Below are 144,179 nucleotides of genomic sequence, written 5' to 3' on the forward strand. Positions count from 1 at the left end.
CTTTTTCAGGAGAATAAGGAACCTTGATCAAGCCAGGTGGGTCTTGACAAAAGAAATTGCTGCCTGTGCCAGGTATACTGACAAGCACCCAGCTGTGCCAGTCCAGCATGTATTCAGCACAGGAATCTGCATCCATTGAGCCAAGACAAAGGAAAGCTCAGGGAGGCAGCACCCGTGTAGAAAAGCATTTGTACTTCAAAGAGGAGGCCAATGAGGTGAAAGGAAATACCCATGGCAAATAGTTTTTATCAGTTGCAGAATTTCACAGAGCAATATTGCTGGGAGAGAAAAGGCACCACCTGAGGGAGGCACGCTCCACAAAACTACCTAGGGCAGGAGCCGGGTTGCCCCCAGGCACTAGGCGTGTCAGGCCTCAGCATTGTAAGGAGAGTTCACTGAAGTCCCTGAGTGAAGTTTTCTCCGCTGTCCTATGTCTACGTTCCTAAAATTTACTCTGTTGTTTCTGATGATCCTGGGTTATGAAAGGCCACTATTCATCGTTCTCCTTACACTCGTGCGCCTCCATCGACCTTAAAAGAAAGGGAGATTCATTCCCCTGCACCTCCACCAAAAAAAAAAAAAAAAAAAGAAAGGGAGGACACGCAACTGCTGGCAGGTAAATTCAGCAAACTTTGTCTCAACCCAAAAGAGACAGCTCTGTGGTGACCCGTCTTCCACGGTAAAACATTTCCTAGCCAATAAGGAATCTTCCCATCGCAATGACAATATGAGAGAATTGCCACCGATGGATTTGCCGCTGTGCCTACAAACATCATCTTGAGGCCATACAGTAGTGAAGCACGGGAACCCAGGCGCTTCACCCTTTACGCTAGACCAGTGAAACTCAGAGAAGCACTATTGACCTGTGAGACATGACGTTGCTGGAAGCATCAGTGTACAGAGGCATGGGAACCTCGAAGGAGCTTCTTCGTGTGAATAAAACGCAGGCTGAACTTCATGGCAGGTTCCAGATTCTCAGGAATTCCACGGGCTGTATTGCTCAGAGGCAGAACCCAATGCTTAGGGCACATTTGAACTGAAAAATCTTGCTGGACTCACGGCTTTCCCAAAGAACCAAGGTTCTCAAAGAGCGAGGGTAAGTTTGAAGGAAAAACAAACTGCCGGTGGCGCCTTTTTGCCTTGAAACCGGCAAGGAGCAAGATTTTCCTTAAACCATGAATCTCAGAAACATTGTGATCGTGAAGGAAAACCAGGGAGAGCAGATGTACTTCCAATAATCCTACACTTCAATGAAACCTCAAACCTAAATCCTATATTAAAACCAACCCTAATCCTAGCCCTAACCTAGGTCAAAACCTAGCCCTAGGTCTAAACCTAAAAAGAGGTGTAACCCTAAGCCTAGGTGTAATTCTGTAGACTCCTAACCTTAAACTGAACCCTAACCTAAGGCTCAGCCTAAACCAAGCCCTAACCCTAACCATATGTCTACCCTAAGGCTAAGCCTAATCCTAACCCCAAATCTGATGTGAACATGCAGCTCCCCCTACAACTAACCTTACTCCTAACCGTCACCCTTCGCCTGAACCTAACTTAACTCTATCCATCACCTTCAATCCAAGCCTCCATATCACCGTTATTGTAATCCAATCCCTTAAACTAGACAGAGAGCTAAACTTATCCACAACCAAAACGGATGTAACACACAAGCCGCAAGCCTGACCCCAACTCTTAACCTCACACACTTTCTAACCCTCACACAAATATTAACCCCAACCCATACCTAAAGAGTCAAGTTCACCATAAGCCTAAATGAGACAATAGGTTCATTCATCCTTAAGCACTAAACCCTACTCTTACCTTCAACCTCACACTCACCCTACATTTGATCCATAACCTTACCATAAACCGAATACTCACACAGCAGTAACTCTAAACTGAACTCTAACAATGTCTCTAAAAATGGCCACATGCTTGTACCTATGCCCATCTAAAGTTAAGGCTATACCGAAATCTTCTGTCCCACTATTTTGCAGCATTTAAAGAAGTACACTGGGAAAGATTTTTCTGCAAGGAAGAAACTGCAGGCGGCGTGGCTGAACTGAGAATACAATGCTGCACGAGCTCTTTGCCCTCAGATGTGGAAGTGTCAACAGTTGGCACTATAAAGAAACGGGAGTTTAATAAGTGATCATCAACCCCTGTGAATTCCCTTTGTTCTAGACGCCTGAAATAAAGAGTTGTCCTGAGTCACATAAACCTCCACCGGGTGGTCTTAACATGGCGCGGGAACATGCAGGTATAAGAGAATTCCGAAGAAAGCTGAACATCCACAATTGAATGGCCATTGCTAGAAATGAAGTTGCAGCCGGATCGGACTGGGAAACTTAAGCTTCCATTAGACAATGAAGATGTTAGAATCTGGTAGGTCCACAATTCACGGTTTCTTTAGATCCATGAAATTCCTTGTTGAATTTTAGTCAGAAAATGAAAACTCCGGAGCCTCTGTTCAGCAGGACCTGGTTTAGCTCCCATAGGCACACTGGTGCTCCTCTAGAATTTGGATAAAAATCTTTTTCAGGAGAATAAGGAACCTTGATCAAGCCAGGTGGGTCTTGACAAAAGAAATTGCTGCCTGTGCCAGGTATACTGACAAGCACCCAGCTGTGCCAGTCCAGCATGTATTCAGCACAGGAATCTGCATCCATTGAGCCAAGACAAAGGAAAGCTCAGGGAGGCAGCACCCGTGTAGAAAAGCATTTGTACTTCAAAGAGGAGGCCAATGAGGTGAAAGGAAATACCCATGGCAAATAGTTTTTATCAGTTGCAGAATTTCACAGAGCAATATTGCTGGGAGAGTAAACGCACCACCTGAGGGAGGCACGCTCCACAAAACTACCTAGGGCAGGAGCCGGGTTGCCCCCAGGCACTAGGCGTGTCAGGCCTCAGCATTGTAAGGAGAGTTCACTGAAGTCCCTGAGTGAAGTTTTCTCCGCTGTCCTATGTCTACGTTCCTAAAATTTACTCTGTTGTTTCTGATGATCCTGGGTTATGAAAGGCCACTATTCATCGTTCTCCTTACACTCGTGCGCCTCCATCGACCTTAAAAAAAAGGGAGATTCATTCCCCTGCACCTCCACCAAAAAAAAAAAAAAAAAAGAAAGGGAGGACACGCAACTGCTGGCAGGTAAATTCAGCAAACTTTGTCTCAACCCAAAAGAGACAGCTCTGTGGTGACCCGTCTTCCACGGTAAAACATTTCCTAGCCAATAAGGAATCTTCCCATCGCAATGACAATATGAGAGAATTGCCACCGATGGATTTGCCGCTGTGCCTACAAACATCATCTTGAGGCCATACAGTAGTGAAGCACGGGAACCCAGGCGCTTCACCCTTTACGCTAGACCAGTGAAACTCAGAGAACCACTATTGACCTGTGAGACATGACGTTGCTGGAAGCATCAGTGTACAGAGGCATGGGAACCTCGAAGGAGCTTCTTCATGTGAATAAAACTCAGGCTGAACTTCATGGCAGGTTCCAGATTCTCAGGAATTCCACGGGCTGTATTGCTCAGAGGTAGAACCCAATGCTTAGGGCACATTTGAACTGAAAAATCTTGCTGGACTCACGGCTTTCCCAAAGACCCAAGGTTCTCAAAGAGCGAGGGTAAGTTTGAAGGAAAAACAAACTGCCGGTGGCGCCTTTTTGCCTTGAAACCGGCAAGGAGCAAGATTTTCCTTAAACCATGACTCTCAGAAACATTGTGATCGTGAAGGAAAACCAGGGAGAGCAGATGTACTTCCAATAATCCTACACTTCAATGAAACCTCAAACCTAAATCCTATATTAAAACCAACCCTAATCCTAGCCCTAACCTAGGTCAAAACCTAGCCCTAGGTCTAAACCTAAAAAGAGGTGTAACCCTAAGCCTAGGTGTAATTCTGTAGACTCCTAACCTTAAACTGAACCCTAACCTAAGGCTCAGCCTAAACCAAGCCCTAACCCTAACCATATGTCTACCCTAAGGCTAAGCCTAATCCTAACCCCAAATCTGATGTGAACATGCAGCTCCCCCTACAACTAACCTTACTCCTAACCGTCACCCTTCGCCTGAACCTAACTTAACTCTATCCATCACCTTCAATCCAAGCCTCCATATCACCTTTATTGTAATCCAATCCCTTAAACTAGACAGAGAGCTAAACTTATCCACAACCAAAACGGATGTAACACACAAGCCGCAAGCCTGACCCCAACTCTTAACCTCACACACTTTCTAACCCTCACACAAATATTAACCCCAACCCATACCTAAAGAGTCAAGTTCACCATAAGCCTAAATGAGACAATAGGTTCATTCATCCTTAAGCACTAAACCCTACTCTTACCTTCAACCTCACACTCACCCTACATTTGATCCATAACCTTACCATAAACCGAATACTCACGCAGCAGTAACTCTAACCTGAACTCTAACAATGTCTCTAAAAATGGCCACATGCTTGTACCTATGCCCATCTAAAGTTAAGGCTATACCGAAATCTTCTGTCCCATTATTTTGCAGCATTTAAAGAAGTACACTGGGAAAGATTTTTCTGCAAGGAAGAAACTGCAGGAGGCGTGGCTGAACTGAGAATACAATGCTGCACGAGCTCTTTGCCCTCAGATGTGGAAGTGTCAACAGTTGGCACTATAAAGAAATGGGAGTTTAATAAGTGATCATCAACCCCTGTGAATTCCCTTTGTTCTAGACGCCTGAAATAAAGAGTTGTCCTGAGTCACATAAACCTCCACCGGGTGGTCTTAACTTGGCGCGGGAACATGCAGGTATAAGAGAATTCCGAAGAAAGCTGAACATCTACAATTGAATGGCCATTGCTAGAAATGAAGTTGCAGCCGGATCGGACTGGGAAACTTAAGCTTCCATTAGACAATGAAGATGTTAGAATCTGGTAGGTCCACAATTCACGGTTTCTTAAGATCTATGAAATTCCTTGTTGAATTTTAGTCAGAAAATGAAAACTCCGGAGCCTCTGTTCAGCAAGCCCGGGTGTAGCTCCCATAGGCACACTGGTGCTCCTCTAGAATTTGGATAAAAATCTTTTTCAGGAGAATAAGGAACCTTAATCAAGCCAGGTGGGTTTTGACAAAAGAATTGCTGCCTGTGCCAGGTACACTGACAAGCACCCAGCTGTGCCAGTCCAGCATGTATTCAGCACAGGAATCTGCATCCATTGAGCCAAGACAAAGGAAAGCTCAGGGAGGCAGCACCCGTGTAGAAAAGCATTTGTACTTCAAAGAGGAGGCCAATGAGGTGAAAGGAAATACCCATGGCAAATAGTTTTTATCAGTTGCAGAATTTCACAGAGCAATATTGCTGGGAGAGAAAAGGCACCACCTGAGGGAGGCTCCCTCCACAAAACTACCTAGGGCAGGAGCCGGGTTGCCCCCAGGCACTAGGCGTGTCAGGCCTCAGCATTGTAAGGAGAGTTCACTGAAGTCCCTGAGTGAAGTTTTCTCCGCTGTCCTATGTCTAAGTTCCTAAAATTTACTCGGTTGTTTCTGATGATCCTGGGTTATGAAAGGCCACTATTCATCGTTCTCCTTACACTCGTGCGCCTCCATCGACCTTAAAAGAAAGGGAGATTCATTCCCCTGCACCTCCACCAAAAAAAAAAAGAAAGGGAGGACACGCAACTGCTGGCAGGTAAATTCAGCAAACTTTGTCTCAACCCAAAAGAGACAGCTCTGTGGTGACCCGTCTTCCACGGTAAAACATTTCCTAGCCAATAAGGAATCTTCCCATCGCAATGACAATATGAGAGAATTGCCACCGATGGATTTGCCGCTGTGCCTACAAACATCATCTTGAGGCCATACAGTAGTGAAGCACGGGAACCCAGGCGCTTCACCCTTTACGCTAGACCAGTGAAACTCAGAGAACCACTATTGACCTGTGAGACATGACGTTGCTGGAAGCATCAGTGTACAGAGGCATGGGAACCTCGAAGGAGCTTCTTCATGTGAATAAAACTCAGGCTGAACTTCATGGCAGGTTCCAGATTCTCAGGAATTCCACGGGCTGTATTGCTCAGAGGTAGAACCCAATGCTTAGGGCACATTTGAACTGAAAAATCTTGCTGGACTCACGGCTTTCCAAAGACCCAAGGTTCTCAAAGAGCGAGGGTAAGTTTGAAGGAAAAACAAACTGCCGGTGGCGCCTTTTTGCCTTGAAACCGGCAAGGAGCAAGATTTTCCTTAAACCATGAATCTCAGAAACATTGTGATCGTGAAGGAAAACCAGGGAGAGCAGATGTACTTCCAATAATCCTACACTTCAATGAAACCTCAAACCTAAATCCTATATTAAAACCAACCCTAATCCTAGCCCTAACCTAGGTCAAAACCTAGCCCTAGGTCTAAACCTAAAAAGAGGTGTAACCCTAAGCCTAGGTGTAATTCTGTAGACTCCTAACCTTAAACTGAACCCTAACCTAAGGCTCAGCCTAAACCAAGCCCTAACCCTAACCATATGTCTACCCTAAGGCTAAGCCTAATCCTAACCCCAAATCTGATGTGAACATGCAGCTCCCCCTACAACTAACCTTACTCCTAACCGTCACCCTTCGCCTGAACCTAACTTAACTCTATCCATCACCTTCAATCCAAGCCTCCATATCACCTTTATTGTAATCCAATCCCTTAAACTAGACAGAGAGCTAAACTTATCCACAACCAAAACGGATGTAACACACAAGCCGCAAGCCTGACCCCAACTCTTAACCTCACACACTTTCTAACCCTCACACAAATATTAACCCCAACCCATACCTAAAGAGTCAAGTTCACCATAAGCCTAAATGAGACAATAGGTTCATTCATCCTTAAGCACTAAACCCTACTCTTACCTTCAACCTCACACTCACCCTACATTTGATCCATAACCTTACCATAAACCGAATACTCACACAGCAGTAACTCTAACCTGAACTCTAACAATGTCTCTAAAAATGGCAACATGCTTGTACCTATGCCCATCTAAAGTTAAGGCTATACCGAAATCTTCTGTCCCACTATTTTGCAGCATTTAAAGAAGTACACTGGGAAAGATTTTTCTGCAAGGAAGAAACTGCAGGCGGCGTGGCTGAACTGAGAATACAATGCTGCACGAGCTCTTTGCCCTCAGATGTGGAAGTGTCAACAGTTGGCACTATAAAGAAACGGGAGTTTAATAAGTGATCATCAACCCCTGTGAATTCCCTTTGTTCTAGACGCCTGAAATAAAGAGTTGTCCTGAGTCACATAAACCTCCACCGGGTGGTCTTAACGTGGCGCGGGAACATGCAGGTATAAGAGAATTCCGAAGAAAGCTGAACATCCACAATTGAATGGCCATTGCTAGAAATGAAGTTGCAGCCGGATCGGACTGGGAAACTTAAGCTTCCATTAGACAATGAAGATGTTAGAATCTGGTAGGTCCACAATTCACGGTTTCTTTAGATCCATGAAATTCCTTGTTGAATTTTAGTCAGAAAATGAAAACTCCGGAGCCTCTGTTCAGCAGGACGTGGTTTAGCTCCCATAGGCACACTGGTGCTCCTCTAGAATTTGGATAAAAATCTTTTTCAGGAGAATAAGGAACCTTGATCAAGCCAGGTGGGTCTTGACAAAAGAAATTGCTGCCTGTGCCAGGTATACTGACAAGCACCCAGCTGTGCCAGTCCAGCATGTATTCAGCACAGGAATCTGCATCCATTGAGCCAAGACAAAGGAAAGCTCAGGGAGGCAGCACCCATGTAGAAAAGCATTTGTACTTCAAAGAGGAAGCCAATGAGGTGAAAGGAAATACCCATGGCAAATAGTTTTTATCAGTTGCAGAATTTCACAGAGCAATATTGCTGGGAGAGTAAAGGCACCACCTGAGGGAGGCATGCTCCACAAAACTACCTAGGGCAGGAGCCGGGTTGCCCCCAGGCACTAGGCGTGTCAGGCCTCAGCATTGTAAGGAGAGTTCACTGAAATCCCTGAGTGAAGTTTTCTCCGCTGTCCTATGTCTACGTTCCTAAAATTTACTCTGTTGTTTCTGATGATCCTGGGTTATGAAAGGCCACTATTCATCGTTCTCCTTACACTCGTGCGCCTCCATCGACCTTAAAAGAAAGGGAGATTCATTCCCCTGCACCTCCACCAAAAAAAAAAAAAGAAAGTGAGGACACGCAACTGCTGGCAGGTAAATTCAGCAAACTTTGTCTCAACCCAAAAGAGACAGCTCTGTGGTGACCCGTCTTCCACGGTAAAACATTTCCTAGCCAATAAGGAATCTTCCCATCGCAATGACAATATGAGAGAATTGCCACCGATGGATTTGCCGCTGTGCCTACAAACATCATCTTGAGGCCATACAGTAGTGAAGCACGGGAACCCAGGCGCTTCACCCTTTACGCTAGACCAGTGAAACTCAGAGAAGCACTATTGTCCTGTGAGACATGACGTTGCTGGAAGCATCAGTGTACAGAGGCATGGGAACCTCGAAGGAGCTTCTTCATGTGAATAAAACTCAGGCTGAACTTCATGGCAGGTTCCAGATTCTCAGGAATTCCACGGGCTGTATTGCTCAGAGGTAGAACCCAATGCTTAGGGCACATTTGAACTGAAAAATCTTGCTGGACTCACGGCTTTCCCAAAGACCCAAGGTTCTCAAAGAGCGAGGGTAAGTTTGAAGGAAAAACAAACTGCCGGTGGCGCCTTTTTGCCTTGAAACCGGCAAGGAGCAAGATTTTCCTTAAACCATGAATCTCAGAAACATTGTGATCGTGAAGGAAAACCAGGGAGAGCAGATGTACTTCCAATAATCCTACACTTAAATGAAACCTCAAACCTAAATCCTATATTAAAACCAACCCTAATCCTAGCCCTAACCTAGGTCAAAACCTAGCCCTAGGTCTAAACCTAAAAAGAGGTGTAACCCTAAGCCTAGGTGTAATTCTGTAGACTCCTAACCTTAAACTGAACCCTAACCTAAGGCTCAGCCTAAACCAAGCCCTAACCCTAACCATATGTCTACCCTAAGGCTAAGCCTAATCCTAACCCCAAATCTGATGTGAACATGCAGCTCCCCCTACAACTAACCTTACTCCTAACCGTCACCCTTCGCCTGAACCTAACTTAACTCTATCCATCACCTTCAATCCAAGCCTCCATATCACCTTTATTGTAATCCAATCCCTTAAACTAGACAGAGAGCTAAACTTATCCACAACCAAAACGGATGTAACACACAAGCCGCAAGCCTGACCCCAACTCTTAACCTCACACACTTTCTAACCCTCACACAAATATTAACCCCAAACCATACCTAAAGAGTCAAGTTCACCATAAGCCTAAATGAGACAATAGGTTCATTCATCCTTAAGCACTAAACCCTACTCTTACCTTCAACCTCACACTCACCCTACATTTGATCCATAACCTTACCATAAACCGAATACTCACGCAGCAGTAACTCTAACCTGAACTCTAACAATGTCTCTAAAAATGGCCACATGCTTGTACCTATGCCCATCTAAAGTTAAGGCTATACCGAAATCTTCTGTCCCACTATTTTGCAGCATTTAAAGAAGTACACTGGGAAAGATTTTTCTGCAAGGAAGAAACTGCAGGCGGCGTGGCTGAACTGAGAATACAATGCTGCACGAGCTCTTTGCCCTCAGATGTGGAAGTGTCAACAGTTGGCACTATAAAGAAACGGGAGTTTAATAAGTGATCATCAACCCCTGTGAATTCCCTTTGTTCTAGACGCCTGAAATAAAGAGTTGTCCTGAGTCACATAAACCTCCACCGGGTGGTCTTAACGTGGCGCGGGAACATGCAGGTATAAGAGAATTCCGAAGAAAGCTGAACATCCACAATTGAATGGCCATTGCTAGAAATGAAGTTGCAGCCGGATCGGACTGGGAAACTTAAGCTTCCATTAGACAATGAAGATGTTAGAATCTGGTAGGTCCACAATTCACGGTTTCTTTAGATCCATGAAATTCCTTGTTGAATTTTAGTCAGAAAATGAAAACTCCGGAGCCTCTGTTCAGCAGGACCTGGTTTAGCTCCCATAGGCACACTGGTGCTCCTCTAGAATTTGGATAAAAATCTTTTTCAGGAGAATAAGGAACCTTGATCAAGCCAGGTGGGTCTTGACAAAAGAAATTGCTGCCTGTGCCAGGTATACTGACAAGCACCCAGCTGTGCCAGTCCAGCATGTATTCAGCACAGGAATCTGCATCCATTGAGCCAAGACAAAGGAAAGCTCAGGGAGGCAGCACCCATGTAGAAAAGCATTTGTACTTCAAAGAGGAGGCCAATGAGGTGAAAGGAAATACCCATGGCAAATAGTTTTTATCAGTTGCAGAATTTCACAGAGCAATATTGCTGGGAGAGTAAAGGCACCACCTGAGGGAGGCATGCTCCACAAAACTACCTAGGGCAGGAGCCGGGTTGCCCCCAGGCACTAGGCGTGTCAGGCCTCAGCATTGTAAGGAGAGTTCACTGAAATCCCTGAGTGAAGTTTTCTCCGCTGTCCTATGTCTACGTTCCTAAAATTTACTCTGTTGTTTCTGATGATCCTGGGTTATGAAAGGCCACTATTCATCGTTCTCCTTACACTCGTGCGCCTCCATCGACCTTAAAAGAAAGGGAGATTCATTCCCCTGCACCTCCACCAAAAAAAAAAAAAGAAAGTGAGGACACGCAACTGCTGGCAGGTAAATTCAGCAAACTTTGTCTCAACCCAAAAGAGACAGCTCTGTGGTGACCCGTCTTCCACGGTAAAACATTTCCTAGCCAATAAGGAATCTTCCCATCGCAATGACAATATGAGAGAATTGCCACCGATGGATTTGCCGCTGTGCCTACAAACATCATCTTGAGGCCATACAGTAGTGAAGCACGGGAACCCAGGCGCTTCACCCTTTACGCTAGACCAGTGAAACTCAGAGAACCACTATTGACCTGTGAGACATGACGTTGCTGGAAGCATCAGTGTACAGAGGCATGGGAACCTCGAAGGAGCTTCTTCATGTGAATAAAACTCAGGCTGAACTTCATGGCAGGTTCCAGATTCTCAGGAATTCCACGGGCTGTATTGCTCAGAGGTAGAACCCAATGCTTAGGGCACATTTGAACTGAAAAATCTTGCTGGACTCACGGCTTTCCCAAAGACCCAAGGTTCTCAAAGAGCGAGGGTAAGTTTGAAGGAAAAACAAACTGCCGGTGGCGCCTTTTTGCCTTGAAACCGGCAAGGAGCAAGATTTTCCTTAAACCATGAATCTCAGAAACATTGTGATCGTGAAGGAAAACCAGGGAGAGCAGATGTACTTCCAATAATCCTACACTTCAATGAAACCTCAAACCTAAATCCTATATTAAAACCAACCCTAATCCTAGCCCTAACCTAGGTCAAAACCTAGCCCTAGGTCTAAACCTAAAAAGAGGTGTAACCCTAAGCCTAGGTGTAATTCTGTAGACTCCTAACCTTAAACTGAACCCTAACCTAAGGCTCAGCCTAAACCAAGCCCTAACCCTAACCATATGTCTACCCTAAGGCTAAGCCTAATCCTAACCCCAAATCTGATGTGAACATGCAGCTCCCCCTACAACTAACCTTACTCCTAACTGTCACCCTTCGCCTGAACCTAACTTAACTCTATCCATCACCTTCAATCCAAGCCTCCATATCACCTTTATTGTAATCCAATCCCTTAAACTAGACAGAGAGCTAAACTTATCCACAACCAAAACGGATGTAACACACAAGCCGCAAGCCTGACCCCAACTCTTAACCTCACACACTTTCTAACCCTCACACAAATATTAACCCCAACCCATACCTAAAGAGTCAAGTTCACCATAAGCCTAAATGAGACAATAGGTTCATTCATCCTTAAGCACTAAACCCTACTCTTACCTTCAACCTCACACTCACCCTACATTTGATCCATAACCATACCATAAACCGAATACTCACGCAGCAGTAACTCTAACCTGAACTCTAACAATGTCTCTAAAAATGGCCACATGCTTGTACCTATGCCCATCTAAAGTTAAGGCTATACCGAAATCTTCTGTCCCACTATTTTGCAGCATTTAAAGAAGTACACTGGGAAAGATTTTTCTGCAAGGAAGAAACTGCAGGCGGCGTGGCTGAACTGAGAATACAATGCTGCACGAGCTCTTTGCCCTCAGATGTGGAAGTGTCAACAGTTGGCACTATAAAGAAACGGGAGTTTAATAAGTGATCATCAACCCCTGTGAATTCCCTTTGTTCTAGACGCCTGAAATAAAGAGTTGTCCTGAGTCACATAAACCTCCACCGGGTGGTCTTAACGTGGCGCGGGAACATGCATGTATAAGAGAATTCCGAAGAAAGCTGAACATCCACAATTGAATGGCCATTGCTAGAAATGAAGTTGCAGCCGGATCGGACTGGGAAACTTAAGCTTCCATTAGACAATGAAGATGTTAGAATCTGGTAGGTCCACAATTCACGGTTTCTTTAGATCTATGAAATTCCTTGTTGAATTTTAGTCAGAAAATGAAAACTCCGGAGCCTCTGTTCAGCAAGCCCGGGTGTAGCTCCCATAGGCACACTGGTGCTCCTCTAGAATTTGGATAAAAATCTTTTTCAGGAGAATAAGGAACCTTAATCAAGCCAGGTGGGTTTTGACAAAAGAATTGCTGCCTGTGCCAGGTATACTGACAAGCACCCAGCTGTGCCAGTCCAGCATGTATTCAGCACAGGAATCTGCATCCATTGAGCCAAGACAAAGGAAAGCTCAGGGAGGCAGCACCCGTGTAGAAAAGCATTTGTACTTCAAAGAGGAGGCCAATGAGGTGAAAGGAAATACCCATGGCAAATAGTTTTTATCAGTTGCAGAATTTCACAGAGCAATATTGCTGGGAGAGAAAAGGCACCACCTGAGGGAGGCTCCCTCCACAAAACTACCTAGGGCAGGAGCCGGGTTGCCCCCAGGCACTAGGCGTGTCAGGCCTCAGCATTGTAAGGAGAGTTCACTGAAGTCCCTGAGTGAAGTTTTCTCCGCTGTCCTATGTCTACGTTCCTAAAATTTACTCTGTTGTTTCTGATGATCCTGGGTTATGAAAGGCCACTATTCATCGTTCTCCTTACACTCGTGCGCCTCCATCGACCTTAAAAGAAAGGGAGATTCATTCCCCTGCACCTCCACCAAAAAAAAAAAGAAAGGGAGGACACGCAACTGCTGGCAGGTAAATTCAGCAAACTTTGTCTCAACCCAAAAGAGACAGCTCTGTGGTGACCCGTCTTCCACGGTAAAACATTTCCTAGCCAATAAGGAATCTTCCCATCGCAATGACAATATGAGAGAATTGCCACCGATGGATTTGCCGCTGTGCCTACAAACATCATCTTGAGGCCATACAGTAGTGAAGCACGGGAACCCAGGCGCTTCACCCTTTACGCTAGACCAGTGAAACTCAGAGAAGCACTATTGACCTGTGAGACATGACGTTGCTGGAAGCATCAGTGTACAGAGGCATGGGAACCTCGAAGGAGCTTCTTCGTGTGAATAAAACTCAGGCTGAACTTCATGGCAGGTTCCAGATTCTCAGGAATTCCACGGGCTGTATTGCTCAGAGGTAGAACCCAATGCTTAGGGCACATTTGAACTGAAAAATCTTGCTGGACTCACGGCTTTCCCAAAGACCCAAGGTTCTCAAAGAGCGAAGGTAAGTTTGAAGGAAAAACAAACTGCCGGTGGCGCCTTTTTGCCTTGAAACCGGCAAGGAGCAAGATTTTCCTTAAACCATGAATCTCAGAAACATTGTGATCGTGAAGGAAAACCAGGGAGAGCAGATGTACTTCCAATAATCCTACACTTCAATGAAACCTCAAACCTAAATCCTATATTAAAACCAACCCTAATCCTAGCCCTAACCTAGGTCAAAACCTAGCCCTAGGTCTAAACTTAAAAAGAGGTGTAACCCTAAGCCTAGGTGTAATTCTGTAGACTCCTAAACTTAAACTGAAGCCTAACCTAAGGCTCAGCCTAAACCAAGCCCTAACCCTAACCATATGTCTACCCTAAGTCTAAGCCTAATCCTAACCCCAAATCTGATGTGAACATGCAGCTCCCCCTACAACTAACCTTACTCCTAACCGTCACCCTTCGCCTGAACCTAACTTAACTCTATCCATCACCTTCAATCCAAGCCTCCATATCACCTTTATTGTAATCCAATCCCTTAAACTAGACAGAGAGCTAAACTTATCCACAGCCAAAACGGATGTAACACACAAGCCGCAAGCCTGACCCCAACTCTTAACCTCACACACTTTCTAACCCTCACACAAATATTAACCCCAACCCATACCTAAAGAGTCAAGTTCACCATAAGCCTAAATGAGACAATAGGTTCATTCATCCTTAAGCACTAAACCCTACTCTTACCTTCAACCTCACACTCACCCTACATTTGATCCATAACCTTACCATAAACCGAATACTCACGCAGCAGTAACTCTAACCTGAACTCTAACAATGTCTCTAAAAATGGCCACATGCTTGTACCTATGCCCATCTAAAGTTAAGGCTATACCGAAATCTTCTGTCCCACTATTTTGCAGCATTTAAAGAAGTACACTGGGAAAGATTTTTCTGCAAGGAAGAAACTGCAGGCGGCGTGGCTGAACTGAGAATACAATGCTGCACGAGCTCTTTGCCCTCAGATGTGGAAGTGTCAACAGTTGGCACTATAAAGAAACGGGAGTTTAATAAGTGATCATCAACCCCTGTGAATTCCCTTTGTTCTAGACGCCTGAAATAAAGAGTTGTCCTGAGTCACATAAACCTCCACCGGGTGGTCTTAACGTGGCGCGGGAACATGCAGGTATAAGAGAATTCCGAAGAAAGCTGAACATCCACAATTGAATGGCCATTGCTAGAAATGAAGTTGCAGCCGGATCGGACTGGGAAACTTAAGCTTCCATTAGACAATGAAGATGTTAGAATCTGGTAGGTCCACAATTCACGGTTTCTTTAGATCCATGAAATTCCTTGTTGAATTTTAGTCAGAAAATGAAAACTCCGGAGCCTCTGTTCAGCAAGCCCGGGTGTAGCTCCCATAGGCACACTGGTGCTCCTCTAGAATTTGGATAAAAATCTTTTTCAGGAGAATAAGGAACCTTGATCAAGCCAGGTGGGTTTTGACAAAAGAATTGCTGCCTGTGCCAGGTATACTGACAAGCACCCAGCTGTGCCAGTCCAGCATGTATTCAGCACAGGAATCTGCATCCATTGAGCCAAGACAAAGGAAAGCTCAGGGAGGCAGCACCCGTGTAGAAAAGCATTTGTACTTCAAAGAGGAGGCCAATGAGGTGAAAGGAAATACCCATGGCAAATAGTTTTTATCAGTTGCAGAATTTCACAGAGCAATATTGCTGGGAGAGAAAAGGCACCACCTGAGGGAGGCACTCTCCACAAAACTACCTAGGGCAGGAGCCGGGTTGCCCCCAGGCACTAGGCGTGTCAGGCCTCAGCATTGTAAGGAGAGTTCACTGAAGTCCCTGAGTGAAGTTTTCTCCGCTGTCCTATGTCTACGTTCCTAAAATTTACTCTGTGGTTTCTGATGATCCTGGGTTATGAAAGGCCACTATTCATCGTTCTCCTTATACTCGTGCGCCTCCATCGACCTTAAAAGAAAGGGAGATTCATTCCCCTGCACCTCCACCAAAAAAAAAAAAGAAAAGAAAGGGAGGACACGCAACTGCTGGCAGGTAAATTCAGCAAACTTTGTCTCAACCCAAAAGAGACAGCTCTGTGGTGACCCGTCTTCCACGGTAAAACATTTCCTAGCCAATAAGGAATCTTCCCATCGCAATGACAATATGAGAGAATTGCCACCGATGGATTTGCCGCTGTGCCTACAAACATCATCTTGAGGCCATACAGTAGTGAAGCACGGGAACCCAGGCGCTTCACCCTTTACGCTAGACCAGTGAAACTCAGAGAAGCACTATTGACTTTTGAGACATGACGTTGCTGGAAGCATCAGTGTACAGAGGCATGGGAACCTCGAAGGAGCTTCTTCGTGTGAATAAAACGCAGGCTGAACTTCATGGCAGGTTCCAGATTCTCAGGAATTCCACGGGCTGTATTGCTCAGAGGTAGAACCCAATGCTTAGGGCACATTTGAACTGAAAAATCTTGCTGGACTCACGGCTTTCCCAAAGACCCAAGGTTCTCAAAGAGCGAGGGTAAGTTTGACGGAAAAACAAACTGCCGGTGGCGCCTTTTTGCCTTGAAACCGGCAAGGAGCAAGATTTTCCTTAAACCATGAATCTCAGAAACATTGTGATCGTGAAGGAAAACCAGGGAGAGCAGATGTACTTCCAATAATCCTACACTTAAATGAAACCTCAAACCTAAATCCTATATTAAAACCAACCCTAATCCTAGCCCTAACCTAGGTCAAAACCTAGCCCTAGGTCTAAACCTAAAAAGAGGTGTAACCCTAAGCCTAGGTGTAATTCTGTAGACTCCTAACCTTAAACTGAACCCTAACCTAAGGCTCAGCCTAAACCAAGCCCTAACCCTAACCATATGTCTACCCTAAGGCTAAGCCTAATCCTAACCCCAAATCTGATGTGAACATGCAGCTCCCCCTACAACTAACCTTACTCCTAACCGTCACCCTTCGCCTGAACCTAACTTAACTCTATCCATCACCTTCAATCCAAGCCTCCATATCACCTTTATTGTAATCCAATCCCTTAAACTAGACAGAGAGCTAAACTTATCCACAACCAAAACGGATGTAACACACAAGCCGCAAGCCTGACCCCAACTCTTAACCTCACACACTTTCTAACCCTCACACAAATATTAACCCCAACCCATACCTAAAGAGTCAAGTTCACCATAAGCCTAAATGAGACAATAGGTTCATTCATCCTTAAGCACTAAACCCTACTCTTACCTTCAACCTCACACTCACCCTACATTTGATCCATAACCTTACCATAAACCGAATACTCACGCAGCAGTAACTCTAACCTGAACTCTAACAATGTCTCTAAAAATGGCCACATGCTTGTACCTATGCCCATCTAAAGTTAAGGCTATACCGAAATCTTCTGTCCCACTATTTTGCAGCATTTAAAGAAGTACACTGGGAAAGATTTTTCTGCAAGGAAGAAACTGCAGGCGGCGTGGCTGAACTGAGAATACAATGCTGCACGAGCTCTTTGCCCTCAGATGTGGAAGTGTCAACAGTTGGCACTATAAAGAAACGGGAGTTTAATAAGTGATCATCAACCCCTGTGAATTCCCTTTGTTCTAGACGCCTGAAATAAAGAGTTGTCCTGAGTCACATAAACCTCCACCGGGTGGTCTTAACGTGGCGCGGGAACATGCAGGTATAAGAGAATTCCGAAGAAAGCTGAACATCCACAATTGAATGGCCATTGCTAGAAATGAAGTTGCAGCCGGATCGGACTGGGAAACTTAAGCTTCCATTAGACAATGAAGATGTTAGAATCTGGTAGGTCCACAATTCACGGTTTCTTTAGATCCATGAAATTCCTTGTTGAATTTTAGTCAGAAAATGAAAACTCCGGAGCCTCTGTTCAGCAAGTCCGGGTGTAGCTCCCATAGGCACACTGGTGCTCCTCTAGAATTTGGATAAAAATCTTTTTCAAGAGAATAAGGAACCTTGATCAAGCCAGGTGGGTTTTGACAAAAGAATTGCTGCCTGTGCCAGGTATACTGACAAGCACCCAGTTGTGCCAGTCCAGCATGTATTCAGCACAGGAATCTGCATCCATTGAGCCAAGACAAAGGAAAGCTCAGGGAGGCAGCACCCATGTAGAAAAGCATTTGTACTTCAAAGAGGAGGCCAATGAGGTGAAAGGAAATACCCATGGCAAATAGTTTTTATCAGTTGCAGAATTTCACAGAGCAATATTGCTGGGAGAGAAAAGGCACCACCTGAGGGAGGCACTCTCCACAAAACTACCTAGGGCAGGAGCCTGGTTGCCCCCAGGCACTAGGCGTGTCAGGCCTCAGCATTGTAAGGAGAGTTCACTGAAGTCCCTGAGTGAAGTTTTCTCTGCTGTCCTATGTCTACGTTCCTAAAATTTACTCTGTGGTTTCTGATGATCCTGGGTTATGAAAGGCCACTATTCATCGTTCTCCTTACACTCGTGCGCCTCCATCGACCTTAAAAGAAAGGGAGATTCATTCCCCTGCACCTCCACAAAAAAAAAAAAAAGAAAGAAAGAAAGAAAGGGAGGACACGCAACTGCTGGCAGGTAAATTCAGCAAACTTTGTCTCAACCCAAAAGAGACAGCTCTGTGGTGACCCGTCTTCCATGGTAAAACATTTCCTAGCCAATAAGGAATCTTCCCATCGCAATGACAATATGAGAGAATTGCCACCGATGGATTTGCCGCTGTGCCTACAAACATCATCTTGAGGCCATACAGTAGTGAAGCACGGGAACCCAGGCACTTCACCCTTTACGCTAGACCAGTGAAACTCAGAGAAGCACTATTGACTTTTGAGACATGACGTTGCTGGAAGCATCAGTGTACAGAGGCATGGGAACCTCGAAGGAGCTTCTTCGTGTGAATAAAACGCAGGCTGAACTTCATGGCAGGTTCCAGATTCTCAGGAATTCCACGGGCTGTATTGCTCAGAGGTAGAACCCAATGCTTAGGGCACATTTGAACTGAAAAATCTTGCTGGACTCACGGCTTTCCCAAAGACCCAAGGTTCTCAAAGAGCGAGGGTAAGTTTGACGGAAAAACAAACTGCCGGTGGCGCCTTTTTGCCTTGAAACCGGCAAGGAGCAAGATTTTCCTTAAACCATGACTCTCAGAAACATTGTGATCGTGAAGGAAAACCAGGGAGAGCATATGTACTTCCAATAATCCTACACTTCAATGAAACCTCAAACCTAAATCCTATATTAAAACCAACCCTAATCCTAGCCCTAACCTAGGTCAAAACCTAGCCCTAGGTCTAAACCTAAAAAGAGGTGTAACCCTAAGCCTAGGTGTAATTCTGTAGACTCCTAACCTTAAACTGAACCCTAACCTAAGGCTCAGCCTAAACCAAGGCCTAACCCTAACCATATGTCTACCCTAAGGCTAAGCCTAATCCTAACCCCAAATCTGATGTGAACATGCAGCTCCCCCTACAACTAACCTTACTCCTAACCGTCACCCTTCGCCTGAACCTAACTTAACTCTATCCATCACCTTCAATCCAAGCCTCCATATCACCTTTATTGTAATCCAATCCCTTAAACTAGACAGAGAGCTAAACTTATCCTCAACCAAAACGGATGTAACACACAAGCCGCAAGCCTGACCCCAACTCTTAACCTCACACACTTTCTAACCCTCACACAAATATTAACCCCAACCCATACCTAAAGAGTCAAGTTCACCATAAGCCTAAATGAGACAATAGGTTCATTCATCCTTAAGCACTAAACCCTACTCTTACCTTCAACCTCACACTCACCCTACATTTGATCCATAACCTTACCATAAACCGAATACTCACGCAGCAGTAACTCTAACCTGAACTCTAACAATGTCTCTAAAAATGGCCACATGCTTGTACCTATGCCCATCTAAAGTTAAGGCTATACCGAAATCTTCTGTCCCACTATTTTGCAGCATTTAAAGAAGTACACTGGGAAAGATTTTTCTGCAAGGAAGAAACTGCAGGCGGCGTGGCTGAACTGAGAATACAATGCTGCACGAGCTCTTTGCCCTCAGATGTGGAAGTGTCAACAGTTGGCACTATAAAGAAACGGGAGTTTAATAAGTGATCATCAACCCCTGTGAATTCCCTTTGTTCTAGACGCCTGAAATAAAGAGTTGTCCGGAGTCACATAAACCTCCACCGGGTGGTCTTAACGTGGCGCGGGAACATGCAGGTATAAGAGAATTCCGAAGAAAACTGAACATCCACAATTGAATGGCCATTGCTAGAAATGAAGTTGCAGCCGGATCGGACTGGGAAACTTAAGCTTCCATTAGACAATGAAGATGTTAGAATCTGGTAGGTCCACAATTCACGGTTTCTTTAGATCCATGAAATTCCTTGTTGAATTTTAGTCAGAAAATGAAAACTCCGGAGCCTCTGTTCAGCAAGTCCGGGTGTAGCTCCCATAGGCACACTGGTGCTCCTCTAGAATTTGGATAAAAATCTTTTTCAGGAGAATAAGGAACCTTGATCAAGCCAGGTGGGTTTTGACAAAAGAATTGCTGCCTGTGCCAGGTATACTGACAAGCACCCAGTTGTGCCAGTCCAGCATGTATTCAGCACAGGAATCTGCATCCATTGAGCCAAGACAAAGGAAAGCTCAGGGAGGCAGCACCCATGTAGAAAAGCATTTGTACTTCAAAGAGGAGGCCAATGAGGTGAAAGGAAATACCCATGGCAAATAGTTTTTATCAGTTGCAGAATTTCACAGAGCAATATTGCTGGGAGAGAAAAGGCACCACCTGAGGGAGGCACTCTCCACAAAACTACCTAGGGCAGGAGCCGGGTTGCCCCCAGGCACTAGGCGTGTCAGGCCTCAGCATTGTAAGGAGAGTTCACTGAAGTCCCTGAGTGAAGTTTTCTCTGCTGTCCTATGTCTACGTTCCTAAAATTTACTCTGTGGTTTCTGATGATCCTGGGTTATGAAAGGCCACTATTCATCGTTCTCCTTACACTCGTGCGCCTCCATCGACCTTAAAAGAAAGGGAGATTCATTCCCCTGCACCTCCACAAAAAAAAAAAAAAAAAAAAGAAAGAAAGAAAGGGAGGACACGCAACTGCTGGCAGGTAAATTCAGCAAACTTTGTCTCAACCCAAAAGAGACAGCTCTGTGGTGACCCGTCTTCCATGGTAAAACATTTCCTAGCCAATAAGGAATCTTCCCATCGCAATGACAATATGAGAGAATTGCCACCGATGGATTTGCCGCTGTGCCTACAAACATCATCTTGAGGCCATACAGTAGTGAAGCACGGGAACCCAGGCGCTTCACCCTTTACGCTAGACCAGTGAAACTCATAGAAGCACTATTGACTTTTGAGACATGACGTTGCTGGAAGCATCAGTGTACAGAGGCATGGGAACCTCGAAGGAGCTTCTTCGTGTGAATAAAACGCAGGCTGAACTTCATGGCAGGTTCCAGATTCTCAGGAATTCCACGGGCTGTATTGCTCAGAGGTAGAACCCAATGCTTAGGGCACATTTGAACTGAAAAATCTTGCTGGACTCACGGCTTTCCCAAAGACCCAAGGTTCTCAAAGAGCGAGGGTAAGTTTGACGGAAAAACAAACTGCCGGTGGCGCCTTTTTGCCTTGAAACCGGCAAGGAGCAAGATTTTCCTTAAACCATGAATCTCAGAAACATTGTGATCGTGAAGGAAAACCAGGGAGAGCAGATGTACTTCCAATAATCCTACACTTAAATGAAACCTCAAACCTAAATCCTATATTAAAACCAACCCTAATCCTAGCCCTAACCTAGGTCAAAACCTAGCCCTAGGTCTAAACCTAAAAAGAGGTGTAACCCTAAGCCTAGGTGTAATTCTGTAGACTCCTAACCTTAAACTGAACCCTAACCTAAGGCTCAGCCTAAACCAAGCCCTAACCCTAACCATATGTCTACCCTAAGGCTAAGCCTAATCCTAACCCCAAATCTGATGTGAACATGCAGCTCCCCCTACAACTAACCTTACTCCTAACCGTCACCCTTCGCCTGACCCTAACTTAACTCTATCCATCACCTTCAATCCAAGCCTCCATATCACCTTTATTGTAATCCAATCCCTTAAACTAGACAGAGAGCTAAACTTATCCACAACCAAAACGGATGTAACACACAAGCCGCAAGCCTGACCCCAACTCTTAACCTCACACACTTTCTAACCCTCACACAAATATTAACCCCAACCCATACCTAAAGAGTCAAGTTCACCATAAGCCTAAATGAGACAATAGGTTCATTCATCCTTAAGCACTAAACCCTACTCTTACCTTCAACCTCACACTCACCCTACATTTGATCCATAACCTTACCATAAACCGAATACTCACGCAGCAGTAACTCTAACCTGAACTCTAACAATGTCTCTAAAAATGGCCACATGCTTGTACCTATGCCCATCTAAAGTTAAGGCTATACCGAAATCTTCTGTCCCACTATTTTGCAGCATTTAAAGAAGTACACTGGGAAAGATTTTTCTGCAAGGAAGAAACTGCAGGCGGCGTGGCTGAACTGAGAATACAATGCTGCACGAGCTCTTTGCCCTCAGATGTGGAAGTGTCAACAGTTGGCACTATAAAGAAACGGGAGTTTAATAAGTGATCATCAACCCCTGTGAATTCCCTTTGTTCTAGACGCCTGAAATAAAGAGTTGTCCTGAGTCACATAAACCTCCACCGGGTGGTCTTAACGTGGCGCGGGAACATGCAGGTATAAGAGAATTCCGAAGAAAGCTGAACATCCACAATTGAATGGCCATTGCTAGAAATGAAGTTGCAGCCGGATCGGACTGGGAAACTTAAGCTTCCATTAGACAATGAAGATGTTAGAATCTGGTAGGTCCACAATTCACGGTTTCTTTAGATCCATGAAATTCCTTGTTGAATTTTAGTCAGAAAATGAAAACTCCGGAGCCTCTGTTCAGCAAGTCCGGGTGTAGCTCCCATAGGCACACTGGTGCTCCTCTAGAATTTGGATAAAAATCTTTTTCAGGAGAATAAGGAACCTTGATCAAGCCAGATGGGTTTTGACAAAAGAATTGCTGCCTGTGCCAGGTATACTGACAAGCACCCAGCTGTGCCAGTCCAGCATGTATTCAGCACAGGAATCTGCATCCATTGAGCCAAGACAAAGGAAAGCTCAGGGAGGCAGCACCCATGTAGAAAAGCATTTGTACTTCAAAGAGGAGGCCAATGAGGTGAAAGGAAATACCCATGGCAAATAGTTTTTATCAGTTGCAGAATTTCACAGAGCAATATTGCTGGGAGAGAAAAGGCACCACCTGAGGGAGGCACTCTCCACAAAACTACCTAGGGCAGGAGCCAGGTTGCCCCCAGGCACTAGGCGTGTCAGGCCTCAGCATTGTAAGGAGAGTTCACTGAAGTCCCTGAGTGAAGTTTTCTCCGCTGTCCTATGTCTACGTTCCTAAAATTTACTCTGTGGTTTCTGATGATCCTGGGTTATGAATGGCCACTATTCATCGTTCTCCTTACACTCGTGCGCCTCCATCGACCTTAAAAGAAAGGGAGATTCATTCCCCTGCACCTCCACAAAAAAAAAAAAAAAAGAAAGAAAGAAAGGGAGGACACGCAACTGCTGGCAGGTAAATTCAGCAAACTTTGTCTCAACCCAAAAGAGACAGCTCTGTGGTGACCCGTCTTCCACGGTAAAACATTTCCTAGCCAATAAGGAATCTTCCCATCGCAATGACAATATGAGAGAATTGCCACCGATGGATTTGCCGCTGTGCCTACAAACATCATCTTGAGGCCATACAGTAGTGAAGCACGGGAACCCAGGCACTTCACCCTTTACGCTAGACCAGTGAAACTCAGAGAAGCACTATTGACTTTTGAGACATGACGTTGCTGGAAGCATCAGTGTACAGAGGCATGGGAACCTCGAAGGAGCTTCTTCGTGTGAATAAAACGCAGGCTGAACTTCATGGCAGGTTCCAGATTCTCAGGAATTCCACGGGCTGTATTGCTCAGAGGTAGAACCCAATGCTTAGGGCACATTTGAACTGAAAAATCTTGCTGGACTCACGGCTTTCCCAAAGACCCAAGGTTCTCAAAGAGCGAGGGTAAGTTTGACGGAAAAACAAACTGCCGGTGGCGCCTTTTTGCCTTGAAACCGGCAAGGAGCAAGATTTTCCTTAAACCATGAATCTCAGAAACATTGTGATCGTGAAGGAAAACCAGGGAGAGCAGATGTACTTCCAATAATCCTACACTTCAATGAAACCTCAAACCTAAATCCTATATTAAAACCAACCCTAATCCTAGCCCTAACCTAGGTCAAAACCTAGCCCTAGGTCTAAACCTAAAAAGAGGTGTAACCCTAAGCCTAGGTGTAATTCTGTAGACTCCTAACCTTAAACTGAACCCTAACCTAAGGCTCAGCCTAAACCAAGCCCTAACCCTAACCATATGTCTACCCTAAGGCTAAGCCTAATCCTAACCCCAAATCTGATGTGAACATGCAGCTCCCCCTACAACTAACCTTACTCCTAACCGTCACCCTTCGCCTGAACCTAACTTAACTCTATCCATCACCTTCAATCCAAGCCTCCATATCACCTTTATTGTAATCCAATCCCTTAAACTAGACAGAGAGCTAAACTTATCCACAACCAAAACGGATGTAACACACAAGCCGCAAGCCTGACCCCAACTCTTAACCTCACACACTTTCTAACCCTCACACAAATATTAACCCCAACCCAAACCTAAAGAGTCAAGTTCACCATAAGCCTAAATGAGACAATAGGTTCATTCATCCTTAAGCACTAAACCCTACTCTTACCTTCAACCTCACACTCACCCTACATTTGATCCATAACCTTACCATAAACCGAATACTCACGCAGCAGTAACTCTAACCTGAACTCTAACAATGTCTCTAAAAATGGCCACATGCTTGTACCTATGCCCATCTAAAGTTAAGGCTATACCGAAATCTTCTGTCCCACTATTTTGCAGCATTTAAAGAAGTACACTGGGAAAGATTTTTCTGCAAGGAAGAAACTGCAGGCGGCGTGGCTGAACTGAGAATACAATGCTGCACGAGCTCTTTGCCCTCAGATGTGGAAGTGTCAACAGTTGGCACTATAAAGAAACGGGAGTTTAATAAGTGATCATCAACCCCTGTGAATTCCCTTTGTTCTAGACGCCTGAAATAAAGAGTTGTCCGGAGTCACATAAACCTCCACCGGGTGGTCTTAACGTGGCGCGGGAACATGCAGGTATAAGAGAATTCCGAAGAAAGCTGAACATCCACAATTGAATGGCCATTGCTAGAAATGAAGTTGCAGCCGGATCGGACTGGGAAACTTAAGCTTCCATTAGACAATGAAGATGTTAGAATCTGGTAGGTTCACAATTCACGGTTTCTTTAGATCCATGAAATTCCTTGTTGAATTTTAGTCAGAAAATGAAAACTCCGGAGCCTCTGTTCAGCAAGCCCGGGTGTAGCTCCCATAGGCACACTGGTGCTCCTCTAGAATTTGGATAAAAATCTTTTTCAGGAGAATAAGGAACCTAGATCAAGCCAGGTGGGTTTTGACAAAAGAATTGCTGCCTGTGCCAGGTATACTGACAAGCACCCAGCTGTGCCAGTCCAGCATGTATTCAGCACAGGAATCTGCATCCATTGAGCCAAGACAAAGGAAAGCTCAGGGAGGCAGCACCCGTGTAGAAAAGCATTTGTACTTCAAAGAGGAGGCCAATGAGGTGAAAGGAAATACCCATGGCAAATAGTTTTTATCAGTTGCAGAATTTCACAGAGCAATATTGCTGGGAGAGAAAAGGCACCACCTGAGGGAGGCACTCTCCACAAAACTACCTAGGGCAGGAGCCAGGTTGCCCCCAGGCACTAGGCTTGTCAGGCCTCAGCATTGTAAGGAGAGTTCACTGAAGTCCCTGAGTGAAGTTTTCTCCGCTGTCCTATGTCTACGTTCCTAAAATTTACTCTGTGGTTTCTGATGATCCTGGGTTATGAAAGGCCACTATTCATCGTTCTCCTTACACTCGTGCGCCTCCATCGACCTTAAAAGAAAGGGAGATTCATTCCCCTGCACCTCCACCAAAAAAAAAAAAAAAAGAAAGGGAGGACACGCAACTGCTGGCAGGTAAATTCAGCAAACTTTGTCTCAACCCAAAAGAGACAGCTCTGTGGTGACCCGTCTTCCATGGTAAAACATTTCCTAGCCAATAAGGAATCTTCCCATCGCAATGACAATATGAGAGAATTGCCACCGATGGATTTGCCGCTGTGCCTACAAACATCATCTTGAGGCCATACAGTAGTGAAGCACGGGAACCCAGGCACTTCACCCTTTACGCTAGACCAGTGAAACTCAGAGAAGCACTATTGACTTTTGAGACATGACGTTGCTGGAAGCATCAGTGTACAGAGGCATGGGAACCTCGAAGGAGCTTCTTCGTGTGAATAAAACGCAGGCTGAACTTCATGGCAGGTTCCAGATTCTCAGGAATTCCACGGGCTGTATTGCTCAGAGGTAGAACCCAATGCTTAGGGCACATTTGAACTGAAAAATCTTGCTGGACTCACGGCTTTCCCAAAGACCCAAGGTTCTCAAAGAGCGAGGGTAAGTTTGACGGAAAAACAAACTGCCGGTGGCGCCTTTTTGCCTTGAAACCGGCAAGGAGCAAGATTTTCCTTAAACCATGACTCTCAGAAACATTGTGATCGTGAAGGAAAACCAGGGAGAGCAGATGTACTTCCAATAATCCTACACTTCAATGAAACCTCAAACCTAAATCCTATATTAAAACCAACCCTAATCCTAGCCCTAACCTAGGTCAAAACCTAGCCCTAGGTCTAAACCTAAAAAGAGGTGTAACCCTAAGCCTAGGTGTAATTCTGTAGACTCCTAACCTTAAACTGAACCCTAACCTAAGGCTCAGCCTAAACCAAGCCCTAACCCTAACCATATGTCTACCCTAAGGCTAAGCCTAATCCTAACCCCAAATCTGATGTGAACATGCAGCTCCCCCTACAACTAACCTTACTCCTAACCGTCACCCTTCGCCTGACCCTAACTTAACTCTATCCATCACCTTCAATCCAAGCCTCCATATCACCTTTATTGTAATCCAATCCCTTAAACTAGACAGAGAGCTAAACTTATCCACAACCAAAACGGATGTAACACACAAGCCGCAAGCCTGACCCCAACTCTTAACCTCACACACTTTCTAACCCTCACACAAATATTAACCCCAACCCATACCTAAAGAGTCAAGTTCACCATAAGCCTAAATGAGACAATAGGTTCATTCATCCTTAAGCACTAAACCCTACTCTTACCTTCAACCTCACACTCACCCTACATTTGATCCATAACCTTACCATAAACCGAATACTCACGCAGCAGTAACTCTAACCTGAACTCTAACAATGTCTCTAAAAATGGCCACATGCTTGTACCTATGCCCATCTAAAGTTAAGGCTATACCGAAATCTTCTGTCCCACTATTTTGCAGCATTTAAAGAAGTACACTGGGAAAGATTTTTCTGCAAGGAAGAAACTGCAGGCGGCGTGGCTGAACTGAGAATACAATGCTGCACGAGCTCTTTGCCCTCAGATGTGGAAGTGTCAACAGTTGGCACTATAAAGAAACGGGAGTTTAATAAGTGATCATCAACCCCTGTGAATTCCCTTTGTTCTAGACGCCTGAAATAAAGAGTTGTCCTGAGTCACATAAACCTCCACCGGGTGGTCTTAACTTGGCGCGGGAACATGCAGGTATAAGAGAATTCCGAAAAAGCTGAACATCCACAATTGAATGGCCATTGCTAGAAATGAAGTTGCAGCCGGATCGGACTGGGAAACTTAAGCTTCCATTAGACAATGAAGATGTTAGAATCTGGTAGGTCCACAATTCACGGTTTCTTTAGATCCATGAAATTCCTTGTTGAATTTTAGTCAGAAAATGAAAACTCCGGAGCCTCTGTTCAGCAAGCCCGGGTGTAGCTCCCATAGGCACACTGGTGCTCCTCTAGAATTTGGATAAAAATCTTTTTCAGGAGAATAAGGAACCTTGATCAAGCCAGGTGGGTTTTGACAAAAGAATTGCTGCCTGTGCCAGGTATACTGACAAGCACCCAGCTGTGCCAGTCCAGCATGTATTCAGCACAGGAATCTGCATCCATTGAGCCAAGACAAAGGAAAGCTCAGGGAGGCAGCACCCGTGTAGAAAAGCATTTGTACTTCAAAGAGGAGGCCAATGAGGTGAAAGGAAATACCCATGGCAAATAGTTTTTATCAGTTGCAGAATTTCACAGAGCAATATTGCTGGGAGAGAAAAGGCACCACCTGAGGGAGGCACTCTCCACAAAACTACCTAGGGCAGGAGCCGGGTTGCCCCCAGGCACTAGGCGTGTCAGGCCTCAGCATTGTAAGGAGAGTTCACTGAAGTCCCTGAGTGAAGTTTTCTCCGCTGTCCTATGTCTACGTTCCTAAAATTTACTCTGTGGTTTCTGATGATCCTGGGTTATGAAAGGCCACTATTCATCGTTCTCCTTATACTCGTGCGCCTCCATCGACCTTAAAAGAAAGGGAGATTCATTCCCCTGCACCTCCACCAAAAAAAAAAAAGAAAATAAAGGGAGGACACGCAACTGCTGGCAGGTAAATTCAGCAAACTTTGTCTCAACCCAAAAGAGACAGCTCTGTGGTGACCCGTCTTCCACGGTAAAACATTTCCTAGCCAATAAGGAATCTTCCCATCGCAATGACAATATGAGAGAATTGCCACCGATGGATTTGCCGCTGTGCCTACAAACATCATCTTGAGGCCATACAGTAGTGAAGCACGGGAACCCAGGCACTTCACCCTTTACGCTAGACCAGTGAAACTCAGAGAAGCACTATTGACTTTTGAGACATGACGTTGCTGGAAGCATCAGTGTACAGAGGCATGGGAACCTCGAAGGAGCTTCTTCGTGTGAATAAAACGCAGGCTGAACTTCATGGCAGGTTCCAGATTCTCAGGAATTCCACGGGCTGTATTGCTCAGAGGTAGAACCCAATGCTTAGGGCACATTTGAACTGAAAAATCTTGCTGGACTCACGGCTTTCCCAAAGACCCAAGGTTCTCAAAGAGCGAGGGTAAGTTTGACGGAAAAACAAACTGCCGGTGGCGCCTTTTTGCCTTGAAACCGGCAAGGAGCAAGATTTTCCTTAAACCATGAATCTCAGAAACATTGTGATCGTGAAGGAAAACCAGGGAGAGCAGATGTACTTCCAATAATCCTACACTTCAATGAAACCTCAAACCTAAATCCTATATTAAAACCAACCCTAATCCTAGCCCTAACCTAGGTCAAAACCTAGCCCTAGGTCTAAACCTAAAAAGAGGTGTAACCCTAAGCCTAGGTGTAATTCTGTAGACTCCTAACCTTAAACTGAACCCTAACCTAAGGCTCAGCCTAAACCAAGCCCTAACCCTAACCATATGTCTACCCTAAGGCTAAGCCTAATCCTAACCCCAAATCTGATGTGAACATGCAGCTCCCCCTACAACTAACCTTACTCCTAACCGTCACCCTTCGCCTGACCCTAACTTAACTCTATCCATCACCTTCAATCCAAGCCTCCATATCACCTTTATTGTAATCCAATCCCTTAAACTAGACAGAGAGCTAAACTTATCCACAACCAAAACGGATGTAACACACAAGCCGCAAGCCTGACCCCAACTCTTAACCTCACACACTTTCTAACCCTCACACAAATATTAACCCCAACCCATACCTAAAGAGTCAAGTTCACCATAAGCCTAAATGAGACAATAGGTTCATTCATCCTTAAGCACTAAACCCTACTCTTACCTTCAACCTCACACTCACCCTACATTTGATCCATAACCTTACCATAAACCGAATACTCACGCAGCAGTAACTCTAACCTGAACTCTAACAATGTCTCTAAAAATGGCCACATGCTTGTACCTATGCCCATCTAAAGTTAAGGCTATACCGAAATCTTCTGTCCCACTATTTTGCAGCATTTAAAGAAGTACACTGGGAAAGATTTTTCTGCAAGGAAGAAACTGCAGGCGGCGTGGCTGAACTGAGAATACAATGCTGCACGAGCTCTTTGCCCTCAGATGTGGAAGTGTCAACAGTTGGCACTATAAAGAAACGGGAGTTTAATAAGTGATCATCAACCCCTGTGAATTCCCTTTGTTCTAGACGCCTGAAATAAAGAGTTGTCCTGAGTCACATAAACCTCCACCGGGTGGTCTTAACTTGGCGCGGGAACATGCAGGTATAAGAGAATTCCGAAAAAGCTGAACATCCACAATTGAATGGCCATTGCTAGAAATGAAGTTGCAGCCGGATCGGACTGGGAAACTTAAGCTTCCATTAGACAATGAAGATGTTAGAATCTGGTAGGTCCACAATTCACGGTTTCTTTAGATCCATGAAATTCCTTGTTGAATTTTAGTCAGAAAATGAAAACTCCGGAGCCTCTGTTCAGCAAGCCCGGGTGTAGCTCCCATAGGCACACTGGTGCTCCTCTAGAATTTGGATAAAAATCTTTTTCAGGAGAATAAGGAACCTTGATCAAGCCAGGTGGGTTTTGACAAAAGAATTGCTGCCTGTGCCAGGTATACTGACAAGCACCCAGCTGTGCCAGTCCAGCATGTATTCAGCACAGGAATCTGCATCCATTGAGCCAAGACAAAGGAAAGCTCAGGGAGGCAGCACCCGTGTAGAAAAGCATTTGTACTTCAAAGAGGAGGCCAATGAGGTGAAAGGAAATACCCATGGCAAATAGTTTTTATCAGTTGCAGAATTTCACAGAGCAATATTGCTGGGAGAGAAAAGGCACCACCTGAGGGAGGCACTCTCCACAAAACTACCTAGGGCAGGAGCCGGGTTGCCCCCAGGCACTAGGCGTGTCAGGCCTCAGCATTGTAAGGAGAGTTCACTGAAGTCCCTGAGTGAAGTTTTCTCCGCTGTCCTATGTCTACGTTCCTAAAATTTACTCTGTGGTTTCTGATGATCCTGGGTTATGAAAGGCCACTATTCATCGTTCTCCTTATACTCGTGCGCCTCCATCGACCTTAAAAGAAAGGGAGATTCATTCCCCTGCACCTCCACCAAAAAAAAAAAAGAAAATAAAGGGAGGACACGCAACTGCTGGCAGGTAAATTCAGCAAACTTTGTCTCAACCCAAAAGAGACAGCTCTGTGGTGACCCGTCTTCCACGGTAAAACATTTCCTAGCCAATAAGGAATCTTCCCATCGCAATGACAATATGAGAGAATTGCCACCGATGGATTTGCCGCTGTGCCTACAAACATCATCTTGAGGCCATACAGTAGTGAAGCACGGGAACCCAGGCACTTCACCCTTTACGCTAGACCAGTGAAACTCAGAGAAGCACTATTGACTTTTGAGACATGACGTTGCTGGAAGCATCAGTGTACAGAGGCATGGGAACCTCGAAGGAGCTTCTTCGTGTGAATAAAACGCAGGCTGAACTTCATGGCAGGTTCCAGATTCTCAGGAATTCCACGGGCTGTATTGCTCAGAGGTAGAACCCAATGCTTAGGGCACATTTGAACTGAAAAATCTTGCTGGACTCACGGCTTTCCCAAAGACCCAAGGTTCTCAAAGAGCGAGGGTAAGTTTGACGGAAAAACAAACTGCCGGTGGCGCCTTTTTGCCTTGAAACCGGCAAGGAGCAAGATTTTCCTTAAACCATGAATCTCAGAAACATTGTGATCGTGAAGGAAAACCAGGGAGAGCAGATGTACTTCCAATAATCCTACACTTCAATGAAACCTCAAACCTAAATCCTATATTAAAACCAACCCTAATCCTAGCCCTAACCTAGGTCAAAACCTAGCCCTAGGTCTAAACCTAAAAAGAGGTGTAACCCTAAGCCTAGGTGTAATTCTGTAGACTCCTAACCTTAAACTGAACCCTAACCTAAGGCTCAGCCTAAACCAAGCCCTAACCCTAACCATATGTCTACCCTAAGGCTAAGCCTAATCCTAACCCCAAATCTGATGTGAACATGCAGCTCCCCCTACAACTAACCTTACTCCTAACCGTCACCCTTCGCCTGAACCTAACTTAACTCTATCCATCACCTTCAATCCAAGCCTCCATATCACCTTTATTGTAATCCAATCCCTTAAACTAGACAGAGAGCTAAACTTATCCACAACCAAAACGGATGTAACACACAAGCCGCAAGCCTGACCCCAACTCTTAACCTCACACACTTTCTAACCCTCACACAAATATTAACCCCAACCCAAACCTAAAGAGTCAAGTTCACCATAAGCCTAAATGAGACAATAGGTTCATTCATCCTTAAGCACTAAACCCTACTCTTACCTTCAACCTCACACTCACCCTACATTTGATCCATAACCTTACCATAAACCGAATACTCACGCAGCAGTAACTCTAACCTGAACTCTAACAATGTCTCTAAAAATGGCCACATGCTTGTACCTATGCCCATCTAAAGTTAAGGCTATACCGAAATCTTCTGTCCCACTATTTTGCAGCATTTAAAGAAGTACACTGGGAAAGATTTTTCTGCAAGGAAGAAACTGCAGGCGGCGTGGCTGAACTGAGAATACAATGCTGCACGAGCTCTTTGCCCTCAGATGTGGAAGTGTCAACAGTTGGCACTATAAAGAAACGGGAGTTTAATAAGTGATCATCAACCCCTGTGAATTCCCTTTGTTCTAGACGCCTGAAATAAAGAGTTGTCCGGAGTCACATAAACCTCCACCGGGTGGTCTTAACGTGGCGCGGGAACATGCAGGTATAAGAGAATTCCGAAGAAAGCTGAACATCCACAATTGAATGGCCATTGCTAGAAATGAAGTTGCAGCCGGATCGGACTGGGAAACTTAAGCTTCCATTAGACAATGAAGATGTTAGAATCTGGTAGGTTCACAATTCACGGTTTCTTTAGATCCATGAAATTCCTTGTTGAATTTTAGTCAGAAAATGAAAACTCCGGAGCCTCTGTTCAGCAAGCCCGGGTGTAGCTCCCATAGGCACACTGGTGCTCCTCTAGAATTTGGATAAAAATCTTTTTCAGGAGAATAAGGAACCTAGATCAAGCCAGGTGGGTTTTGACAAAAGAATTGCTGCCTGTGCCAGGTATACTGACAAGCACCCAGCTGTGCCAGTCCAGCATGTATTCAGCACAGGAATCTGCATCCATTGAGCCAAGACAAAGGAAAGCTCAGGGAGGCAGCACCCGTGTAGAAAAGCATTTGTACTTCAAAGAGGAGGCCAATGAGGTGAAAGGAAATACCCATGGCAAATAGTTTTTATCAGTTGCAGAATTTCACAGAGCAATATTGCTGGGAGAGAAAAGGCACCACCTGAGGGAGGCACTCTCCACAAAACTACCTAGGGCAGGAGCCAGGTTGCCCCCAGGCACTAGGCTTGTCAGGCCTCAGCATTGTAAGGAGAGTTCACTGAAGTCCCTGAGTGAAGTTTTCTCCGCTGTCCTATGTCTACGTTCCTAAAATTTACTCTGTGGTTTCTGATGATCCTGGGTTATGAAAGGCCACTATTCATCGTTCTCCTTACACTCGTGCGCCTCCATCGACCTTAAAAGAAAGGGAGATTCATTCCCCTGCACCTCCACCAAAAAAAAAAAAAAAAGAAAGGGAGGACACGCAACTGCTGGCAGGTAAATTCAGCAAACTTTGTCTCAACCCAAAAGAGACAGCTCTGTGGTGACCCGTCTTCCATGGTAAAACATTTCCTAGCCAATAAGGAATCTTCCCATCGCAATGACAATATGAGAGAATTGCCACCGATGGATTTGCCGCTGTGCCTACAAACATCATCTTGAGGCCATACAGTAGTGAAGCACGGGAACCCAGGCACTTCACCCTTTACGCTAGACCAGTGAAACTCAGAGAAGCACTATTGACTTTTGAGACATGACGTTGCTGGAAGCATCAGTGTACAGAGGCATGGGAACCTCGAAGGAGCTTCTTCGTGTGAATAAAACGCAGGCTGAACTTCATGGCAGGTTCCAGATTCTCAGGAATTCCACGGGCTGTATTGCTCAGAGGTAGAACCCAATGCTTAGGGCACATTTGAACTGAAAAATCTTGCTGGACTCACGGCTTTCCCAAAGACCCAAGGTTCTCAAAGAGCGAGGGTAAGTTTGACGGAAAAACAAACTGCCGGTGGCGCCTTTTTGCCTTGAAACCGGCAAGGAGCAAGATTTTCCTTAAACCATGACTCTCAGAAACATTGTGATCGTGAAGGAAAACCAGGGAGAGCAGATGTACTTCCAATAATCCTACACTTCAATGAAACCTCAAACCTAAATCCTATATTAAAACCAACCCTAATCCTAGCCCTAACCTAGGTCAAAACCTAGCCCTAGGTCTAAACCTAAAAAGAGGTGTAACCCTAAGCCTAGGTGTAATTCTGTAGACTCCTAACCTTAAACTGAACCCTAACCTAAGGCTCAGCCTAAACCAAGCCCTAACCCTAACCATATGTCTACCCTAAGGCTAAGCCTAATCCTAACCCCAAATCTGATGTGAACATGCAGCTCCCCCTACAACTAACCTTACTCCTAACCGTCACCCTTCGCCTGACCCTAACTTAACTCTATCCATCACCTTCAATCCAAGCCTCCATATCACCTTTATTGTAATCCAATCCCTTAAACTAGACAGAGAGCTAAACTTATCCACAACCAAAACGGATGTAACACACAAGCCGCAAGCCTGACCCCAACTCTTAACCTCACACACTTTCTAACCCTCACACAAATATTAACCCCAACCCATACCTAAAGAGTCAAGTTCACCATAAGCCTAAATGAGACAATAGGTTCATTCATCCTTAAGCACTAAACCCTACTCTTACCTTCAACCTCACACTCACCCTACATTTGATCCATAACCTTACCATAAACCGAATACTCACGCAGCAGTAACTCTAACCTGAACTCTAACAATGTCTCTAAAAATGGCCACATGCTTGTACCTATGCCCATCTAAAGTTAAGGCTATACCGAAATCTTCTGTCCCACTATTTTGCAGCATTTAAAGAAGTACACTGGGAAAGATTTTTCTGCAAGGAAGAAACTGCAGGCGGCGTGGCTGAACTGAGAATACAATGCTGCACGAGCTCTTTGCCCTCAGATGTGGAAGTGTCAACAGTTGGCACTATAAAGAAACGGGAGTTTAATAAGTGATCATCAACCCCTGTGAATTCCCTTTGTTCTAGACGCCTGAAATAAAGAGTTGTCCTGAGTCACATAAACCTCCACCGGGTGGTCTTAACTTGGCGCGGGAACATGCAGGTATAAGAGAATTCCGAAAAAGCTGAACATCCACAATTGAATGGCCATTGCTAGAAATGAAGTTGCAGCCGGATCGGACTGGGAAACTTAAGCTTCCATTAGACAATGAAGATGTTAGAATCTGGTAGGTCCACAATTCACGGTTTCTTTAGATCCATGAAATTCCTTGTTGAATTTTAGTCAGAAAATGAAAACTCCGGAGCCTCTGTTCAGCAAGCCCGGGTGTAGCTCCCATAGGCACACTGGTGCTCCTCTAGAATTTGGATAAAAATCTTTTTCAGGAGAATAAGGAACCTTGATCAAGCCAGGTGGGTTTTGACAAAAGAATTGCTGCCTGTGCCAGGTATACTGACAAGCACCCAGCTGTGCCAGTCCAGCATGTATTCAGCACAGGAATCTGCATCCATTGAGCCAAGACAAAGGAAAGCTCAGGGAGGCAGCACCCGTGTAGAAAAGCATTTGTACTTCAAAGAGGAGGCCAATGAGGTGAAAGGAAATACCCATGGCAAATAGTTTTTATCAGTTGCAGAATTTCACAGAGCAATATTGCTGGGAGAGAAAAGGCACCACCTGAGGGAGGCACTCTCCACAAAACTACCTAGGGCAGGAGCCAGGTTGCCCCCAGGCACTAGGCGTGTGAGGCCTCAGCATTGTAAGGAGAGTTCACTGAAGTCCCTGAGTGAAGTTTTCTCCGCTGTCCTATGTCTACGTTCCTAAAATTTACTCTGTGGTTTCTGATGATCCTGGGTTATGAAAGGCCACTATTCATCGTTCTCCTTATACTCGTGCGCCTCCATCGACCTTAAAAGAAAGGGAGATTCATTCCCCTGCACCTCCACCAAAAAAAAAAAAGAAAATAAAGGGAGGACACGCAACTGCTGGCAGGTAAATTCAGCAAACTTTGTCTCAACCCAAAAGAGACAGCTCTGTGGTGACCCGTCTTCCACGGTAAAACATTTCCTAGCCAATAAGGAATCTTCCCATCGCAATGACAATATGAGAGAATTGCCACCGATGGATTTGCCGCTGTGCCTACAAACATCATCTTGAGGCCATACAGTAGTGAAGCACGGGAACCCAGGCGCTTCACCCTTTACGCTAGACCAGTGAAACTCAGAGAAGCACTATTGACTTTTGAGACATGACGTTGCTGGAAGCATCAGTGTACAGAGGCATGGGAACCTCGAAGGAGCTTCTTCGTGTGAATAAAACGCAGGCTGAACTTCATGGCAGGTTCCAGATTCTCAGGAATTCCACGGGCTGTATTGCTCAGAGGTAGAACCCAATGCTTAGGGCACATTTGAACTGAAAAATCTTGCTGGACTCACGGCTTTCCCAAAGACCCAAGGTTCTCAAAGAGCGAGGGTAAGTTTGACGGAAAAACAAACTGCCGGTGGCGCCTTTTTGCCTTGAAACCGGCAAGGAGCAAGATTTTCCTTAAACCATGAATCTCAGAAACATTGTGATCGTGAAGGAAAACCAGGGAGAGCAGATGTACTTCCAATAATCCTACACTTCAATGAAACCTCAAACCTAAATCCTATATTAAAACCAACCCTAATCCTAGCCCTAACCTAGGTCAAAACCTAGCCCTAGGTCTAAACCTAAAAAGAGGTGTAACCCTAAGCCTAGGTGTAATTCTGTAGACTCCTAACCTTAAACTGAACCCTAACCTAAGGCTCAGCCTAAACCAAGCCCTAACCCTAACCATATGTCTACCCTAAGGCTAAGCCTAATCCTAACCCCAAATCTGATGTGAACATGCAGCTCCCCCTACAACTAACCTTACTCCTAACCGTCACCCTTCGCCTGAACCTAACTTAACTCTATCCATCACCTTCAATCCAAGCCTCCATATCACCTTTATTGTAATCCAATCCCTTAAACTAGACAGAGAGCTAAACTTATCCACAACCAAAACGGATGTAACACACAAGCCGCAAGCCTGACCCCAACTCTTAACCTCACACACTTTCTAACCCTCACACAAATATTAACCCCAACCCATACCTAAAGAGTCAAGTTCACCATAAGCCTAAATGAGACAATAGGTTCATTCATCCTTAAGCACTAAACCCTACTCTTACCTTCAACCTCACACTCACCCTACATTTGATCCATAACCTTACCATAAACCGAATACTCACGCAGCAGTAACTCTAACCTGAACTCTAACAATGTCTCTAAAAATGGCCACATGCTTGTACCTATGCCCATCTAAAGTTAAGGCTATACCGAAATCTTCTGTCCCACTATTTTGCAGCATTTAAAGAAGTACACTGGGAAAGATTTTTCTGCAAGGAAGAAACTGCAGGCGGCGTGGCTGAACTGAGAATACAATGCTGCACGAGCTCTTTGCCCTCAGATGTGGAAGTGTCAACAGTTGGCACTATAAAGAAACGGGAGTTTAATAAGTGATCATCAACCCCTGTGAATTCCCTTTGTTCTAGACGCCTGAAATAAAGAGTTGTCCTGAGTCACATAAACCTCCACCGGGTGGTCTTAACGTGGCGCGGGAACATGCAGGTATAAGAGAATTCCGAAGAAAGCTGAACATCCACAATTGAATGGCCATTGCTAGAAATGAAGTTGCAGCCGGATCGGACTGGGAAACTTAAGCTTCCATTAGACAATGAAGATGTTAGAATCTGGTAGGTCCACAATTCACGGTTTCTTTAGATCCATGAAATTCCTTGTTGAATTTTAGTCAGAAAATGAAAACTCCGGAGCCTCTGTTCAGCAAGTCCGGGTGTAGCTCCCATAGGCACACTGGTGCTCCTCTAGAATTTGGATAAAAATCTTTTTCAGGAGAATAAGGAACCTTGATCAAGCCAGGTGGGTTTTGACAAAAGAATTGCTGCCTGTGCCAGGTATACTGACAAGCACCCAGTTGTGCCAGTCCAGCATGTATTCAGCACAGGAATCTGCATCCATTGAGCCAAGACAAAGGAAAGCTCAGGGAGGCAGCACCCATGTAGAAAAGCATTTGTACTTCAAAGAGGAGGCCAATGAGGTGAAAGGAAATACCCATGGCAAATAGTTTTTATCAGTTGCAGAATTTCACAGAGCAATATTGCTGGGAGAGAAAAGGCACCACCTGAGGGAGGCACTCTCCACAAAACTACCTAGGGCAGGAGCCGGGTTGCCCCCAGGCACTAGGCGTGTCAGGCCTCAGCATTGTAAGGAGAGTTCACTGAAGTCCCTGAGTGAAGTTTTCTCTGCTGTCCTATGTCTACGTTCCTAAAATTTACTCTGTGGTTTCTGATGATCCTGGGTTATGAAAGGCCACTATTCATCGTTCTCCTTACACTCGTGCGCCTCCATCGACCTTAAAAGAAAGGGAGATTCATTCCCCTGCACCTCCACAAAAAAAAAAAAAAAAAGAAAGAAAGAAAGGGAGGACACGCAACTGCTGGCAGGTAAATTCAGCAAACTTTGTCTCAACCCAAAAGAGACAGCTCTGTGGTGACCCGTCTTCCATGGTAAAACATTTCCTAGCCAATAAGGAATCTTCCCATCGCAATGACAATATGAGAGAATTGCCACCGATGGATTTGCCGCTGTGCCTACAAACATCATCTTGAGGCCATACAGTAGTGAAGCACGGGAACCCAGGCACTTCACCCTTTACGCTAGACCAGTGAAACTCAGAGAAGCACTATTGACTTTTGAGACATGACGTTGCTGGAAGCATCAGTGTACAGAGGCATGGGAACCTCGAAGGAGCTTCTTCGTGTGAATAAAACGCAGGCTGAACTTCATGGCAGGTTCCAGATTCTCAGGAATTCCACGGGCTGTATTGCTCAGAGGTAGAACCCAATGCTTAGGGCACATTTGAACTGAAAAATCTTGCTGGACTCACGGCTTTCCCAAAGACCCAAGGTTCTCAAAGAGCGAGGGTAAGTTTGACGGAAAAACAAACTGCCGGTGGCGCCTTTTTGCCTTGATACCGGCAAGGAGCAAGATTTTCCTTAAACCATGAATCTCAGAAACATTGTGATCGTGAAGGAAAACCAGGGAGAGCAGATGTACTTCCAAGATTCCTACACTTAAATGAAACCTCAAACCTAAATCCTATATTAAAACCAACCCTAATCCTAGCCCTAACCTAGGTCAAAACCTAGCCCTAGGTCTAAACCTAAAAAGAGGTGTAACCCTAAGCCTAGGTGTAATTCTGTAGACTCCTAACCTTAAACTGAACCCTAACCTAAGGCTCAGCCTAAACCAAGCCCTAACCCTAACCATATGTCTACCCTAAGGCTAAGCCTAATCCTAACCCCAAATCTGATGTGAACATGCAGCTCCCCCTACAACTAACCTTACTCCTAACCGTCACCCTTCGCCTGAACCTAACTTAACTCTATCCATCACCTTCAATCCAAGCCTCCATATCACCTTTATTGTAATCCAATCCCTTAAACTAGACAGAGAGCTAAACTTATCCACAACCAAAACGGATGTAACACACAAGCCGCAAGCCTGACCCCAACTCTTAACCTCACACACTTTCTAACCCTCACACAAATATTAACCCCAACCCATACCTAAAGAGTCAAGTTCACCATAAGCCTAAATGAGACAATAGGTTCATTCATCCTTAAGCACTAAACCCTACTCTTACCTTCAACCTCACACTCACCCTACATTTGATCCATAACCTTACCATAAACCGAATACTCACGCAGCAGTAACTCTAACCTGAACTCTAACAATGTCTCTAAAAATGGCCACATGCTTGTACCTATGCCCATCTAAAGTTAAGGCTATACCGAAATCTTCTGTCCCACTATTTTGCAGCATTTAAAGAAGTACACTGGGAAAGATTTTTCTGCAAGGAAGAAACTGCAGGCGGCGTGGCTGAACTGAGAATACAATGCTGCACGAGCTCTTTGCCCTCAGATGTGGAAGTGTCAACAGTTGGCACTATAAAGAAACGGGAGTTTAATAAGTGATCATCAACCCCTGTGAATTCCCTTTGTTCTAGACGCCTGAAATAAAGAGTTGTCCGGAGTCACATAAACCTCCACCGGGTGGTCTTAACGTGGCGCGGGAACATGCAGGTATAAGAGAATTCCGAAGAAAGCTGAACATCCACAATTGAATGGCCATTGCTAGAAATGAAGTTGCAGCCGGATCGGACTGGGAAACTTAAGCTTCCATTAGACAATGAAGATGTTAGAATCTGGTAGGTCCACAATTCACGGTTTCTTTAGATCCATGAAATTCCTTGTTGAATTTTAGTCAGAAAATGAAAACTCCGGAGCCTCTGTTCAGCAAGTCCGGGTGTAGCTCCCATAGGCACACTGGTGCTCCTCTAGAATTTGGATAAAAATCTTTTTCAGGAGAATAAGGAACCTTGATCAAGCCAGGTGGGTTTTGACAAAAGAATTGCTGCCTTTGCCAGGTATACTGACAAGCACCCAGCTGTGCCAGTCCAGCATGTATTCAGCACAGGAATCTGCATCCATTGAGCCAAGACAAAGGAAAGCTCAGGGAGGCAGCACCCATGTAGAAAAGCATTTGTACTTCAAAGAGGAGGCCAATGAGGTGAAAGGAAATACCCATGGCAAATAGTTTTTATCAGTTGCAGAATTTCACAGAGCAATATTGCTGGGAGAGAAAAGGCACCACCTGAGGGAGGCACTCTCCACAAAACTACCTAGGGCAGGAGCCGGGTTGCCCCCAGGCACTAGGCGTGTCAGGCCTCAGCATTGTAAGGAGAGTTCACTGAAGTCCCTGAGTGAAGTTTTCTCCGCTGTCCTATGTCTACGTTCCTAAAATTTACTCTGTGGTTTCTGATGATCCTGGGTTATGAAAGGCCACTATTCATCGTTCTCCTTACACTCGTGCGCCTCCATCGACCTTAAAAGAAAGGGAGATTCATTCCCCTGCACCTCCACAAAAAAAAAAAAAAAAAAAGAAAGAAAGAAAGGGAGGACACGCAACTGCTGGCAGGTAAATTCAGCAAACTTTGTCTCAACCCAAAAGAGACAGCTCTGTGGTGACCCGTCTTCCATGGTAAAACATTTCCTAGCCAATAAGGAATCTTCCCATCGCAATGACAATATGAGAGAATTGCCACCGATGGATTTGCCGCTGTGCCTACAAACATCATCTTGAGGCCATACAGTAGTGAAGCACGGGAACCCAGGCACTTCACCCTTTACGCTAGACCAGTGAAACTCAGAGAAGCACTATTGACTTTTGAGACATGACGTTGCTGGAAGCATCAGTGTACAGAGGCATGGGAACCTCGAAGGAGCTTCTTCGTGTGAATAAAACGCAGGCTGAACTTCATGGCAGGTTCCAGATTCTCAGGAATTCCACGGGCTGTATTGCTCAGAGGTAGAACCCAATGCTTAGGGCACATTTGAACTGAAAAATCTTGCTGGACTCACGGCTTTCCCAAAGACCCAAGGTTCTCAAAGAGCGAGGGTAAGTTTGACGGAAAAACAAACTGCCGGTGGCGCCTTTTTGCCTTGAAACCGGCAAGGAGCAAGATTTTCCTTAAACCATGAATCTCAGAAACATTGTGATCGTGAAGGAAAACCAGGGAGAGCAGATGTACTTCCAATAATCCTACACTTCAATGAAACCTCAAACCTAAATCCTATATTAAAACCAACCCTAATCCTAGCCCTAACCTAGGTCAAAACCTAGCCCTAGGTCTAAACCTAAAAAGAGGTGTAACCCTAAGCCTAGGTGTAATTCTGTAGACTCCTAACCTTAAACTGAACCCTAACCTAAGGCTCAGCCTAAACCAAGCCCTAACCCTAACCATATGTCTACCCTAAGGCTAAGCCTAATCCTAACCCCAAATCTGATGTGAACATGCAGCTCCCCCTACAACTAACCTTACTCCTAACCGTCACCCTTCGCCTGAACCTAACTTAACTCTATGCATCACCTTCAATCCAAGCCTCCATATCACCTTTATTGTAATCCAATCCCTTAAACTAGACAGAGAGCTAAACTTATCCACAACCAAAACGGATGTAACACACAAGCCGCAAGCCTGACCCCAACTCTTAACCTCACACACTTTCTAACCCTCACACAAATATTAACCCCAACCCATACCTAAAGAGTCAAGTTCACCATAAGCCTAAATGAGACAATAGGTTCATTCATCCTTAAGCACTAAACCCTACTCTTACCTTCAACCTCACACTCACCCTACATTTGATCCATAACCTTACCATAAACCGAATACTCACGCAGCAGTAACTCTAACCTGAACTCTAACAATGTCTCTAAAAATGGCCACATGCTTGTACCTATGCCCATCTAAAGTTAAGGCTATACCGAAATCTTCTGTCCCACTATTTTGCAGCATTTAAAGAAGTACACTGGGAAAGATTTTTCTGCAAGGAAGAAACTGCAGGCGGCGTGGCTGAACTGAGAATACAATGCTGCACGAGCTCTTTGCCCTCAGATGTGGAAGTGTCAACAGTTGGCACTATAAAGAAACGGGAGTTTAATAAGTGATCATCAACCCCTGTGAATTCCCTTTGTTCTAGACGCCTGAAATAAAGAGTTGTCCTGAGTCACATAAACCTCCACCGGGTGGTCTTAACGTGGCGCGGGAACATGCAGGTATAAGAGAATTCCGAAGAAAGCTGAACATCCACAATTGAATGGCCATTGCTAGAAATGAAGTTGCAGCCGGATCGGACTGGGAAACTTAAGCTTCCATTAGACAATGAAGATGTTAGAATCTGGTAGGTCCACAATTCACGGTTTCTTTAGATCCATGAAATTCCTTGTTGAATTTTAGTCAGAAAATGAAAACTCCGGAGCCTCTGTTCAGCAAGCCCGGGTGTAGCTCCCATAGGCACACTGGTGCTCCTCTAGAATTTGGATAAAAATCTTTTTCAGGAGAATAAGGAACCTTGATCAAGCCAGGTGGGTTTTGACAAAAGAATTGCTGCCTGTGCCAGGTATACTGACAAGCACCCAGCTGTGCCAGTCCAGCATGTATTCAGCACAGGAATCTGCATCCATTGAGCCAAGACAAAGGAAAGCTCAGGGAGGCAGCACCCGTGTAGAAAAGCATTTGTACTTCAAAGAGGAGGCCAATGAGGTGAAAGGAAATACCCATGGCAAATAGTTTTTATCAGTTGCAGAATTTCACAGAGCAATATTGCTGGGAGAGAAAAGGCACCACCTGAGGGAGGCACTCTCCACAAAACTACCTAGGGCAGGAGCCGGGTTGCCCCCAGGCACTAGGCGTGTCAGGCCTCAGCATTGTAAGGAGAGTTCACTGAAGTCCCTGAGTGAAGTTTTCTCCGCTGTCCTATGTCTACGTTCCTAAAATTTACTCTGTGGTTTCTGATGATCCTGGGTTATGAAAGGCCACTATTCATCGTTCTCCTTATACTCGTGCGCCTCCATCGACCTTAAAAGAAAGGGAGATTCATTCCCCTGCACCTCCACCAAAAAAAAAAAAGAAAAGAAAGGGAGGACACGCAACTGCTGGCAGGTAAATTCAGCAAACTTTGTCTCAACCCAAAAGAGACAGCTCTGTGGTGACCCGTCTTCCACGGTAAAACATTTCCTAGCCAATAAGGAATCTTCCCATCGCAATGACAATATGAGAGAATTGCCACCGATGGATTTGCCGCTGTGCCTACAAACATCATCTTGAGGCCATACAGTAGTGAAGCACGGGAACCCAGGCGCTTCACCCTTTACGCTAGACCAGTGAAACTCAGAGAAGCACTATTGACTTTTGAGACATGACGTTGCTGGAAGCATCAGTGTACAGAGGCATGGGAACCTCGAAGGAGCTTCTTCGTGTGAATAAAACGCAGGCTGAACTTCATGGCAGGTTCCAGATTCTCAGGAATTCCACGGGCTGTATTGCTCAGAGGTAGAACCCAATGCTTAGGGCACATTTGAACTGAAAAATCTTGCTGGACTCACGGCTTTCCCAAAGACCCAAGGTTCTCAAAGAGCGAGGGTAAGTTTGACGGAAAAACAAACTGCCGGTGGCGCCTTTTTGCCTTGAAACCGGCAAGGAGCAAGATTTTCCTTAAACCATGAATCTCAGAAACATTGTGATCGTGAAGGAAAACCAGGGAGAGCAGATGTACTTCCAATAATCCTACACTTCAATGAAACCTCAAACCTAAATCCTATATTAAAACCAACCCTAATCCTAGCCCTAACCTAGGTCAAAACCTAGCCCTAGGTCTAAACCTAAAAAGAGGTGTAACCCTAAGCCTAGGTGTAATTCTGTAGACTCCTAACCTTAAACTGAACCCTAACCTAAGGCTCAGCCTAAACCAAGCCCTAACCCTAACCATATGTCTACCCTAAGGCTAAGCCTAATCCTAACCCCAAATCTGATGTGAACATGCAGCTCCCCCTACAACTAACCTTACTCCTAACCGTCACCCTTCGCCTGAACCTAACTTAACTCTATCCATCACCTTCAATCCAAGCCTCCATATCACCTTTATTGTAATCCAATCCCTTAAACTAGACAGAGAGCTAAACTTATCCACAACCAAAACGGATGTAACACACAAGCCGCAAGCCTGACCCCAACTCTTAACCTCACACACTTTCTAACCCTCACACAAATATTAACCCCAACCCATACCTAAAGAGTCAAGTTCACCATAAGCCTAAATGAGACAATAGGTTCATTCATCCTTAAGCACTAAACCCTACTCTTACCTTCAACCTCACACTCACCCTACATTTGATCCATAACCTTACCATAAACCGAATACTCACGCAGCAGTAACTCTAACCTGAACTCTAACAATGTCTCTAAAAATGGCCACATGCTTGTACCTATGCCCATCTAAAGTTAAGGCTATACCGAAATCTTCTGTCCCACTATTTTGCAGCATTTAAAGAAGTACACTGGGAAAGATTTTTCTGCAAGGAAGAAACTGCAGGCGGCGTGGCTGAACTGAGAATACAATGCTGCACGAGCTCTTTGCCCTCAGATGTGGAAGTGTCAACAGTTGGCACTATAAAGAAACGGGAGTTTAATAAGTGATCATCAACCCCTGTGAATTCCCTTTGTTCTAGACGCCTGAAATAAAGAGTTGTCCTGAGTCACATAAACCTCCACCGGGTGGTCTTAACGTGGCGCGGGAACATGCAGGTTTAAGAGAATACCGAAGAAAGCTGAACATCCACAATTGAATGGCCATTGCTAGAAATGAAGTTGCAGCCGGATCGGATTGGGAAACTTAAGCTTCCATTAGACAATGAAGATGTTAGAATCTGGTAGGTCCACAATTCACGGTTTCTTTAGATCCATGAAATTCCTTGTTGAATTTTCGTCAGAAAATGAAAACTCCGGAGCCTCTGTTCAGCAAGCCCGGGTGTAGCTCCCATAGGCACACTGGTGCTCCTCTAGAATTTGGATAAAAATCTTTTTCAGGAGAATAAGGAACCTTGATCAAGCCAGGTGGGTTTTGACAAAAGAATTGCTGCCTGTGCCAGGTATACTGACAAGCACCCAGTTGTGCCAGTCCAGCATGTATTCAGCACAGGAATCTGCATCCATTGAGCCAAGACAAAGGAAAGCTCAGGGAGGCAGCACCCGTGTAGAAAAGCATTTGTACTTCAAAGAGGAGGCCAATGAGGTGAAAGGAAATACCCATGGCAAATAGTTTTTATCAGTTGCAGAATTTCACAGAGCAATATTGCTGGGAGAGAAAAGGCACCACCTGAGGGAGGCACTCTCCACAAAACTACCTAGGGCAGGAGCCGGGTTGCCCCCAGGCACTAGGCGTGTCAGGCCTCAGCATTGTAAGGAGAGTTCACTGAAGTCCCTGAGTGAAGTTTTCTCTGCTGTCCTATGTCTACGTTCCTAAAATTTACTCTGTGGTTTCTGATGATCCTGGGTTATGAAAGGCCACTATTCATCGTTCTCCTTACACTCGTGCGCCTCCATCGACCTTAAAAGAAAGGGAGATTCATTCCCCTGCACCTCCACAAAAAAAAAAAAAAAAAAAGAAAGAAAGAAAGGGAGGACACGCAACTGCTGGCAGGTAAATTCAGCAAACTTTGTCTCAACCCAAAAGAGACAGCTCTGTGGTGACCCGTCTTCCACGGTAAAACATTTCCTAGCCAATAAGGAATCTTCCCATCGCAATGACAATATGAGAGAATTGCCACCGATGGATTTGCCGCTGTGCCTACAAACATCATCTTGAGGCCATACAGTAGTGAAGCACGGGAACCCAGGCACTTCACCCTTTACGCTAGACCAGTGAAACTCAGAGAAGCACTATTGACTTTTGAGACATGACGTTGCTGGAAGCATCAGTGTACAGAGGCATGGGAACCTCGAAGGAGCTTCTTCGTGTGAATAAAACGCAGGCTGAACTTCATGGCAGGTTCCAGATTCTCAGGAATTCCACGGGCTGTATTGCTCAGAGGTAGAACCCAATGCTTAGGGCACATTTGAACTGAAAAATCTTGCTGGACTCACGGCTTTCCCAAAGACCCAAGGTTCGCAAAGAGCGAGGGTAAGTTTGACGGAAAAACAAACTGCCGGTGGCACCTTTTTGCCTTGATACCGGCAAGGAGCAAGATTTTCCTTAAACCATGAATCTCAGAAACATTGTGATCGTGAAGGAAAACCAGGGAGAGCAGATGTACTTCCAAGAATCCTACACTTCAATGAAACCTCAAACCTAAATCCTATATTAAAACCAACCCTAATCCTAGCCCTAACCTAGGTCAAAACCTAGCCCTAGGTCTAAACCTAAAAAGAGGTGTAACCCTAAGCCTAGGTGTAATTCTGTAGACTCCTAACCTTAAACTGAACCCTAACCTAAGGCTCAGCCTAAACCAAGCCCTAACCCTAACCATATGTCTACCCTAAGGCTAAGCCTAATCCTAACCCCAAATCTGATGTGAACATGCAGCTCCCCCTACAACTAACCTTACTCCTAACCGTCACCCTTCGCCTGAACCTAACTTAACTCTATCCATCACCTTCAATCCAAGCCTCCATATCACCTTTATTGTAATCCAATCCCTTAAACTAGACAGAGAGCTAAACTTATCCACAACCAAAACGGATGTAACACACAAGCCGCAAGCCTGACCCCAACTCTTAACCTCACACACTTTCTAACCCTCACACAAATATTAACCCCAACCCATACCTAAAGAGTCAAGTTCACCATAAGCCTAAATGAGACAATAGGTTCATTCATCCTTAAGCACTAAACCCTACTCTTACCTTCAACCTCACACTCACCCTACATTTGATCCATAACCTTACCATAAACCGAATACTCACGCAGCAGTAACTCTAACCTGAACTCTAACAATGTCTCTAAAAATGGCCACATGCTTGTACCTATGCCCATCTAAAGTTAAGGCTATACCGAAATCTTCTGTCCCACTATTTTGCAGCATTTAAAGAAGTACACTGGGAAAGATTTTTCTGCAAGGAAGAAACTGCAGGCGGCGTGGCTGAACTGAGAATACAATGCTGCACGAGCTCTTTGCCCTCAGATGTGGAAGTGTCAACAGTTGGCACTATAAAGAAACGGGAGTTTAATAAGTGATCATCAACCCCTGTGAATTCCCTTTGTTCTAGACGCCTGAAATAAAGAGTTGTCCGGAGTCACATAAACCTCCACCGGGTGGTCTTAACGTGGCGCGGGAACATGCAGGTATAAGAGAATTCCGAAGAAAGCTGAACATCCACAATTGAATGGCCATTGCTAGAAATGAAGTTGCAGCCGGATCGGACTGGGAAACTTAAGCTTCCATTAGACAATGAAGATGTTAGAATCTGGTAGGTCCACAATTCACGGTTTCTTTAGATCCATGAAATTCCTTGTTGAATTTTAGTCAGAAAATGAAAACTCCGGAGCCTCTGTTCAGCAAGTCCGGGTGTAGCTCCCATAGGCACACTGGTGCTCCTCTAGAATTTGGATAAAAATCTTTTTCAGGAGAATAAGGAACCTTGATCAAGCCAGGTGGGTTTTGACAAAAGAATTGCTGCCTGTGCCAGGTATACTGACAAGCACCCAGCTGTGCCAGTCCAGCATGTATTCAGCACAGGAATCTGCATCCATTGAGCCAAGACAAAGGAAAGCTCAGGGAGGCAGCACCCATGTAGAAAAGCATTTGTACTTCAAAGAGGAGGCCAATGAGGTGAAAGGAAATACCCATGGCAAATAGTTTTTATCAGTTGCAGAATTTCACAGAGCAATATTGCTGGGAGAGAAAAGGCACCACCTGAGGGAGGCACTCTCCACAAAACTACCTAGGGCAGGAGCCAGGTTGCCCCCAGGCACTAGGCGTGTCAGGCCTCAGCATTGTAAGGAGAGTTCACTGAAGTCCCTGAGTGAAGTTTTCTCCGCTGTCCTATGTCTACGTTCCTAAAATTTACTCTGTGTTTTCTGATGATCCTGGGTTATGAAAGGCCACTATTCATCGTTCTCCTTACACTCGTGCGCCTCCATCGACCTTAAAAGAAAGGGAGATTCATTCCCCTGCACCTCCACAAAAAAAAAAAAAAAAAAAGAAAGAAAGAAAGGGAGGACACGCAACTGCTGGCAGGTAAATTCAGCAAACTTTGTCTCAACCCAAAAGAGACAGCTCTGTGGTGACCCGTCTTCCATGGTAAAACATTTCCTAGCCAATAAGGAATCTTCCCATCGCAATGACAATATGAGAGAATTGCCACCGATGGATTTGCCGCTGTGCCTACAAACATCATCTTGAGGCCATACAGTAGTGAAGCACGGGAACCCAGGCACTTCACCCTTTACGCTAGACCAGTGAAACTCAGAGAAGCACTATTGACTTTTGAGACATGACGTTGCTGGAAGCATCAGTGTACAGAGGCATGGGAACCTCGAAGGAGCTTCTTCGTGTGAATAAAACGCAGGCTGAACTTCATGGCAGGTTCCAGATTCTCAGGAATTCCACGGGCTGTATTGCTCAGAGGTAGAACCCAATGCTTAGGGCACATTTGAACTGAAAAATCTTGCTGGACTCACGGCTTTCCCAAAGACCCAAGGTTCTCAAAGAGCGAGGGTAAGTTTGACGGAAAAACAAACTGCCGGTGGCGCCTTTTTGCCTTGAAACCGGCAAGGAGCAAGATTTTCCTTAAACCATGAATCTCAGAAACATTGTGATCGTGAAGGAAAACCAGGGAGAGCAGATGTACTTCCAATAATCCTACACTTCAATGAAACCTCAAACCTAAATCCTATATTAAAACCAACCCTAATCCTAGCCCTAACCTAGGTCAAAACCTAGCCCTAGGTCTAAACCTAAAAAGAGGTGTAACCCTAAGCCTAGGTGTAATTCTGTAGACTCCTAACCTTAAACTGAACCCTAACCTAAGGCTCAGCCTAAACCAAGCCCTAACCCTAACCATATGTCTACCCTAAGGCTAAGCCTAATCCTAACCCCAAATCTGATGTGAACATGCAGCTCCCCCTACAACTAACCTTACTCCTAACCGTCACCCTTCGCCTGAACCTAACTTAACTCTATGCATCACCTTCAATCCAAGCCTCCATATCACCTTTATTGTAATCCAATCACTTAAACTAGACAGAGAGCTAAACTTATCCACAACCAAAACGGATGTAACACACAAGCCGCAAGCCTGACCCCAACTCTTAACCTCACACACTTTCTAACCCTCACACAAATATTAACCCCAACCCATACCTAAAGAGTCAAGTTCACCATAAGCCTAAATGAGACAATAGGTTCATTCATCCTTAAGCACTAAACCCTACTCTTACCTTCAACCTCACACTCACCCTACATTTGATCCATAACCTTACCATAAACCGAATACTCACGCAGCAGTAACTCTAACCTGAACTCTAACAATGTCTCTAAAAATGGCCACATGCTTGTACCTATGCCCATCTAAAGTTAAGGCTATACCGAAATCTTCTGTCCCACTATTTTGCAGCATTTAAAGAAGTACACTGGGAAAGATTTTTCTGCAAGGAAGAAACTGCAGGCGGCGTGGCTGAACTGAGAATACAATGCTGCACGAGCTCTTTGCCCTCAGATGTGGAAGTGTCAACAGTTGGCACTATAAAGAAACGGGAGTTTAATAAGTGATCATCAACCCCTGTGAATTCCCTTTGTTCTAGACGCCTGAAATAAAGAGTTGTCCTGAGTCACATAAACCTCCACCGGGTGGTCTTAACGTGGCGCGGGAACATGCAGGTATAAGAGAATTCCGAAGAAAGCTGAACATCCACAATTGAATGGCCATTGCTAGAAATGAAGTTGCAGCCGGATCGGACTGGGAAACTTAAGCTTCCATTAGACAATGAAGATGTTAGAATCTGGTAGGTCCACAATTCACGGTTTCTTTAGATCCATGAAATTCCTTGTTGAATTTTAGTCAGAAAATGAAAACTCCGGAGCCTCTGTTCAGCAAGCCCGGGTGTAGCTCCCATAGGCACACTGGTGCTCCTCTAGAATTTGGATAAAAATCTTTTTCAGGAGAATAAGGAACCTTGATCAAGCCAGGTGGGTTTTGACAAAAGAATTGCTGCCTGTGCCAGGTATACTGACAAGCACCCAGCTGTGCCAGTCCAGCATGTATTCAGCACAGGAATCTGCATCCATTGAGCCAAGACAAAGGAAAGCTCAGGGAGGCAGCACCCGTGTAGAAAAGCATTTGTACTTCAAAGAGGAGGCCAATGAGGTGAAAGGAAATACCCATGGCAAATAGTTTTTATCAGTTGCAGAATTTCACAGAGCAATATTGCTGGGAGAGAAAAGGCACCACCTGAGGGAGGCACTCTCCACAAAACTACCTAGGGCAGGAGCCGGGTTGCCCCCAGGCACTAGGCGTGTCAGGCCTCAGCATTGTAAGGAGAGTTCACTGAAGTCCCTGAGTGAAGTTTTCTCCGCTGTCCTATGTCTACGTTCCTAAAATTTACTCTGTGGTTTCTGATGATCCTGGGTTATGAAAGGCCACTATTCATCGTTCTCCTTATACTCGTGCGCCTCCATCGACCTTAAAAGAAAGGGAGATTCATTCCCCTGCACCTCCACCAAAAAAAAAAAAGAAAAGAAAGGGAGGACACGCAACTGCTGGCAGGTAAATTCAGCAAACTTTGTCTCAACCCAAAAGAGACAGCTCTGTGGTGACCCGTCTTCCACGGTAAAACATTTCCTAGCCAATAAGGAATCTTCCCATCGCAATGACAATATGAGAGAATTGCCACCGATGGATTTGCCGCTGTGCCTACAAACATCATCTTGAGGCCATACAGTAGTGAAGCACGGGAACCCAGGCGCTTCACCCTTTACGCTAGACCAGTGAAACTCAGAGAAGCACTATTGACTTTTGAGACATGACGTTGCTGGAAGCATCAGTGTACAGAGGCATGGGAACCTCGAAGGAGCTTCTTCGTGTGAATAAAACGCAGGCTGAACTTCATGGCAGGTTCCAGATTCTCAGGAATTCCACGGGCTGTATTGCTCAGAGGTAGAACCCAATGCTTAGGGCACATTTGAACTGAAAAATCTTGCTGGACTCACGGCTTTCCCAAAGACCCAAGGTTCTCAAAGAGCGAGGGTAAGTTTGACGGAAAAACAAACTGCCGGTGGCGCCTTTTTGCCTTGAAACCGGCAAGGAGCAAGATTTTCCTTAAACCATGAATCTCAGAAACATTGTGATCGTGAAGGAAAACCAGGGAGAGCAGATGTACTTCCAATAATCCTACACTTCAATGAAACCTCAAACCTAAATCCTATATTAAAACCAACCCTAATCCTAGCCCTAACCTAGGTCAAAACCTAGCCCTAGGTCTAAACCTAAAAAGAGGTGTAACCCTAAGCCTAGGTGTAATTCTGTAGACTCCTAACCTTAAACTGAACCCTAACCTAAGGCTCAGCCTAAACCAAGCCCTAACCCTAACCATATGTCTACCCTAAGGCTAAGCCTAATCCTAACCCCAAATCTGATGTGAACATGCAGCTCCCCCTACAACTAACCTTACTCCTAACCGTCACCCTTCGCCTGAACCTAACTTAACTCTATCCATCACCTTCAATCCAAGCCTCCATATCACCTTTATTGTAATCCAATCCCTTAAACTAGACAGAGAGCTAAACTTATCCACAACCAAAACGGATGTAACACACAAGCCGCAAGCCTGACCCCAACTCTTAACCTCACACACTTTCTAACCCTCACACAAATATTAACCCCAACCCATACCTAAAGAGTCAAGTTCACCATAAGCCTAAATGAGACAATAGGTTCATTCATCCTTAAGCACTAAACCCTACTCTTACCTTCAACCTCACACTCACCCTACATTTGATCCATAACCTTACCATAAACCGAATACTCACGCAGCAGTAACTCTAACCTGAACTCTAACAATGTCTCTAAAAATGGCCACATGCTTGTACCTATGCCCATCTAAAGTTAAGGCTATACCGAAATCTTCTGTCCCACTATTTTGCAGCATTTAAAGAAGTACACTGGGAAAGATTTTTCTGCAAGGAAGAAACTGCAGGCGGCGTGGCTGAACTGAGAATACAATGCTGCACGAGCTCTTTGCCCTCAGATGTGGAAGTGTCAACAGTTGGCACTATAAAGAAACGGGAGTTTAATAAGTGATCATCAACCCCTGTGAATTCCCTTTGTTCTAGACGCCTGAAATAAAGAGTTGTCCTGAGTCACATAAACCTCCACCGGGTGGTCTTAACGTGGCGCGGGAACATGCAGGTTTAAGAGAATACCGAAGAAAGCTGAACATCCACAATTGAATGGCCATTGCTAGAAATGAAGTTGCAGCCGGATCGGATTGGGAAACTTAAGCTTCCATTAGACAATGAAGATGTTAGAATCTGGTAGGTCCACAATTCACGGTTTCTTTAGATCCATGAAATTCCTTGTTGAATTTTCGTCAGAAAATGAAAACTCCGGAGCCTCTGTTCAGCAAGCCCGGGTGTAGCTCCCATAGGCACACTGGTGCTCCTCTAGAATTTGGATAAAAATCTTTTTCAGGAGAATAAGGAACCTTGATCAAGCCAGGTGGGTTTTGACAAAAGAATTGCTGCCTGTGCCAGGTATACTGACAAGCACCCAGTTGTGCCAGTCCAGCATGTATTCAGCACAGGAATCTGCATCCATTGAGCCAAGACAAAGGAAAGCTCAGGGAGGCAGCACCCGTGTAGAAAAGCATTTGTACTTCAAAGAGGAGGCCAATGAGGTGAAAGGAAATACCCATGGCAAATAGTTTTTATCAGTTGCAGAATTTCACAGAGCAATATTGCTGGGAGAGAAAAGGCACCACCTGAGGGAGGCACTCTCCACAAAACTACCTAGGGCAGGAGCCGGGTTGCCCCCAGGCACTAGGCGTGTCAGGCCTCAGCATTGTAAGGAGAGTTCACTGAAGTCCCTGAGTGAAGTTTTCTCTGCTGTCCTATGTCTACGTTCCTAAAATTTACTCTGTGGTTTCTGATGATCCTGGGTTATGAAAGGCCACTATTCATCGTTCTCCTTACACTCGTGCGCCTCCATCGACCTTAAAAGAAAGGGAGATTCATTCCCCTGCACCTCCACAAAAAAAAAAAAAAAAAAGAAAGAAAGAAAGGGAGGACACGCAACTGCTGGCAGGTAAATTCAGCAAACTTTGTCTCAACCCAAAAGAGACAGCTCTGTGGTGACCCGTCTTCCACGGTAAAACATTTCCTAGCCAATAAGGAATCTTCCCATCGCAATGACAATATGAGAGAATTGCCACCGATGGATTTGCCGCTGTGCCTACAAACATCATCTTGAGGCCATACAGTAGTGAAGCACGGGAACCCAGGCACTTCACCCTTTACGCTAGACCAGTGAAACTCAGAGAAGCACTATTGACTTTTGAGACATGACGTTGCTGGAAGCATCAGTGTACAGAGGCATGGGAACCTCGAAGGAGCTTCTTCGTGTGAATAAAACGCAGGCTGAACTTCATGGCAGGTTCCAGATTCTCAGGAATTCCACGGGCTGTATTGCTCAGAGGTAGAACCCAATGCTTAGGGCACATTTGAACTGAAAAATCTTGCTGGACTCACGGCTTTCCCAAAGACCCAAGGTTCGCAAAGAGCGAGGGTAAGTTTGACGGAAAAACAAACTGCCGGTGGCACCTTTTTGCCTTGATACCGGCAAGGAGCAAGATTTTCCTTAAACCATGAATCTCAGAAACATTGTGATCGTGAAGGAAAACCAGGGAGAGCAGATGTACTTCCAAGAATCCTACACTTCAATGAAACCTCAAACCTAAATCCTATATTAAAACCAACCCTAATCCTAGCCCTAACCTAGGTCAAAACCTAGCCCTAGGTCTAAACCTAAAAAGAGGTGTAACCCTAAGCCTAGGTGTAATTCTGTAGACTCCTAACCTTAAACTGAACCCTAACCTAAGGCTCAGCCTAAACCAAGCCCTAACCCTAACCATATGTCTACCCTAAGGCTAAGCCTAATCCTAACCCCAAATCTGATGTGAACATGCAGCTCCCCCTACAACTAACCTTACTCCTAACCGTCACCCTTCGCCTGAACCTAACTTAACTCTATCCATCACCTTCAATCCAAGCCTCCATATCACCTTTATTGTAATCCAATCCCTTAAACTAGACAGAGAGCTAAACTTATCCACAACCAAAACGGATGTAACACACAAGCCGCAAGCCTGACCCCAACTCTTAACCTCACACACTTTCTAACCCTCACACAAATATTAACCCCAACCCATACCTAAAGAGTCAAGTTCACCATAAGCCTAAATGAGACAATAGGTTCATTCATCCTTAAGCACTAAACCCTACTCTTACCTTCAACCTCACACTCACCCTACATTTGATCCATAACCTTACCATAAACCGAATACTCACGCAGCAGTAACTCTAACCTGAACTCTAACAATGTCTCTAAAAATGGCCACATGCTTGTACCTATGCCCATCTAAAGTTAAGGCTATACCGAAATCTTCTGTCCCACTATTTTGCAGCATTTAAAGAAGTACACTGGGAAAGATTTTTCTGCAAGGAAGAAACTGCAGGCGGCGTGGCTGAACTGAGAATACAATGCTGCACGAGCTCTTTGCCCTCAGATGTGGAAGTGTCAACAGTTGGCACTATAAAGAAACGGGAGTTTAATAAGTGATCATCAACCCCTGTGAATTCCCTTTGTTCTAGACGCCTGAAATAAAGAGTTGTCCGGAGTCACATAAACCTCCACCGGGTGGTCTTAACGTGGCGCGGGAACATGCAGGTATAAGAGAATTCCGAAGAAAGCTGAACATCCACAATTGAATGGCCATTGCTAGAAATGAAGTTGCAGCCGGATCGGACTGGGAAACTTAAGCTTCCATTAGACAATGAAGATGTTAGAATCTGGTAGGTCCACAATTCACGGTTTCTTTAGATCCATGAAATTCCTTGTTGAATTTTAGTCAGAAAATGAAAACTCCGGAGCCTCTGTTCAGCAAGTCCGGGTGTAGCTCCCATAGGCACACTGGTGCTCCTCTAGAATTTGGATAAAAATCTTTTTCAGGAGAATAAGGAACCTTGATCAAGCCAGGTGGGTTTTGACAAAAGAATTGCTGCCTGTGCCAGGTATACTGACAAGCACCCAGCTGTGCCAGTCCAGCATGTATTCAGCACAGGAATCTGCATCCATTGAGCCAAGACAAAGGAAAGCTCAGGGAGGCAGCACCCATGTAGAAAAGCATTTGTACTTCAAAGAGGAGGCCAATGAGGTGAAAGGAAATACCCATGGCAAATAGTTTTTATCAGTTGCAGAATTTCACAGAGCAATATTGCTGGGAGAGAAAAGGCACCACCTGAGGGAGGCACTCTCCACAAAACTACCTAGGGCAGGAGCCAGGTTGCCCCCAGGCACTAGGCGTGTCAGGCCTCAGCATTGTAAGGAGAGTTCACTGAAGTCCCTGAGTGAAGTTTTCTCCGCTGTCCTATGTCTACGTTCCTAAAATTTACTCTGTGTTTTCTGATGATCCTGGGTTATGAAAGGCCACTATTCATCGTTCTCCTTACACTCGTGCGCCTCCATCGACCTTAAAAGAAAGGGAGATTCATTCCCCTGCACCTCCACAAAAAAAAAAAAAAAAAAAAGAAAGAAAGAAAGGGAGGACACGCAACTGCTGGCAGGTAAATTCAGCAAACTTTGTCTCAACCCAAAAGAGACAGCTCTGTGGTGACCCGTCTTCCATGGTAAAACATTTCCTAGCCAATAAGGAATCTTCCCATCGCAATGACAATATGAGAGAATTGCCACCGATGGATTTGCCGCTGTGCCTACAAACATCATCTTGAGGCCATACAGTAGTGAAGCACGGGAACCCAGGCACTTCACCCTTTACGCTAGACCAGTGAAACTCAGAGAAGCACTATTGACTTTTGAGACATGACGTTGCTGGAAGCATCAGTGTACAGAGGCATGGGAACCTCGAAGGAGCTTCTTCGTGTGAATAAAACGCAGGCTGAACTTCATGGCAGGTTCCAGATTCTCAGGAATTCCACGGGCTGTATTGCTCAGAGGTAGAACCCAATGCTTAGGGCACATTTGAACTGAAAAATCTTGCTGGACTCACGGCTTTCCCAAAGACCCAAGGTTCTCAAAGAGCGAGGGTAAGTTTGACGGAAAAACAAACTGTCGGTGGCGCCTTTTTGCCTTGAAACCGGCAAGGAGCAAGATTTTCCTTAAACCATGAATCTCAGAAACATTGTGATCGTGAAGGAAAACCAGGGAGAGCAGATGTACTTCCAATAATCCTACACTTCAATGAAACCTCAAACCTAAATCCTATATTAAAACCAACCCTAATCCTAGCCCTAACCTAGGTCAAAACCTAGCCCTAGGTCTAAACCTAAAAAGAGGTGTAACCCTAAGCCTAGGTGTAATTCTGTAGACTCCTAACCTTAAACTGAACCCTAACCTAAGGCTCAGCCTAAACCAAGCCCTAACCCTAACCATATGTCTACCCTAAGGCTAAGCCTAATCCTAACCCCAAATCTGATGTGAACATGCAGCTCCCCCTACAACTAACCTTACTCCTAACCGTCACCCTTCGCCTGAACCTAACTTAACTCTATGCATCACCTTCAATCCAAGCCTCCATATCACCTTTATTGTAATCCAATCACTTAAACTAGACAGAGAGCTAAACTTATCCACAACCAAAACGGATGTAACACACAAGCCGCAAGCCTGACCCCAACTCTTAACCTCACACACTTTCTAACCCTCACACAAATATTAACCCCAACCCATACCTAAAGAGTCAAGTTCACCATAAGCCTAAATGAGACAATAGGTTCATTCATCCTTAAGCACTAAACCCTACTCTTACCTTCAACCTCACACTCACCCTACATTTGATCCATAACCTTACCATAAACCGAATACTCACGCAGCAGTAACTCTAACCTGAACTCTAACAATGTCTCTAAAAATGGCCACATGCTTGTACCTATGCCCATCTAAAGTTAAGGCTATACCGAAATCTTCTGTCCCACTATTTTGCAGCATTTAAAGAAGTACACTGGGAAAGATTTTTCTGCAAGGAAGAAACTGCAGGCGGCGTGGCTGAACTGAGAATACAATGCTGCACGAGCTCTTTGCCCTCAGATGTGGAAGTGTCAACAGTTGGCACTATAAAGAAACGGGAGTTTAATAAGTGATCATCAACCCCTGTGAATTCCCTTTGTTCTAGACGCCTGAAATAAAGAGTTGTCCTGAGTCACATAAACCTCCACCGGGTGGTCTTAACGTGGCGCGGGAACATGCAGGTATAAGAGAATTCCGAAGAAAGCTGAACATCCACAATTGAATGGCCATTGCTAGAAATGAAGTTGCAGCCGGATCGGACTGGGAAACTTAAGCTTCCATTAGACAATGAAGATGTTAGAATCTGGTAGGTCCACAATTCACGGTTTCTTTAGATCCATGAAATTCCTTGTTGAATTTTAGTCAGAAAATGAAAACTCCGGAGCCTCTGTTCAGCAAGCCCGGGTGTAGCTCCCATAGGCACACTGGTGCTCCTCTAGAATTTGGATAAAAATCTTTTTCAGGAGAATAAGGAACCTTGATCAAGCCAGGTGGGTTTTGACAAAAGAATTGCTGCCTGTGCCAGGTATATTGACAAGCACCCAGCTGTGCCAGTCCAGCATGTATTCAGCACAGGAATCTGCATCCATTGAGCCAAGACAAAGGAAAGCTCAGGGAGGCAGCACCCATGTAGAAAAGCATTTGTACTTCAAAGAGGAGGCCAATGAGGTGAAAGGAAATACCCATGGCAAATAGTTTTTATCAGTTGCAGAATTTCACAGAGCAATATTGCTGGGAGAGAAAAGGCACCACCTGAGGGAGGCACTCTCCACAAAACTACCTAGGGCAGGAGCCAGGTTGCCCCCAGGCACTAGGCGTGTCAGGCCTCAGCATTGTAAGGAGAGTTCACTGAAGTCCCTGAGTGAAGTTTTCTCCGCTGTCCTATGTCTACGTTCCTAAAATTTACTCTGTGGTTTCTGATGATCCTGGGTTATGAAAGGCCACTATTCATCGTTCTCCTTACACTCGTGCGCCTCCATCGACCTTAAAAGAAAGGGAGATTCATTCCCCTGCACCTCCACCAAAAAAAAAAAAAAAAAAGAAAGAAAGAAAGGGAGGACACGCAACTGCTGGCAGGTAAATTCAGCAAACTTTGTCTCAACCCAAAAGAGACAGCTCTGTGGTGACCCGTCTTCCACGGTAAAACATTTCCTAGCCAATAAGGAATCTTCCCATCGCAATGACAATATGAGAGAATTGCCACCGATGGATTTGCCGCTGTGCCTACAAACATCATCTTGAGGCCATACAGTAGTGAAGCACGGGAACCCAGGCACTTCACCCTTTACGCTAGACCAGTGAAACTCAGAGAAGCACTATTGACTTTTGAGACATGACGTTGCTGGAAGCATCAGTGTACAGAGGCATGGGAACCTCGAAGGAGCTTCTTCGTGTGAATAAAACGCAGGCTGAACTTCATGGCAGGTTCCAGATTCTCAGGAATTCCACGGGCTGTATTGCTCAGAGGTAGAACCCAATGCTTAGGGCACATTTGAACTGAAAAATCTTGCTGGACTCACGGCTTTCCCAAAGACCCAAGGTTCTCAAAGAGCGAGGGTAAGTTTGACGGAAAAACAAACTGCCGGTGGCGCCTTTTTGCCTTGAAACCGGCAAGGAGCAAGATTTTCCTTAAACCATGAATCTCAGAAACATTGTGATCGTGAAGGAAAACCAGGGAGAGCAGATGTACTTCCAATAATCCTACACTTCAATGAAACCTCAAACCTAAATCCTATATTAAAACCAACCCTAATCCTAGCCCTAACCTAGGTCAAAACCTAGCCCTAGGTCTAAACCTAAAAAGAGGTGTAACCCTAAGCCTAGGTGTAATTCTGTAGACTCCTAACCTTAAACTGAACCCTAACCTAAGGCTCAGCCTAAACCAAGCCCTAACCCTAACCATATGTCTACCCTAAGGCTAAGCCTAATCCTAACCCCAAATCTGATGTGAACATGCAGCTCCCCCTACAACTAACCTTACTCCTAACCGTCACCCTTCGCCTGAACCTAACTTAACTCTATCCATCACCTTCAATCCAAGCCTCCATATCACCTTTATTGTAATCCAATCCCTTAAACTAGACAGAGAGCTAAACTTATCCACAACCAAAACGGATGTAACACACAAGCCGCAAGCCTGACCCCAACTCTTAACCTCACACACTTTCTAACCCTCACACAAATATTAACCCCAACCCAAACCTAAAGAGTCAAGTTCACCATAAGCCTAAATGAGACAATAGGTTCATTCATCCTTAAGCACTAAACCCTACTCTTACCTTCAACCTCACACTCACCCTACATTTGATCCATAACCTTACCATAAACCGAATACTCACGCAGCAGTAACTCTAACCTGAACTCTAACAATGTCTCTAAAAATGGCCACATGCTTGTACCTATGCCCATCTAAAGTTAAGGCTATACCGAAATCTTCTGTCCCACTATTTTGCAGCATTGAAAGAAGTACACTGGGAAAGATTTTTCTGCAAGGAAGAAACTGCAGGCGGCGTGGCTGAACTGAGAATACAATGCTGCACGAGCTCTTTGCCCTCAGATGTGGAAGTGTCAACAGTTGGCACTATAAAGAAACGGGAGTTTAATAAGTGATCATCAACCCCTGTGAATTCCCTTTGTTCTAGACGCCTGAAATAAAGAGTTGTCCTGAGTCACATAAACCTCCACCGGGTGGTCTTAACGTGGCGCGGGAACATGCAGGTATAAGAGAATTCCGAAGAAAGCTGAACATCCACAATTGAATGGCCATTGCTAGAAATGAAGTTGCAGCCGGATCGGACTGGGAAACTTAAGCTTCCATTAGACAATGAAGATGTTAGAATCTGGTAGGTCCACAATTCACGGTTTCTTTAGATCCATGAAATTCCTTGTTGAATTTTAGTCAGAAAATGAAAACTCCGGAGCCTCTGTTCAGCAAGCCCGGGTGTAGCTCCCATAGGCACACTGGTGCTCCTCTAGAATTTGGATAAAAATCTTTTTCAGGAGAATAAGGAACCTTGATCAAGCCAGGTGGGTTTTGACAAAAGAATTGCTGCCTGTGCCAGGTATACTGACAAGCACCCAGCTGTGCCAGTCCAGCATGTATTCAGCACAGGAATCTGCATCCATTGAGCCAAGACAAAGGAAAGCTCAGGGAGGCAGCACCCGTGTAGAAAAGCATTTGTACTTCAAAGAGGAGGCCAATGAGGTGAAAGGAAATACCCATGGCAAATAGATTTATCAGTTGCAGAATTTCACAGAGCAATATTGCTGGGAGAGAAAAGGCACCACCTGAGGGAGGCACTCTCCACAAAACTACCTAGGGCAGGAGCCAGGTTGCCCCCAGGCACTAGGCGTGTCAGGCCTCAGCATTGTAAGGAGAGTTCACTGAAGTCCCTGAGTGAAGTTTTCTCCGCTGTCCTATGTCTACGTTCCTAAAATTTACTCTGTGGTTTCTGATGATCCTGGGTTATGAAAGGCCACTATTCATCGTTCTCCTTACACTCGTGCGCCTCCATCGACCTTAAAAGAAAGGGAGATTCATTCCCCTGCACCTCCACCAAAAAAAAAAAAAAAAAAAAGAAAGAAAGAAAGGGAGGACACGCAACTGCTGGCAGGTAAATTCAGCAAACTTTGTCTCAACCCAAAAGAGACAGCTCTGTGGTGACCCGTCTTCCACGGTAAAACATTTCCTAGCCAATAAGGAATCTTCCCATCGCAATGACAATATGAGAGAATTGCCACCGATGGATTTGCCGCTGTGCCTACAAACATCATCTTGAGGCCATACAGTAGTGAAGCACGGGAACCCAGGCGCTTCACCCTTTACGCTAGACCAGTGAAACTCAGAGAAGCACTATTGACTTTTGAGACATGACGTTGCTGGAAGCATCAGTGTACAGAGGCATGGGAACCTCGAAGGAGCTTCTTCGTGTGAATAAAACGCAGGCTGAACTTCATGGCAGGTTCCAGATTCTCAGGAATTCCACGGGCTGTATTGCTCAGAGGTAGAACCCAATGCTTAGGGCACATTTGAACTGAAAAATCTTGCTGGACTCACGGCTTTCCCAAAGACCCAAGGTTCTCAAAGAGCGAGGGTAAGTTTGACGGAAAAACAAACTGCCGGTGGCGCCTTTTTGCCTTGAAACCGGCAAGGAGCAAGATTTTCCTTAAACCATGAATCTCAGAAACATTGTGATCGTGAAGGAAAACCAGGGAGAGCAGATGTACTTCCAATAATCCTACACTTCAATGAAACCTCAAACCTAAATCCTATATTAAAACCAACCCTAATCCTAGCCCTAACCTAGGTCAAAACCTAGCCCTAGGTCTAAAACTAAAAAGAGGTGTAACCCTAAGCCTAGGTGTAATTCTGTAGACTCCTAACCTTAAACTGAACCCTAACCTAAGGCTCAGCCTAAACCAAGCCCTAACCCTAACCATATGTCTACCCTAAGGCTAAGCCTAATCCTAACCCCAAATCTGATGTGAACATGCAGCTCCCCCTACAACTAACCTTACTCCTAACCGTCACCCTTCGCCTGAACCTAACTTAACTCTATCCATCACCTTCAATCCAAGCCTCCATATCACCTTTATTGTAATCCAATCCCTTAAACTAGACAGAGAGCTAAACTTATCCACAACCAAAACGGATGTAACACACAAGCCGCAAGCCTGACCCCAACTCTTAACCTCACACACTTTCTAACCCTCACACAAATATTAACCCCAACCCAAACCTAAAGAGTCAAGTTCACCATAAGCCTAAATGAGACAATAGGTTCATTCATCCTTAAGCACTAAACCCTACTCTTACCTTCAACCTCACACTCACCCTACATTTGATCCATAACCTTACCATAAACCGAATACTCACGCAGCAGTAACTCTAACCTGAACTCTAACAATGTCTCTAAAAATGGCCACATGCTTGTACCTATGCCCATCTAAAGTTAAGGCTATACCGAAATCTTCTGTCCCACTATTTTGCAGCATTTAAAGAAGTACACTGGGAAAGATTTTTCTGCAAGGAAGAAACTGCAGGCGGCGTGGCTGAACTGAGAATACAATGCTGCATGAGCTCTTTGCCCTCAGATGTGGAAGTGTCAACAGTTGGCACTATAAAGAAACGGGAGTTTAATAAGTGATCATCAACCCCTGTGAATTCCCTTTGTTCTAGACGCCTGAAATAAAGAGTTGTCCTGAGTCACATAAACCTCCACCGGGTGGTCTTAACGTAGCGCGGGAACATGCAGGTATAAGAGAATTCCGAAGAAAGCTGAACATCCACAATTGAATGGCCATTGCTAGAAATGAAGTTGCAGCCGGATCGGACTGGGAAACTTAAGCTTCCATTAGACAATGAAGATGTTAAAATCTGGTAGGTTCACAATTCACGGTTTCTTTAGATCCATGAAATTCCTTGTTGAATTTTAGTCAGAAAATGAAAACTCCGGAGCCTCTGTTCAGCAAGCCCGGGTGTAGCTCCCATAGGCACACTGGTGCTCCTCTAGAATTTGGATAAAAATCTTTTTCAGGAGAATAAGGAACCTTGATCAAGCCAGGTGGGTTTTGACAAAAGAATTGCTGCCTGTGCCAGGTATACTGACAAGCACCCAGCTGTGCCAGTCCAGCATGTATTCAGCACAGGAATCTGCATCCATTGAGCCAAGACAAAGGAAAGCTCAGGGAGGCAGCACCCGTGTAGAAAAGCATTTGTACTTCAAAGAGGAGGCCAATGAGGTGAAAGGAAATACCCATGGCAAATAGTTTTTATCAGTTGCAGAATTTCACAGAGCAATATTGCTGGGAGAGAAAAGGCACCACCTGAGGGAGGCACTCTCCACAAAACTACCTAGGGCAGGAGCCAGGTTGCCCCCAGGCACTAGGCTTGTCAGGCCTCAGCATTGTAAGGAGAGTTCACTGAAGTCCCTGAGTGAAGTTTTCTCCGCTGTCCTATGTCTACGTTCCTAAAATTTACTCTGTGGTTTCTGATGATCCTGGGTTATGAAAGGCCACTATTCATCGTTCTCCTTACACTCGTGCGCCTCCATCGACCTTAAAAGAAAGGGAGATTCATTCCCCTGCACCTCCACAAAAAAAAAAAAAAAAAAAGAAAGAAAGAAAGGGAGGACACGCAACTGCTGGCAGGTAAATTCAGCAAACTTTGTCTCAACCCAAAAGAGACAGCTCTGTGGTGACCCGTCTTCCACGGTAAAACATTTCCTAGCCAATAAGGAATCTTCCCATCGCAATGACAATATGAGAGAATTGCCACCGATGGATTTGCCGCTGTGCCTACAAACATCATCTTGAGGCCATACAGTAGTGAAGCACGGGAACCCAGGCGCTTCACCCTTTACGCTAGACCAGTGAAACTCAGAGAAGCACTATTGACCTGTGAGACATGACGTTGCTGGAAGCATCAGTGTACAGAGGCATGGGAACCTCGAAGGAGCTTCTTCGTGTGAATAAAACGCAGGCTGAACTTCATGGCAGGTTCCAGATTCTCAGGAATTCCACGGGCTGTATTGCTCAGAGGTAGAACCCAATGCTTAGGGCACATTTGAACTGAAAAATCTTGCTGGACTCACGGCTTTCCCAAAGACCCAAGGTTCTCAAAGAGCGAAGGTAAGTTTGAAGGAAAAACAAACTGCCGGTGGCGCCTTTTTGCCTTGAAACCGGCAAGGAGCAAGATTTTCCTTAAACCATGAATCTCAGAAACATTGTGATCGTGAAGGAAAACCAGGGAGAGCAGATGTACTTCCAATAATCCTACACTTAAATGAAACCTCAAACCTAAATCCTATATTAAAACCAACCCTAATCCTAGCCCTAACCTAGGTCAAAACCTAGCCCTAGGTCTAAACCTAAAAAGAGGTGTAACCCTAAGCCTAGGTGTAATTCTGTAGACTCCTAACCTTAAACTGAACCCTAACCTAAGGCTCAGCCTAAACCAAGCCCTAACCCTAACCATATGTCTACCCTAAGGCTAAGCCTAATCCTAACCCCAAATCTGATGTGAACATGCAGCTCCCCCTACAACTAACCTTACTCCTAACCGTCACCCTTCGCCTGAACCTAACTTAACTCTATCCATCACCTTCAATCCAAGCCTCCATATCACCTTTATTGTAATCCAATCCCTTAAACTAGACAGAGAGCTAAACTTATCCACAACCAAAACGGATGTAACACACAAGCCGCAAGCCTGACCCCAACTCTTAACCTCACACACTTTCTAACCCTCACACAAATATTAACCCCAACCCATACCTAAAGAGTCAAGTTCACCATAAGCCTAAATGAGACAATAGGTTCATTCATCCTTAAGCACTAAACCCTACTCTTACCTTCAACCTCACACTCACCCTACATTTGATCCATAACCTTACCATAAACCGAATACTCACGCAGCAGTAACTCTAACCTGAACTCTAACAATGTCTCTAAAAATGGCCACATGCTTGTACCTATGCCCATCTAAAGTTAAGGCTATACCGAAATCTTCTGTCCCACTATTTTGCAGCATTTAAAGAAGTACACTGGGAAAGATTTTTCTGCAAGGAAGAAACTGCAGGCGGCGTGGCTGAACTGAGAATACAATGCTGCACGAGCTCTTTGCCCTCAGATGTGGAAGTGTCAACAGTTGGCACTATAAAGAAATGGGAGTTTAATAAGTGATCATCAACCCCTGTGAATTCCCTTTGTTCTAGACGCCTGAAATAAAGAGTTGTCCTCAGTCACATAAACCTCCACCAGGTGGTCTTAACTTGGCGCGGGAACATGCAGGTATAAGAGAATTCCGAAGAAAGCTGAACATCCACAATTGAATGGCCATTGCTAGAAATGAAGTTGCAGCCGGATCGGACTGGGAAACTTAAGCTTCCATTAGACAATGAAGATGTTAGAATCTGGTAGGTCCACAATTCACGGTTTCTTTAGATCCATGAAATTCCTTGTTGAATTTTAGTCAGAAAATGAAAACTCCGGAGCCTCTGTTCAGCAAGCCCGGGTGTAGCTCCCATAGGCACACTGGTGCTCCTCTAGAATTTGGATAAAAATCTTTTTCAGGAGAATAAGGAACCTTGATCAAGCCAGGTGGGCTTTGACAAAAGAAATTGCTGCCTGTGCCAGGTATACTGACAAGCACCCAGCTGTGCCAGTCCAGCATGTATTCAGCACAGGAATCTGCATCCATTGAGCCAAGACAAAAGAAAGCTCAGGGAGGCAGCACCCATGTAGAAAAGCATTTGTACTTCAAAGAGGAGGCCAATGAGGTGAAAGGAAATACCCATGGCAAATAGTTTTTATCAGTTGCAGAATTTCACAGAGCAATATTGCTGGGAGAGAAAAGTCACCACCTGAGGGAGGCATGCTCCACAAAACTACCTAGGGCAGGAGCCGGGTTGCCCCCAGGCACTAGGCGTGTCAGGCCTCAGCATTGTAAGGAGAGTTCACTGAAGTCCCTGAGTGAAGTTTTCTCCGCAGTCCTATGTCTACGTTCCTAAAATTTACTCTGTGGTTTCTGATGATCCTGGGTAATGAAAGGCCACTATTCATCGTTCTCCTTACACTCATGTGCCTCCATCGACCTTAAAAGAAAGGGAGATTCATTCCCCTGCACCTCCACCAAAAAAAAAAAAAAAAAGAAAGAAAGAAAGGGAGGACACGCAACTGCTGGCAGGTAAATTCAGCAAACTTTGTCTCAACCCAAAAGAGACAGCTCTGTGGTGACCCGTCTTCCACGGTAAAACATTTCCTAGCCAATAAGGAATCTTCCCATCGCAATGACAATATGAGAGAATTGCCACCGATGGATTTGCCGCTGTGCCTACAAACATCATCTTGAGGCCATACAGTAGTGAAGCACGGGAACCCAGGCGCTTCACCCTTTACGCTAGACCAGTGAAACTCAGAGAAGCACTATTGACCTGTGAGACATGACGTTGCTGGAAGCATCAGTGTACAGAGGCATGGGAACCTCGAAGGAGCTTCTTCGTGTGAATAAAACGCAGGCTGAACTTCATGGCAGGTTCCAGATTCTCAGGAATTCCACGGGCTGTATTGCTCAGAGGTAGAACCCAATGCTTAGGGCACATTTGAACTGAAAAATCTTGCTGGACTCACGGCTTTCCCAAAGACCCAAGGTTCTCAAAGAGCGAAGGTAAGTTTGAAGGAAAAACAAACTGCCGGTGGCGCCTTTTTGCCTTGAAACCGGCAAGGAGCAAGATTTTCCTTAAACCATGAATCTCAGAAACATTGTGATCGTGAAGGAAAACCAGGGAGAGCAGATGTACTTCCAATAATCCTACACTTAAATGAAACCTCAAACCTAAATCCTATATTAAAACCAACCCTAATCCTAGCCCTAACCTAGGTCAAAACCTAGCCCTAGGTCTAAACCTAAAAAGAGGTGTAACCCTAAGCCTAGGTGTAATTCTGTAGACTCCTAACCTTAAACTGAACCCTAACCTAAGGCTCAGCCTAAACCAAGCCCTAACCCTAACCATATGTCTACCCTAAGGCTAAGCCTAATCCTAACCCCAAATCTGATGTGAACATGCAGCTCCCCCTACAACTAACCTTACTCCTAACCGTCACCCTTCGCCTGACCCTAACTTAACTCTATCCATCACCTTCAATCCAAGCCTCCATATCACCTTTATTGTAATCCAATCCCTTAAACTAGACAGAGAGCTAAACTTATCCACAACCAAAACGGATGTAACACACAAGCCGCAAGCCTGACCCCAACTCTTAACCTCACACACTTTCTAACCCTCACACAAATATTAACCCCAACCCATACCTAAAGAGTCAAGTTCACCATAAGCCTAAATGAGACAATAGGTTCATTCATCCTTAAGCACTAAACCCTACTCTTACCTTCAACCTCACACTCACCCTACATTTGATCCATAACCTTACCATAAACCGAATACTCACGCAGCAGTAACTCTAACCTGAACTCTAACAATGTCTCTAAAAATGGCCACATGCTTGTACCTATGCCCATCTAAAGTTAAGGCTATACCGAAATCTTCTGTCCCACTATTTTGCAGCATTTAAAGAAGTACACTGGGAAAGATTTTTCTGCAAGGAAGAAACTGCAGGCGGCGTGGCTGAACTGAGAATACAATGCTGCACGAGCTCTTTGCCCTCAGATGTGGAAGTGTCAACAGTTGGCACTATAAAGAAACGGGAGTTTAATAAGTGATCATCAACCCCTGTGAATTCCCTTTGTTCTAGACGCCTGAAATAAAGAGTTGTCCTCAGTCACATAAACCTCCACCAGGTGGTCTTAACTTGGCGCGGGAACATGCAGGTATAAGAGAATTCCGAAGAAAGCTGAACATCCACAATTGAATGGCCATTGCTAGAAATGAAGTTGCAGCCGGATCGGACTGGGAAACTTAAGCTTCCATTAGACAATGAAGATGTTAGAATCTGGTAGGTCCACAATTCACGGTTTCTTTAGATCCATGAAATTCCTTGTTGAATTTTAGTCAGAAAATGAAAACTCCGGAGCCTCTGTTCAGCAAGCCCGGGTGTAGCTCCCATAGGCACACTGGTGCTCCTCTAGAATTTGGATAAAAATCTTTTTCAGGAGAATAAGGAACCTTGATCAAGCCAGGTGGGCTTTGACAAAAGAAATTGCTGCCTGTGCCAGGTATACTGACAAGCACCCAGCTGTGCCAGTCCAGCATGTATTCAGCACAGGAATCTGCATCCATTGAGCCAAGACAGAAGAAAGCTCAGGGAGGCAGCACCCATGTAGAAAAGCATTTGTACTTCAAAGAGGAGGCCAATGAGGTGAAAGGAAATACCCATGGCAAATAGTTTTTATCAGTTGCAGAATTTCACAGAGCAATATTGCTGGGAGAGAAAAGTCACCACCTGAGGGAGGCATGCTCCACAAAACTACCTAGGGCAGGAGCCGGGTTGCCCCCAGGCACTAGGCGTGTCAGGCCTCAGCATTGTAAGGAGAGTTCACTGAAGTCCCTGAGTGAAGTTTTCTCCGCAGTCCTATGTCTACGTTCCTAAAATTTACTCTGTGGTTTCTGATGATCCTGGGTTATGAAAGGCCACTATTCATCGTTCTCCTTACACTCATGTGCCTCCATCGACCTTAAAAGAAAGGGAGATTCATTCCCCTGCACCTCCACCAAAAAAAAAAAAAAAAGACAGAAAGAAAGGGAGGACACGCAACTGCTGGCAGGTAAATTCAGCAAACTTTGTCTCAACCCAAAAGAGACAGCTCTGTGGTGACCCGTCTTCCACGGTAAAACATTTCCTAGCCAATAAGGAATCTTCCCATCGCAATGACAATATGAGAGAATTGCCACCGATGGATTTGCCGCTGTGCCTACAAACATCATCTTGAGGCCACACAGTAGTGAAGCACGGGAACCCAGGCGCTTCACCCTTTACGCTAGACCAGTGAAACTCAGAGAAGCACTATTGACCTGTGAGACATGACGTTGCTGGAAGCATCAGTGTACAGAGGCATGGGAACCTCGACGGAGCTTCTTCGTGTGAATAAAACGCAGGCTGAACTTCATGGCAGGTTCCAGATTCTCAGGAGTTCCACGGGCTGTATTGCTCAGAGGTAGAACCCAATGCTTAGGGCACATTTGAACTGAAAAATCTTGCTGGACTCACGGCTTTCCCAAAGACCCAAGGTTCTCAAAGAGCGAGGGTAAGTTTGACGGAAAAACAAACTGCCGGTGGCGCCTTTTTGCCTTGAAACCGGCAAGGAGCAAGATTTTCCTTAAACCATGAATCTCAGAAACATTGTGATCTTGAAGGAAAACCAGGGAGAGCAGATGTACTTCCAATAATCCTACACTTCAATGAAACCTCAAACCTAAATCCTATATTAAAACCAACCCTAATCCTAGCCTTAACCTAGGTCAAAACCTAGCCCTAGGTCTAAACCTAAAAAGAGGTGTAACCCTAAGCCTAGGTGTAATTCTGTAGACTCCTAACCTTAAACTGAACCCTAACCTAAGGCTCAGCCTAAACCAAGCCCTAACCCTAACCATATGTCTACCCTAAGGCTAAGCCTAATTCTAACCCCAAATCTGATGTGAACATGCAGCTCCCCCTACAACTAACCTTACTCCTAACCGTCACCCTTCGCCTGAACCTAACTTAACTCTATGCATCACCTTCAATCCAGGCCTCCATATCACCTTTATTGTAATCCAATCCCTTAAACTAGACAGAGAGCTAAACTTATCCACACCAAAACGGATGTAACACACAAGCCGCAAGCCTGACCCCAACTCTTAACCTCACACACTTTCTAACCCTCACACAAATATTAACCCCAACCCATACCTAAAGAGTCAAGTTCACCATAAGCCTAAATGAGACAATAGGTTCATTCATCCTTAAGCACTAAACCCTACTCTTACCTTCAACCTCACACTCACCCTACATTTGATCCATAACCTAACCATAAACCGAATACTCACGCAGCAGTAACTCTAACCTGAACTCTAACAATGTCTCTAAAAATGGCCACATGCTTGTACTTATGCCCTTCTAAAGTTAAGGCTATACCGAAATCTTCTGTCCCACTATTTTGCAGCATTTAAAGAAGTACACTGGGAAAGATTTTTCTGCAAGGAAGAAACTGCAGGCGGCGTGGCTGAACTGAGAATACAATGCTGCACGAGCTCTTTGCCCTCAGAAGTGGAAGTGTCAACAGTTGGCACTATAAAGAAACGGGAGTTTAATAAGTGATCATCAACCCCTGTGACTTCCCTTTGTTCTAGACGCCTGAAATAAAGAGTTGTCCTGAGTCACATAAACCTCCACCGGGTGGTCTTCACGTGGCGCGGGAACATGCAGGTATAAGAGAATTCCGAAGAAAGCTGAACATCCACAATTGAATGGCCATTGCTAGAAATGAAGTTGCAGCCGGATCGGACTGGGAAACTTAAGCTTCCATTAGACAATGAAGATGTTAGAATCTGGTAGGTCCACAATTCACGGTTTCTTTAGATCCATGAAATTCCTTGTTGAATTTTAGTCAGAAAATGAAAACTCCGGAGCCTCTGTTCAGCAAGCCCGGGTGTAGCTCCCATAGGCACACTGGTGCTCCTCTAGAATTTGGATAAAAATCTTTTTCAGGAGAATAAGGAACCTTGATCAAGCCAGGTGGGTTTTGACAAAAGAATTGCTGCCTGTGCCAGGTATACTGACAAGCACCCAGCTGTGCCAGTCCAGCATGTATTCAGCACAGGAATCTGCATCCATTGAGCCAAGACAAAGGAAAGCTCAGGGAGGCAGCACCCGTGTAGAAAAGCATTTGTACTTCAAAGAGGAGGCCAATGAGGTGAAAGGAAATACCCATGGCAAATAGTTTTTATCAGTTGCAGAATTTCACAGAGCAATATTGCTGGGAGAGAAAAGGCACCAACTGAGGGAGGCTTGCTCCACCAAACTACCTAGGGCAGGAGCCGGGTTGCCCCCAGGCACTAGGCGTGTCAGGCCTCAGCATTGTAAGGAGAGTTCACTGAAGTCCCTGAGTGAAGTTTTCTCCTCTGTCCTACCTGTACGTTCCTAAAATTTACTCTGGGGTTTCTGATGATCCTGGGTTATGAACGGTCACCATTCACCATTCTCCTTACACTCGTGTGTCTCTATTGACCTTAAAAGAAAGGGAGGACATCTAACCTCTGGCAGGTAAATTTAGCAAACTTTGTCTCAACACAAAAGAGACAGCTCTGTGGTGACCCGTCTTCCACAGTAAAACATTTCCTAGCCATAAGGAATCTTCCCATCGCAATGACAATATGAGAGAATTGCCACCGATGGATTTGTCGCTGTGCCTACAAACATCATCTTGAGGCCATACAGTAGTGAAGCACGGGAACCCAGGCGCTTCACCCTTTACGCTAAACCAGTGAAACTCAGAGAAGCACTATTGACCTGTGAGACATGACGTTGCTGGAAGCATCAGTGTACAGAGGCATGGGAACCTCGAAGGAGCTTCTTCGTGTGAATAAAACGCAGGCTGAACTTCATGGCAGGTTCCAGATTCTCAGGAATTCCACGGGCTGTATTGCTCAGAGGTAGAACCCAATGCTTAGGGCACATTTGAACTGAAAAATCTTGCTGGACTCACGGCTTTCCCAAAGACCCAAGGTTCTCAAAGAGCGAAGGTAAGTTTGAAGGAAAAACAAACTGCCGGTGGCGCCTTTTTGCCTTGAAACCGGCAAGGAGCAAGATTTTCCTTAAACCATGAATCTCAGAAACATTGTGATCGTGAAGGAAAACCAGGGAGAGCAGATGTACTTCCAATAATCCTACACTTAAATGAAACCTCAAACCTAAATCCTATATTAAAACCAACCCTAATCCTAACCCTAACCTAGGTCAAAACCTAGCCCTAGGTCTAAACCTAAAAAGAGGTGTAACCCTAAGCCTAGGTGTAATTCTGTAGACTCCTAAACTTAAACTGAACCCTAACCTAAGGCTCAGCCTAAACCAAGCCCTAACCCTAACCATATGTCTACCCTAAGGCTAAGCCTAATCCTAACCCCAAATCTGATGTGAACATGCAGCTCCCCCTACAACTAACCTTACTCCTAACCGTCACCCTTCGCCTGACCCTAACTTAACTCTATCCATCACCTTCAATCCAAGCCTCCATATCACCTTTATTGTAATCCAATCCCTTAAACTAGACAGAGAGCTAAACTTATCCACAACCAAAACGGATGTAACACACAAGCCGCAAGCCTGACCCCAACTCTTAACCTCACACACTTTCTAACCCTCACACAAATATTAACCCCAACCCATACCTAAAGAGTCAAGTTCACCATAAGCCTAAATGAGACAATAGGTTCATTCATCCTTAAGCACTAAACCCTACTCTTACCTTCAACCTCACACTCACCCTACATTTGATCCATAACCTTACCATAAACCGAATACTCACGCAGCAGTAACTCTAACCTGAACTCTAACAATGTCTCTAAAAATGGCCACATGCTTGTACCTATGCCCATCTAAAGTTAAGGCTATACCGAAATCTTCTGTCCCACTATTTTGCAGCATTTAAAGAAGTACACTGGGAAAGATTTTTCTGCAAGGAAGAAACTGCAGGCGGCGTGGCTGAACTGAGAATACAATGCTGCACGAGCTCTTTGCCCTCAGATGTGGAAGTGTCAACAGGTGGCACTATAAAGAAACGGGAGTTTAATAAGTGATCATCAACCCCTGTGAATTCCCTTTGTTCTAGACGCCTGAAATAAAGAGTTGTCCTCAGTCACATAAACCTCCACCAGGTGGTCTTAACTTGGCGCGGGAACATGCAGGTATAAGAGAATTCCGAAGAAAGCTGAACATCCACAATTGAATGGCCATTGCTAGAAATGAAGTTGCAGCCGGATCGGACTGGGAAACTTAAGCTTCCATTAGACAATGAAGATGTTAGAATCTGGTAGGTCCACAATTCACGGTTTCTTTAGATCCATGAAATTCCTTGTTGAATTTTAGTCAGAAAATGAAAACTCCGGGGCCTCTGTTCAGCAAGCCCGGGTGTAGCTCCCATAGGCACACTGGTGCTCCTCTAGAATTTGGATAAAAATCTTTTTCAGGAGAATAAGGAACCTTGATCAAGCCAGGTGGGCTTTGACAAAAGAAATTGCTGCCTGTGCCAGGTATACTGACAAGCACCCAGCTGTGCCAGTCCAGCATGTATTCAGCACAGGAATCTGCATCCATTGAGCCAAGACAAAAGAAAGCTCAGGGAGGCAGCACCCATGTAGAAAAGCATTTGTACTTCAAAGAGGAGGCCAATGAGGTGAAAGGAAATACCCATGGCAAATAGTTTTTATCAGTTGCAGAATTTCACAGAGCAATATTGCTGGGAGAGAAAAGTCACCACCTGAGGGAGGCATGCTCCACAAAACTACCTAGGGCAGGAGCCGGGTTGCCCCCAGGCACTAGGCGTGTCAGGCCTCAGCATTGTAAGGAGAGTTCACTGAAGTCCCTGAGTGAAGTTTTCTCCGCAGTCCTATGTCTACGTTCCTAAAATTTACTCTGTGGTTTCTGATGATCCTGGGTAATGAAAGGCCACTATTCATCGTTCTCCTTACACTCATGTGCCTCCATCGACCTTAAAAGAAAGGGAGATTCATTCCCCTGCACCTCCACCAAAAAAAAAAAAGAAAGAAAGAAAGAAAGGGAGGACACGCAACTGCTGGCAGGTAAATTCAGCAAACTTTGTCTCAACCCAAAAGAGACAGCTCTGTGGTGACCCGTCTTCCACGGTAAAACATTTCCTAGCCAATAAGGAATCTTCCCATCGCAATGACAATATGAGAGAATTGCCACCGATGGATTTGCCGCTGTGCCTACAAACATCATCTTGAGGCCACACAGTAGTGAAGCACGGGAACCCAGGCGCTTCACCCTTTACGCTAGACCAGTGAAACTCAGAGAAGCACTATTGACCTGTGAGACATGACGTTGCTGGAAGCATCAGTGTACAGAGGCATGGGAACCTCGACGGAGCTTCTTCGTGTGAATAAAACGCAGGCTGAACTTCATGGCAGGTTCCAGATTCTCAGGAGTTCCACGGGCTGTATTGCTCAGAGGTAGAACCCAATGCTTAGGGCACATTTGAACTGAAAAATCTTGCTGGACTCACGGCTTTCCCAAAGACCCAAGGTTCTCAAAGAGCGAGGGTAAGTTTGACGGAAAAACAAACTGCCGGTGGCGCCTTTTTGCCTTGAAACCGGCAAGGAGCAAGATTTTCCTTAAACCATGAATCTCAGAAACATTGTGATCTTGAAGGAAAACCAGGGAGAGCAGATGTACTTCCAATAATCCTACACTTCAATGAAACCTCAAACCTAAATCCTATATTAAAACCAACCCTAATCCTAGCCCTAACCTAGGTCAAAACCTAGCCCTAGGTCTAAACCTAAAAAGAGGTGTAACCCTAAGCCTAGGTGTAATTCTGTAGACTCCTAACCTTAAACTGAACCCTAACCTAAGGCTCAGCCTAAACCAAGCCCTAACCCTAACCATATGTCTACCCTAAGGCTAAGCCTAATTCTAACCCCAAATCTGATGTGAACATGCAGCTCCCCCTACAACTAACCTTACTCCTAACCGTCACCCTTCGCCTGAACCTAACTTAACTCTATGCATCACCTTCAATCCAAGCCTCCATATCACCTTTATTGTAATCCAATCCCTTAAACTAGACAGAGAGCTAAACTTATCCACACCAAAACGGATGTAACACACAAGCCGCAAGCCTGACCCCAACTCTTAACCTCACACACTTTCTAACCCTCACACAAATATTAACCCCAACCCATACCTAAAGAGTCAAGTTCACCATAAGCCTAAATGAGACAATAGGTTCATTCATCCTTAAGCACTAAACCCTACTCTTACCTTCAACCTCACACTCACCCTACATTTGATCCATAACCTAACCATAAACCGAATACTCACGCAGCAGTAACTCTAACCTGAACTCTAACAATGTCTCTAAAAATGGCCACATGCTTGTACTTATGCCCTTCTAAAGTTAAGGCTATACCGAAATCTTCTGTCCCACTATTTTGCAGCATTTAAAGAAGTACACTGGGAAAGATTTTTCTGCAAGGAAGAAACTGCAGGCGGCGTGGCTGAACTGAGAATACAATGCTGCACGAGCTCTTTGCCCTCAGAAGTGGAAGTGTCAACAGTTGGCACTATAAAGAAACGGGAGTTTAATAAGTGATCATCAACCCCTGTGACTTCCCTTTGTTCTAGACGCCTGAAATAAAGAGTTGTCCTGAGTCACATAAACCTCCACCGGGTGGTCTTAACGTGGCGCGGGAACATGCAGGTATAAGAGAATTCCGAAGAAAGCTGAACATCCACAATTGAATGGCCATTGCTAGAAATGAAGTTGCAGCCGGATCGGACTGGGAAACTTAAGCTTCCATTAGACAATGAAGATGTTAGAATCTGGTAGGTCCACAATTCACGGTTTCTTTAGATCCATGAAATTCCTTGTTGAATTTTAGTCAGAAAATGAAAACTCCGGAGCCTCTGTTCAGCAAGCCCGGGTGTAGCTCCCATAGGCACACTGGTGCTCCTCTAGAATTTGGATAAAAATCTTTTTCAGGAGAATAAGGAACCTTGATCAAGCCAGGTGGGTTTTGACAAAAGAATTGCTGCCTGTGCCAGGTATACTGACAAGCACCCAGCTGTGCCAGTCCAGCATGTATTCAGCACAGGAATCTGCATCCATTGAGCCAAGACAAAGGAAAGCTCAGGGAGGCAGCACCCGTGTAGAAAAGCATTTGTACTTCAAAGAGGAGGCCAATGAGGTGAAAGGAAATACCCATGGCAAATAGTTTTTATCAGTTGCAGAATTTCACAGAGCAATATTGCTGGGAGAGAAAAGGCACCAACTGAGGGAGGCTTGCTCCACCAAACTACCTAGGGCAGGAGCCGGGTTGCCCCCAGGCACTAGGCGTGTCAGGCCTCAGCATTGTAAGGAGAGTTCACTGAAGTCCCTGAGTGAAGTTTTCTCCTCTGTCCTACCTGTACGTTCCTAAAATTTACTCTGGGGTTTCTGATGATCCTGGGTTATGAACGGTCACCATTCACCATTCTCCTTACACTCGTGTGTCTCTATTGACCTTAAAAGAAAGGGGGACATCTAACCTCTGGCAGGTAAATTTAGCAAACTTTGTCTCAACACAAAAGAGACAGCTCTGTGGTGACCCGTCTTCCACAGTAAAACATTTCCTAGCCATAAGGAATCTTCCCATCGCAATGACAATATGAGAGAATTGCCACCGATGGATTTGTCGCTGTGCCTACAAACATCATCTTGAGGCCATACAGTAGTGAAGCACGGGAACGAGGCGCTTCACCATTTACCCAAGACCAGTGAAACTCAGAGAAGCACTATTGACCTGTGAGACATGACATTGCTGGAAGCATTAGTGTACAGAGGCATGGGAACCTCGAAGGAGCTCTATCCATGTGAATAAAACGCAGGCTGAACTTCATGGCAGGTTCTAGATTCTCAGGACTTCCACGGGCTGAATTGCTCAGAGGTAGAACCCACTGCTTGGGGCACACTTGAACTGAAAAATCTTGCTGCACTCATGGCTTTCCCAAAGACCCAAGGTTCTCAAAGAGCGAGCATAAATTTGACGGAAAAACTAACTCCCGTGGCGCCTTTTGCCTTGAAACCGGCAAGGAGCAAGATTTTCCTTAAACCATGAATCTCTGAAACATTGTGATCATGAAGGAAAACAAGGGAGAGCAGATGTACTTCCAATAATCCTACACTTAAATGAAACCTCAAACCTAAATCCTATATTAAAACCAACCCTAATCCTAGCCCTAACCTAGGTCAAAACCTAGCCCTAGGCCTAAACGTAAAAAGAGGTGTAACCCTAAGCCTAGGTGTAATTCTGTAGACTCCTAAACTTAAACTGAACCCTAACCTAAGGCTCAGCTTAAACCAAGCCCTAACCCTAACCATATGTCTACCCGAAGGCTAAGGCTAATCCTAACCCCAAATCTGATGTGAACATGCAGCTCCCCCTACAACTAACCTTACTCCTAACCGTCACCCTTCGCCTGAACCTAACTTAACTCTATCCATCACCTTCAATCCAAGCCTCCATATCACCGTTAATGTAATCCAATCCCTTAAACTAGACAGAGAGCTAAACTTATCCACAACCAAAACGGATGTAACACACAAGCCGCAAGCCTGACCCCAACTCTTAACCTCACACACTTTCTAACCCTCACACAAATATTAACCCCAACACATACCAAAACAATCAAGTTCACCATAAGCCTAAATGAGACAATAGGTTCATTCATCCTTAAGCACTAAACCCTACTCTTACCTTCAACCTCACACTCACCCTACATTTGATCCATAACCTTACCATAAACCGAATACTCACGCAGCAGTAACTCTAACCTGAACTCTAACAATGTCTCTAAAAATGCCCACATGCTTGTACCTATGCCCATCTAAAGTTAAGGCTATAACGAAATCTTCTGTTCCACTATTTTGCAGCATTTAAAGAAGTACACTGGGAAAGATATTTCTGCAAGGAAGAAACTGCAGGCAGCGTGGCTGAACTGAGAATACAATGCTGCAGGAGCTCTTTGCCCTCAGATGTGGAAGTGTCAACAGTATGCACTATAAAGAAACGGGAGTTTAATAAGTGATCATCAACCCCTGTGAATTCCCTTTGTTCTAGACGCCTGAAATAAAGAGTTGTCCTGAGTCACATAAACATCCACCGGGTGGTCTTAACGTGGGGCAGAAACATGCAGGTATAAGAGAATTCCGAAGAAGGCTGAAGGTCCACGATTGAATGGCAATTGCTAGAAATGAAGTTTCAGCCGGATCAGACTGGGAAACTTAAGCTTCCATTAGACAATGAAGATGTTAGAATCTGGTAGGTCCACAATTCATGGTTTCTTTTGATCCATGAAATTCCTTGTTGAATTTTAGTCAGAAAATGAAAACTCCGGACCCTCTGTTCAGCAGTCCTGGGTGTAGCTCCCATAGGAACACTGGTGCTCCTCTTGAATTTGGATAAAAATCTTTTTCAGGAGAATAAGGAAACTTGATCAAGCCAGGTGGGTTTTGACAAAAGAAATTGCTGCCTGTGCCAGGTATACTGAGAAGCACCCAGCTGTGCCTGTCCAGCATGTATTCAGCACAGGAATCTGCATCCAATGAGCCAAGACAAAGGAAAGCTCAGGGAGGCAGCACCCATGTAGAAAAGCATTTGTACTTCAAAGAGGAGGCCAATGAGGTGAAAGGAAATACCCATGGCAAATAGTTTTCCTCATTGGCAGAATTTCACCAAGCAATATTGCTGGGAGAGAAAAGGCACCACCTGAGGGAGGCACGCTCCACCAAACTACCTAGGGCAGGAGCCGGGTTGCCCCCAGGCACTAGGCGTGTCAGGCCTCAGCATTGTAAGGAGAGTTCACTGAAGTCCCTGAGTGAAGTTTTCTCTGCTGTCCTACCTCTACGTTCCTAAAATTTACTCTGCGGTTTCTGATGATCCTGGGTTATGAACGGTCACCATTCACCGTTCTCCTTACACTCGTGCGTCTCTATCGACATTAAAAGAAAGGGAGGACATGCAACTGCTGGCAGGTAAATTCAGCAAACTTTGTCTCAACCCAAAAGAGACAGCTCTGTGGTGACCCGTCTTCCACGGTAAAACATTTCCTAGCCAATATGGAATATTCCCATCGCAATGACAATATGAGAGAATTGCTACCGATGGATTTGCAGCTGTGCCTACGAACATCATCTTGAGGCCATACAGTAGTGAAGCACGGGAACCCAGGCGCTTCACCCTTTACGCTAGACCAGTGAAACTCAGAGAAGCACTATTGACCTGTGAGACATGACGTTGCTGGAAGCATCAGTGTACAGAGGCATGGGAACCTCGACGGAGCTTCTTCGTGTGAATAAAACGCAGGCTGAACTTCATGGCAGGTTCCAGATTCTCAGGAATTCCACGGGCTGAATTGCTCAGAGGTAGAACCCACTGCTTGGGGCACACTTGAACTGAAAAATCTTGCTGGACTCAGGCTTTCCCAAAGACCCAAGGTTCTCAAAGAGGGAGCATAAATTTGACGGAAAAATTAACTGCCGGTGGCGCCTTTTGCCTTGAAACCGGCAAGGAGCAAGATTTTCCTTAAACCATGAATCTCAGAAACATTGTGATCATGAACGAAAACCAGGGAGAGCAGATGTACTTCCAATAATCCTACACTTAAGTGAAACCTCAAAACTTAATCCTATCCTAAAACCAACCCTAATCCTAACCCTAACATAGGTCAAAACCTAGCCCTAGGTCTAAACCTAAAAAGAGGTGTAACCCTAAGCCTAGGTCTAATTCTGTAGACTCCTAACCTTAAACTGAACCCTAACCTAAGGCTCACCCTAAACCAAGCCCTAACCCTAACCATATGTCTACCCTAAGGCTAAGCCTAATCTTAACCCGAAATCTGATGTGAACATGCAGCTCCCCATACAACTAACCTTACTCCTAACCTTCAACCTTAGCCTGAACCTAACTTAACTCTATCCATCACCTGCAATCCAAGCCTCCATATCACCGATAATGTAATCCAATCCCTTAACTAGACAGAGAGCTAAACTTATCCACAACCAAAACGGATGTAACACACAATCCGTAAGCCTGACCCCAACTATTAACCTTGCACACTTTCTAACCCTCACACAAATATTAACCCCAACCCATACCTAAACAGTCAATTTTACCATAAGCCTAAATGAGACAATAGGTTCATTCATCCTTAAGCACTAAACCCTACTCTTACCTTCAACCTCACACTCACCCTACATTTGATCCACAACCTTACCATAACCCTAATCCTCACGCAGCCGTAACTCTAATCTGAACTCTAACACTGTCTCTAAACATGCCCACATGCCTGTATCTATGCCCATCTAAAGTTAACCCAAAACCGAAATCTTCTGTCCCACTATTTTGCAGCATTTTAAAGAAGTACACTGGGAAAGATTTTTCTGCAAGGAAGAAACTGCAGGCGGCGTGGCTGAACTCAGAATATCATGCTGCACGAGCTCTTTGCCCTCAGATGTAGAAGTGTCATCAGTGGGCATCATAGAGAAACGGGACTTTAATAAGTGATCATCAACCCCTGTAAATTCCCTTTGTTCTAGACGCCTGAAATAAAGAGTTGTCCTGAGTCACATAAACCTCCATGGAGTGGTCTTAATGTGGCGCGGGATCATGCCGGTATAAGAGAATTCCGAAGAAGGCTGAACGTCCAAAATTGAATGGCCATTGCTAGAAATGAAGTTGCAGCCGGATCGGACTGGGAAACTTAAGCTTCCATTAGACAATGAAGATGTTAGAATCTGGTAGGTCCACAATTCACGGTTTCTTTAGATCCATGAAATTCCTTGTTGAATTTTAGTCAGAAAATGAAAACTCCGGAGCCTCTGTTCAGCAGGACCAGGTTTAGCTCCCATAGGCACACTGGTGCTCCTCTAGAATTTGGATAAAAATCTTTTTCAGGAGAATAAGGAACCTTGATCAAGCCAGGTGGGTCTTGACAAAAGAAATTGCTGCCTGTGCCAGGTATACTGACAAGCACCCAGCTGTGCCAGTCCAGCATGTATTCAGCACAGGAATCTGCATCCATTGAGCCAAGACAAAGGAAAGCTCAGGGAGGCAGCACCCATGTAGAAAAGCATTTGTACTTCAAAGAGGAGGCCAATGAGGTGAAAGGAAATACCCATGGCAAATAGTTTTTATCAGTTGCAGAATTTCACAGAGCAATATTGCTGGGAGAGTAAACGCACCACCTGAGGGAGGCACGCTCCACAAAACTACCTAGGGCAGGAGCCGGGTTGCCCCCAGGCACTAGGCGTGTCAGGCCTCAGCATTGTAAGGAGAGTTCACTGAAGTCCCTGAGTGAAGTTTTCTCCGCTGTCCTATGTCTATGTTCCTAAAATTTACTCTGTGGTTTCTGATGATCCTGGGTTATGAATGGCCACTATTCATCGTTCTCCGTACACTCATGCGGCTCCATCGACCTTAAAAGAAAGGGAGATTCATTCCCCTGCACCTACACCAAAAAAAAAAAAAAAAAAAAAGAAAGGGAGGACACGCAACTGCTGGCAGGTAAATTCAGCAAACTTTGTCTCAACCCAAAAGAGACAGCTCTGTGGTGACCTGTCTTCCACGGTAAAACATTTCCTAGCCAATAAGGAATCTTCCCATCGCAATGACAATATGAGAGAATTGCCACCGATGGATTTGCCGCTGTGCCTACAAACATCATCTTGAGGCCATACAGTAGTGAAGCACGGGAACCCAGGCGCTTCACCCTTTACGCTAGACCAGTGAAACTCAGCGAAGCACTATTGACCTGTGAGACATGACGTTGCTGGAAGCATCAGTGTACAGAGGCATGGGAACCTCGAAGGAGCTTCTTCGTGTGAATAAAACGCAGGCTGAACTTCATGGCAGGTTCCAGATTCTCAGGAATTCCACGGGCTGTATTGCTCAGAGGCAGAACCCAATGCTTAGGGCACATTTGAACTGAAAAATCTTGCTGGACTCACGGCTTTCCCAAAGACCCAAGATTCTCAAAGAGCGAGGGTAAGTTTGAAGGAAAAACAAACTGCCGGTGGCGCCTTTTTGCCTTGAAACCGGCAAGGAGCAAGATTTTCCTTAAACCATGAATCTCAGAAACATTGTGATCGTGAAGGAAAACCAGGGAGAGCAGATGTACTTCCAATAATCCTACACTTCAATGAAACCTCAAACCTAAATCCTATATTAAAACCAACCCTAATCCTAGCCCTAACCTAGGTCAAAACCTAGCCCTAGGTCTAAACCTAAAAAGAGGTGTAACCCTAAGCCTAGGTGTAATTCTGTAGACTCCTAACCTTAAACTGAACCCTAACCTAAGGCTCAGCCTGAACCAAGCCCTAACCCTAACCATATGTCTACCCTAAGGCTAAGCCTAATCCTAACCCCAAATCTGATGTGAACATGCAGCTCCCCCTACAACTAACCTTACTCCTAACCGTCACCCTTCGCCTGAACCTAACTTAACTCTATCCATCACCTTCAATCCAAGCCTCCATATCACCTTTATTGTAATCCAATCCCTTAAACTAGACAGAGAGCTAAACTTATCCACAACCAAAATGGATGTAACACACAAGCCGCAAGCCTGACCCCAACTCTTAACCTCACACACTTTCTAACCCTCACACAAATATTAACCCCAACCCATACCTAAACAGTCAATTTTACCATAAGCCTAAATGAGACAATAGGTTCATTCATCCTTAAGCACTAAACCCTACTCTTACCTTCAACCTCACACTCACCCTACATTTGATCCACAACCTTACCATAACCCTAATCCTCACGCAGCCGTAACTCTAATCTGAACTCTAACACTGTCTCTAAACATGCCCACATGCCTGTATCTATGCCCATCTAAAGTTAACCCAAAACCGAAATCTTCTGTCCCACTATTTTGCAGCATTTTAAAGAAGTACACTGGGAAAGATTTTTCTGCAAGGAAGAAACTGCAGGCGGCGTGGCTGAACTCAGAATATCATGCTGCACGAGCTCTTTGCCCTCAGATGTAGAAGTGTCATCAGTGGGCATCATAGAGAAACGGGACTTTAATAAGTGATCATCAACCCCTGTAAATTCCCTTTGTTCTAGACGCCTGAAATAAACAGTTGTCCTGAGTCACATAAACCTCCATGGAGTGGTCTTAATGTGGCGCGGGATCATGCCGGTATAAGAGAATTCCGAAGAAGGCTGAACGTCCAAAATTGAATGGCCATTGCTAGAAATGAAGTTGCAGCCGGATCGGACTGGGAAACTTAAGCTTCCATTAGACAATGAAGATGTTAGAATCTGGTAGGTCCACAATTCACGGTTTCTTTAGATCCATGAAATTCCTTGTTGAATTTTAGTCAGAAAATGAAAACTCCGGAGCCTCTGTTCAGCAGGACCAGGTTTAGCTCCCATAGGCACACTGGTGCTCCTCTAGAATTTGGATAAAAATCTTTTTCAGGAGAATAAGGAACCTTGATCAAGCCAGGTGGGTCTTGACAAAAGAAATTGCTGCCTGTGCCAGGTATACTGACAAGCACCCAGCTGTGCCAGTCCAGCATGTATTCAGCACAGGAATCTGCATCCATTGAGCCAAGACAAAGGAAAGCTCAGGGAGGCAGCACCCGTGTAGAAAAGCATTTGTACTTCAAAGAGGAGGCCAATGAGGTGAAAGGAAATACCCATGGCAAATAGTTTTTATCAGTTGCAGAATTTCACAGAGCAATATTGCTGGGAGAGTAAACGCACCACCTGAGGGAGACACGCTCCACAAAACTACCTAGGGCAGGAGCCGGGTTGCCCCCAGGCACTAGGCGTGTCAGGCCTCAGCATTGTAAGGAGAGTTCACTGAAGTCCCTGAGTGAAGTTTTCTCCGCTGTCCTATGTCTACGTTCCCAAAATTTACTCTGTGGTTTCTGATGATCCTGGGTTATGAATGGCCACTATTCATCGTTCTCCGTACACTCATGCGCCTCCATCGACCTTAAAAGAAAGGGAGATTCATTCCCCTGCACCTCCACAAAAAAAAAAAAAAAAAAAAAAAAAGAAAGGGAGGACACGCAACTGCTGGCAGGTAAATTCAGCAAACTTTGTCTCAACCCAAAAGAGACAGCTCTGTGGTGACCTGTCTTCCACGGTAAAACATTTCCTAGCCAATAAGGAATCTTCCCATCGCAATGACAATATGAGAGAATTGCCACCGATGGATTTGCCGCTGTGCCTACAAACATCATCTTGAGGCCATACAGTAGTGAAGCACGGGAACCCAGGCGCTTCACCCTTTACGCTAGACCAGTGAAACTCAGCGAAGCACTATTGACCTGTGAGACATGACGTTGCTGGAAGCATCAGTGTACAGAGGCATGGGAACCTCGAAGGAGCTTCTTCGTGTGAATAAAACGCAGGCTGAACTTCATGGCAGGTTCCAGATTCTCAGGAATTCCACGGGCTGTATTGCTCAGAGGCAGAACCCAATGCTTAGGGCACATTTGAACTGAAAAATCTTGCTGGACTCACGGCTTTCCCAAAGACCCAAGGTTCTCAAAGAGCGAGGGTAAGTTTGAAGGAAAAACAAACTGCCGGTGGCGCCTTTTTGCCTTGAAACCGGCAAGGAGCAAGATTTTCCTTAAACCATGAATCTCAGAAACATTGTGATCGTGAAGGAAAACCAGGGAGAGCAGATGTACTTCCAATAATCCTACACTTCAATGAAACCTCAAACCTAAATCCTATATTAAAACCAACCCTAATCCTAGCCCTAACCTAGGTCAAAACCTAGCCCTAGGTCTAAACCTAAAAAGAGGTGTAACCCTAAGCCTAGGTGTAATTCTGTAGACTCCTAACCTTAAACTGAACCCTAACCTAAGGCTCAGCCTGAACCAAGCCCTAACCCTAACCATATGTCTACCCTAAGGCTAAGCCTAATCCTAACCCCAAATCTGATGTGAACATGCAGCTCCCCCTACAACTAACCTTACTCCTAACCGTCACCCTTCGCCTGAACCTAACTTAACTCTATCCATCACCTTCAATCCAAGCCTCCATATCACCTTTATTGTAATCCAATCCCTTAAACTAGACAGAGAGCTAAACTTATCCACAACCAAAATGGATGTAACACACAAGCCGCAAGCCTGACCCCAACTCTTAACCTCACACACTTTCTAACCCTCACACAAATATTAACCCCAACCCATACCTAAACAGTCAATTTTACCATAAGCCTAAATGAGACAATAGGTTCATTCATCCTTAAGCACTAAACCCTACTCTTACCTTCAACCTCACACTCACCCTACATTTGATCCACAACCTTACCATAACCCTAATCCTCACGCAGCCGTAACTCTAATCTGAACTCTAACACTGTCTCTAAACATGCCCACATGCCTGTATCTATGCCCATCTAAAGTTAACCCAAAACCGAAATCTTCTGTCCCACTATTTTGCAGCATTTTAAAGAAGTACACTGGGAAAGATTTTTCTGCAAGGAAGAAACTGCAGGCGGCGTGGCTGAACTCAGAATATCATGCTGCACGAGCTCTTTGCCCTCAGATGTAGAAGTGTCATCAGTGGGCATCATAGAGAAACGGGACTTTAATAAGTGATCATCAACCCCTGTGAATTCCCTTTGTTCTAGATGCCTGAAATAAACAGTTGTCCTGAGTCACATAAACCTCCATGGAGTGGTCTTAATGTGGCGCGGGATCATGCCGGTATAAGAGAATTCCGAAGAAGGCTGAACGTCCAAAATTGAATGGCCATTGCTAGAAATGAAGTTGCAGCCGGATCGGACTGGGAAACTTAAGCTTCCATTAGACAATGAAGATGTTAGAATCTGGTAGGTCCACAATTCACGGTTTCTTTAGATCCATGAAATTCCTTGTTGAATTTTAGTCAGAAAATGAAAACTCCGGAGCCTCTGTTCAGCAGGACCAGGTTTAGCTCCCATAGGCACACTGGTGCTCCTCTAGAATTTGGATAAAAATCTTTTTCAGGAGAATAAGGAACCTTGATCAAGCCAGGTGGGTCTTGACAAAAGAAATTGCTGCCTGTGCCAGGTATACTGACAAGCACCCAGATGTGCCAGTCCAGCATGTATTCAGCACAGGAATCTGCATCCATTGAGCCAAGACAAAGGAAAGCTCAGGGAGGCAGCACCCGTGTAGAAAAGCATTTGTACTTCAAAGAGGAGGCCAATGAGGTGAAAGGAAATACCCATGGCAAATAGTTTTTATCAGTTGCAGAATTTCACAGAGCAATATTGCTGGGAGAGTAAACGCACCACCTGAGGGAGACACGCTCCACAAAACTACCTAGGGCAGGAGCCGGGTTGCCCCCAGGCACTAGGCGTGTCAGGCCTCAGCATTGTAAGGAGAGTTCACTGAAGTCCCTGAGTGAAGTTTTCTCCGCTGTCCTATGTCTACGTTCCTAAAATTTACTCTGTGGTTTCTGATGATCCTGGGTTATGAATGGCCACTATTCATCGTTCTCCGTACACTCATGCGCCTCCATCGACCTTAAAAGAAAGGGAGATTCATTCCCCTGCACCTCCACAAAAAAAAAAAAAAAAAAGAAAGGGAGGACACGCAACTGCTGGCAGGTAAATTCAGCAAACTTTGTCTCAACCCAAAAGAGACAGCTCTGTGGTGACCCGTCTTCCACGGTAAAACATTTCCTAGCCAATAAGGAATCTTCCCATCGCAATGACAATATGAGAGAATTGCCACCGATGGATTTGCCGCTGTGCCTACAAACATCATCTTGAGGCCATACAGTAGTGAAGCACGGGAACCCAGGCGCTTCACCCTTTACGCTATACCAGTGAAACTCAGCGAAGCACTATTGACCTGTGAGACATGACGTTGCTGGAAGCATCAGTGTACAGAGGCATGGGAACCTCGAAGGAGCTTCTTCGTGTGAATAAAACGCAGGCTGAACTTCATGGCAGGTTCCAGATTCTCAGGAATTCCACGGGCTGTATTGCTCAGAGGCAGAACCCAATGCTTAGGGCACATTTGAACTGAAAAATCTTGCTGGACTCACGGCTTTCCCAAAGACCCAAGGTTCTCAAAGAGCGAGGGTAAGTTTGAAGGAAAAACAAACTGCCGGTGGCGCCTTTTTGCCTTGAAACCGGCAAGGAGCAAGATTTTCCTTAAACCATGAATCTCAGAAACATTGTGATCGTGAAGGAAAACCAGGGAGAGCAGATGTACTTCCAATAATCCTACACTTCAATGAAACCTCAAACCTAAATCCTATATTAAAACCAACCCTAATCCTAGCCCTAACCTAGGTCAAAACCTAGCCCTAGGTCTAAACCTAAAAAGAGGTGTAACCCTAAGCCTAGGTGTAATTCTGTAGACTCCTAACCTTAAACTGAACCCTAACCTAAGGCTCAGCCTGAACCAAGCCCTAACCCTAACCATATGTCTACCCTAAGGCTAAGCCTAATCCTAACCCCAAATCTGATGTGAACATGCAGCTCCCCCTACAACTAACCTTACTCCTAACCGTCACCCTTCGCCTGAACCTAACTTAACTCTATCCATCACCTTCAATCCAAGCCTCCATATCACCTTTATTGTAATCCAATCCCTTAAACTAGACAGAGAGCTAAACTTATCCACAACCAAAATGGATGTAACACACAAGCCGCAAGCCTGACCCCAACTCTTAACCTCACACACTTTCTAACCCTCACACAAATATTAACCCCAACCCATACCTAAACAGTCAATTTTACCATAAGCCTAAATGAGACAATAGGTTCATTCATCCTTAAGCACTAAACCCTACTCTTACCTTCAACCTCACACTCACCCTACATTTGATCCACAACCTTACCATAACCCTAATCCTCACGCAGCCGTAACTCTAATCTGAACTCTAACACTGTCTCTAAACATGCCCACATGCCTGTATCTATGCCCATCTAAAGTTAACCCAAAACCGAAATCTTCTGTCCCACTATTTTGCAGCATTTTAAAGAAGTACACTGGGAAAGATTTTTCTGCAAGGAAGAAACTGCAGGCGGCGTGGCTGAACTCAGAATATCATGCTGCACGAGCTCTTTGCCCTCAGATGTAGAAGTGTCATCAGTGGGCATCATAGAGAAACGGGACTTTAATAAGTGATCATCAACCCCTGTAAATTCCCTTTGTTCTAGACGCCTGAAATAAAGAGTTGTCCTGAGTCACATAAACCTCCATGGAGTGGTCTTAATGTGGCGCGGGATCATGCCGGTATAAGAGAATTCCGAAGAAGGCTGAACGTCCAAAATTGAATGGCCATTGCTAGAAATGAAGTTGCAGCCGGATCGGACTGGGAAACTTAAGCTTCCATTAGACAATGAAGATGTTAGAATCTGGTAGGTCCACAATTCACGGTTTCTTTAGATCCATGAAATTCCTTGTTGAATTTTAGTCAGAAAATGAAAACTCCGGAGCCTCTGTTCAGCAGGACCAGGTTTAGCTCCCATAGGCACACTGGTGCTCCTCTAGAATTTGGATAAAAATCTTTTTCAGGAGAATAAGGAACCTTGATCAAGCCAGGTGGGTCTTGACAAAAGAAATTGCTGCCTGTGCCAGGTATACTGACAAGCACCCAGCTGTGCCAGTCCAGCATGTATTCAGCACAGGAATCTGCATCCATTGAGCCAAGACAAAGGAAAGCTCAGGGAGGCAGCACCCGTGTAGAAAAGCATTTGTACTTCAAAGAGGAGGCCAATGAGGTGAAAGGAAATACCCATGGCAAATAGTTTTTATCAGTTGCAGAATTTCACAGAGCAATATTGCTGGGAGAGTAAACGCACCACCTGAGGGAGGCACGCTCCACAAAACTACCTAGGGCAGGAGCCGGGTTGCCCCCAGGCACTAGGCGTGTCAGGCCTCAGCATTGTAAGGAGAGTTCACTGAAGTCCCTGAGTGAAGTTTTCTCCGCTGTCCTATGTCTACGTTCCTAAAATTTACTCTGTGGTTTCTGATGATCCTGGGTTATGAATGGCCACTATTCATCGTTCTCCATACACTCATGCGCCTCCATCGACCTTAAAAGAAAGGGAGATTCATTCCCCTGCACCTCCACAAAAAAAAAAAAAAAAAAAAAAAAAAGAAAGGGAGGACACGCAACTGCTGGCAGGTAAATTCAGCAAACTTTGTCTCAACCCAAAAGAGACAGCTCTGTGGTGACCTGTCTTCCACGGTAAAACATTTCCTAGCCAATAAGGAATCTTCCCATCGCAATGACAATATGAGAGAATTGCCACCGATGGATTTGCCGCTGTGCCTACAAACATCATCTTGAGGCCATACAGTAGTGAAGCACGGGAACCCAGGCGCTTCACCCTTTACGCTATACCAGTGAAACTCAGCGAAGCACTATTGACCTGTGAGACATGACGTTGCTGGAAGCATCAGTGTACAGAGGCATGGGAACCTCGAAGGAGCTTCTTCGTGTGAATAAAACGCAGGCTGAACTTCATGGCAGGTTCCAGATTCTCAGGAATTCCACGGGCTGTATTGCTCAGAGGCAGAACCCAATGCTTAGGGCACATTTGAACTGAAAAATCTTGCTGGACTCACGGCTTTCCCAAAGACCCAAGGTTCTCAAAGTGCGAGGGTAAGTTTGAAGGAAAAACAAACTGCCGGTGGTGCCTTTTTGCCTTGAAACCGGCAAGGAGCAAGATTTTCCTTAAACCATGAATCTCAGAAACATTGTGATCGTGAAGGAAAACCAGGGAGAGCAGATGTACTTCCAATAATCCTACACTTCAATGAAACCTCAAACCTAAATCCTATATTAAAACCAACCCTAATCCTAGCCCTAACCTAGGTCAAAACCTAGCCCTAGGTCTAAACCTAAAAAGAGGTGTAACCCTAAGCCTAGGTGTAATTCTGTAGACTCCTAACCTTAAACTGAACCCTAACCTAAGGCTCAGCCTGAACCAAGCCCTAACCCTAACCATATGTCTACCCTAAGGCTAAGCCTAATCCTAACCCCAAATCTGATGTGAACATGCAGCTCCCCCTACAACTAACCTTACTCCTAACCGTCACCCTTCGCCTGAACCTAACTTAACTCTATCCATCACTTTCAATCCAAGCCTCCATATCACCTTTATTGTAATCCAATCCCTTAAACTAGACAGAGAGCTAAACTTATCCACAACCAAAATGGATGTAACACACAAGCCGCAAGCCTGACCCCAACTCTTAACCTCACACACTTTCTAACCCTCACACAAATATTAACCCCAACCCATACCTAAACAGTCAATTTTACCATAAGCCTAAATGAGACAATAGGTTCATTCATCCTTAAGCACTAAACCCTACTCTTACCTTCAACCTCACACTCACCCTACATTTGATCCACAACCTTACCATAACCCTAATCCTCACGCAGCCGTAACTCTAACCTGAACTCTAACACTGTCTCTAAACATGCCCACATGCCTGTATCTATGCCCATCTAAAGTTAACCCAAAACCGAAATCTTCTGTCCCACTATTTTGCAGCATTTTAAAGAAGTACACTGGGAAAGATTTTTCTGCAAGGAAGAAACTGCAGGCGGCGTGGCTGAACTCAGAATATCATGCTGCACGAGCTCTTTGCCCTCAGATGTAGAAGTGTCATCAGTGGGCATCATAGAGAAACGGGACTTTAATAAGTGATCATCAACCCCTGTAAATTCCCTTTGTTCTAGACGCCTGAAATAAAGAGTTGTCCTGAGTCACATAAACCTCCATGGAGTGGTCTTAATGTGGCGCGGGATCATGCCGGTATAAGAGAATTCCGAAGAAGGCTGAACGTCCAAAATTGAATGGCCATTGCTAGAAATGAAGTTGCAGCCGGATCGGACTGGGAAACTTAAGCTTCCATTAGACAATGAAGATGTTAGAATCTGGTAGGTCCACAATTCACGGTTTCTTTAGATCCATGAAATTCCTTGTTGAATTTTAGTCAGAAAATGAAAACTCCGGAGCCTCTGTTCAGCAGGACCAGGTTTAGCTCCCATAGGCACACTGGTGCTCCTCTAGAATTTGGATAAAAATCTTTTTCAGGAGAATAAGGAACCTTGATCAAGCCAGGTGGGTCTTGACAAAAGAAATTGCTGCCTGTGCCAGGTATACTGACAAGCACCCAGCTGTGCCAGTCCAGCATGTATTCAGCACAGGAATCTGCATCCATTGAGCCAAGACAAAGGAAAGCTCAGGGAGGCAGCACCCGTGTAGAAAAGCATTTGTACTTCAAAGAGGAGGCCAATGAGGTGAAAGGAAATACCCATGGCAAATAGTTTTTATCAGTTGCAGAATTTCACAGAGCAATATTGCTGGGAGAGTAAACGCACCACCTGAGGGAGGCACGCTCCACAAAACTACCTAGGGCAGGAGCCGGGTTGCCCCCAGGCACTAGGCGTGTCAGGCCTCAGCATTGTAAGGAGAGTTCACTGAAGTCCCTGAGTGAAGTTTTCTCCGCTGTCCTATGTCTACGTTCCTAAAATTTACTCTGTGGTTTCTGATGATCCTGGGTTATGAATGGCCACTATTCATCGTTCTCCATACACTCATGCGCCTCCATCGACCTTAAAAGAAAGGGAGATTCATTCCCCTGCACCTCCACAAAAAAAAAAAAAAAAGAAAGTGAGGACACGCAACTGCTGGCAGGTAAATTCAGCAAACTTTGTCTCAACCCAAAAGAGACTGCTCTGTGGTGACCCGTCTTCCACGGTAAAACATTTCCTAGCCAATAAGGAATCTTCCCATCGCAATGACAATATGAGAGAATTGCCACCGATGGATTTGCCGCTGTGCCTACAAACATCATCTTGAGGCCATACAGTAGTGAAGCACGGGAACCCAGGCGCTTCACCCTTTACGGAAGACCAGTGAAACTCAGCGAAGCACTATTGACCTGTGAGACATGACGTTGCTGGAAGCATCAGTGTACAGAGGCATGGGAACCTCGAAGGAGCTTCTTCGTGTGAATAAAACGCAGGCTGAACTTCATGGCAGGTTCCAGATTCTCAGGAATTCCACGGGCTGTATTGCTCAGAGGCAGAACCCAATGCTTAGGGCACATTTGAACTGAAAAATCTTGCTGGACTCACGGCTTTCCCAAAGACCCAAGGTTCTCAAAGAGCGAGGGTAAGTTTGAAGGAAAAACAAACTGCCGGTGGCGCCTTTTTGCCTTGAAACCGGCAAGGAGCAAGATTTTCCTTAAACCATGAATCTCAGAAACATTGTGATCGTGAAGGAAAACCAGGGAGAGCAGATGTACTTCCAATAATCCTACACTTCAATGAAACCTCAAACCTAAATCCTATATTAAAACCAACCCTAATCCTAGCCCTAACCTAGGTCAAAACCTAGCCCTAGGTCTAAACCTAAAAAGAGGTGTAACCCTAAGCCTAGGTGTAATTCTGTAGACTCCTAACCTTAAACTGAACCCTAACCTAAGGCTCAGCCTGAACCAAGCCCTAACCCTAACCATATGTCTACCCTAAGGCTAAGCCTAATCCTAACCCCAAATCTGATGTGAACATGCAGCTCCCCCTACAACTAACCTTACTCCTAACCGTCACCCTTCGCCTGAACCTAACTTAACTCTATCCATCACCTTCAATCCAAGCCTCCATATCACCTTTATTGTAATCCAATCACTTAAACTAGACAGAGAGCTAAACTTATCCACAACCAAAATGGATGTAACACACAAGCCGCAAGCCTGACCCCAACTCTTAACCTCACACACTTTCTAACCCTCACACAAATATTAACCCCAACCCATACCTAAAGAGTCAAGTTCACCATAAGCCTAAATGAGACAATAGGTTCATTCATCCTTAAGCACTAAACCCTACTCTTACCTTCAACCTCACACTCACCCTACATTTGATCCATAACCTTACCATAAACCGAATACTCACGCAGCAGTAACTCTAACCTGAACTCTAACAATGTCTCTAAAAATGGCCACATGCTTGTACCTATGCCCATCTAAAGTTAAGGCTATACCGAAATCTTCTGTCCCACTATTTTGCAGCATTTAAAGAAGTACACTGGGAAAGATTTTTCTGCAAGGAAGAAACTGCAGGCGGCGTGGCTGAACTGAGAATACAATGCTGCAGGAGCTCTTTGCCCTCAGATGTGGAAGTGTCAACAGTTGGCACTATAAAGAAAAGGGAGTTTAATAAGTGATCATCAACCCCTGTGAATTCCCTTTGTTCTAGACGCCTGAAATAAAGAGTTGTCCTGAGTCACATAAACCTCCACCGGGTGGTCTTAACGTGGCGAGGGAACATGCAGGTTTAAGAGAATTCCGAAGAAAGCTGAACATCCACAATTGAATGGCCATGCTAGAAATGAAGTTGCAGCCGGTTCGGACTGGGAAACTTAAGCTTCCATTAGACAATGAAGATGTTAGAATCTGGTAGGTCCACAATTCACGGTTTCTTTAGATCCATGAAATTCCTTGTTGAATTTTAGTCAGAAAATGAAAACTCCGGAGCCTCTGTTCAGCAGGACCAGGTTTAGCTCCCATAGGCACACTGGTGCTCCTCTAGAATTTGGATAAAAATCTTTTTCAGGAGAATAATGAACCTTGATCAAGCCAGGTGGGTTTTGACAAAAGAATTGCTGCCTGTGCCAGGTATACTGACAAGCACCCAGCTGTGCCAGTCCAGCATATATTCAGCACAGGAATCTGCATCCATTGAGCCAAGACAAAGGAAAGCTCAGGGAGGCAGCACCCGTGTAGAAAAGCATTTGTACTTCAAAGAGGAGGCCAATGAGGTGAAAGGAAATACCCATGGCAAATAGTTTTTATCAGTTGCAGAATTTCACAGAGCAATATTGCTGGGAGAGAAAAGGCACCACCTGAGGGAGGCACGCTCCACAAAACTACCTAGGGCAGGAGCCGGGTTGCCCCCAGGCACTAGGCGTGTCAGGCCTCAGCATTGTAAGGAGAGTTCACTGAAGTCCCTGAGTGAAGTTTTCTCCGCTGTCCTATGTCTACGTTCCTAAAATTTACTCTGTGGTTTCTGATGATCCTGGGTTATGAAAGGCCACTATTCATCGTTCTCCGTACACTCATGCGCCTCCATCGACCTTAAAAGAAAGGGAGATTCATTCCCCTGCACCTCCACAAAAAAAAAAAAAAAAAAAAGAAAGAAAGAAAGGGAGGACACGCAACTGCTGGCAGGTAAATTCAGCAAACTTTGTCTCAACCCAAAAGAGACAGCTCTGTGGTGACCCGTCTTCCATGGTAAAACATTTCCTAGCCAATAAGGAATCTTCCCATTGCAATGACAATATGAGAGAATTGCCACCGATGGATTTGCCGCTGTGCCTACAAACATCATCTTGAGGCCATACAGTAGTGAAGCACGGGAACCCAGGCACTTCACCCTTTACGCTAGACCAGTGAAACTCAGAGAAGCACTATTGACTTTTGAGACATGACGTTGCTGGAAGCATCAGTGTACAGAGGCATGGGAACCTCGAAGGAGCTTCTTCGTGTGAATAAAACGCAGGCTGAACTTCATGGCAGGTTCCAGATTCTCAGGAATTCCACGGGCTGTATTGCTCAGAGGTAGAACCCAATGCTTAGGGCACATTTGAACTGAAAAATCTTGCTGGACTCACGGCTTTCCCAAAGACCCAAGGTTCTCAAAGAGCGAGGGTAAGTTTGACGGAAAAACAAACTGCCGGTGGCGCCTTTTTGCCTTGAAACCGGCAAGGAGCAAGATTTTCCTTAAACCATGAATCTCAGAAACATTGTGATCGTGAAGGAAAACCAGGGAGAGCAGATGTACTTCCAATAATCCTACACTTCAATGAAACCTCAAACCTAAATCCTATATTAAAACCAACCCTAATCCTAGCCCTAACCTAGGTCAAAACCTAGCCCTAGGTCTAAACCTAAAAAGAGGTGTAACCCTAAGCCTAGGTGTAATTCTGTAGACTCCTAACCTTAAACTGAACCCTAACCTAAGGCTCAGCCTAAACCAAGCCCTAACCCTAACCATATGTCTACCCTAAGGCTAAGCCTAATCCTAACCCCAAATCTGATGTGAACATGCAGCTCCCCCTACAACTAACCTTACTCCTAACCGTCACCCTTCGCCTGAACCTAACTTAACTCTATGCATCACCTTCAATCCAAGCCTCCATATCACCTTTATTGTAATCCAATCACTTAAACTAGACAGAGAGCTAAACTTATCCACAACCAAAACGGATGTAACACACAAGCCGCAAGCCTGACCCCAACTCTTAACCTCACACACTTTCTAACCCTCACACAAATATTAACCCCAACCCATACCTAAAGAGTCAAGTTCACCATAAGCCTAAATGAGACAATAGGTTCATTCATCCTTAAGCACTAAACCCTACTCTTACCTTCAACCTCACACTCACCCTACATTTGATCCATAACCTTACCATAAACCGAATACTCACGCAGCAGTAACTCTAACCTGAACTCTAACAATGTCTCTAAAAATGGCCACATGCTTGTACCTATGCCCATCTAAAGTTAAGGCTATACCGAAATCTTCTGTCCCACTATTTTGCAGCATTTAAAGAAGTACACTGGGAAAGATTTTTCTGCAAGGAAGAAACTGCAGGCGGCGTGGCTGAACTGAGAATACAATGCTGCACGAGCTCTTTGCCCTCAGATGTGGAAGTGTCAACAGTTGGCACTATAAAGAAACGGGAGTTTAATAAGTGAACATCAACCCCTGTGAATTCCCTTTGTTCTAGACGCCTGAAATAAAGAGTTGTCCTGAGTCACATAAACCTCCACCGGGTGGTCTTAACGTGGCGCGGGAACATGCAGGTATAAGAGAATTCCGAAGAAAGCTGAACATCCACAATTGAATGGCCATTGCTAGAAATGAAGTTGCAGCCGGATCGGACTGGGAAACTTAAGCTTCCATTAGACAATGAAGATGTTAGAATCTGGTAGGTCCACAATTCACGGTTTCTTTAGATCCATGAAATTCCTTGTTGAATTTTAGTCAGAAAATGAAAACTCCGGAGCCTCTGTTCAGCAAGCCCGGGTGTAGCTCCCATAGGCACACTGGTGCTCCTCTAGAATTTGGATAAAAATCTTTTTCAGGAGAATAAGGAACCTTGATCAAGCCAGGTGGGTTTTGACAAAAGAATTGCTGCCTGTGCCAGGTATACTGACAAGCACCCAGCTGTGCCAGTCCAGCATGTATTCAGCACAGGAATCTGCATCCATTGAGCCAAGACAAAGGAAAGCTCAGGGAGGCAGCACCCATGTAGAAAAGCATTTGTACTTCAAAGAGGAGGCCAATGAGGTGAAAGGAAATACCCATGGCAAATAGTTTTTATCAGTTGCAGAATTTCACAGAGCAATATTGCTGGGAGAGAAAAGGCACCACCTGAGGGAGGCACTCTCCACAAAACTACCTAGGGCAGGAGCCAGGTTGCCCCCAGGCACTAGGCGTGTCAGGCCTCAGCATTGTAAGGAGAGTTCACTGAAGTCCCTGAGTGAAGTTTTCTCCGCTGTCCTATGTCTACGTTCCTAAAATTTACTCTGTGGTTTCTGATGATCCTGGGTTATGAAAGGCCACTATTCATCGTTCTCCTTACACTCGTGCGCCTCCATCGACCTTAAAAGAAAGGGAGATTCATTCCCCTGCACCTCCACCAAAAAAAAAAAAAAAAAGAAAGAAAGAAAGGGAGGACACGCAACTGCTGGCAGGTAAATTCAGCAAACTTTGTCTCAACCCAAAAGAGACAGCTCTGTGGTGACCCGTCTTCCACGGTAAAACATTTCCTAGCCAATAAGGAATCTTCCCATCGCAATGACAATATGAGAGAATTGCCACCGATGGATTTGCCGCTGTGCCTACAAACATCATCTTGAGGCCATACAGTAGTGAAGCACGGGAACCCAGGCACTTCACCCTTTACGCTAGACCAGTGAAACTCAGAGAAGCACTATTGACTTTTGAGACATGACGTTGCTGGAAGCATCAGTGTACAGAGGCATGGGAACCTCGAAGGAGCTTCTTCGTGTGAATAAAACGCAGGCTGAACTTCATGGCAGGTTCCAGATTCTCAGGAATTCCACGGGCTGTATTGCTCAGAGGTAGAACCCAATGCTTAGGGCACATTTGAACTGAAAAATCTTGCTGGACTCACGGCTTTCCCAAAGACCCAAGGTTCTCAAAGAGCGAGGGTAAGTTTGACGGAAAAACAAACTGCCGGTGGCGCCTTTTTGCCTTGAAACCGGCAAGGAGCAAGATTTTCCTTAAACCATGAATCTCAGAAACATTGTGATCGTGAAGGAAAACCAGGGAGAGCAGATGTACTTCCAATAATCCTACACTTCAATGAAACCTCAAACCTAAATCCTATATTAAAACCAACCCTAATCCTAGCCCTAACCTAGGTCAAAACCTAGCCCTAGGTCTAAACCTAAAAAGAGGTGTAACCCTAAGCCTAGGTGTAATTCTGTAGACTCCTAACCTTAAACTGAACCCTAACCTAAGGCTCAGCCTAAACCAAGCCCTAACCCTAACCATATGTCTACCCTAAGGCTAAGCCTAATCCTAACCCCAAATCTGATGTGAACATGCAGCTCCCCCTACAACTAACCTTACTCCTAACCGTCACCCTTCGCCTGAACCTAACTTAACTCTATCCATCACCTTCAATCCAAGCCTCCATATCACCTTTATTGTAATCCAATCCCTTAAACTAGACAGAGAGCTAAACTTATCCACAACCAAAACGGATGTAACACACAAGCCGCAAGCCTGACCCCAACTCTTAACCTCACACACTTTCTAACCCTCACACAAATATTAACCCCAACCCAAACCTAAAGAGTCAAGTTCACCATAAGCCTAAATGAGACAATAGGTTCATTCATCCTTAAGCACTAAACCCTACTCTTACCTTCAACCTCACACTCACCCTACATTTGATCCATAACCTTACCATAAACCGAATACTCACGCAGCAGTAACTCTAACCTGAACTCTAACAATGTCTCTAAAAATGGCCACATGCTTGTACCTATGCCCATCTAAAGTTAAGGCTATACCGAAATCTTCTGTCCCACTATTTTGCAGCATTTAAAGAAGTACACTGGGAAAGATTTTTCTGCAAGGAAGAAACTGCAGGCGGCGTGGCTGAACTGAGAATACAATGCTAGATGAGCTCTTTGCCCTCAGATGTGGAAGTGTCAACAGGTGGCACTATAAAGAAACGGGAGTTTAATAAGTGATCATCAACCCCTGTGAATTCCCTTTGTTCTAGACGCCTGAAATAAAGAGTTGTCCTGAGTCACATAAACCTCCACCGGGTGGTCTTAACGTGGCGCGGGAACATGCAGGTATAAGAGAATTCCGAAGAAAGCTGAACATCCACAATTGAATGGCCATTGCTAGAAATGAAGTTGCAGCCGGATCGGACTGGGAAACTTAAGCTTCCATTAGACAATGAAGATGTTAGAATCTGGTAGGTTCACAATTCACGGATTCTTTAGATCCATGAAATTCCTTGTTGAATTTTAGTCAGAAAATGAAAACTCCGGAGCCTCTGTTCAGCAAGCCCGGGTGTAGCTCCCATAGGCACACTGGTGCTCCTCTAGAATTTGGATAAAAATCTTTTTCAGGAGAATAAGGAACCTTGATCAAGCCAGGTGGGTTTTGACAAAAGAATTGCTGCCTGTGCCAGGTATACTGACAAGCACCCAGCTGTGCCAGTCCAGCATGTATTCAGCACAGGAATCTGCATCCATTGAGCCAAGACAAAGGAAAGCTCAGGGAGGCAGCACCCGTGTAGAAAAGCATTTGTACTTCAAAGAGGAGGCCAATGAGGTGAAAGGAAATACCCATGGCAAATAGTTTTTATCAGTTGCAGAATTTCACAGAGCAATATTGCTGGGAGAGAAAAGGCACCACCTGAGGGAGGCACTCTCCACAAAACTACCTAGGGCAGGAGCCAGGTTGCCCCCAGGCACTAGGCTTGTCAGGCCTCAGCATTGTAAGGAGAGTTCACTGAAGTCCCTGAGTGAAGTTTTCTCCGCTGTCCTATGTCTACGTTCCTAAAATTTACTCTGTGGTTTCTGATGATCCTGGGTTATGAAAGGCCACTATTCATCGTTCTCCTTACACTCGTGCGCCTCCATCGACCTTAAAAGAAAGGGAGATTCATTCCCCTGCACCTCCACCAACAAAAAAAGAAAGGGAGGACACGCAACTGCTGGCAGGTAAATTCAGCAAACTTTGTCTCAACCCAAAAGAGACAGCTCTGTGGTGACCCGTCTTCCACGGTAAAACATTTCCTAGCCAATAAGGAATCTTCCCATCGCAATGACAATATGAGAGAATTGCCACCGATGGATTTGCCGCTGTGCCTACAAACATCATCTTGAGGCCATACAGTAGTGAAGCACGGGAACCCAGGCGCTTCACCCTTTACGCTAGACCAGTGAAACTCAGAGAAGCACTATTGACCTGTGAGACATGACGTTGCTGGAAGCATCAGTGTACAGAGGCATGGGAACCTCGACGGAGCTTCTTCTTGTGAATAAAACGCAGGCTGAACTTCATGGCAGGTTCCAGATTCTCAGGAATTCCACGGGCTGTATTGCTCAGAGGTAGAACCCAATGCTTAGGGCACATTTGAACTGAAAAATCTTGCTGGACTCACGGCTTTCCCAAAGACCCAAGGTTCTCAAAGAGCGAAGGTAAGTTTGAAGGAAAAACAAACTGCCGGTGGCGCCTTTTTGCCTTGAAACCGGCAAGGAGCAAGATTTTCCTTAAACCATGAATCTCAGAAACATTGTGATCGTGAAGGAAAACCAGGGAGAGCAGATGTACTTCCAATAATCCTACACTTCAATGAAACCTCAAACCTAAATCCTATATTAAAACCAACCCTAATCCTAGCCCTAACCTAGGTCAAAACCTAGCCCTAGGTCTAAACCTAAAAAGAGGTGTAACCCTAAGCCTAGGTGTAATTCTGTAGACTCCTAACCTTAAACTGAACCCTAACCTAAGGCTCAGCCTAAACCAAGCCCTAACCCTAACCATATGTCTACTCTAAGGCTAAGCCTAATCCTAATCCCAAATGTGATGTGAACATGTAGCTCCCCCTACAACTAACCTTACTCCTAACCGTCACCCTTCGCCTGAACCTAACTTAACTCTATCCATCACCTTCAATCCAAGCCTCCATATCACCTTTATTGTAATCCAATCCCTTAAACTAGACAGAGAGCTAAACTTATCCACAACCAAAACGGATGTAACACACAAGCCGCAAGCCTGACCCCAACTCTTAACCTCACACACTTTCTAACCCTCACACAAATATTAACCCCAACCCATACCTAAAGAGTCAAGTTCACCATAAGCCTAAATGAGACAATAGGTTCATTCATCCTTAAGCACTAAACCCTACTCTTACCTTCAACCTCACACTCACCCTACATTTGATCCATAACCTTACCATAAACCGAATACTCACGCAGCAGTAACTCTAACCTGAACTCTAACAATGTCTCTAAAAATGGCCACATGCTTGTACCTATGCCCATCTAAAGTTAAGGCTATACCGAAATCTTCTGTCCCACTATTTTGCAGCATTTAAAGAAGTACACTGGGAAAGATTTTTCTGCAAGGAAGAAACTGCAGGCGGCGTGGCTGAACTGAGAATACAATGCTGCACGAGCTCTTTGCCCTCAGATGTGGAAGTGTCAACAGGTGGCACTATAAAGAAACGGGAGTTTAATAAGTGATCATCAACCCCTGTGAATTCCCTTTGTTCTAGACGCCTGAAATAAAGAGTTGTCCTGAGTCACATAAACCTCCACCGGGTGGTCTTAACGTGGCGCGGGAACATGCAGGTTTAAGAGAATACCGAAGAAAGCTGAACATCCACAATTGAATGGCCATTGCTAGAAATGAAGTTGCAGCCGGATCGGACTGGGAAACTTAAGCTTCCATTAGACAATGAAGATGTTAGAATCTGGTAGGTCCACAATTCACGGTTTCTTTAGATCCATGAAATTCCTTGTTGAATTTTAGTCAGAAAATGAAAACTCCGGAGCCTCTGTTCAGCAGGACCAGGTTTAGCTCCCATAGGCACACTGGTGCTCCTCTAGAATTTGGATAAAAATCTTTTTCAGGAGAATAAGGAACCTTGATCAAGCCAGGTGGGTCTTGACAAAAGAAATTGCTGCCTGTGCCAGGTATACTGACAAGCACCCAGCTGTGCCAGTCCAGCATGTATTCAGCACAGGAATCTGCATCCATTGAGCCAAGACAAAGGAAAGCTCAGGGAGGCAGCACCCGTGTAGAAAAGCATTTGTACTTCAAAGAGGAGGCCAATGAGGTGAAAGGAAATACCCATGGCAAATAGTTTTTATCAGTTGCAGAATTTCACAGAGCAATATTGCTGGGAGAGAAAAGGCACCACCTGAGGGAGGCTCCCTCCACAAAACTACCTAGGGCAGGAGCCGGGTTGCCCCCAGGCACTAGGCGTGTCAGGCCTCAGCATTGTAAGGAGAGTTCACTGAAGTCCCTGAGTGAAGTTTTCTCCGCTGTCCTATGTCTACGTTCCTAAAATTTACTCTGTGGTTTCTGATGATCCTGGGTTATGAAAGGCCACTATTCATCGTTCTCCTTACACTCGTGCGCCTCCATCGACCTTAAAAAAAAGGGAGATTCATTCCCCTGCACCTCCACCAAAAAAAAAAAAAAAAAAGAAAGGGAGGACACGCAACTGCTGGCAGGTAAATTCAGCAAACTTTGTCTCAACCCAAAAGAGACAGCTCTGTGGTGACCCGTCTTCCACGGTAAAACATTTCCTAGCCAATAAGGAATCTTCCCATCGCAATGACAATATGAGAGAATTGCCACCGATGGATTTGCCGCTGTGCCTACAAACATCATCTTGAGGCCATACAGTAGTGAAGCACGGGAACCCAGGCGCTTCACCCTTTACGCTAGACCAGTGAAACTCAGAGAAGCACTATTGACCTGTGAGACATGACGTTGCTGGAAGCATCAGTGTACAGAGGCATGGGAACCTCGAAGGAGCTTCTTCGTGTGAATAAAACGCAGGCTGAACTTCATGGCAGGTTCCAGATTCTCAGGAATTCCACGGGCTGTATTGCTCAGAGGCAGAACCCAATGCTTAGGGCACATTTGAACTGAAAAATCTTGCTGGACTCACGGCTTTCCCAAAGACCCAAGGTTCTCAAAGAGCGAGGGTAAGTTTGAAGGAAAAACAAACTGCCGGTGGCGCCTTTTTGCCTTGAAACCGGCAAGGAGCAAGATTTTCCTTAAACCATGAATCTCAGAAACATTGTGATCGTGAAGGAAAACCAGGGAGAGCAGATGTACTTCCAATAATCCTACACTTCAATGAAACCTCAAACCTAAATCCTATATTAAAACCAACCCTAATCCTAGCCCTAACCTAGGTCAAAACCTAGCCCTAGGTCTAAACCTAAAAAGAGGTGTAACCCTAAGCCTAGGTGTAATTCTGTAGACTCCTAACCTTAAACTGAACCCTAACCTAAGGCTCAGCCTAAACCAAGCCCTAACCCTAACCATATGTCTACCCTAAGGCTAAGCCTAATCCTAACCCCAAATCTGATGTGAACATGCAGCTCCCCCTACAACTAACCTTACTCCTAACCGTCACCCTTCGCCTGAACCTAACTTAACTCTATCCATCACCTTCAATCCAAGCCTCCATATCACCTTTATTGTAATCCAATCCCTTAAACTAGACAGAGAGCTAAACTTATCCACAACCAAAACGGATGTAACACACAAGCCGCAAGCCTGACCCCAACTCTTAACCTCACACACTTTCTAACCCTCACACAAATATTAACCCCAACCCATACCTAAAGAGTCAAGTTCACCATAAGCCTAAATGAGACAATAGGTTCATTCATCCTTAAGCACTAAACCCTACTCTTACCTTCAACCTCACACTCACCCTACATTTGATCCATAACCTTACCATAAACCGAATACTCACACAGCAGTAACTCTAACCTGAACTCTAACAATGTCTCTAAAAATGGCCACATGCTTGTACCTATGCCCATCTAAAGTTAAGGCTATACCGAAATCTTCTGTCCCACTATTTTGCAGCATTTAAAGAAGTACACTGGGAAAGATTTTTCTGCAAGGAAGAAACTGCAGGCGGCGTGGCTGAACTGAGAATACAATGCTGCACGAGCTCTTTGCCCTCAGATGTGGAAGTGTCAACAGTTGGCACTATAAAGAAACGGGAGTTTAATAAGTGATCATCAACCCCTGTGAATTCCCTTTGTTCTAGACGCCTGAAATAAAGAGTTGTCCTGAGTCACATAAACCTCCACCGGGTCGTCTTAACGTGGCGCGGGAACATGCAGGTATAAGAGAATTCCGAAGAAAGCTGAACATCCACAATTGAATGGCCATTGCTAGAAATGAAGTTGCAGCCGGATCGGACTGGGAAACTTAAGCTTCCATTAGACAATGAAGATGTTAGAATCTGGTAGGTCCACAATTCACGGTTTCTTTAGATCCATGAAATTCCTTGTTGAATTTTAGTCAGAAAATGAAAACTCCGGAGCCTCTGTTCAGCAGGACCTGGTTTAGCTCCCATAGGCACACTGGTGCTCCTCTAGAATTTGGATAAAAATCTTTTTCAGGAGAATAAGGAACCTTGATCAAGCCAGGTGGGTCTTGACAAAAGAAATTGCTGCCTGTGCCAGGTATACTGACAAGCACCCAGCTGTGCCAGTCCAGCATGTATTCAGCACAGGAATCTGCATCCATTGAGCCAAGACAAAGGAAAGCTCAGGGAGGCAGCACCCGTGTAGAAAAGCATTTGTACTTCAAAGAGGAGGCCAATGAGGTGAAAGGAAATACCCATGGCAAATAGTTTTTATCAGTTGCAGAATTTCACAGAGCAATATTGCTGGGAGAGTAAACGCACCACCTGAGGGAGGCACGCTCCACAAAACTACCTAGGGCAGGAGCCGGGTTGCCCCCAGGCACTAGGCGTGTCAGGCCTCAGCATTGTAAGGAGAGTTCACTGAAGTCCCTGAGTGAAGTTTTCTCCGCTGTCCTATGTCTACGTTCCTAAAATTTACTCTGTTGTTTCTGATGATCCTGGGTTATGAAAGGCCACTATTCATCGTTCTCCTTACACTCGTGCGCCTCCATCGACCTTAAAAGAAAGGGAGATTCATTCCCCTGCACCTCCACCAAAAAAAAAAAAAAGAAAGTGAGGACACGCAACTGCTGGCAGGTAAATTCAGCAAACTTTGTCTCAACCCAAAAGAGACAGCTCTGTGGTGACCCGTCTTCCACGGTAAAACATTTCCTAGCCAATAAGGAATCTTCCCATCGCAATGACAATATGAGAGAATTGCCACCGATGGATTTGCCGCTGTGCCTACAAACATCATCTTGAGGCCATACAGTAGTGAAGCACGGGAACCCAGGCGCTTCACCCTTTACGCTAGACCAGTGAAACTCAGAGAACCACTATTGACCTGTGAGACATGACGTTGCTGGAAGCATCAGTGTACAGAGGCATGGGAACCTCGAAGGAGCTTCTTCATGTGAATAAAACTCAGGCTGAACTTCATGGCAGGTTCCAGATTCTCAGGAATTCCACGGGCTGTATTGCTCAGAGGTAGAACCCAATGCTTAGGGCACATTTGAACTGAAAAATCTTGCTGGACTCACGGCTTTCCCAAAGACCCAAGGTTCTCAAAGAGCGAGGGTAAGTTTGAAGGAAAAACAAACTGCCGTTGGCGCCTTTTTGCCTTGAAACCGGCAAGGAGCAAGATTTTCCTTAAACCATGACTCTCAGAAACATTGTGATCGTGAAGGAAAACCAGGGAGAGCAGATGTACTTCCAATAATCCTACACTTCAATGAAACCTCAAACCTAAATCCTATATTAAAACCAACCCTAATCCTAGCCCTAACCTAGGTCAAAACCTAGCCCTAGGTCTAAACCTAAAAAGAGGTGTAACCCTAAGCCTAGGTGTAATTCTGTAGACTCCTAACCTTAAACTGAACCCTAACCTAAGGCTCAGCCTAAACCAAGCCCTAACCCTAACCATATGTCTACCCTAAGGCTAAGCCTAATCCTAATCCCAAATGTGATGTGAACATGCAGCTCCCCCTACAACTAACCTTACTCCTAACCGTCACCCTTCGCCTGAACCTAACTTAACTCTATCCATCACCTTCAATCCAAGCCTCCATATCACCTTTATTGTAATCCAATCCCTTAAACTAGACAGAGAGCTAAACTTATCCACAGCCAAAACGGATGTAACACACAAGCCGCAAGCCTGACCCCAACTCTTAACCTCACACACTTTCTAACCCTCACACAAATATTAACCCCAACCCATACCTAAAGAGTCAAGTTCACCATAAGCCTAAATGAGACAATAGGTTCATTCATCCTTAAGCACTAAACCCTACTCTTACCTTCAACCTCACACTCACCCTACATTTGATCCATAACCTTACCATAAACCGAATACTCACGCAGCAGTAACTCTAACCTGAACTCTAACAATGTCTCTAAAAATGGCCACATGCTTGTACCTATGCCCATCTAAAGTTAAGGCTATACCGAAATCTTCTGTCCCACTATTTTGCAGCATTTAAAGAAGTACACTGGGAAAGATTTTTCTGCAAGGAAGAAACTGCAGGCGGCGTGGCTGAACTGAGAATACAATGCTGCACGAGCTCTTTGCCCTCAGATGTGGAAGTGTCAACAGGTGGCACTATAAAGAAACGGGAGTTTAATAAGTGATCATCAACCCCTGTGAATTCCCTTTGTTCTAGACGCCTGAAATAAAGAGTTGTCCTGAGTCACATAAACCTCCACCGGGTGGTCTTAACGTGGCGCGGGAACATGCAGGTTTAAGAGAATACCGAAGAAAGCTGAACATCCACAATTGAATGGCCATTGCTAGAAATGAAGTTGCAGCCGGATCGGATTGGGAAACTTAAGCTTCCATTAGACAATGAAGATGTTAGAATCTGGTAGGTCCACAATTCACGGTTTCTTTAGATCCATGAAATTCCTTGTTGAATTTTAGTCAGAAAATGAAAACTCCGGAGCCTCTGTTCAGCAGGACCAGGTTTAGCTCCCATAGGCACACTGGTGCTCCTCTAGAATTTGGATAAAAATCTTTTTCAGGAGAATAAGGAACCTTGATCAAGCCATGTGGGTCTTGACAAAAGAAATTGCTGCCTGTGCCAGGTATACTGACAAGCACCCAGCTGTGCCAGTCCAGCATGTATTCAGCACAGGAATCTGCATCCATTGAGCCAAGACAAAGGAAAGCTCAGGGAGGCAGCACCCGTGTAGAAAAGCATTTGTACTTCAAAGAGGAGGCCAATGAGGTGAAAGGAAATACCCATGGCAAATAGTTTTTATCAGTTGCAGAATTTCACAGAGCAATATTGCTGGGAGAGAAAAGGCACCACCTGAGGGAGGCTCCCTCCACAAAACTACCTAGGGCAGGAGCCAGGTTGCCCCCAGGCACTAGGCGTGTCAGGCCTCAGCATTGTAAGGAGAGTTCACTGAAGTCCCTGAGTGAAGTTTTCTCCGCTGTCCTATGTCTACGTTCCTAAAATTTACTCTGTGGTTTCTGATGATCCTGGGTTATGAAAGGCCACTATTCATCGTTCTCCTTACACTCGTGCGCCTCCATCGACCTTAAAAGAAAGGGAGATTCATTCCCCTGCACCTCCACCAAAAAAAAAAAAAAAAAAAAAGAAAGGGAGGACACGCAACTGCTGGCAGGTAAATTCAGCAAACTTTGTCTCAACCCAAAAGAGACAGCTCTGTGGTGACCCGTCTTCCACGGTAAAACATTTCCTAGCCAATAAGGAATCTTCCCATCGCAATGACAATATGAGAGAATTGCCACCGATGGATTTGCCGCTGTGCCTACAAACATCATCTTGAGGCCATACAGTAGTGAAGCACGGGAACCCAGGCGCTTCACCCTTTACGCTAGACCAGTGAAACTCAGAGAAGCACTATTGACCTGTGAGACATGACGTTGCTGGAAGCATCAGTGTACAGAGGCATGGGAACCTCGAAGGAGCTTCTTCGTGTGAATAAAACGCAGGCTGAACTTCATGGCAGGTTCCAGATTCTCAGGAATTCCACGGGCTGTATTGCTCAGAGGCAGAACCCAATGCTTAGGGCACATTTGAACTGAAAAATCTTGCTGGACTCACGGCTTTCCCAAAGACCCAAGGTTCTCAAAGAGCGAGGGTAAGTTTGAAGGAAAAACAAACTGCCGGTGGCGCCTTTTTGCCTTGAAACCGGCAAGGAGCAAGATTTTCCTTAAACCATGAATCTCAGAAACATTGTGATCGTGAAGGAAAACCAGGGAGAGCAGATGTACTTCCAATAATCCTACACTTCAATGAAACCTCAAACCTAAATCCTATATTAAAACCAACCCTAATCCTAGCCCTAACCTAGGTCAAAACCTAGCCCTAGGTCTAAACCTAAAAAGAGGTGTAACCCTAAGCCTAGGTGTAATTCTGTAGACTCCTAACCTTAAACTGAACCCTAACCTAAGGCTCAGCCTAAACCAAGCCCTAACCCTAACCATATGTCTACCCTAAGGCTAAGCCTAATCCTAACCCCAAATCTGATGTGAACATGCAGCTCCCCCTACAACTAACCTTACTCCTAACCGTCACCCTTCGCCTGAACCTAACTTAACTCTATCCATCACCTTCAATCCAAGCCTCCATATCACCTTTATTGTAATCCAATCCCTTAAACTAGACAGAGAGCTAAACTTATCCACAACCAAAACGGATGTAACACACAAGCCGCAAGCCTGACCCCAACTCTTAACCTCACACACTTTCTAACCCTCACACAAATATTAACCCCAACCCATACCTAAAGAGTCAAGTTCACCATAAGCCTAAATGAGACAATAGGTTCATTCATCCTTAAGCACTAAACCCTACTCTTACCTTCAACCTCACACTCACCCTACATTTGATCCATAACCTTACCATAAACCGAATACTCACACAGCAGTAACTCTAACCTGAACTCTAACAATGTCTCTAAAAATGGCCACATGCTTGTACCTATGCCCATCTAAAGTTAAGGCTATACCGAAATCTTCTGTCCCACTATTTTGCAGCATTTAAAGAAGTACACTGGGAAAGATTTTTCTGCAAGGAAGAAACTGCAGGCGGCGTGGCTGAACTGAGAATACAATGCTGCACGAGCTCTTTGCCCTCAGATGTGGAAGTGTCAACAGTTGGCACTATAAAGAAACGGGAGTTTAATAAGTGATCATCAACCCCTGTGAATTCCCTTTGTTCTAGACGCCTGAAATAAAGAGTTGTCCTGAGTCACATAAACCTCCACCGGGTGGTCTTAACGTGGCGCGGGAACATGCAGGTATAAGAGAATTCCGAAGAAAGCTGAACATCCACAATTGAATGGCCATTGCTAGAAATGAAGTTGCAGCCGGATCGGACTGGGAAACTTAAGCTTCCATTAGACAATGAAGATGTTAGAATCTGGTAGGTCCACAATTCACGGTTTCTTTAGATCCATGAAATTCCTTGTTGAATTTTAGTCAGAAAATGAAAACTCCGGAGCCTCTGTTCAGCAGGACCTGGTTTAGCTCCCATAGGCACACCGGTGCTCCTCTAGAATTTGGATAAAAATCTTTTTCAGGAGAATAAGGAACCTTGATCAAGCCAGGTGGGTCTTGACAAAAGAAATTGCTGCCTGTGCCAGGTATACTGACAAGCACCCAGCTGTGCCAGTCCAGCATGTATTCAGCACAGGAATCTGCATCCATTGAGCCAAGACAAAGGAAAGCTCAGGGAGGCAGCACCCGTGTAGAAAAGCATTTGTACTTCAAAGAGGAGGCCAATGAGGTGAAAGGAAATACCCATGGCAAATAGTTTTTATCAGTTGCAGAATTTCACAGAGCAATATTGCTGGGAGAGTAAACGCACCACCTGAGGGAGGCACGCTCCACAAAACTACCTAGGGCAGGAGCCGGGTTGCCCCCAGGCACTAGGCGTGTCAGGCCTCAGCATTGTAAGGAGAGTTCACTGAAGTCCCTGAGTGAAGTTTTCTCCGCTGTCCTATGTCTACGTTCCTAAAATTTACTCTGTTGTTTCTGATGATCCTGGGTTATGAAAGGCCACTATTCATCGTTCTCCTTACACTCGTGCGCCTCCATCGACCTTAAAAGAAAGGGAGATTCATTCCCCTGCACCTCCACCAAAAAAAAAAAAAAAGAAAGTGAGGACACGCAACTGCTGGCAGGTAAATTCAGCAAACTTTGTCTCAACCCAAAAGAGACAGCTCTGTGGTGACCCGTCTTCCACGGTAAAACATTTCCTAGCCAATAAGGAATCTTCCCATCGCAATGACAATATGAGAGAATTGCCACCGATGGATTTGCCGCTGTGCCTACAAACATCATCTTGAGGCCATACAGTAGTGAAGCACGGGAACCCAGGCGCTTCACCCTTTACGCTAGACCAGTGAAACTCAGAGAACCACTATTGACCTGTGAGACATGACGTTGCTGGAAGCATCAGTGTACAGAGGCATGGGAATCTCGAAGGAACTTCTTCATGTGAATAAAACTCAGGCTGAACTTCATGGCAGGTTCCAGATTCTCAGGAATTCCACGGGCTGTATTGCTCAGAGGTAGAACCCAATGCTTAGGGCACATTTGAACTGAACAATCTTGCTGGACTCACGGCTTTCCCAAAGACCCAAGGTTCTCAAAGAGCGAGGGTAAGTTTGAAGGAAAAACAAACTGCCGGTGGCGCCTTTTTGCCTTGAAACCGGCAAGGAGCAAGATTTTCCTTAAACCATGACTCTCAGAAACATTGTGATCGTGAAGGAAAACCAGGGAGAGCAGATGTACTTCCAATAATCCTACACTTCAATGAAACCTCAAACCTAAATCCTATATTAAAACCAACCCTAATCCTAGCCCTAACCTAGGTCAAAACCTAGCCCTAGGTCTAAACCTAAAAAGAGGTGTAACCCTAAGCCTAGGTGTAATTCTGTAGACTCCTAACCTTAAACTGAACCCTAACCTAAGGCTCAGCCTAAACCAAGCCCTAACCCTAACCATATGTCTACCCTAAGGCTAAGCCTAATCCTAATCCCAAATGTGATGTGAACATGCAGCTCCCCCTACAACTAACCTTACTCCTAACCGTCACCCTTCGCCTGAACCTAACTTAACTCTATCCATCACCTTCAATCCAAGCCTCCATATCACCTTTATTGTAATCCAATCCCTTAAACTAGACAGAGAGCTAAACTTATCCACAGCCAAAACGGATGTAACACACAAGCCGCAAGCCTGACCCCAACTCTTAACCTCACACACTTTCTAACCCTCACACAAATATTAACCCCAACCCATACCTAAAGAGTCAAGTTCACCATAAGCCTAAATGAGACAATAGGTTCATTCATCCTTAAGCACTAAACCCTACTCTTACCTTCAACCTCACACTCACCCTACATTTGATCCATAACCTTACCATAAACCGAATACTCACGCAGCAGTAACTCTAACCTGAACTCTAACAATGTCTCTAAACATGCCCACATGCCTGTATCTATGCCCATCTAAAGTTAACCCAAAACCGAAATCTTCTGTCCCACTATTTTGCAGCATTTTAAAGAAGTACACTGGGAAAGATTTTTCTGCAAGGAAGAAACTGCAGGCGGCGTGGCTGAACTCAGAATATCATGCTGCACGAGCTCTTTGCCCTCAGATGTAGAAGTGTCATCAGTGGGCATCATAGAGAAACGGGACTTTAATAAGTGATCATCAACCCCTGTGAATTCCCTTTGTTCTAGACGCCTGAAATAAAGAGTTGTCCTGAGTCACATAAACCTCCACCGGGTGGTCTTAACGTGGCGCGGGAACATGCAGGTTTAAGAGAATACCGAAGAAAGCTGAACATCCACAATTGAATGGCCATTGCTAGAAATGAAGTTGCAGCCGGATCGGACTGGGAAACTTAAGCTTCCATTAGACAATGAAGATGTTAGAATCTGGTAGGTCCACAATTCACGGTTTCTTTAGATCCATGAAATTCCTTGTTGAATTTTAGTCAGAAAATGAAAACTCCGGAGCCTCTGTTCAGCAGGACCAGGTTTAGCTCCCATAGGCACACTGGTGCTCCTCTAGAATTTGGATAAAAATCTTTTTCAGGAGAATAAGGAACCTTGATCAAGCCAGGTGGGTCTTGACAAAAGAAATTGCTGCCTGTGCCAGGTATACTGACAAGCACCCAGCTGTGCCAGTCCAGCATGTATTCAGCACAGGAATCTGCATCCATTGAGCCAAGACAAAGGAAAGCTCAGGGAGGCAGCACCCGTGTAGAAAAGCATTTGTACTTCAAAGAGGAGGCCAATGAGGTGAAAGGAAATACCCATGGCAAATAGTTTTTATCAGTTGCAGAATTTCACAGAGCAATATTGCTGGGAGAGAAAAGGCACCACCTGAGGGAGGCTCCCTCCACAAAACTACCTAGGGCAGGAGCCGGGTTGCCCCCAGGCACTAGGCGTGTCAGGCCTCAGCATTGTAAGGAGAGTTCACTGAAGTCCCTGAGTGAAGTTTTCTCCGCTGTCCTATGTCTACGTTCCTAAAATTTACTCTGTGGTTTCTGATGATCCTGGGTTATGAAAGGCCACTATTCATCGTTCTCCTTACACTCGTGCGCCTCCATCGACCTTAAAAGAAAGGGAGATTCATTCCCCTGCACCTCCACCAAAAAAAAAAAAAAAAAAAAAGAAAGGGAGGACACGCAACTGCTGGCAGGTAAATTCAGCAAACTTTGTCTCAACCCAAAAGAGACAGCTCTGTGGTGACCCGTCTTCCACGGTAAAACATTTCCTAGCCAATAAGGAATCTTCCCATCGCAATGACAATATGAGAGAATTGCCACCGATGGATTTGCCGCTGTGCCTACAAACATCATCTTGAGGCCATACAGTAGTGAAGCACGGGAACCCAGGCGCTTCACCCTTTACGCTAGACCAGTGAAACTCAGAGAAGCACTATTGACCTGTGAGACATGACGTTGCTGGAAGCATCAGTGTACAGAGGCATGGGAACCTCGAAGGAGCTTCTTCGTGTGAATAAAACGCAGGCTGAACTTCATGGCAGGTTCCAGATTCTCAGGAATTCCACGGGCTGTATTGCTCAGAGGCAGAACCCAATGCTTAGGGCACATTTGAACTGAAAAATCTTGCTGGACTCACGGCTTTCCCAAAGACCCAAGGTTCTCAAAGAGCGAGGGTAAGTTTGAAGGAAAAACAAACTGCCGGTGGCGCCTTTTTGCCTTGAAACCGGCAAGGAGCAAGATTTTCCTTAAACCATGAATCTCAGAAACATTGTGATCGTGAAGGAAAACCAGGGAGAGCAGATGTACTTCCAATAATCCTACACTTCAATGAAACCTCAAACCTAAATCCTATATTAAAACCAACCCTAATCCTAGCCCTAACCTAGGTCAAAACCTAGCCCTAGGTCTAAACCTAAAAAGAGGTGTAACCCTAAGCCTAGGTGTAATTCTGTAGACTCCTAACCTTAAACTGAACCCTAACCTAAGGCTCAGCCTAAACCAAGCCCTAACCCTAACCATATGTCTACCCTAAGGCTAAGCCTAATCCTAACCCCAAATCTGATGTGAACATGCAGCTCCCCCTACAACTAACCTTACTCCTAACCGTCACCCTTCGCCTGAACCTAACTTAACTCTATCCATCACCTTCAATCCAAGCCTCCATATCACCTTTATTGTAATCCAATCCCTTAAACTAGACAGAGAGCTAAACTTATCCACAACCAAAACGGATGTAACACACAAGCCGCAAGCCTGACCCCAACTCTTAACCTCACACACTTTCTAACCCTCACACAAATATTAACCCCAACCCATACCTAAAGAGTCAAGTTCACCATAAGCCTAAATGAGACAATAGGTTCATTCATCCTTAAGCACTAAACCCTACTCTTACCTTCAACCTCACACTCACCCTACATTTGATCCATAACCTTACCATAAACCGAATACTCACACAGCAGTAACTCTAACCTGAACTCTAACAATGTCTCTAAAAATGGCCACATGCTTGTACCTATGCCCATCTAAAGTTAAGGCTATACCGAAATCTTCTGTCCCACTATTTTGCAGCATTTAAAGAAGTACACTGGGAAAGATTTTTCTGCAAGGAAGAAACTGCAGGCGGCGTGGCTGAACTGAGAATACAATGCTGCACGAGCTCTTTGCCCTCAGATGTGGAAGTGTCAACAGTTGGCACTATAAAGAAACGGGAGTTTAATAAGTGATCATCAACCCCTGTGAATTCCCTTTGTTCTAGACGCCTGAAATAAAGAGTTGTCCTGAGTCACATAAACCTCCACCGGGTCGTCTTAACGTGGCGCGGGAACATGCAGGTATAAGAGAATTCCGAAGAAAGCTGAACATCCACAATTGAATGGCCATTGCTAGAAATGAAGTTGCAGCCGGATCGGACTGGGAAACTTAAGCTTCCATTAGACAATGAAGATGTTAGAATCTGGTAGGTCCACAATTCACGGTTTCTTTAGATCCATGAAATTCCTTGTTGAATTTTAGTCAGAAAATGAAAACTCCGGAGCCTCTGTTCAGCAGGACCTGGTTTAGCTCCCATAGGCACACTGGTGCTCCTCTAGAATTTGGATAAAAATCTTTTTCAGGAGAATAAGGAACCTTGATCAAGCCAGGTGGGTCTTGACAAAAGAAATTGCTGCCTGTGCCAGGTATACTGACAAGCACCCAGCTGTGCCAGTCCAGCATGTATTCAGCACAGGAATCTGCATCCATTGAGACAAGACAAAGGAAAGCTCAGGGAGGCAGCACCCGTGTAGAAAAGCATTTGTACTTCAAAGAGGAGGCCAATGAGGTGAAAGGAAATACCCATGGCAAATAGTTTTTATCAGTTGCAGAATTTCACAGAGCAATATTGCTGGGAGAGTAAACGCACCACCTGAGGGAGGCACGCTCCACAAAACTACCTAGGGCAGGAGCCGGGTTGCCCCCAGGCACTAGGCGTGTCAGGCCTCAGCATTGTAAGGAGAGTTCACTGAAGTCCCTGAGTGAAGTTTTCTCCGCTGTCCTATGTCTACGTTCCTAAAATTTACTCTGTTGTTTCTGATGATCCTGGGTTATGAAAGGCCACTATTCATCGTTCTCCTTACACTCGTGCGCCTCCATCGACCTTAAAAGAAAGGGAGATTCATTCCCCTGCACCTCCACCAAAAAAAAAAAAAAGAAAGTGAGGACACGCAACTGCTGGCAGGTAAATTCAGCAAACTTTGTCTCAACCCAAAAGAGACAGCTCTGTGGTGACCCGTCTTCCACGGTAAAACATTTCCTAGCCAATAAGGAATCTTCCCATCGCAATGACAATATGAGAGAATTGCCACCGATGGATTTGCCGCTGTGCCTACAAACATCATCTTGAGGCCATACAGTAGTGAAGCACGGGAACCCAGGCGCTTCACCCTTTACGCTAGACCAGTGAAACTCAGAGAACCACTATTGACCTGTGAGACATGACGTTGCTGGAAGCATCAGTGTACAGAGGCATGGGAACCTCGAAGGAGCTTCTTCATGTGAATAAAACTCAGGCTGAACTTCATGGCAGGTTCCAGATTCTCAGGAATTCCACGGGCTGTATTGCTCAGAGGTAGAACCCAATGCTTAGGGCACATTTGAACTGAAAAATCTTGCTGGACTCACGGCTTTCCCAAAGACCCAAGGTTCTCAAAGAGCGAGGGTAAGTTTGAAGGAAAAACAAACTGCCGTTGGCGCCTTTTTGCCTTGAAACCGGCAAGGAGCAAGATTTTCCTTAAACCATGACTCTCAGAAACATTGTGATCGTGAAGGAAAACCAGGGAGAGCAGATGTACTTCCAATAATCCTACACTTCAATGAAACCTCAAACCTAAATCCTATATTAAAACCAACCCTAATCCTAGCCCTAACCTAGGTCAAAACCTAGCCCTAGGTCTAAACCTAAAAAGAGGTGTAACCCTAAGCCTAGGTGTAATTCTGTAGACTCCTAACCTTAAACTGAACCCTAACCTAAGGCTCAGCCTAAACCAAGCCCTAACCCTAACCATATGTCTACCCTAAGGCTAAGCCTAATCCTAATCCCAAATGTGATGTGAACATGCAGCTCCCCCTACAACTAACCTTACTCCTAACCGTCACCCTTCGCCTGAACCTAACTTAACTCTATCCATCACCTTCAATCCAAGCCTCCATATCACCTTTATTGTAATCCAATCCCTTAAACTAGACAGAGAGCTAAACTTATCCACAGCCAAAACGGATGTAACACACAAGCCGCAAGCCTGACCCCAACTCTTAACCTCACACACTTTCTAACCCTCACACAAATATTAACCCCAACCCATACCTAAAGAGTCAAGTTCACCATAAGCCTAAATGAGACAATAGGTTCATTCATCCTTAAGCACTAAACCCTACTCTTACCTTCAACCTCACACTCACCCTACATTTGATCCATAACCTTACCATAAACCGAATACTCACGCAGCAGTAACTCTAACCTGAACTCTAACAATGTCTCTAAAAATGGCCACATGCTTGTACCTATGCCCATCTAAAGTTAAGGCTATACCGAAATCTTCTGTCCCACTATTTTGCAGCATTTAAAGAAGTACACTGGGAAAGATTTTTCTGCAAGGAAGAAACTGCAGGCGGCGTGGCTGAACTGAGAATACAATGCTGCACGAGCTCTTTGCCCTCAGATGTGGAAGTGTCAACAGGTGGCACTATAAAGAAACGGGAGTTTAATAAGTGATCATCAACCCCTGTGAATTCCCTTTGTTCTAGACGCCTGAAATAAAGAGTTGTCCTGAGTCACATAAACCTCCACCGGGTGGTCTTAACGTGGCGCGGGAACATGCAGGTTTAAGAGAATACCGAAGAAAGCTGAACATCCACAATTGAATGGCCATTGCTAGAAATGAAGTTGCAGCCGGATCGGATTGGGAAACTTAAGCTTCCATTAGACAATGAAGATGTTAGAATCTGGTAGGTCCACAATTCACGGTTTCTTTAGATCCATGAAATTCCTTGTTGAATTTTAGTCAGAAAATGAAAACTCCGGAGCCTCTGTTCAGCAGGACCAGGTTTAGCTCCCATAGGCACACTGGTGCTCCTCTAGAATTTGGATAAAAATCTTTTTCAGGAGAATAAGGAACCTTGATCAAGCCATGTGGGTCTTGACAAAAGAAATTGCTGCCTGTGCCAGGTATACTGACAAGCACCCAGCTGTGCCAGTCCAGCATGTATTCAGCACAGGAATCTGCATCCATTGAGCCAAGACAAAGGAAAGCTCAGGGAGGCAGCACCCGTGTAGAAAAGCATTTGTACTTCAAAGAGGAGGCCAATGAGGTGAAAGGAAATACCCATGGCAAATAGTTTTTATCAGTTGCAGAATTTCACAGAGCAATATTGCTGGGAGAGAAAAGGCACCACCTGAGGGAGGCTCCCTCCACAAAACTACCTAGGGCAGGAGCCAGGTTGCCCCCAGGCACTAGGCATGTCAGGCCTCAGCATTGTAAGGAGAGTTCACTGAAGTCCCTGAGTGAAGTTTTCTCCGCTGTCCTATGTCTACGTTCCTAAAATTTACTCTGTGGTTTCTGATGATCCTGGGTTATGAAAGGCCACTATTCATCGTTCTCCTTACACTCGTGCGCCTCCATCGACCTTAAAAGAAAGGGAGATTCATTCCCCTGCACCTCCACCAAAAAAAAAAAGAAAGGGAGGACACGCAACTGCTGGCAGGTAAATTCAGCAAACTTTGTCTCAACCCAAAAGAGACAGCTCTGTGGTGACCCGTCTTCCACGGTAAAACATTTCCTAGCCAATAAGGAATCTTCCCATCGCAATGACAATATGAGAGAATTGCCACCGATGGATTTGCCGCTGTGCCTACAAACATCATCTTGAGGCCATACAGTAGTGAAGCACGGGAACCCAGGCGCTTCACCCTTTACGCTAGACCAGTGAAACTCAGAGAAGCACTATTGACCTGTGAGACATGACGTTGCTGGAAGCATCAGTGTACAGAGGCATGGGAACCTCGAAGGAGCTTCTTCGTGTGAATAAAACGCAGGCTGAACTTCATGGCAGGTTCCAGATTCTCAGGAATTCCACGGGCTGTATTGCTCAGAGGCAGAACCCAATGCTTAGGGCACATTTGAACTGAAAAATCTTGCTGGACTCACGGCTTTCCCAAAGACCCAAGGTTCTCAAAGAGCGAGGGTAAGTTTGAAGGAAAAACAAACTGCCGGTGGCGCCTTTTTGCCTTGAAACCGGCAAGGAGCAAGATTTTCCTTAAACCATGAATCTCAGAAACATTGTGATCGTGAAGGAAAACCAGGGAGAGCAGATGTACTTCCAATAATCCTACACTTCAATGAAACCTCAAACCTAAATCCTATATTAAAACCAACCCTAATCCTAGCCCTAACCTAGGTCAAAACCTAGCCCTAGGTCTAAACCTAAAAAGAGGTGTAACCCTAAGCCTAGGTGTAATTCTGTAGACTCCTAACCTTAAACTGAACCCTAACCTAAGGCTCAGCCTAAACCAAGCCCTAACCCTAACCATATGTCTACCCTAAGGCTAAGCCTAATCCTAACCCCAAATCTGATGTGAACATGCAGCTCCCCCTACAACTAACCTTACTCCTAACCGTCACCCTTCGCCTGAACCTAACTTAACTCTATCCATCACCTTCAATCCAAGCCTCCATATCACCTTTATTGTAATCCAATCCCTTAAACTAGACAGAGAGCTAAACTTATCCACAACCAAAACGGATGTAACACACAAGCCGCAAGCCTGACCCCAACTCTTAACCTCACACACTTTCTAACCCTCACACAAATATTAACCCCAACCCATACCTAAAGAGTCAAGTTCACCATAAGCCTAAATGAGACAATAGGTTCATTCATCCTTAAGCACTAAACCCTACTCTTACCTTCAACCTCACACTCACCCTACATTTGATCCATAACCTTACCATAAACCGAATACTCACACAGCAGTAACTCTAACCTGAACTCTAACAATGTCTCTAAAAATGGCCACATGCTTGTACCTATGCCCATCTAAAGTTAAGGCTATACCGAAATCTTCTGTCCCACTATTTTGCAGCATTTAAAGAAGTACACTGGGAAAGATTTTTCTGCAAGGAAGAAACTGCAGGCGGCGTGGCTGAACTGAGAATACAATGCTGCACGAGCTCTTTGCCCTCAGATGTGGAAGTGTCAACAGTTGGCACTATAAAGAAACGGGAGTTTAATAAGTGATCATCAACCCCTGTGAATTCCCTTTGTTCTAGACGCCTGAAATAAAGAGTTGTCCTGAGTCACATAAACCTCCACCGGGTGGTCTTAACGTGGCGCGGGAACATGCAGGTATAAGAGAATTCCGAAGAAAGCTGAACATCCACAATTGAATGGCCATTGCTAGAAATGAAGTTGCAGCCGGATCGGACTGGGAAACTTAAGCTTCCATTAGACAATGAAGATGTTAGAATCTGGTAGGTCCACAATTCACGGTTTCTTTAGATCCATGAAATTCCTTGTTGAATTTTAGTCAGAAAATGAAAACTCCGGAGCCTCTGTTCAGCAGGACCTGGTTTAGCTCCCATAGGCACACCGGTGCTCCTCTAGAATTTGGATAAAAATCTTTTTCAGGAGAATAAGGAACCTTGATCAAGCCAGGTGGGTCTTGACAAAAGAAATTGCTGCCTGTGCCAGGTATACTGACAAGCACCCAGCTGTGCCAGTCCAGCATGTATTCAGCACAGGAATCTGCATCCATTGAGCCAAGACAAAGGAAAGCTCAGGGAGGCAGCACCCGTGTAGAAAAGCATTTGTACTTCAAAGAGGAGGCCAATGAGGTGAAAGGAAATACCCATGGCAAATAGTTTTTATCAGTTGCAGAATTTCACAGAGCAATATTGCTGGGAGAGTAAACGCACCACCTGAGGGAGGCACGCTCCACAAAACTACCTAGGGCAGGAGCCGGGTTGCCCCCAGGCACTAGGCGTGTCAGGCCTCAGCATTGTAAGGAGAGTTCACTGAAGTCCCTGAGTGAAGTTTTCTCCGCTGTCCTATGTCTACGTTCCTAAAATTTACTCTGTTGTTTCTGATGATCCTGGGTTATGAAAGGCCACTATTCATCGTTCTCCTTACACTCGTGCGCCTCCATCGACCTTAAAAGAAAGGGAGATTCATTCCCCTGCACCTCCACCAAAAAAAAAAAAAAAGAAAGTGAGGACACGCAACTGCTGGCAGGTAAATTCAGCAAACTTTGTCTCAACCCAAAAGAGACAGCTCTGTGGTGACCCGTCTTCCACGGTAAAACATTTCCTAGCCAATAAGGAATCTTCCCATCGCAATGACAATATGAGAGAATTGCCACCGATGGATTTGCCGCTGTGCCTACAAACATCATCTTGAGGCCATACAGTAGTGAAGCACGGGAACCCAGGCGCTTCACCCTTTACGCTAGACCAGTGAAACTCAGAGAACCACTATTGACCTGTGAGACATGACGTTGCTGGAAGCATCAGTGTACAGAGGCATGGGAATCTCGAAGGAACTTCTTCATGTGAATAAAACTCAGGCTGAACTTCATGGCAGGTTCCAGATTCTCAGGAATTCCACGGGCTGTATTGCTCAGAGGTAGAACCCAATGCTTAGGGCACATTTGAACTGAACAATCTTGCTGGACTCACGGCTTTCCCAAAGACCCAAGGTTCTCAAAGAGCGAGGGTAAGTTTGAAGGAAAAACAAACTGCCGGTGGCGCCTTTTTGCCTTGAAACCGGCAAGGAGCAAGATTTTCCTTAAACCATGACTCTCAGAAACATTGTGATCGTGAAGGAAAACCAGGGAGAGCAGATGTACTTCCAATAATCCTACACTTCAATGAAACCTCAAACCTAAATCCTATATTAAAACCAACCCTAATCCTAGCCCTAACCTAGGTCAAAACCTAGCCCTAGGTCTAAACCTAAAAAGAGGTGTAACCCTAAGCCTAGGTGTAATTCTGTAGACTCCTAACCTTAAACTGAACCCTAACCTAAGGCTCAGCCTAAACCAAGCCCTAACCCTAACCATATGTCTACCCTAAGGCTAAGCCTAATCCTAATCCCAAATGTGATGTGAACATGCAGCTCCCCCTACAACTAACCTTACTCCTAACCGTCACCCTTCGCCTGAACCTAACTTAACTCTATCCATCACCTTCAATCCAAGCCTCCATATCACCTTTATTGTAATCCAATCCCTTAAACTAGACAGAGAGCTAAACTTATCCACAGCCAAAACGGATGTAACACACAAGCCGCAAGCCTGACCCCAACTCTTAACCTCACACACTTTCTAACCCTCACACAAATATTAACCCCAACCCATACCTAAAGAGTCAAGTTCACCATAAGCCTAAATGAGACAATAGGTTCATTCATCCTTAAGCACTAAACCCTACTCTTACCTTCAACCTCACACTCACCCTACATTTGATCCATAACCTTACCATAAACCGAATACTCACGCAGCAGTAACTCTAACCTGAACTCTAACAATGTCTCTAAAAATGGCCACATGCTTGTACCTATGCCCATCTAAAGTTAAGGCTATACCGAAATCTTCTGTCCCACTATTTTGCAGCATTTAAAGAAGTACACTGGGAAAGATTTTTCTGCAAGGAAGAAACTGCAGGCGGCGTGGCTGAACTGAGAATACAATGCTGCACGAGCTCTTTGCCCTCAGATGTGGAAGTGTCAACAGGTGGCACTATAAAGAAACGGGAGTTTAATAAGTGATCATCAACCCCTGTGAATTCCCTTTGTTCTAGACGCCTGAAATAAAGAGTTGTCCTGAGTCACATAAACCTCCACCGGGTGGTCTTAACGTGGCGCGGGAACATGCAGGTTTAAGAGAATACCGAAGAAAGCTGAACATCCACAATTGAATGGCCATTGCTAGAAATGAAGTTGCAGCCGGATCGGATTGGGAAACTTAAGCTTCCATTAGACAATGAAGATGTTAGAATCTGGTAGGTCCACAATTCACGGTTTCTTTAGATCCATGAAATTCCTTGTTGAATTTTAGTCAGAAAATGAAAACTCCGGAGCCTCTGTTCAGCAGGACCAGGTTTAGCTCCCATAGGCACACTGGTGCTCCTCTAGAATTTGGATAAAAATCTTTTTCAGGAGAATAAGGAACCTTGATCAAGCCATGTGGGTCTTGACAAAAGAAATTGCTGCCTGTGCCAGGTATACTGACAAGCACCCAGCTGTGCCAGTCCAGCATGTATTCAGCACAGGAATCTGCATCCATTGAGCCAAGACAAAGGAAAGCTCAGGGAGGCAGCACCCGTGTAGAAAAGCATTTGTACTTCAAAGAGGAGGCCAATGAGGTGAAAGGAAATACCCATGGCAAATAGTTTTTATCAGTTGCAGAATTTCACAGAGCAATATTGCTGGGAGAGAAAAGGCACCACCTGAGGGAGGCTCCCTCCACAAAACTACCTAGGGCAGGAGCCGGGTTGCCCCCAGGCACTAGGCGTGTCAGGCCTCAGCATTGTAAGGAGAGTTCACTGAAGTCCCTGAGTGAAGTTTTCTCCGCTGTCCTATGTCTACGTTCCTAAAATTTACTCTGTGGTTTCTGATGATCCTGGGTTATGAAAGGCCACTATTCATCGTTCTCCTTACACTCGTGCGCCTCCATCGACCTTAAAAGAAAGGGAGATTCATTCCCCTGCACCTCCACCAAAAAAAAAAAAAAAAAAAAAGAAAGGGAGGACACGCAACTGCTGGCAGGTAAATTCAGCAAACTTTGTCTCAACCCAAAAGAGACAGCTCTGTGGTGACCCGTCTTCCACGGTAAAACATTTCCTAGCCAATAAGGAATCTTCCCATCGCAATGACAATATGAGAGAATTGCCACCGATGGATTTGCCGCTGTGCCTACAAACATCATCTTGAGGCCATACAGTAGTGAAGCACGGGAACCCAGGCGCTTCACCCTTTACGCTAGACCAGTGAAACTCAGAGAAGCACTATTGACCTGTGAGACATGACGTTGCTGGAAGCATCAGTGTACAGAGGCATGGGAACCTCGAAGGAGCTTCTTCGTGTGAATAAAACGCAGGCTGAACTTCATGGCAGGTTCCAGATTCTCAGGAATTCCACGGGCTGTATTGCTCAGAGGCAGAACCCAATGCTTAGGGCACATTTGAACTGAAAAATCTTGCTGGACTCACGGCTTTCCCAAAGACCCAAGGTTCTCAAAGAGCGAGGGTAAGTTTGAAGGAAAAACAAACTGCCGGTGGCGCCTTTTTGCCTTGAAACCGGCAAGGAGCAAGATTTTCCTTAAACCATGAATCTCAGAAACATTGTGATCGTGAAGGAAAACCAGGGAGAGCAGATGTACTTCCAATAATCCTACACTTCAATGAAACCTCAAACCTAAATCCTATATTAAAACCAACCCTAATCCTAGCCCTAACCTAGGTCAAAACCTAGCCCTAGGTCTAAACCTAAAAAGAGGTGTAACCCTAAGCCTAGGTGTAATTCTGTAGACTCCTAACCTTAAACTGAACCCTAACCTAAGGCTCAGCCTAAACCAAGCCCTAACCCTAACCATATGTCTACCCTAAGGCTAAGCCTAATCCTAACCCCAAATCTGATGTGAACATGCAGCTCCCCCTACAACTAACCTTACTCCTAACCGTCACCCTTCGCCTGAACCTAACTTAACTCTATCCATCACCTTCAATCCAAGCCTCCATATCACCTTTATTGTAATCCAATCCCTTAAACTAGACAGAGAGCTAAACTTATCCACAACCAAAACGGATGTAACACACAAGCCGCAAGCCTGACCCCAACTCTTAACCTCACACACTTTCTAACCCTCACACAAATATTAACCCCAACCCATACCTAAAGAGTCAAGTTCACCATAAGCCTAAATGAGACAATAGGTTCATTCATCCTTAAGCACTAAACCCTACTCTTACCTTCAACCTCACACTCACCCTACATTTGATCCATAACCTTACCATAAACCGAATACTCACACAGCAGTAACTCTAACCTGAACTCTAACAATGTCTCTAAAAATGGCCACATGCTTGTACCTATGCCCATCTAAAGTTAAGGCTATACCGAAATCTTCTGTCCCACTATTTTGCAGCATTTAAAGAAGTACACTGGGAAAGATTTTTCTGCAAGGAAGAAACTGCAGGCGGCGTGGCTGAACTGAGAATACAATGCTGCACGAGCTCTTTGCCCTCAGATGTGGAAGTGTCAACAGTTGGCACTATAAAGAAACGGGAGTTTAATAAGTGATCATCAACCCCTGTGAATTCCCTTTGTTCTAGACGCCTGAAATAAAGAGTTGTCCTGAGTCACATAAACCTCCACCGGGTGGTCTTAACGTGGCGCGGGAACATGCAGGTATAAGAGAATTCCGAAGAAAGCTGAACATCCACAATTGAATGGCCATTGCTAGAAATGAAGTTGCAGCCGGATCGGACTGGGAAACTTAAGCTTCCATTAGACAATGAAGATGTTAGAATCTGGTAGGTCCACAATTCACGGTTTCTTTAGATCCATGAAATTCCTTGTTGAATTTTAGTCAGAAAATGAAAACTCCGGAGCCTCTGTTCAGCAGGACCTGGTTTAGCTCCCATAGGCACACCGGTGCTCCTCTAGAATTTGGATAAAAATCTTTTTCAGGAGAATAAGGAACCTTGATCAAGCCAGGTGGGTCTTGACAAAAGAAATTGCTGCCTGTGCCAGGTATACTGACAAGCACCCAGCTGTGCCAGTCCAGCATGTATTCAGCACAGGAATCTGCATCCATTGAGCCAAGACAAAGGAAAGCTCAGGGAGGCAGCACCCGTGTAGAAAAGCATTTGTACTTCAAAGAGGAGGCCAATGAGGTGAAAGGAAATACCCATGGCAAATAGTTTTTATCAGTTGCAGAATTTCACAGAGCAATATTGCTGGGAGAGTAAACGCACCACCTGAGGGAGGCACGCTCCACAAAACTACCTAGGGCAGGAGCCGGGTTGCCCCCAGGCACTAGGCGTGTCAGGCCTCAGCATTGTAAGGAGAGTTCACTGAAGTCCCTGAGTGAAGTTTTCTCCGCTGTCCTATGTCTACGTTCCTAAAATTTACTCTGTTGTTTCTGATGATCCTGGGTTATGAAAGGCCACTATTCATCGTTCTCCTTACACTCGTGCGCCTCCATCGACCTTAAAAGAAAGGGAGATTCATTCCCCTGCACCTCCACCAAAAAAAAAAAAAAGAAAGTGAGGACACGCAACTGCTGGCAGGTAAATTCAGCAAACTTTGTCTCAACCCAAAAGAGACAGCTCTGTGGTGACCCGTCTTCCACGGTAAAACATTTCCTAGCCAATAAGGAATCTTCCCATCGCAATGACAATATGAGAGAATTGCCACCGATGGATTTGCCGCTGTGCCTACAAACATCATCTTGAGGCCATACAGTAGTGAAGCACGGGAACCCAGGCGCTTCACCCTTTACGCTAGACCAGTGAAACTCAGAGAACCACTATTGACCTGTGAGACATGACGTTGCTGGAAGCATCAGTGTACAGAGGCATGGGAATCTCGAAGGAACTTCTTCATGTGAATAAAACTCAGGCTGAACTTCATGGCAGGTTCCAGATTCTCAGGAATTCCACGGGCTGTATTGCTCAGAGGTAGAACCCAATGCTTAGGGCACATTTGAACTGAACAATCTTGCTGGACTCACGGCTTTCCCAAAGACCCAAGGTTCTCAAAGAGCGAGGGTAAGTTTGAAGGAAAAACAAACTGCCGGTGGCGCCTTTTTGCCTTGAAACCGGCAAGGAGCAAGATTTTCCTTAAACCATGACTCTCAGAAACATTGTGATCGTGAAGGAAAACCAGGGAGAGCAGATGTACTTCCAATAATCCTACACTTCAATGAAACCTCAAACCTAAATCCTATATTAAAACCAACCCTAATCCTAGCCCTAACCTAGGTCAAAACCTAGCCCTAGGTCTAAACCTAAAAAGAGGTGTAACCCTAAGCCTAGGTGTAATTCTGTAGACTCCTAACCTTAAACTGAACCCTAACCTAAGGCTCAGCCTAAACCAAGCCCTAACCCTAACCATATGTCTACCCTAAGGCTAAGCCTAATCCTAATCCCAAATGTGATGTGAACATGCAGCTCCCCCTACAACTAACCTTACTCCTAACCGTCACCCTTCGCCTGAACCTAACTTAACTCTATCCATCACCTTCAATCCAAGCCTCCATATCACCTTTATTGTAATCCAATCCCTTAAACTAGACAGAGAGCTAAACTTATCCACAGCCAAAACGGATGTAACACACAAGCCGCAAGCCTGACCCCAACTCTTAACCTCACACACTTTCTAACCCTCACACAAATATTAACCCCAACCCATACCTAAAGAGTCAAGTTCACCATAAGCCTAAATGAGACAATAGGTTCATTCATCCTTAAGCACTAAACCCTACTCTTACCTTCAACCTCACACTCACCCTACATTTGATCCATAACCTTACCATAAACCGAATACTCACGCAGCAGTAACTCTAACCTGAACTCTAACAATGTCTCTAAAAATGGCCACATGCTTGTACCTATGCCCATCTAAAGTTAAGGCTATACCGAAATCTTCTGTCCCACTATTTTGCAGCATTTAAAGAAGTACACTGGGAAAGATTTTTCTGCAAGGAAGAAACTGCAGGCGGCGTGGCTGAACTGAGAATACAATGCTGCACGAGCTCTTTGCCCTCAGATGTGGAAGTGTCAACAGGTGGCACTATAAAGAAACGGGAGTTTAATAAGTGATCATCAACCCCTGTGAATTCCCTTTGTTCTAGACGCCTGAAATAAAGAGTTGTCCTGAGTCACATAAACCTCCACCGGGTGGTCTTAACGTGGCGCGGGAACATGCAGGTTTAAGAGAATACCGAAGAAAGCTGAACATCCACAATTGAATGGCCATTGCTAGAAATGAAGTTGCAGCCGGATCGGATTGGGAAACTTAAGCTTCCATTAGACAATGAAGATGTTAGAATCTGGTAGGTCCACAATTCACGGTTTCTTTAGATCCATGAAATTCCTTGTTGAATTTTAGTCAGAAAATGAAAACTCCGGAGCCTCTGTTCAGCAGGACCAGGTTTAGCTCCCATAGGCACACTGGTGCTCCTCTAGAATTTGGATAAAAATCTTTTTCAGGAGAATAAGGAACCTTGATCAAGCCAGGTGGGTCTTGACAAAAGAAATTGCTGCCTGTGCCAGGTATACTGACAAGCACCCAGCTGTGCCAGTCCAGCATGTATTCAGCACAGGAATCTGCATCCATTGAGCCAAGACAAAGGAAAGCTCAGGGAGGCAGCACCCGTGTAGAAAAGCATTTGTACTTCAAAGAGGAGGCCAATGAGGTGAAAGGAAATACCCATGGCAAATAGTTTTTATCAGTTGCAGAATTTCACAGAGCAATATTGCTGGGAGAGAAAAGGCACCACCTGAGGGAGGCACGCTCCACAAAACTACCTAGGGCAGGAGCCGGGTTGCCCCCAGGCACTAGGCGTGTCAGGCCTCAGCATTGTAAGGAGAGTTCACTGAAGTCCCTGAGTGAAGTTTTCTCCGCTGTCCTATGTCTACGTTCCTAAAATTTACTCTGTTGTTTCTGATGATCCTGGGTTATGAAAGGCCACTATTCATCGTTCTCCTTACACTCGTGCGCCTCCATCGACCTTAAAAGAAAGGGAGATTCATTCCCCTGCACCTCCACCAAAAAAAAAAAAAAAAAAAGAAAGGGAGGACACGCAACTGCTGGCAGGTAAATTCAGCAAACTTTGTCTCAACCCAAAAGAGACAGCTCTGTGGTGACCCGTCTTCCACGGTAAAACATTTCCTAGCCAATAAGGAATCTTCCCATCGCAATGACAATATGAGAGAATTGCCACCGATGGATTTGCCGCTGTGCCTACAAACATCATCTTGAGGCCATACAGTAGTGAAGCACGGGAACCCAGGCGCTTCACCCTTTACGCTAGACCAGTGAAACTCAGAGAAGCACTATTGACCTGTGAGACATGACGTTGCTGGAAGCATCAGTGTACAGAGGCATGGGAACCTCGAAGGAGCTTCTTCGTGTGAATAAAACGCAGGCTGAACTTCATGGCAGGTTCCAGATTCTCAGGAATTCCACGGGCTGTATTGCTCAGAGGCAGAACCCAATGCTTAGGGCACATTTGAACTGAAAAATCTTGCTGGACTCACGGCTTTCCCAAAGAACCAAGGTTCTCAAAGAGCGAGGGTAAGTTTGAAGGAAAAACAAACTGCCGGTGGCGCCTTTTTGCCTTGAAACCGGCAAGGAGCAAGATTTTCCTTAAACCATGAATCTCAGAAACATTGTGATCGTGAAGGAAAACCAGGGAGAGCAGATGTACTTCCAATAATCCTACACTTCAATGAAACCTCAAACCTAAATCCTATATTAAAACCAACCCTAATCCTAGCCCTAACCTAGGTCAAAACCTAGCCCTAGGTCTAAACCTAAAAAGAGGTGTAACCCTAAGCCTAGGTGTAATTCTGTAGACTCCTAACCTTAAACTGAACCCTAACCTAAGGCTCAGCCTAAACCAAGCCCTAACCCTAACCATATGTCTACCCTAAGGCTAAGCCTAATCCTAACCCCAAATCTGATGTGAACATGCAGCTCCCCCTACAACTAACCTTACTCCTAACCGTCACCCTTCGCCTGAACCTAACTTAACTCTATCCATCACCTTCAATCCAAGCCTCCATATCACCGTTATTGTAATCCAATCCCTTAAACTAGACAGAGAGCTAAACTTATCCACAACCAAAACGGATGTAACACACAAGCCGCAAGCCTGACCCCAACTCTTAACCTCACACACTTTCTAACCCTCACACAAATATTAACCCCAACCCATACCTAAAGAGTCAAGTTCACCATAAGCCTAAATGAGACAATAGGTTCATTCATCCTTAAGCACTAAACCCTACTCTTACCTTCAACCTCACACTCACCCTACATTTGATCCATAACCTTACCATAAACCGAATACTCACACAGCAGTAACTCTAAACTGAACTCTAACAATGTCTCTAAAAATGGCCACATGCTTGTACCTATGCCCATCTAAAGTTAAGGCTATACCGAAATCTTCTGTCCCACTATTTTGCAGCATTTAAAGAAGTACACTGGGAAAGATTTTTCTGCAAGGAAGAAACTGCAGGCGGCGTGGCTGAACTGAGAATACAATGCTGCACGAGCTCTTTGCCCTCAGATGTGGAAGTGTCAACAGTTGGCACTATAAAGAAACGGGAGTTTAATAAGTGATCATCAACCCCTGTGAATTCCCTTTGTTCTAGACGCCTGAAATAAAGAGTTGTCCTGAGTCACATAAACCTCCACCGGGTGGTCTTAACATGGCGCGGGAACATGCAGGTATAAGAGAATTCCGAAGAAAGCTGAACATCCACAATTGAATGGCCATTGCTAGAAATGAAGTTGCAGCCGGATCGGACTGGGAAACTTAAGCTTCCATTAGACAATGAAGATGTTAGAATCTGGTAGGTCCACAATTCACGGTTTCTTTAGATCCATGAAATTCCTTGTTGAATTTTAGTCAGAAAATGAAAACTCCGGAGCCTCTGTTCAGCAGGACCTGGTTTAGCTCCCATAGGCACACTGGTGCTCCTCTAGAATTTGGATAAAAATCTTTTTCAGGAGAATAAGGAACCTTGATCAAGCCAGGTGGGTCTTGACAAAAGAAATTGCTGCCTGTGCCAGGTATACTGACAAGCACCCAGCTGTGCCAGTCCAGCATGTATTCAGCACAGGAATCTGCATCCATTGAGCCAAGACAAAGGAAAGCTCAGGGAGGCAGCACCCGTGTAGAAAAGCATTTGTACTTCAAAGAGGAGGCCAATGAGGTGAAAGGAAATACCCATGGCAAATAGTTTTTATCAGTTGCAGAATTTCACAGAGCAATATTGCTGGGAGAGTAAACGCACCACCTGAGGGAGGCACGCTCCACAAAACTACCTAGGGCAGGAGCCGGGTTGCCCCCAGGCACTAGGCGTGTCAGGCCTCAGCATTGTAAGGAGAGTTCACTGAAGTCCCTGAGTGAAGTTTTCTCCGCTGTCCTATGTCTACGTTCCTAAAATTTACTCTGTTGTTTCTGATGATCCTGGGTTATGAAAGGCCACTATTCATCGTTCTCCTTACACTCGTGCGCCTCCATCGACCTTAAAAAAAAGGGAGATTCATTCCCCTGCACCTCCACCAAAAAAAAAAAAAAAAAAGAAAGGGAGGACACGCAACTGCTGGCAGGTAAATTCAGCAAACTTTGTCTCAACCCAAAAGAGACAGCTCTGTGGTGACCCGTCTTCCACGGTAAAACATTTCCTAGCCAATAAGGAATCTTCCCATCGCAATGACAATATGAGAGAATTGCCACCGATGGATTTGCCGCTGTGCCTACAAACATCATCTTGAGGCCATACAGTAGTGAAGCACGGGAACCCAGGCGCTTCACCCTTTACGCTAGACCAGTGAAACTCAGAGAACCACTATTGACCTGTGAGACATGACGTTGCTGGAAGCATCAGTGTACAGAGGCATGGGAACCTCGAAGGAGCTTCTTCATGTGAATAAAACTCAGGCTGAACTTCATGGCAGGTTCCAGATTCTCAGGAATTCCACGGGCTGTATTGCTCAGAGGTAGAACCCAATGCTTAGGGCACATTTGAACTGAAAAATCTTGCTGGACTCACGGCTTTCCCAAAGACCCAAGGTTCTCAAAGAGCGAGGGTAAGTTTGAAGGAAAAACAAACTGCCGGTGGCGCCTTTTTGCCTTGAAACCGGCAAGGAGCAAGATTTTCCTTAAACCATGACTCTCAGAAACATTGTGATCGTGAAGGAAAACCAGGGAGAGCAGATGTACTTCCAATAATCCTACACTTCAATGAAACCTCAAACCTAAATCCTATATTAAAACCAACCCTAATCCTAGCCCTAACCTAGGTCAAAACCTAGCCCTAGGTCTAAACCTAAAAAGAGGTGTAACCCTAAGCCTAGGTGTAATTCTGTAGACTCCTAACCTTAAACTGAACCCTAACCTAAGGCTCAGCCTAAACCAAGCCCTAACCCTAACCATATGTCTACCCTAAGGCTAAGCCTAATCCTAACCCCAAATCTGATGTGAACATGCAGCTCCCCCTACAACTAACCTTACTCCTAACCGTCACCCTTCGCCTGAACCTAACTTAACTCTATCCATCACCTTCAATCCAAGCCTCCATATCACCTTTATTGTAATCCAATCCCTTAAACTAGACAGAGAGCTAAACTTATCCACAACCAAAACGGATGTAACACACAAGCCGCAAGCCTGACCCCAACTCTTAACCTCACACACTTTCTAACCCTCACACAAATATTAACCCCAACCCATACCTAAAGAGTCAAGTTCACCATAAGCCTAAATGAGACAATAGGTTCATTCATCCTTAAGCACTAAACCCTACTCTTACCTTCAACCTCACACTCACCCTACATTTGATCCATAACCTTACCATAAACCGAATACTCACGCAGCAGTAACTCTAACCTGAACTCTAACAATGTCTCTAAAAATGGCCACATGCTTGTACCTATGCCCATCTAAAGTTAAGGCTATACCGAAATCTTCTGTCCCATTATTTTGCAGCATTTAAAGAAGTACACTGGGAAAGATTTTTCTGCAAGGAAGAAACTGCAGGAGGCGTGGCTGAACTGAGAATACAATGCTGCACGAGCTCTTTGCCCTCAGATGTGGAAGTGTCAACAGTTGGCACTATAAAGAAATGGGAGTTTAATAAGTGATCATCAACCCCTGTGAATTCCCTTTGTTCTAGACGCCTGAAATAAAGAGTTGTCCTGAGTCACATAAACCTCCACCGGGTGGTCTTAACTTGGCGCGGGAACATGCAGGTATAAGAGAATTCCGAAGAAAGCTGAACATCTACAATTGAATGGCCATTGCTAGAAATGAAGTTGCAGCCGGATCGGACTGGGAAACTTAAGCTTCCATTAGACAATGAAGATGTTAGAATCTGGTAGGTCCACAATTCACGGTTTCTTAAGATCTATGAAATTCCTTGTTGAATTTTAGTCAGAAAATGAAAACTCCGGAGCCTCTGTTCAGCAAGCCCGGGTGTAGCTCCCATAGGCACACTGGTGCTCCTCTAGAATTTGGATAAAAATCTTTTTCAGGAGAATAAGGAACCTTAATCAAGCCAGGTGGGTTTTGACAAAAGAATTGCTGCCTGTGCCAGGTACACTGACAAGCACCCAGCTGTGCCAGTCCAGCATGTATTCAGCACAGGAATCTGCATCCATTGAGCCAAGACAAAGGAAAGCTCAGGGAGGCAGCACCCGTGTAGAAAAGCATTTGTACTTCAAAGAGGAGGCCAATGAGGTGAAAGGAAATACCCATGGCAAATAGTTTTTATCAGTTGCAGAATTTCACAGAGCAATATTGCTGGGAGAGAAAAGGCACCACCTGAGGGAGGCTCCCTCCACAAAACTACCTAGGGCAGGAGCCAGGTTGCCCCCAGGCACTAGGCGTGTCAGGCCTCAGCATTGTAAGGAGAGTTCACTGAAGTCCCTGAGTGAAGTTTTCTCCGCTGTCCTATGTCTAAGTTCCTAAAATTTACTCGGTTGTTTCTGATGATCCTGGGTTATGAAAGGCCACTATTCATCGTTCTCCTTACACTCGTGCGCCTCCATCGACCTTAAAAGAAAGGGAGATTCATTCCCCTGCACCTCCACCAAAAAAAAAAAGAAAGGGAGGACACGCAACTGCTGGCAGGTAAATTCAGCAAACTTTGTCTCAACCCAAAAGAGACAGCTCTGTGGTGACCCGTCTTCCACGGTAAAACATTTCCTAGCCAATAAGGAATCTTCCCATCGCAATGACAATATGAGAGAATTGCCACCGATGGATTTGCCGCTGTGCCTACAAACATCATCTTGAGGCCATACAGTAGTGAAGCACGGGAACCCAGGCGCTTCACCCTTTACGCTAGACCAGTGAAACTCAGAGAACCACTATTGACCTGTGAGACATGACGTTGCTGGAAGCATCAGTGTACAGAGGCATGGGAACCTCGAAGGAGCTTCTTCATGTGAATAAAACTCAGGCTGAACTTCATGGCAGGTTCCAGATTCTCAGGAATTCCACGGGCTGTATTGCTCAGAGGTAGAACCCAATGCTTAGGGCACATTTGAACTGAAAAATCTTGCTGGACTCACGGCTTTCCAAAGACCCAAGGTTCTCAAAGAGCGAGGGTAAGTTTGAAGGAAAAACAAACTGCCGGTGGCGCCTTTTTGCCTTGAAACCGGCAAGGAGCAAGATTTTCCTTAAACCATGAATCTCAGAAACATTGTGATCGTGAAGGAAAACCAGGGAGAGCAGATGTACTTCCAATAATCCTACACTTCAATGAAACCTCAAACCTAAATCCTATATTAAAACCAACCCTAATCCTAGCCCTAACCTAGGTCAAAACCTAGCCCTAGGTCTAAACCTAAAAAGAGGTGTAACCCTAAGCCTAGGTGTAATTCTGTAGACTCCTAACCTTAAACTGAACCCTAACCTAAGGCTCAGCCTAAACCAAGCCCTAACCCTAACCATATGTCTACCCTAAGGCTAAGCCTAATCCTAACCCCAAATCTGATGTGAACATGCAGCTCCCCCTACAACTAACCTTACTCCTAACCGTCACCCTTCGCCTGAACCTAACTTAACTCTATCCATCACCTTCAATCCAAGCCTCCATATCACCTTTATTGTAATCCAATCCCTTAAACTAGACAGAGAGCTAAACTTATCCACAACCAAAACGGATGTAACACACAAGCCGCAAGCCTGACCCCAACTCTTAACCTCACACACTTTCTAACCCTCACACAAATATTAACCCCAACCCATACCTAAAGAGTCAAGTTCACCATAAGCCTAAATGAGACAATAGGTTCATTCATCCTTAAGCACTAAACCCTACTCTTACCTTCAACCTCACACTCACCCTACATTTGATCCATAACCTTACCATAAACCGAATACTCACACAGCAGTAACTCTAACCTGAACTCTAACAATGTCTCTAAAAATGGCAACATGCTTGTACCTATGCCCATCTAAAGTTAAGGCTATACCGAAATCTTCTGTCCCACTATTTTGCAGCATTTAAAGAAGTACACTGGGAAAGATTTTTCTGCAAGGAAGAAACTGCAGGCGGCGTGGCTGAACTGAGAATACAATGCTGCACGAGCTCTTTGCCCTCAGATGTGGAAGTGTCAACAGTTGGCACTATAAAGAAACGGGAGTTTAATAAGTGATCATCAACCCCTGTGAATTCCCTTTGTTCTAGACGCCTGAAATAAAGAGTTGTCCTGAGTCACATAAACCTCCACCGGGTGGTCTTAACGTGGCGCGGGAACATGCAGGTATAAGAGAATTCCGAAGAAAGCTGAACATCCACAATTGAATGGCCATTGCTAGAAATGAAGTTGCAGCCGGATCGGACTGGGAAACTTAAGCTTCCATTAGACAATGAAGATGTTAGAATCTGGTAGGTCCACAATTCACGGTTTCTTTAGATCCATGAAATTCCTTGTTGAATTTTAGTCAGAAAATGAAAACTCCGGAGCCTCTGTTCAGCAGGACGTGGTTTAGCTCCCATAGGCACACTGGTGCTCCTCTAGAATTTGGATAAAAATCTTTTTCAGGAGAATAAGGAACCTTGATCAAGCCAGGTGGGTCTTGACAAAAGAAATTGCTGCCTGTGCCAGGTATACTGACAAGCACCCAGCTGTGCCAGTCCAGCATGTATTCAGCACAGGAATCTGCATCCATTGAGCCAAGACAAAGGAAAGCTCAGGGAGGCAGCACCCATGTAGAAAAGCATTTGTACTTCAAAGAGGAAGCCAATGAGGTGAAAGGAAATACCCATGGCAAATAGTTTTTATCAGTTGCAGAATTTCACAGAGCAATATTGCTGGGAGAGTAAAGGCACCACCTGAGGGAGGCATGCTCCACAAAACTACCTAGGGCAGGAGCCGGGTTGCCCCCAGGCACTAGGCGTGTCAGGCCTCAGCATTGTAAGGAGAGTTCACTGAAATCCCTGAGTGAAGTTTTCTCCGCTGTCCTATGTCTACGTTCCTAAAATTTACTCTGTTGTTTCTGATGATCCTGGGTTATGAAAGGCCACTATTCATCGTTCTCCTTACACTCGTGCGCCTCCATCGACCTTAAAAGAAAGGGAGATTCATTCCCCTGCACCTCCACCAAAAAAAAAAAAAGAAAGTGAGGACACGCAACTGCTGGCAGGTAAATTCAGCAAACTTTGTCTCAACCCAAAAGAGACAGCTCTGTGGTGACCCGTCTTCCACGGTAAAACATTTCCTAGCCAATAAGGAATCTTCCCATCGCAATGACAATATGAGAGAATTGCCACCGATGGATTTGCCGCTGTGCCTACAAACATCATCTTGAGGCCATACAGTAGTGAAGCACGGGAACCCAGGCGCTTCACCCTTTACGCTAGACCAGTGAAACTCAGAGAAGCACTATTGTCCTGTGAGACATGACGTTGCTGGAAGCATCAGTGTACAGAGGCATGGGAACCTCGAAGGAGCTTCTTCATGTGAATAAAACTCAGGCTGAACTTCATGGCAGGTTCCAGATTCTCAGGAATTCCACGGGCTGTATTGCTCAGAGGTAGAACCCAATGCTTAGGGCACATTTGAACTGAAAAATCTTGCTGGACTCACGGCTTTCCCAAAGACCCAAGGTTCTCAAAGAGCGAGGGTAAGTTTGAAGGAAAAACAAACTGCCGGTGGCGCCTTTTTGCCTTGAAACCGGCAAGGAGCAAGATTTTCCTTAAACCATGAATCTCAGAAACATTGTGATCGTGAAGGAAAACCAGGGAGAGCAGATGTACTTCCAATAATCCTACACTTAAATGAAACCTCAAACCTAAATCCTATATTAAAACCAACCCTAATCCTAGCCCTAACCTAGGTCAAAACCTAGCCCTAGGTCTAAACCTAAAAAGAGGTGTAACCCTAAGCCTAGGTGTAATTCTGTAGACTCCTAACCTTAAACTGAACCCTAACCTAAGGCTCAGCCTAAACCAAGCCCTAACCCTAACCATATGTCTACCCTAAGGCTAAGCCTAATCCTAACCCCAAATCTGATGTGAACATGCAGCTCCCCCTACAACTAACCTTACTCCTAACCGTCACCCTTCGCCTGAACCTAACTTAACTCTATCCATCACCTTCAATCCAAGCCTCCATATCACCTTTATTGTAATCCAATCCCTTAAACTAGACAGAGAGCTAAACTTATCCACAACCAAAACGGATGTAACACACAAGCCGCAAGCCTGACCCCAACTCTTAACCTCACACACTTTCTAACCCTCACACAAATATTAACCCCAAACCATACCTAAAGAGTCAAGTTCACCATAAGCCTAAATGAGACAATAGGTTCATTCATCCTTAAGCACTAAACCCTACTCTTACCTTCAACCTCACACTCACCCTACATTTGATCCATAACCTTACCATAAACCGAATACTCACGCAGCAGTAACTCTAACCTGAACTCTAACAATGTCTCTAAAAATGGCCACATGCTTGTACCTATGCCCATCTAAAGTTAAGGCTATACCGAAATCTTCTGTCCCACTATTTTGCAGCATTTAAAGAAGTACACTGGGAAAGATTTTTCTGCAAGGAAGAAACTGCAGGCGGCGTGGCTGAACTGAGAATACAATGCTGCACGAGCTCTTTGCCCTCAGATGTGGAAGTGTCAACAGTTGGCACTATAAAGAAACGGGAGTTTAATAAGTGATCATCAACCCCTGTGAATTCCCTTTGTTCTAGACGCCTGAAATAAAGAGTTGTCCTGAGTCACATAAACCTCCACCGGGTGGTCTTAACGTGGCGCGGGAACATGCAGGTATAAGAGAATTCCGAAGAAAGCTGAACATCCACAATTGAATGGCCATTGCTAGAAATGAAGTTGCAGCCGGATCGGACTGGGAAACTTAAGCTTCCATTAGACAATGAAGATGTTAGAATCTGGTAGGTCCACAATTCACGGTTTCTTTAGATCCATGAAATTCCTTGTTGAATTTTAGTCAGAAAATGAAAACTCCGGAGCCTCTGTTCAGCAGGACCTGGTTTAGCTCCCATAGGCACACTGGTGCTCCTCTAGAATTTGGATAAAAATCTTTTTCAGGAGAATAAGGAACCTTGATCAAGCCAGGTGGGTCTTGACAAAAGAAATTGCTGCCTGTGCCAGGTATACTGACAAGCACCCAGCTGTGCCAGTCCAGCATGTATTCAGCACAGGAATCTGCATCCATTGAGCCAAGACAAAGGAAAGCTCAGGGAGGCAGCACCCATGTAGAAAAGCATTTGTACTTCAAAGAGGAGGCCAATGAGGTGAAAGGAAATACCCATGGCAAATAGTTTTTATCAGTTGCAGAATTTCACAGAGCAATATTGCTGGGAGAGTAAAGGCACCACCTGAGGGAGGCATGCTCCACAAAACTACCTAGGGCAGGAGCCGGGTTGCCCCCAGGCACTAGGCGTGTCAGGCCTCAGCATTGTAAGGAGAGTTCACTGAAATCCCTGAGTGAAGTTTTCTCCGCTGTCCTATGTCTACGTTCCTAAAATTTACTCTGTTGTTTCTGATGATCCTGGGTTATGAAAGGCCACTATTCATCGTTCTCCTTACACTCGTGCGCCTCCATCGACCTTAAAAGAAAGGGAGATTCATTCCCCTGCACCTCCACCAAAAAAAAAAAAAGAAAGTGAGGACACGCAACTGCTGGCAGGTAAATTCAGCAAACTTTGTCTCAACCCAAAAGAGACAGCTCTGTGGTGACCCGTCTTCCACGGTAAAACATTTCCTAGCCAATAAGGAATCTTCCCATCGCAATGACAATATGAGAGAATTGCCACCGATGGATTTGCCGCTGTGCCTACAAACATCATCTTGAGGCCATACAGTAGTGAAGCACGGGAACCCAGGCGCTTCACCCTTTACGCTAGACCAGTGAAACTCAGAGAACCACTATTGACCTGTGAGACATGACGTTGCTGGAAGCATCAGTGTACAGAGGCATGGGAACCTCGAAGGAGCTTCTTCATGTGAATAAAACTCAGGCTGAACTTCATGGCAGGTTCCAGATTCTCAGGAATTCCACGGGCTGTATTGCTCAGAGGTAGAACCCAATGCTTAGGGCACATTTGAACTGAAAAATCTTGCTGGACTCACGGCTTTCCCAAAGACCCAAGGTTCTCAAAGAGCGAGGGTAAGTTTGAAGGAAAAACAAACTGCCGGTGGCGCCTTTTTGCCTTGAAACCGGCAAGGAGCAAGATTTTCCTTAAACCATGAATCTCAGAAACATTGTGATCGTGAAGGAAAACCAGGGAGAGCAGATGTACTTCCAATAATCCTACACTTCAATGAAACCTCAAACCTAAATCCTATATTAAAACCAACCCTAATCCTAGCCCTAACCTAGGTCAAAACCTAGCCCTAGGTCTAAACCTAAAAAGAGGTGTAACCCTAAGCCTAGGTGTAATTCTGTAGACTCCTAACCTTAAACTGAACCCTAACCTAAGGCTCAGCCTAAACCAAGCCCTAACCCTAACCATATGTCTACCCTAAGGCTAAGCCTAATCCTAACCCCAAATCTGATGTGAACATGCAGCTCCCCCTACAACTAACCTTACTCCTAACTGTCACCCTTCGCCTGAACCTAACTTAACTCTATCCATCACCTTCAATCCAAGCCTCCATATCACCTTTATTGTAATCCAATCCCTTAAACTAGACAGAGAGCTAAACTTATCCACAACCAAAACGGATGTAACACACAAGCCGCAAGCCTGACCCCAACTCTTAACCTCACACACTTTCTAACCCTCACACAAATATTAACCCCAACCCATACCTAAAGAGTCAAGTTCACCATAAGCCTAAATGAGACAATAGGTTCATTCATCCTTAAGCACTAAACCCTACTCTTACCTTCAACCTCACACTCACCCTACATTTGATCCATAACCATACCATAAACCGAATACTCACGCAGCAGTAACTCTAACCTGAACTCTAACAATGTCTCTAAAAATGGCCACATGCTTGTACCTATGCCCATCTAAAGTTAAGGCTATACCGAAATCTTCTGTCCCACTATTTTGCAGCATTTAAAGAAGTACACTGGGAAAGATTTTTCTGCAAGGAAGAAACTGCAGGCGGCGTGGCTGAACTGAGAATACAATGCTGCACGAGCTCTTTGCCCTCAGATGTGGAAGTGTCAACAGTTGGCACTATAAAGAAACGGGAGTTTAATAAGTGATCATCAACCCCTGTGAATTCCCTTTGTTCTAGACGCCTGAAATAAAGAGTTGTCCTGAGTCACATAAACCTCCACCGGGTGGTCTTAACGTGGCGCGGGAACATGCATGTATAAGAGAATTCCGAAGAAAGCTGAACATCCACAATTGAATGGCCATTGCTAGAAATGAAGTTGCAGCCGGATCGGACTGGGAAACTTAAGCTTCCATTAGACAATGAAGATGTTAGAATCTGGTAGGTCCACAATTCACGGTTTCTTTAGATCTATGAAATTCCTTGTTGAATTTTAGTCAGAAAATGAAAACTCCGGAGCCTCTGTTCAGCAAGCCCGGGTGTAGCTCCCATAGGCACACTGGTGCTCCTCTAGAATTTGGATAAAAATCTTTTTCAGGAGAATAAGGAACCTTAATCAAGCCAGGTGGGTTTTGACAAAAGAATTGCTGCCTGTGCCAGGTATACTGACAAGCACCCAGCTGTGCCAGTCCAGCATGTATTCAGCACAGGAATCTGCATCCATTGAGCCAAGACAAAGGAAAGCTCAGGGAGGCAGCACCCGTGTAGAAAAGCATTTGTACTTCAAAGAGGAGGCCAATGAGGTGAAAGGAAATACCCATGGCAAATAGTTTTTATCAGTTGCAGAATTTCACAGAGCAATATTGCTGGGAGAGAAAAGGCACCACCTGAGGGAGGCTCCCTCCACAAAACTACCTAGGGCAGGAGCCGGGTTGCCCCCAGGCACTAGGCGTGTCAGGCCTCAGCATTGTAAGGAGAGTTCACTGAAGTCCCTGAGTGAAGTTTTCTCCGCTGTCCTATGTCTACGTTCCTAAAATTTACTCTGTTGTTTCTGATGATCCTGGGTTATGAAAGGCCACTATTCATCGTTCTCCTTACACTCGTGCGCCTCCATCGACCTTAAAAGAAAGGGAGATTCATTCCCCTGCACCTCCACCAAAAAAAAAAAGAAAGGGAGGACACGCAACTGCTGGCAGGTAAATTCAGCAAACTTTGTCTCAACCCAAAAGAGACAGCTCTGTGGTGACCCGTCTTCCACGGTAAAACATTTCCTAGCCAATAAGGAATCTTCCCATCGCAATGACAATATGAGAGAATTGCCACCGATGGATTTGCCGCTGTGCCTACAAACATCATCTTGAGGCCATACAGTAGTGAAGCACGGGAACCCAGGCGCTTCACCCTTTACGCTAGACCAGTGAAACTCAGAGAAGCACTATTGACCTGTGAGACATGACGTTGCTGGAAGCATCAGTGTACAGAGGCATGGGAACCTCGAAGGAGCTTCTTCGTGTGAATAAAACTCAGGCTGAACTTCATGGCAGGTTCCAGATTCTCAGGAATTCCACGGGCTGTATTGCTCAGAGGTAGAACCCAATGCTTAGGGCACATTTGAACTGAAAAATCTTGCTGGACTCACGGCTTTCCCAAAGACCCAAGGTTCTCAAAGAGCGAAGGTAAGTTTGAAGGAAAAACAAACTGCCGGTGGCGCCTTTTTGCCTTGAAACCGGCAAGGAGCAAGATTTTCCTTAAACCATGAATCTCAGAAACATTGTGATCGTGAAGGAAAACCAGGGAGAGCAGATGTACTTCCAATAATCCTACACTTCAATGAAACCTCAAACCTAAATCCTATATTAAAACCAACCCTAATCCTAGCCCTAACCTAGGTCAAAACCTAGCCCTAGGTCTAAACTTAAAAAGAGGTGTAACCCTAAGCCTAGGTGTAATTCTGTAGACTCCTAAACTTAAACTGAAGCCTAACCTAAGGCTCAGCCTAAACCAAGCCCTAACCCTAACCATATGTCTACCCTAAGTCTAAGCCTAATCCTAACCCCAAATCTGATGTGAACATGCAGCTCCCCCTACAACTAACCTTACTCCTAACCGTCACCCTTCGCCTGAACCTAACTTAACTCTATCCATCACCTTCAATCCAAGCCTCCATATCACCTTTATTGTAATCCAATCCCTTAAACTAGACAGAGAGCTAAACTTATCCACAGCCAAAACGGATGTAACACACAAGCCGCAAGCCTGACCCCAACTCTTAACCTCACACACTTTCTAACCCTCACACAAATATTAACCCCAACCCATACCTAAAGAGTCAAGTTCACCATAAGCCTAAATGAGACAATAGGTTCATTCATCCTTAAGCACTAAACCCTACTCTTACCTTCAACCTCACACTCACCCTACATTTGATCCATAACCTTACCATAAACCGAATACTCACGCAGCAGTAACTCTAACCTGAACTCTAACAATGTCTCTAAAAATGGCCACATGCTTGTACCTATGCCCATCTAAAGTTAAGGCTATACCGAAATCTTCTGTCCCACTATTTTGCAGCATTTAAAGAAGTACACTGGGAAAGATTTTTCTGCAAGGAAGAAACTGCAGGCGGCGTGGCTGAACTGAGAATACAATGCTGCACGAGCTCTTTGCCCTCAGATGTGGAAGTGTCAACAGTTGGCACTATAAAGAAACGGGAGTTTAATAAGTGATCATCAACCCCTGTGAATTCCCTTTGTTCTAGACGCCTGAAATAAAGAGTTGTCCTGAGTCACATAAACCTCCACCGGGTGGTCTTAACGTGGCGCGGGAACATGCAGGTATAAGAGAATTCCGAAGAAAGCTGAACATCCACAATTGAATGGCCATTGCTAGAAATGAAGTTGCAGCAGGATCGGACTGGGAAACTTAAGCTTCCATTAGACAATGAAGATGTTAGAATCTGGTAGGTCCACAATTCAAGGTTTCTTTAGAGCCATGAAATTCCTTGTTGAATTTTAGTCAGAAAATGAAAACTCCGGAGCCTCTGTTCAGCAGGACCAGGTTTAGCTCCCATAGGCACACTGGTACTCCTCTAGAATTTGGATAAAAATCTTTTTCAGGAGAATAAGGAACCTTGATCAAGCCAGGTGGGTCTTGACAAAAGAAATTGCTGCCTGTGCCAGGTATACTGACAAGCACCCAGCTGTGCCAGTCCAGCATGTATTCAGCACAGGAATCTGCATCCATTGAGCCATGACAAAGGAAAGCTCAGGGAGGCAGCACCCGTGTAGAAAAGCATTTGTACTTCAAAGAGGAGGCCAATGAGGTGAAAGGAAATACCCATGGCAAATAGTTTTTATCAGTTGCAGAATTTCACAGAGCAATATTGCTGGGAGAGTAAAGGCACCACCTGAGGGAGGCACGCTCCACAAAACTACCTAGGGCAGGAGCCGGGTTGCCCCCAGGCACTAGGCGTGTCAGGCCTCAGCATTGTAAGGAGAGTTCACTGAAGTCCCTGAGTGAAGTTTTCTCCGCTGTCCTATGTCTACGTTCCTAAAATTTACTCTGTGGTTTCTGATGATCCTGGGTTATGAAAGGCCACTATTCATCGTTCTCCTTACACTCATGCGCCTCCATCGACCTTAAAAGAAAGGGAGATTCATTCCCCTGCACCTACACCAAAAAAAAAAAAAAAAAAGAAAGGGAGGACACGCAACTGCTGGCAGGTAAATTCAGCAAACTTTGTCTCAACCCAAAAGAGACAGCTCTGTGGTGACCCGTCTTCCACGGTAAAACATTTCCTAGCCAATAAGGAATCTTCCCATCGCAATGACAATATGAGAGAATTGCCACCGATGGATTTGCCGCTGTGCCTACAAACATCATCTTGAGGCCATACAGTAGTGAAGCACGGGAACCCAGGCGCTTCACCCTTTACGCTAGACCAGTGAAACTCAGAGAAGCACTATTGACCTGTGAGACATGACGTTGCTGGAAGCATCAGTGTACAGAGGCATGGGAACCTCGAAGGAGCTTCTTCGTGTGAATAAAACGCAGGCTGAACTTCATGGCAGGTTCCAGATTCTCAGGAATTCCACGGGCTGTATTGCTCAGAGGTAGAACCCAATGCTTAGGGCACATTTGAACTGAAAAATCTTGCTGGACTCACGGCTTTCCCAAAGACCCAAGGTTCTCAAAGAGCGAGGGTAAGTTTGAAGTAAAAACAAACTGCCGGTGGCGCCTTTTTGCCTTGAAACCGGCAAGGAGCAAGATTTTCCTTAAACCATGAATCTCAGAAACATTGTGATCGTGAAGGAAAACCAGGGAGAGCAGATGTACTTCCAATAATCCTACACTTCAATGAAACCTCAAACCTAAATCCTATATTAAAACCAACCCTAATCCTAGCCCTAACCTAGGTCAAAACCTAGCCCTAGGTCTAAACCTAAAAAGAGGTGTAACCCTAAGCCTAGGTGTAATTCTGTAGACTCCTAACCTTAAACTGAACCCTAACCTAAGGCTCAGCCTAAACCAAGCCCTAACCCTAACCATATGTCTACCCTAAGGCTAAGCCTAATCCTAACCCCAAATCTGATGTGAACATGCAGCTCCCCCTACAACTAACCTTACTCCTAACCGTCACCCTTCGCCTGAACCTAACTTAACTCTATCCATCACCTTCAATCCAAGCCTCCATATCACCTTTATTGTAATCCAATCCCTTAAACTAGACAGAGAGCTAAACTTATCCACAGCCAAAACGGATGTAACACACAAGCCGCAAGCCTGACCCCAACTCTTAACCTCACACACTTTCTAACCCTCACACAAATATTAACCCCAACCCATACCTAAAGAGTCAAGTTCACCATAAGCCTAAATGAGACAATAGGTTCATTCATCCTTAAGCACTAAACCCTACTCTTACCTTCAACCTCACACTCACCCTACATTTGATCCATAACCTTACCATAAACCGAATACTCACGCAGCAGTAACTCTAACCTGAACTCTAACAATGTCTCTAAAAATGGCCACATGCTTGTACCTATGCCCATCTAAAGTTAAGGCTATACCGAAATCTTCTGTCCCACTATTTTGCAGCATTTAAAGAAGTACACTGGGAAAGATTTTTCTGCAAGGAAGAAACTGCAGGCGGCGTGGCTGAACTGAGAATACAATGCTGCACGAGCTCTTTGCCCTCAGATGTGGAAGTGTCAACAGTTGGCACTATAAAGAAACGGGAGTTTAATAAGTGATCATCAACCCCTGTGAATTCCCTTTGTTCTAGACGCCTGAAATAAAGAGTTGTCCTGAGTCACATAAACCTCCACCGGGTGGTCTTAACGTGGCGCGGGAACATGCAGGTATAAGAGAATTCCGAAGAAAGCTGAACATCCACAATTGAATGGCCATTGCTAGAAATGAAGTTGCAGCCGGATCGGACTGGGAAACTTAAGCTTCCATTAGACAATGAAGATGTTAGAATCTGGTAGGTCCACAATTCACGGTTTCTTTAGATCCATGAAATTCCTTGTTGAATTTTAGTCAGAAAATGAAAACTCCGGAGCCTCTGTTCAGCAGGACCTGGTTTAGCTCCCATAGGCACACTGGTGCTCCTCTAGAATTTGGATAAAAATCTTTTTCAGGAGAATAAGGAACCTTGATCAAGCCAGGTGGGTCTTGACAAAAGAAATTGCTGCCTGTGCCAGGTATACTGACAAGCACCCAGCTGTGCCAGTCCAGCATGTATTCAGCACAGGAATCTGCATCCATTGAGCCAAGACAAAGGAAAG

Source organism: Tenrec ecaudatus, chromosome 14 (genome assembly GCF_050624435.1).
Source record: "Tenrec ecaudatus isolate mTenEca1 chromosome 14, mTenEca1.hap1, whole genome shotgun sequence".
NCBI classification, from domain to species: domain Eukaryota; kingdom Metazoa; phylum Chordata; class Mammalia; order Afrosoricida; family Tenrecidae; genus Tenrec; species Tenrec ecaudatus.